The sequence below is a fragment of the Schistocerca serialis genome, chromosome 8 (assembly GCF_023864345.2).
Source record: "Schistocerca serialis cubense isolate TAMUIC-IGC-003099 chromosome 8, iqSchSeri2.2, whole genome shotgun sequence".
Taxonomy (NCBI): domain Eukaryota; kingdom Metazoa; phylum Arthropoda; class Insecta; order Orthoptera; family Acrididae; genus Schistocerca; species Schistocerca serialis.
The window spans coordinates 401,082,369-401,226,547 of NC_064645.1; the positions used below are offsets into that span (position 1 = coordinate 401,082,369).

Genomic DNA, 144,179 nt, shown 5'->3' on the forward strand with positions numbered 1-144,179 from the left:
GGAGACGATGACTGTATCAGCATGGCATTGTGCCGTCCTATAACCCAGCATCTGTGAGGCAATGGTTTGTGAACAATAACTTTCCTGAAAAGGATTGGCCTGCCGAGAGCTCCATCCTGAACTCAACAGAATACCTTTGAGATAGAATACTGATTTCCCTCCAGACCAAGACTCAACCATCAGTTTCTTCTCTAGTTTCGGCTCTTGTAGAACAGTGGGTCGCAGTCCTTCCACAGACATTCAGTCGACGTATTGAAAGTGTCCCCAGCAGAGTTCATGACCTAATGAAGGCGAGGGGTGGACGTAATGAATTTTTTTTTTCGAGTTATTAGTCGTATGACATATTTCATGCAGCCCGCCACGAATTCCTCTCCTGTGCCAACCTCTTTGCCTCAGAGTAGCACTTGCAAACTACGCCCTCAGTTATTTGCTGGATGTATTCCAATTTCTGTCGTCCTCTACAGTTTTTGCCTCCTAAAGTTCCCTCTAGTACCACGGAAGTCATTCTCTGATGTCTGCACAGATGTTCTATCACCCTGTCCCTTCTCATTGTCATTGATTTCTACATATTACTTTCCTCTCCGATTCTGCGCAGAATCTCCTCCTATTAGTCTACCTTATTTTCAACATCTCAAATTCTTCCATTCTGTTACGGATTTCCCAAAGTCCATTTTTCACTGCCATACAGTGCTGTGCTCCAAAAGTTCATTCTCAGAAATTTCTTCCTCAAATTAAGCCCTATGTTTTATACTAGTAGACTTCTCTTGGTCAAGAATGCCGTGTTCTCCCGGTGCTGGTATGCTTTTGATATCCTCCTTGCTCTTTCCACCATTGGTTAGTTTGCTGCCTAGGTAGTAAAATTTCTTAACTTCATCTACTTCGTGACATTCAGTCCTGATGTTAAGTTTCTCGCTGTTCTCATTTCAGCTACTTCTCGTTACTTTCGTCTTTCTCCGATCTACTCTCAATCCATATTTTTTTCTTTAATTTTTCTTCCATTATCAACGGTATCGTCAGAATTGCCTCTCTGGTGCCTTTACCTTTTCTAAATCCAAACTGATCATCATCTAACACATTCTCAATTTTCTTTTCCATTCTTCTGGATATTATTCTCGTCAGCAAACTTGGATGCATGGGCTGCTAAGCTGACTGAACAATAATTCTCGCACTTTGTCAGCTCTTGCAGTCTTGGGAATTGTATCAATGATATTTTTTTAGAAAACTAAATAGTATGTCGCAAGACTCATACTTTCTAAACACCAGCGGTTTGTTTCCCCAATGATGTTAGAGATTCTGGTGGAATGTTATCTGTCCCTTCTGCCTTAATTGATCTTAAGTCCTCCAGATCTCTTTTAAATTCTGATTCGAATACTGGATCCTCCACCTCTTCTAAATCAACTCCATTTTCTTCTTCTATCGCATCAGACAAATCTTCCCCCTCATAGACGCCCTCAGGTTATTCTTTCCACCTATCTGCTCTTTCCTTTGTATTTACCAGCGCAATTCCCGTTGCACTCTTAATAGAGATGGGTCGTTTGCGAACTAATGAGTCCAAAGAAACGGTTCACCAAGATGAACGGAACGAGCGAGGAACGAATTCTTAGGAACGTAGTTCACTTCGGTCGCGGCTTTCTACTTATAGTTTCCGGGAATGGGTAACGGTCGGTCTCGTCACCGAACGGCACGTCGGCCGGTCTCGTTCCAGCCTCGGTCCCGTTCCCGTTTATCTCGGTCTCGGTCTCTCTCTGCCGGACTCGTCCTTCTTCGCCTGGCCACTCGTCGCAGTTCCATTGCCGACTGCTCGTAGTTAGTCCAGTATCGATTTGTTGTTCGTTTCGATCGCTTCTCACGCCCATTCTACGAGGGGCGTTCAGAAAGTAAGCTCCGATCGGTCGCGAAATGGAAACGACTATGAAAATCCGATAAAGCTTTGCACAGATGTGTTGGGTAGTGTCTCTAGTATAACCCCAGTTAGCATCACGTCGCTCTTCTCATTTCTGAGCTCGCAGTGAGTGCGGAAAGATGTCTAGAAAATAGTGTCTGCCGCCAAGTACGAGGGCCTGGTGAGAAATTTCGCCTGAAGCTATGCAGCTAACATTACATAACTGTCGTGCTGTTTCGTCGTCACGACAATTCTCAGCCGCATTCTGCAGGGGCAATGAAGATGCTCCTGCATCGTTTTCAAATGGAAATGTTAGATTACCCACAATACAGTCCGCAATTGTCTCCCCCTGAGTTTCATCTCTGGTCACATGAACCGCTGTCTTTGAAGACAACATTTTGACACAGACAACGAGGTGTAGGCCAGCGTGGAGAATTGGCGGAAAGCACTGGCGGCTGCCTTCTATGATGAGGCTATTGAAAAGTTGGTACAACGCTATGACAAAAGTCTAAGTCAGAACGGCGACTACGTAGAGAAGTAACTGAAAGGTGTAGTTATTTGTTACAAGTAAAACATTTCTGATGTTCACTGTGGTTTCAATTTGGCAATCAATCGGAGCTTACTTTCTGAACAGGCCTCGTAGATCTGTTTCAAACATTTTTTGAACTCTGAACTTCTGGTTCTTTTCGTATTCTATTCAGCGTCCACGACTGGCAATTAAAATGTATTTTATAATCACGTAAACTACATAAAAATTACGTGATATGTGATAAATACATCTTTTCAGATAACAAAACGGCGTATCAGAATACTTCACTATTTCGATAAACAGCAGAAGAAATACTTGTAAAAAGGCAAGATTTTTTTGTTATTACACATGCAAAGGACGTCGGCACGGCACACACGATGGCCATTTTCCGTCTTTTTTTGATCCAAGGTAAATGAGCATGTTCATTGTTATGAAAGGCAGACCCACTTCAACCGAATGAAGCAGGCGCTTCGTAATCGAGTGTATGGTGTCACATTTTGTAAAGATTTCAGTTGTACAGGGTGACGCACGAAAAATCGGCTGCTCATTGTCGCTTACCAATCGTCATCTATTGTTTCGAAGTTGTTTGCATTAGCTTATTTCTTCACTGACAAATTATTACATGTTTATCTATTCTGCTCGTAGTGGTCGACAAATCGTGCGTGACTGGCGAGCTTTCTGTTCTCGGGGCCGGTTTTCGGTGTGACACCTTATATTTTTTCACTGTGATCAGCCATATAACGCTAGAGTTGGCTAAACCAAAATTACATATGTGTGAGAATTCTGTTATGAATAAAAAGTGCCCCCTCTTGGCGCCTTCCTTCTTCAGACACCTATGCTACTAATTTTCAGTTTTTCATAAGAACCATATACCAAGCACAATGAACGGTGAACGAGTAAAAATGAACGGTTCCCTAAAAGGAGCGATCACCAGTGAACTAGTTCCCAAGCACGAACGACTTTGCCCATCTCTAACTCTTAGTGTTACCACCCCCTTTTTAGAGATGTCCATTCCTCTTCCACCGTACTGCTTACTGGGCTATCCTTATTTCTGTATCTGTTGCCTTAGAGAACTTAAAGCGTATCTCGTCATTTCTTACAACTTCCGTTTCGCACATCTTTGAGTATCGATTCGTCCTGCCTAATCTCTTAAACTTCAGCCTACTCCGCATCACTGCTACGTTGTGATCTGATTCTATACCTGCTCCTGAGTAAGCCTGACAATCCGTTATCTGATTTCGGAATCTCTGTCTGGTTATGATGTAATCTAACTGAAGTCTTCCCTTACCATCAGGCCTTTCCGAAGTATACCTCTGCTCTTGTGATTAATGTCCACTAATAGGTGTCCGCATAGTGTATTGTACAAAAAATGGTTCAAATGGCTCTGAGCACTATGGGACTTAACATCTGAGGTCGTCAGTCCCCTAGAACTTAGAACTACTTAAACCTAACTAACCTAAGGGCATCACACACATCCATGCCCGAGGCAGGATTCGAACCTGCGACCGTAGCGGTCGTGCTGTTCCAGACTGAAGTGTCTAGAACCGCTCTGCCACACCAGCCGGCTGGATTGTACAGGATGGACAGTCAGTCGGGAATATTTTAGGAAAAGATTAAAAATTTTCTGTTTCAAAGGTACCATCCGCATCTTTCATTTTCTCAACGTGAGTTCTCACTGTGACGTACGTGCATGGTGGAACCTGTAGGCTTCAACTTCACAACTTCTTCCTGTTGTTACTGGATAAGTTAACCCTTCCCACCTTGGCTAACAAAACTGTCTGGATACGTAACCCAAACGACCGATAGGAACCATGGGAGACGAGCCATGTGTGAGGTTGCTGAAGCTTCTTGGAGGACAGAGCACAGTTTCACCGCTCTTTTGTACTTTAGCTTTCAGCCAGAACGGACAGCGCCCACCGATGCGCCTGTCCCTGTTCACTAGAGCCGTCCACCAGCAACACTAAAGTGAACCACCTCCTCACGTTCTTCCTTGTCCTTTTATTCTATTCACGCCGAACTGTACTGGCAAGCGGGCTTATGTATACGGTAATATCAGAATGTACTAAAAGCTCAATGAATTTCCCTTTTTTAATTTCAAACCCCCTCTTCCGTCCCGACGAGGCTCCTCATATTTTACGCCTGCGCCATATAGTGTATCGAGACTACACTCCAATACACACCGTAATGGTTCATGAAGATCACAGACGCCTTCTTAACGTTATTCTATATCCGCAGCATACAGAAAAAGTTGAAAACAGAGCTACGTGTAAGTCTTGGACTTCTGTTACAGCATATCAAAGACTGGTCATAGATAGTTAGTTATTAACAATTTACTTTGCGTTAATACAGGGTTATTACAAATGATTGAAGCGATTTCACAGCTATACAATAACTTTATTATTTGAGATATTTTCACAATGCTTTGCACACACATACAGAAACTCAAAAAGTTTTTTTAGGCATTCACAAATATTCGATATGTGCCCCTTTAATGATTCGGCGGACATCAAGCCGATAATCAAGTTCCTCCCAAGCTCGGCGCAGCATGTCCCCATCAATGAGTTCGAAAGCATCGTTGAGCCGGCCGAAGTGGCCGTGCGGTTAAAGGCGCTGGTTGCCTCGAGCATGGATGTTTGTGATGTCCTTAGGTTAGTTAGGTTTAACTAGTTCTAAGTTCTAGGGGACTAATGACCTCAGCAGTTGAGTCCCATAGTGCTCAGAGCCATTTGAACCATTTTTTTGAAAGCATCGTTGATGCGAGCTCGCAGTTCTGGCACGTTTCTTGGTAGAGGAGGTTTAAACACTGAATCTTTCACATAACCCCACAGGAAGAAATCGCATGGGGTTAAGTCGGGAGAGCGTGGAGGCCATGACATGAATTGCTGATCATGATCTCCACCACGACCGATCAATCGGTTTTCCATCGGGTGTCAGGGCTTGTAGCAATTGTAAACGGTAAGGCTTCTGCTTTAGCCTTTTCCGTAAGATTTTCCAAACCGTCGGCTGTGGTACGTTTAGCTCCCTGCTTGCTTTATTCGTCGATTTCCGCCGGCTACGCGTGAAACTTGCCCGCAAGCGTTCATCCGTTTCTTCGCTCACTGCAGGCCGACCCGTTGATTTCCCCTTACAGAGGCATCCAGAAGCTTTAAACTGCGCATACCATCGCCGAATGGAGTTAGCAGTTTGTGGATCTTTGTTGAACTTCGTCCTGAAGTGTCGTTGCACTGTTATGACTGACTGATGTGAGTGCATTTCAAGCACGACATATGCTTTATCGGCTCCTGTCGCCATTTTGTCTCACTGCGCTCTCGAGCGCTCTGGCGGCAGAACCTGAAGTGCGGCTTCAGCCGAACAAAACTTTATGAGTTTTTCTACATATCTGTAGTGTGTCGTGACCATATGTCAATGAATGAACCTACAGTGAATTTATGAAATCGCTTCAATCATTTGTAATAGCCCTGTAGTTTGTGGCATTCTGATCTGCGTCGCTCGGATAGTCCCTAATGTAGATGCTACACACACAAAAAAACTTGATCGTCAGTGTTACAAACTCGTAACTTTTACTGTTCAGCTTAAACCACTCCGTCTGCAGGCCACAAGTGGCCCATCGGGACCATCCGACCGCCTTGTCATCCTGAGAGGAGGATGCGGATAGGAGGGAAGTGGGGTCAGCACGCCGCTCTTCCGGTCGTTATGATGGTATTCTTGACCAAATCCGCTACTATTCGGTCGAATAGCTCCTCAATTGGCATAACGAGGCTGAGTGCACCCAAAAAAATGGCAACAGCGCATGGCGGCCTGGTGGTCACTCATCCGAGCACCGACCACGCGTGAAAGTGCTTAACTTCGGTGACCTCACGGGAACCGGTGTAACCACTGCGGCAAGGCCGTTGCCCACTATTCAACTTGCTTTTTATATTAATTTTTTGTGGATGTCAATAGTATCCCGACTGGTATGAGGCGGAGGACCACAATTTACTCTCCCGTGACGTTCTGTTGATCTCACTGTTGCACTCAAACCCAGTGCCGTGAATTATTTGTTATATTATTTCAGTCTCTACGTTGCTATACAAGTTCTCCATGGTTTCATCTAATATCACGGAAGTTATTTCCTGATGTCTTAAGACAAGTCATGTCAGCCTGTCCGTTCCGCTAATTAGTGTGTGTCACATGTTCCTCTCTACGCCTACTGTGCGAGAACCTCACATCCTATCTTAGCAGAGCATTTAAATTTCAGAATCCTTTTGTGATATTATCTCTCAAACTTTTAATTTCTCTTCTATTCCATATTTCCCACAATCTGTGACTCACTTACAGATGTAACTTTAAGAAAGTTTTTCTTAAATTGAGGACTGCATTTGATTCCACAAGGCTTCTTTCAGGAGAAATGTTCTCTTTGTCTGTGCTAGTCAGTCACTTAAGTCTTCCTTGCTTCATCCATCAAGTGTTATTTTTCTTCACATTCTTTACTGTATGGGCCCCTAATTTCTTATTACGTTTGTCAGGCTTCTGATTTTTGCTCCTCCTCAATACTTTCATGATGCATACTATCAATCCCACTCAACAGATTTTGTAATTATTGCTCGCTTTCGCCATCGAATCTTGTCATTGATTACCATTGAATTTTAATCACTGTCATCTCATTCAGCACTTCTTCGAAGTACAGGTTGAACAAAGTACATCTGTTCCTTACTCCTCCTTTAACATGAGTACTTCTCCCCTGGTCGTTCACTCTTACTACTCCCTCTAAGATCATGTACACATTGTAAATCAACCTTTTTTATCCTTCTGTTCTGAGGACTTTAACCAACGAAACAGAAGCATGTCTGATGCCTTTACCATGACTAAAAGTAAACGAGTAATCGCATGGAGTGCTCACATTTTTTGGATTAAACATGTAATAGCATAAAATTTCCATCGACATAAATCTTACAAGTGTGTTACTGCATCTCATTTAACTCCTGGTCTACGTGTTAACAAGGGAAGATATAGTAATAGCATACTCTCCATCGACAAAGATGGTCCCATAGCAGACGAGAGAGTTGACACCTGCCATGAATGAAACAACTGGTCTTTTTGGTCAAATCTTTGAAAAGAGTGAAAACAAGGTGTGCTATAAATTACACAATGCATTTTTGTCATAATTTTCATAGACAAAAGAACAGTGCAAACTGAACAAACGGGGCTTCGAACTAGTAAATTTTTTTCAAAGAAAGACTTAATTGCTTGAAAGTAATCAGTATAATTGCAAAAACGTTAATTAATTATTTGAGGAAAAACTGAAATATTTCAGAAGGAGCTGCTGCTATGTAAATGAAGCGTTGAGACGTCCATACCTTCAAGTCGTATGTGTCTTGGGTATAAAAAGTAACCTGTACATTGATATAATATTTAACTGTCAATAAGATATTTTGAAATAAAAAAACCTTAAAATATTTTTTTTGGAAAAATACGGTCAAATGTGAGTAAAATAGTTTGTCTAAAATCATGAAATAAAATTGATTAGAGAAATATTCGATGCGCCTTTGAATTACGTTCGAAATATGTGCAACAAAACGAAGTGTCAATTGCGAATTTAAAGTTCAGTGCTCAATGTAGAATCTTAGAATTCTGAAGAGTGCTAGGACATATTTGTCTCGTAGACTGTGTATACCGTGCAGTCTCATATTCTGCAGATGATTTCGAACTAGAGCAGGGCGAGTGAACAAGTCTATCTACAGACTAGGAGCTGGCAGAACTCATAACTACAAAAACGTTACCAGACAATTATCCAGAGTCACGTCCGTTACATTTGATACTGGCAGTGGAAATACGGCGGTGGAATGCCTACAGATCGACTCCACCGTGCCGTTGTCGACAGTGACTCGGCAAAAAGTGCCTCAGCCCTCCACTGTAGCCCCGGCTCGTTGCTTGCAGCTGCTTTTGCCCTGCAACAGGTACTTTGCTGGGTAATGGCCCGCATTTGGCCACTTCTCGGGGACGCCGGCTTCCACCTGCCACCAGAAATGTTACAGCGGAACTGCGCTAATAGCTCCGCCGGACTTTCTGGCTACTGGAGAGCGGCACTTGTCGCGAAGTCGATGTGCTCACAGGTGCTGCTATTGTTCCTAACGCCATTACTCTCCAGTCTCACAGAGAGAACTTAGATATTCTGAAAATGAGACCCGCGTCTTAACCATTTTGGAAAAGAACACACTCACCAAATATTCAGTGAGGAACAAGAAAAGTAGAACCACATGGGAAGTTCTGCAGTGCGGAAAAATTGGGAAATTTATGGTTAGTTCTTATGGGTCCAAACTGTTGAGGTCGTCGGTCCCTAGGCCTACACTCTACCTAATCTAACTTATACTAACTTACGCTAAGGTCAACTCACACACCCATTCCCGAGGGAGGACTCGAACTTCCAGCGGGGGAGCCTCGCGAACCGTGGCAAGGCGCCCTAAACCACGCGGCTACCCCTCGCGGCGCTGCAGTATGCTTCTCAGTCATTTCACCGCGCGACCGCTGCGGTCGCAGGCTCGAATCCTGCCTCGGGCATGGATGTGTGTGATGTCCTTAGGTTAGATAGGTTTAAGTAGTTCTAAGTTATAGGGGACTGATGACCTCAGAAGTTAAGTCCCATAGTACTCAGAGCAATTTGAACCATTTTCTCTCAGTCGTTTAAGTGTTGGATGCGTTTTAGAGTTTTATTCGACTGGGCTGGACTGCTCAGAATGTTTCACTTTATGAAGGAAGCAATATTAATTGCTTAACGTCTGATTTACGACAATATCATTAATTGGAGCATGAGCTCGTTTCGAAGAAGCATAGAGAACGAAACATGTTGTATTCTTTTGAAAGAAACCATCCCAACATCTTCCTTAAGCGACTGAAGTAAGAGGCATAAAAACTTAAATCTAGACAGTTGGATGGTGTTTGAACCGCAATCCTCCAAAATGTGAGTCCAGTATGTAGCACGGCTTTGCAGTTACTTTTTACAGAGTGTGGTAATTTCACGTGACTGAAAGGTACTGAACATTTTTTCTGCGTAACTCTAACGTAGTAGTTATGAAGTTTCAATTTAGTGATGCAGTTTACTGCATTCGATTGGAAAGAATTCACATTTTAAGCTCATACGAAGTTCATCGTTTTGTATTTATGCAGTGATCACTGACGAGGACTAATGAATATTTGGTTACTCACATGTACATGTGTGGGAATATTACGATTACACTTACGTCTAAGGCCATGGTTTGAAAATGGACGTGATGGTCCGAAATTAGTTACCACGAATAAACTACTACTATCGCCATTGTGGCGGATATTGAAGGAAAATTAAAATCTACTATTTTTTTCACGTCGCCAAAATATAAGATATCTATGTTCTGTTATCACTTTATTTCAGTTTACGGTATCATGTTTGTTAACACTGTCAACGTTGGAGCTGAGCGATCTGTCGTAATTGTTTATATATTAAGAACTAAAAATCTTCTAAGTCAAGAGTGCAAACAAATTTTAATGTTAAACTTCCTGGCAGATTAACACTGTGTGCCGGACCGAGACTCGAACTCGGGACCTTTGCCTTTCGCGGAAAAGTGGCTAATCCATGTCTCCGCTATATCCTTTCTTCCAGGAATGCTAGTTCTGCAAGGTTCGCAGAAGAGCTTCTGTGAAGTTTGGAAGATAGGAGACAAGGTACCGGCACAATTGAAGCTGTAAGGACGGGTCGTGAGTCTTGCTTGGGTAGCTCAGTCGGTAGAGCACTTGCACGCAAAAGGCATTTCCGGGAGTTCGAGTCTCGATCCGTCACACAGTTTTAATCTGCCCAGAAGTTTCCAATCAGCGCACACTCAGCTGCAGAGTGAATATCTCATTTTGGAAATTTTAATGTGATCAATACTTTCAGCTACACACAAGCCATCATCAGATCATAATGATTAGTGTAGTTGCCATAACTGCTTAACATATCGTCATAATTTTTTAAGTGACAACATTGACACAGAATGTGTTGGCAGAATAATTCGACGTACCGTTTGTATACAATAAGCTGGAAATACTACACTACGTCGTTAAAGCTTATTAATTGACACATTTAATCAGTATTTGTGTTGTGTCATAGCAGAGATGATAGTAAGTACATTATTACAAGCTGGTATATAAAAATAGCATTGCAGTTGATGACCAACGATATAATGCCTTACTTTTATAACCTTCATAGTAGCTGGCCATGTATGAACGATATGTCGTATTATTCCACCAAATCATTTCGCATGAATGTTGTCACTCAGTATATCATGTCGATATTTTAAGTCGTTGTAGCAATGACGCCAATCAACACTGCTTTTCATAATCTGAAGATGGCTCGTTTGTAGCTGAAACTTGTAATCACAATAAAATTTGTTTGCGACCTTGACGTCGAGGATTTTTAGTCCTTAGTATATACAAAATTATTTCAATTTGTTGTCCTGTACTATGTCCATAAGAGATTATTTACTAAATCTGTTTGCAGTTTATATAAACGAAAGTTATTAGCGTTGATTAGGAGCATTTAGTAAAGTAACATTTAAGCGTTTCAGTGGACCAAACATAGCATTCACTTACGCTTCCATAGGGCCTCTGGCAGTAATCGAAGGCATCAGAGCAACTGGGGACCACTATAATATTATTGCGAAGCACCCGCATCTCTTCATGCTTGATATCTTCACCGAGCGTGCATGGTATCTTCCGGTAGGTTAACTGTTCGTATCACGTGAGCAGGATAGTGCTACAGTGGTTTGAGGAGCATAATACCGAACTCACATGAATGTCTTGCCCATCACGTTTGCGTGGTTTGAACCATAGGAACATATGTGAAACGCTGTTGATTGCCAACTCCGGATGCTCAGAGTAACTGTCCCGTAATTTACGGGAATTGGGTGATCTTTGCAAAGACATCTGCCGCACACGTTAGAAAACCTGCCGAGAACATTACAAAGCATGTATTAATGCCCACTAACGTACTGTGTTGCCGACATCTGACGTGCTTAGTTAGTAATTTTTGCAAAAGAAGTCAATGCTGTGGCGTCAGTGGAAGACAGGGCAGAGATGTACGTGTGTAGTTGGTTGGTTTGGCTGGAGAGGACCAGAAATGATTAACGAACAAGTTAATACAACTAACAAAAGATGTACTTAACTTGAATTTCTCCAAGCATACAAAGGCTGATTACAATTAAAGCAGCAAGAGATAAAATCTATCTATCACAAGGTTACCAAGGATGAGGCTCTGAAACACAGCCCAAACGATGGTGTCGGAGCTTCGACTAGGTGGCGTACGTAGCGTTACATAGCGAAGAAGAACCAAGTGCGAGTGAGTCACCTGGCTGCCGCCGGTCGTCTGTATTGTGGTGCCAGAGGGTTTTGGTAATCGAGAGACTCTGTAGGTGTGGCTCAGCTGGCGTGTACGACTTAGTCCTCCCGATCCCACACGTCCGCTATCGGTGTCTGATATTAACTTGCAGTTCTGTTGCCAACTTTGAAGACTTAATGGTGGTATCGATACGTGATACCACAATAACAACGCCCACTCACGTTTAGTGTTAACTGATGGGACCACGTAGCATTTGAGCGTGAAAATGAACCGCTACATCGCAATAATATGGGGGACACTGCAGCCACATATCATAGGTACTGAGAAGCTCTCTGGAGCTTCGTCTGTGATGGCTGGGTGTTGTGTGCTGTCCTTAGGTTAGTTAGGTTTAAGTAGTTCTAAGTTCTAGGGGACTGATGACCATAGATGTTAAGTCCCATAGTGCTCAGAGCCAGCCAGCTTCGTCTGTTTGCACCGCTGCCCGGGAGAGATGTATGACCCATTCTTTTTTCTTTTTGGAAAGAAGCAGTTAATTACCTACCTGAACATATTGGAGGCAGTTTTTTCCATAATTGGGAGCATATGCCCCAAATTTCATTTTCCTGTAGGGCAGAGCGTTATTTCAGTGCAACCTGCATGTACGAGAGGACTTCAAAAACTGAGTTACACGTTATTACGGTAAGCCATGTAACTTTTATTGGATGTTGCACTATTCCTCAAAGAGACGCAGATACATAACTCTGTTTCTCATCGTAGTCACCAATAGTCGGAACATTCTACCGATCATTCAGTTTCTGGACGACAGAAATCCGCTCCTTCTTTACTGAACTATTCTAGAACCACTGTGTGAAGGTCCTCAATGTTCGCAAATATCTCTTACTGTGACTGTTCTCACAGCCTGCTGACAATGTGGAAAATGCGTAGTGCTAGTACTCGACTTCCCAGTCAGCATCACCGTCGTCTGTGCGACCTTGGGTCCAACTGCCGGCCTCATATCACTATGTCTGGACGCGGCATTGCATTTGGTCCATATACTGCCGAAATTTCATGGTGAATCTGTCTGCGATTAAGACGTTTTGCTGACAAGAATCAGACTGTTCTGCATTCTTCTACCTTGAAGTATTTCTGGTTGCTGCACCATTTCAGACGCATCCCGTGATGCACGTGTTTCCTGTAACATAGCAGAAATGTGTCTGCAGGAAACCCGGAACATGTATACTCTGTTGTAACACACGCTACTCTTGTTATTCTCTGGTCTTCGCGAGGAATGGATTTGTAACTTAATTTATGAAGTCCCTAAGTAAAAACACTCCTTAAAAATCACTGTACTCGCATTCGGGAGGACGACAGTTCAAATCGGCGTCCGGCCGTTCAGATTTAGGTTTTCCGTAATTTCTCTAAGTAGCTCCAACTAAATGCCGAGATTGTTCCTTTGAAAAGGCACAGACGATTATCTTCCCCATCCTTGAATCTGTCCGAGCTTGTGCTCCGTCTCTAATGACCTTGATGTTGGCTGGACGTTAAATCCTAATTCTCCCTTCCCTTGCTCAACGACGGACCGATCCTAACGTGCGTACGGATCTCACAGCACAGCAGCTTCGTTCTCCAAGGTCGCCATATCTCAAGGTATGTGATTCTCTCGTTCTCCACACACCCTTTTTTTCTCTTTTTTTCATAGCAACAGTAGTATCTAGATCTACATACATACTCCGCTATCCACCATACGGTTCGTGGCGGAGGGCACCTCGTACCACAACTAGCATCTTCTCTCCCTGTTCCACTCCCAAACAGAACGAGGGAAAAATAACTGCCTGTATGCCTCTGTACGAGCCCTAATCTCTCTTATCTTATCTTTGTAGTCTTTCCGCGAAATATAAGTTGGCGGCAGTAAAACTGTACTGCAGTAAGCCTCAAATGCTGGTTCTCTAAATTTCCTCAGTAGCGATTCACGAAAAGAACGCCTCCTTTCCTCCAGAGACTCCCACCCGAGTTCCTGAAGCATTTCCGTAACACTCGCGTGATGATCAAATCTACCAGTAACAAATCTAGCAGCCCACCTCTGAATTGCTTCTATGTCCTCCCTCAATCCGACCTGATAGGGATCCCAAACGCTCGAGCAGTACTCAAGAATAGGTCGCACCAGCTTTCTATAAGCGGTCTCCTTTACGGATGAACCACATCTTCCCACAATTGTACCAATGAACCGAAGACGACTATCCGCCTTACCCACAACTGTCATTACATGCTTGTCCCACTTCATATCGCTCTGCAATGTTACGCCCAAATATTTAACAGACGTGACAGCGTCAAGCGCTACACTACTAATGGAGTATTCAAACATTACGGGATTCTTTTTCCTATTCATCTGCATTAATTTACATTTATCTATATATAGAGTTAGCTTCCATTTTTACACTAATCACAAATCCTGCAAAGTCATCTTGCATCCTCCTGCATTCACTCAACGACGACATCTTCCCGCACACCACAGCATCATCAGGAAACAGCCGCACATTGCTATCCACCCAATTCAAAAGATCATTTGTGTAGATAGAAAACAACAGCGGACCTACCACACTTTCCTGTGGCACTCCAGATGATATCCTCACCTCCGATGAACACTCACCATCGAGGACAACGTACTGGGTTCTATTACTTAAGAAGTCTTCGAGCCATAACAGTGTTTGACGAGTTGTCTGTCACCTCGATTTTTATTGTGTCTGCCCCTGAGAAGCGCACTGAACATTTATGAAAAGTAAATGAAAACTTTTAACTTAAACGTAAGAGGAAAAAAGGCAACAGGAATGTACGTAATACCTATACCCTCAGAAATGTGGATGTGGTTTTTGAAAATAATAAGTATTTAGTCCTACCTATACGTTAAATTTACCCCAAGTTTCTATTCCCATTCAAATCGGGTTAATCTTTTTGAAAAACTCTGCCTTACAATGTTAACTGCGGGTTGACAGTTTGTAAAAGTCCACATTACAGGCGGGAAATGGCACCGGACTGACTCCAATCTTTTTACTCCTCGGTAATCATTAGCGATTGTGGTCCACTGCATGTAAGCTCAGCTGGAAGGATGTGCACAGCGCAAAGCGCCACTGAGGGTCCCGCAGCCATGCCCTTACGCATCAGCTGGCCGCGTGGAGTGCAGTGCTGACACTCACATGTGTGGGCGCGGCGGACCACATCCTCGGCGACCGAGTCTGCCACGACGTCTACGTGTGGGACGCCGCGCAGGCGTTTCTCACCACAGATGTCACTGACGCGGTGAATCTACATCTACACTTACACTCTGCACACTACTGTCAAGTGGCTGGTACCCACTATACCTCGGAGTTCTCCCGTTCCATTCGGCTACAGAATGTGGGTGAAACGAACAATTATTCGTATCTATAAGCGCTGAAATTAGTGTCTTCGCGACGCCTATGGGAGCTATACGTGGGGGCAATGTAGTATATTCCTATATTCCTCAATGCACCTGACCTTGATACTCGGTAAGTAGGATTTCTCAGTATACCTGCCATTTACCTGTGCAAGCGCACACATACACTACTGGCCATTAAAATTGCTACAACACGAAGATGACGTGCTACAGACGCGAAATTTAACCGACAGGAAGAAGATGCTGTGATATGCAAATGAGTACCTTTTCAGAGCATTCACACAAGGTTGGCGCCGGTGGCGGCACCTACCACGTGCTGACATGAGGAAAGTTTCCAACCGATTTCTCATACACAAACAGCAGTTGACCCGCGTTGCCTTGTGAAACGTTGTTGTGATGCCTCGTGTAAGGAGTACAAATGCGTACCATCACATTTCCGATTTTGATAAAGGTCGGATTGTAGCCTAACGCGATTGCGGTTTATCGTATCGCGACATTGCTGCTCGCGTTGGTCGAGATTCAATGACTGTTAGCAGAATATGGAATCGGTGGGTTCAGGGGCGTAATACGGAACGCCGTGCTGGATCCCAACGGCGTCGTATCACTAGCAGTCGAGATAACAGGCATCTTATCCGCATGGCTGTAAAGGATCGTGCAGCCACGTCTCGATCCCTGAGTCAACAGATGGGGAAGTTTGCAAGACAACAACCATCTGCACGAACAGTTCGAAGACGTTTGCAGCAGCATGGACTATCAGCTCGGAGACCATGGTTGCGGTTACCCTTGACGCTGCATCACAGACAGGAGCGCCTGCGATGGTGTACTCAGCGACGAACCTGGGTGCACGAATGGCAAAACCTCATTTTTTCGGATGAATCCGGGTTCTGTTTACAACATCATGATGGTCGCATCCGTGTTTGGCAACGTCACGGTGAACGCAAGTTAGAAGCGTGTATTCGTCATCGCCATTCTAGCGTATCACCCGGCGTGATGGTATGGTGTGCCATTGGTTACACGTCTCGTTCACCTCTTGTTCGCATTGGCGGCACTCTGAACAGTGGACGTTACATTTCAGATGTGTTACGACCCGTGGCTCTACCCTTCATTCGATCCCTGCGAAACCCTACATTTCAGCAGGATAAAGCACGACCGCTCGTTGCAGGTCCTCTACGGGCCTTTCTGTACACAAAAAATGTTCGACTGCTGCCCTGGCCAGCACATTCTCCAGATCCCCCACCAACTGAAAACGTCTAGTCAATGGTGGGCGAGCAACTGGATCGTCACAATACGCCAGTCACTACTCTAGATGAACTGTGTCGTATCGTGTTGAAGCTGCATGGGCAGTTGTACCTGCACACGCCATCCAAGCTCTGTTTTACTCAATGCCCAGGCGTATCAAGGCCGTTATTACGGCCAGAGGTGGTTGTTCTGAGTACTGATTTCTCAGGATCTATGCACCCAAATTGCGTGAAAATGTAATCACATGTCAGTTCTAGTATAATATATTTGTCCAATTAATACCCGTTTATCATCTGCATTTCTTCTTGGTGTAGCAATTTTAGTGGCCAGTTGTGTACCATTACCACTACGGTGAATCAAATGTTACTCTAACCCTACTCTACTGGACCAAAGGTCACAGGTGAAATGGCCGCCCAGTTGGAGAGAGAGATGAGCATCTGTCTCCAGCAGAAAACGTGAGAATGTGAGTAGGCAGTTAGCTCGCAAGATCGACTCATGAAACGAACCAATAGTAGTTGAAGTGGGGCTCTTTCTTCTGTTTTTACTTCTTTTTTTATCAGTCTTGTGATAAAAAACCACAGCGTATTTTTGTCCTATACCAACCTTTCATCCCAGAGTAGCACTTTGAACCTACGTCCTCAGTTATTTGCTGGAGTATTCCAATCTTTATCTCCATCTATAGTTTTTACCCTTACAGCTCCCTGTGCTACCATGGAAGTTATTCCCTGATGCTTTATCATCCTGTCCCTTCTTCGTGTCAGTGTTTTGCATATATTCTTTTCTTCGCCGATTCGATGGAGAACCTCCTCACTACTTACCATATCAGTCCACCTAATTTTCAACATTCGTCTGTAGCACCAAACCTCAAATGCTTCGATTCTCTTCTGCTCCGGTTGCCCACGGTCTGTATTTCATTGCCATACAATGCTCTGCTCCAGACACACATTCTCTGAAACTTCTTCCTCAAAGTAAGGCCTCTCTTTTTGGCCACTTTTCATTACTTTCGTGTACCTTCGATTTACTCTCAGTCCATATTCTGTACTCATTAAACCGTTCATTCCATTCAGAAGATCCTTTCACTGAGGAGCGAATATTACATCGATATCCACTCACCTTGTGTTTTAATTCCACTCTTGAACCTTTCTTTTATTTTCATCGTTGCTTCTTTGATGTATAGACTGAACAGCAGCTACGAAAGACTACATCCCTTCCTTACACCCCTTTTAATCAAAGCGCTTCGTTCTTGATCTTCGACTCGTATTATTCCCTCTCGGCTCTTGAACATATTGAAAATTATCCGTTTTTCCCTATACTTTACCCCTATTTTTCCAATAATTTCGAATATCTTGCACCAGTTGGCATGCAATGTTCGAATGTGTGTGAATTCTTAAGGGACCAAACTGCTGAGGTCATCGGTCCCTAGACTTACACATTGCTTAAACTAACTTAATCTAACTAATAAACTAGGAAACCACGCACACCCATGCCGGAGGGAGGTCTCGAAGCTCCGGCGGAGAGGGAGGGGGGGGGGGGATCAATCCGTGACGTGGCGCCTCAAACCGCATGGCCACTCCGCGCGGCTAGTTGACATCTTCGAACGCTTTTCCAGATAGACGACTTTCCGTCAGTTACTACGAACTGTGACCTCTCTGGCAGGAAGTCACAAATACAGTCACATAACGGAGACGATATTCCATAAGCACGTAAATTCACTACAAGCCGCTTGTGTGGTAGAGTGTCAAAAGCCTTTCGGAAATCTAGAAATACGGAATCGATCTGAAATCGCTTGTCAACGGCTCTCAACAATTCATGTGAACTGAGCAGAATCTTAAAAGCCAATGGTTAGTTCTACTGATAATATGACTATTGTATATGTTCATGTAAGCTGATTGAACTTTAGATAGACCTAACAATTTCTTTCCAGACACTCGAGATATATTATACCCAGCAATATTCATAAACTGTTTCAATTAGAAAGCCCTTGTTTAACGTAGTATATTTACTGAGTTACTAATATTGAACAGTAGACTGAGAGTGCACATATCTCATTGGCATACAGTTAAGTTAATTATTGCATTTATATGTGTACCTGGAGACTAAGTTGTCCGGGAAGGCTGTCTGCAAACTGCCCGATGTCAAATCAGATCGACAGCAAAAACCAGGCCAAGCAAATAAACAGTCTACAAAATCGACAAACCACAAGGAAACTTACACTTTCAAGCATCTGCTGGTTTAGATTTGCTACTATCCCCATGATGCTGCCCCATGTGCGCAACAATCCTGTGACCACATGTGTTTCCGTTCTTTGGATAAGTTCAATGCTCCTTATAGCCCTATTTGTTACGTGTCCCACACACTTTAGCAACATTCTAGAGTGGGTTGTGCAAGAGTTATGTAAGCAATCCTGTTTATCAACGGACTGTATTTTCACAAATTCTGACAATATTCTACCAATGAAACGAAGACTACGACCTGCGTTACCTGTGACAAAGCCTATATCAAAATACGATTTCAAATCTCTAGAAACTGTTACTCATATATGTGAATGCGTTGATTGATGAGGCAACTCACGGATTATTCTTTCACACTCTTCCACATATTCGAACCACGTATGATGTTTCTTAGCACAGTAGGTTCTAAATAATCTATTGAGTTCTGTCATCACTCTGTCGCTCATGTTGGATTCAGGATGGTACTCTGAAATGCAAATGGGTTTTATAGCTAAGTCATTCAATATTAGCTAGAAAAGTTATTATCTTTGATAGAAAAGTTATGAAATTTGTAAGCGATTAACCTCTTTCTTACACTTACCTAATTATCTAATTTTTGACCCCATTCTTTACTCTCACGTTCAATTCTTTTCTCACAAGCCCACATTCTAGTTTCATGAGAATCAACCATGGTCTCTTAATGTTTAAACTTCCTATTAATTTTTGCTATGTCCTCGTTTGTTGCTTTTATTTTATCAGCAAGTAATTTTTTCCCTTTCTTTAATTCATTTGAATCCTTTTTTAACACTTTATGCCCCTGTTCCATCTTTTTTTCTAGACTTTTAAAATTCTTTTTGCCCCTATTCTATCTTTTCTTCTAGCCCTATTTTTAGTTCTTTTTGCACAGATAGTAACTCCATCAATATTTCAACCACACTTTACCTTGTTCCACTTCTTGATTCATTAGCAATGGTGGTGTCCATCTCCGTCATCATGATTCATCTTATTTAACTTATCATTAACATTCAAGTCATCTACATTGCAATCCACTTCTCCAATTTCAGTATTTCTACTATCTGAAATTATGTTTTCTTGGAAAACTTCAGTTCATACATCACATGACTCTAGTATTTAGCTATAATCCATTTGATTTTGTACACTTTCCTCATCTACCATTGAATCTCATTATTCCTGTACATTCTCCATCACTGACTTTAGGTTAATATGCTCTTTGCTTATATTAGTAATTTCATCTGTCATGCCCTGTAATTTGCTTGCCTCTTCAATTTCGTTACCCTGAGGTTGCATTGCCTCTCTGCTTCTAAGATAGTACATCGCTTCGCTTTCCCCCGACATTTTGTTATTAAAGAAATTATTACGAAACAATTTAACAATATTCTTAAAAATCCATATCGTTGTCAATATTAGCTTCCTCTCGCTATCTACACTCCTGGAAATGGAAAAAAGAACACATTGACACCGGTGTGTCAGACCCACCATACTTGCTCCGGACACTGCGAGAGGGCTGTACAAGCAATGATCACACGCACGGCACAGCGGACACACCAGGAACCGCGGTGTTGGCCGTCGAATGGCGCTAGCTGCGCAGCATTTGTGCACCGCCGCCGTCAGTGTCAGCCAGTTTGCTGTGGCATACGGAGATCCATCGCAGTCTTTAACACTGGTAGCATGCCGCGACAGCGTGGACGTGAACCGTATGTGCAGTTGACGGACTTTGAGCGAGGGCGTATAGTGGGCATGTGGGAGGCCGGGTGGACGTACCGCCGAATTGCTCAACACGTGGGGCGTGAGGTCTCCACAGTACATCGATGTTGTCGCCAGTGGTCGGCGGAAGGTGCACGTGCCCGTCGACATGGGACCGGACCGCAGCGACGCACGGATGCACGCCAAGACCGTAGGATCCTACGCAGTGCCGTAGGGGACCGTACCGCCACTTCCCAGCAAATTAGGGACACTGTTGCTCCTGGGGTATCGGCGAGGACCATTCGCAACCGTCTCCATGAAGCTGGGCTACGGTCCTGCACACCGTTAGGCCGTCTTCCGCTCACGCCCCAACATCGTGCAGCCCGCCTCCAGTGGTGTCGCGACAGGCGTGAATGGAGGGACGAATGGAGACGTGTCGTCTTCAGAGATGAGAGTCGCTTCTGCCTTGGTGCCAATGATGGTCGTATGCGTGTTTGGCGCCGTGCAGGTGAGCGCCACAATCAGGACTGCATACGACCGAGGCACACAGGGCCAACACCCGGCATCATGGTGTGGGGAGCGATCTCCTACACTGGCCGTACACCACTGGTGATCTTCGAGGGGACACTGAATAGTGCACGGTACATCCAAACCGTCATCGAACCCATCGTTCTACCATTCCTAGACCGGCAAGGGAACTTGCTGTTCCAACAGGACAATGCACGTCCGCATGTATCCCGTGCCACCCAACGTGCTCTAGAAGGTGTAAGTCAACTACCCTGGCCAGCAAGATCTCCGGGTCTGTCCCCCATTGAGCATGTTTGGGACTGGATGAAGCGTCGTCTCACGCGGCCTGCACGTCCAGCACGAACGCTGGTCCAACTGAGGCGCCAGGTGGAAATGGCATGGCAAGCCGTTCCACAGGACTACATCCAGCATCTCTACGATCGTCTCCATGGGAGAATAGCAGCCTGCATTGCTGCGAAAGGTGGATATACACTGTACTAGTGCCGACATTGTGCATGCTCTGTTGCCTGTGTCTATGTGCCTGTGGTTCTGTCAGTGTGATCATGTGATGTATCTGACCCCTGGAATGTGTCAATAAAGTTTCCCCTTCCTGGGACAATGAATTCACGGTGTTCTTATTTCAATTTCCAGGAGTGTATAAAGTGATTACTCAACACGCTACCTTCTTCTCCGGCGCGATGCTTCTGCTTGCACGTTATTTTTGTCGTGTTGGGTGTCTTTGGCTGCCCCAGTCAAACACAGAAGCTTATCTCTGCGGTTTGTCGCTTGCTGACGTTGGACTGCAGCTGGTGGAGGCGACAGGTGTTCCTCCCATCTCATCCGCCTCGCCTGCTGTAAGCTGCTCTGCTAATCGCTCCCTAGTTGTGGTGAAGTAAAATGTAATCCCTCTGGACCGCGCACACACTTATAACTTTTTGTGTATTGACGTTTTCAATTTCAAGCACGCGACACGGATTAATTGGCGGCATTTATAAATTTTGTTGCCTAACAGTTCGAAGAAACTCCGCTGCAGAGTCAATATCTCATTCTGCAAACATCCCCTAGGCTGTGGCTAAGCCATGTCTCCGCAATATCCATTCTTTCAGGAGTTTCAAGGTTTGCAGGAGAGCTTCTGTAAAGTTTGGAAGGTACGAGACGAGGTAGTGGCAGAAGTAAAGCTGAGAGGACGGGGCGTGAGTCGTGCTTGGATATCTCAGATGGTAGAGCACTTGCCCGCGAAAGGCAAAGGTCCCGAGTTCGAGTATCGGTCCGACACACAATTTTAATCTACCAGGAAGTTTCATATCAGGACACACTCCGCTGCAGAGTGAAAATCCCATTCATTACAGCCCACTGTTCTCACTATGATTTTCACAACTCACCCAGTTAACAGTTCTCGTTAACGGATAATAGCCTCTTCTTTAAATATATGTTCCCCAGCAAGCAGATGCCATGTATTAATTGTGTCCCTTTGGAAGTCAGAGCTGGAGATAGTCTGAAAGTCTCTGACCGTTCTTTCCACCAACCTGTCGTCTTCTAAAGTTGTGTCCCCAGCGCAGAAGACAGCTCGTCAGTCGTGGGATCTGCTTCGGCGGAGGCTGCTACGCTCTCAATTCGGACCTGTGACTGTGCTTTTTGTGGCATGCCACTTGCCCAGGTTAGTCTCTGCATCTACAGAGGGCAAGATCCAAGATTTGTAGTACTGACAATAAATGTAGGCGACACTTCTCATTAATGTATCCTGTTTGGTTATTATTCAAATATTCACATATTTACACTGTCTTTTACAACACTCGATATAGCTTTCTTAACTGTATGGTAACTTTTCCATCCATCTTCCGAAATATGATACACATGTCTGGCTCTTCGGTATCCACTAGACAGAGTGAGTATTACATAGTGACACCTAATTTACCCCCTATATAGATTACAACATGTACGGCTCTGAAGAACCCCCGTAACAGAGTGACTATTACACATTCACATGTAAGTAACGCACGATACTGAGATACGTGTCCGAGCCTCCAAAACGCCCGGAACGGAGATACGCGTCTGGCCCTCCAGAACGCTCGAAACAGACTGACTAGCGCAGACGAAGTACTTCGTCTCCCATGCGCACCAAAGAGACCCGAAGGTGTCCGAACCACTTCCGTTGCAATATCGTTACTCTCATGTTTTTCAAAACTAGTGAACTTTAACAAAAAAGAAAAAGGTAGACTCGAAGGGTAACCATTGGAGATTGTCATACTAAAAGCTGGGTCAAATATAATGAAAAGTTCAGTACAATCGGCGGACTTTCCCACGGGATTGGTACATACTATACCATCCGTCACTTGTACCTCATTCCACTTTTGTACCAAATGCTCCTTCAAGTGTATCAAGCTGCATCAAGGCGACTTCTAGCAAAATAAAATACTGACAGCCACAGCCAGGAATATCACACTCATATTTACATATCTATTACAATCCATGGTGATATTAACACTGTCTTTTACAACACTCGATATAGCTTTCTTAACTGTATGGTGACTTTTCCATCCAACTTCCGAAATCTACGGGCACAAATACTCGCCAGTCCAGCTTAGGAAAAATGTTTATATAGCTCGCTACGCACCATAGCTCCATCTTCCCAGAGCCCTTTCAACAAATGTGTCTCCCATTCGCCTCCCCTAATACTATTTCATGTAATCACTCAGTTTGTATTACTTCTTAAATTAACCCTCAACACTTAAAATATTTAAAGTTCTCAAGATGTCCACTAATTCGTAATCACATGCTGTCGTGTTTTTTCCTCTTTGTTACAGGCATTACCTTACATTCATTGACTTTTAAACAGAGCTGCCGCTTATGACACCAAGTGGAAACTCTATCCATGTCTTTGTGCACTCCCTTACAGTCGTCCAACAGCAGTGCTAAGGAAAAATCTTAGACAGCCGCTGATCCTTTATGATAAATCATTTATTTACATTCTGCTAACATTACTGGTTGTGTCAAGCTTCTTGTGTCACACGCGATACCCCTCAAGAGGAAGATACTGGCTTATATTGGTAAAATATTCATCGATCCAGTCCCATATTTGATAAAACACTCCGTACGATCTTATCTTCGTTAGTAGGTAATGATGTAACAGAGTGTCCAATCCCTTTCGGAAATCTGGGAAGACAGAATTTACCCATTACCAACGTATAATGAAACTTCCTGGCAGATTAAAACTGTGTGCCCGACCGAGACTCGAACTCGGGACCTTTGCCTTTCGCGGGCAAGTGCTCTACCATCTGAGCTACCGAAGCACGAGTCACGGCCGGTACTCACAGCTGTACTTCTGCCAGTATCTCGTCTCCTACCTTCCAAACTTTACAGAAGCTCTTCTGCGAACCTGCGGAGTTTGGAAGGTAGGAGACGAGATACTGGCAGAAGTAAAGCTGTGAGTGACCATCGCTCCTGTAAGACTATCAAAGTCACTAATCTGTATCCCACCGGTAAGACTCACTAAAAGTTCGGATCTCTTTGTGGCAAGGTGGTCTGAAATACTTTTTGGCTTATGGTTTTCGTACTGATTGTTCCAGACTGAAGTCGGACAAAGTTTCCAGCATTAAATCGCAATGGTGTTCACCGTTACCGCCGGCAGAGAATGTGCCTTTTTTTCAGTCCGTTCTCGGCAGGTTGCAGTGAACAGTTCAATGGCAGGGTTGTTCTTGTCAGAATCGACAGCAAACACCGACAGCAATAGTTCAGGTGTACATGCCGACGTCACAAGCCGAAGATGAAGAGACAGAGAAAATATTTGCATATATTGAAAGGGTAATACAGTACGTAAAGGGAGATCGAAGTCTAATAGTCCTGGGGGACAAGAATGAAGTTGTAGGGCAAGGAGTAGAAGAGAAAGTTACAGGAGAACATGGGCTTGGGACAAGGAATGAGAGAGGATAAAGACTAGCTGAGTTCTCTAATAAATTTCAGCTAGTAATAGTGAATACTTTTTTCAAGAAACACAAGAACAGGAGGTATTCTTGGAAAGGGTCGGGTGACACGGGAAGATTTCTGTTAGATAACTTCATGGTCAGACAGAGATTCAGAAATCAGATTCTGAATTTCAAGACGCATCCAGGAGCTGATATACACTCAGATCATAATGCAGTGGTGACGAAGAGTAGGCTGAAGCTTAAGACAGTAGTCAGGAAGAGTCAAGACACAAAGAAGTGGAATACCGAAGTACTAACGCTTGAAGTTCCCTAAGTGAGGAACAACTGAGTAGGCAGTACAGTTGAAGAGGATTGGACATCTCTAAAATGGGCAATCATAGAAGGTTTAAGGAAATACATAGGTACAGAAAAGGTAACTGCGAAGAAGGCATGGGTAACAGAAGAAAAACTACAGATGATAAATAAAAGATGAAAGTACAAAAAAGTTCATGAAAATTCAATAACACAGAAATACAAGTCGCTGAGGAATCAAATAAATATGAAGTGCAGGGAACGTAAGACGAAATGGTTGCATGAAAAAGGTGAAGACATCAGGTTTGGTGGTGACGAAGTAGATAAAGCTAAGGAATTCTGCTGCCTGGGCAGGACATCAAAAGCTGACTAGTGCTGGCAAAAAGAACATTCCTGGCCAAGAGAAGCCTAATAGTATGAAATTTAGGCCTTGATTTAAGGAAGAAATTTCTGAGAATGGAGCACAGCATTGTATGGCTGTGAAATATGGACGATTGGAAAACCAGAAGAGAATCAAAGCATTTGAGACGCGGTGCTACAGTCGAGTCTCGAATGTTAGGTGGACTGATAAGGTGAGGAATGAGCAGGCTCAGCGCAGAATCAGAGAGAAAAAGTAAATTTCGAAAACACTGACAAGGAGAAGGGACAGGATGATAGAGCATCTTTAAGACGTGAGGGAATGACTTCCACAGTACTAGAGGGAACTGTAGAGGGCAAAAACTGTAGAGGAAGACAGAGACTGGAATACATGAAGCAAATAATAGAGGATATAGGTTGCAAGTGCTACTCTCAGATGAAGAGATTGGCGCAGGAGAGAAATTCGTGGCTGCCCGCTTGAAAGCAGTCAGAAGACTAAAAATAAAAAAAAAAGAGAGAGAGAGTGAAAGAGAACTGTGCAGGTTACAGTCACTACCTAATGCTAACGTACGCTCGCGGCACTCCGGTGATATCGAGTTTTGGCTATCTTTGAATGACACCTTTAGCAATGTATCTGAATCTGGCCGTCAGTAGAAACATCTACCTATTAATATGTATCCGCCGACCTCCGTTTCTCATATCTATATTAATTAGCAGTCAGATTTATTTTGTGTCTCGTTAGACCTAATGATTCTGCTTGCTGCTATAAACACTCATCCTCTTGGAGAATCTAATCTACCCTTCTGATATACGTTCCACGTGATAAAGAAATTATCAACTCTCTTGGTTTTCAACCATCAGGTCCTAGAATGACGAGGAGACGACTGCTGTCTATGGGAGAGGTGAGATTTTGGACTTGGACGCGAGTACTTCGGCAGTTAACACTCAAAAGTCTGAGATTCTTGATGTCTGCATTTGCTATTTGGTTCTTGAAGAAATATTTATTTATTTATTTATCTTATGACGTATTTAGATGTCAGGCGAAGTATTATATACAATGAACATTTCCATGGTAAAAGACAAACAATTGTGCGTTGTAGTCGAGTATCGAGAGCGGGTAAGAAGTATCGACCACCGCAGAGATGCTGCACTGCAAAGCGTTAGCGCGAGGCTGCAGCGAGATGTTAGGAAAAGTCGTGCCTGTCGTAGTTCTGAGGCGTCGCCGCCACGCCTCTGCCTTCAAATAACGGCACCAGATGCCAGGGGGGCAGTTCTGTTAGAGGTCGGATCCTGCCCACTTGCAGGAAGTTCCTGTCGGAGTAACGTCGTTGTGCTGCCTACTCGCCGTGACACAGGCCGTTTCAACCGTCAGGGAGTGAAGAGACTTCCGTCTTCTGTGAAGTATGCCTACAAGGCAACGCTGTCAGAACTGTGTCAACAAGTGTCTACAAACATGTGTGTTCTAGTGACTGTAATGAAGCTACAGAACAGTCATTCTGAAATTGTACCAGTTCACCACTCAGTAAAGTGGAATATTTTGTGTGTTCTGAACCACAAATCCACGTGTGCAGTTTCATAGCAACAGTCGAGCCTATCCAGCTATAATAAGTTTTCTTGTAATAAATAAATTATTACTTATGAAGAGTGTTCTAACTGACTGTATTATTACCAGCCACCTCATTATCCAAGAAGTCGGCCACAACAAAGTGTAAATGTAAAAGTAAAATATATTAATGTATAATTGTTTAATCAACTCCATAGCAGATGAGGATGATATGACCAGGTCCACCATATCACCTTGATACGCTCGTGCAAAGCTAGTTCAAGTATGTAATAAAAGCTCTACAGGTGCACCCTGCATAACGTAGAGGAACTAACAATATACCGGTAGCCAAACAACCTAATAATTGCCTGGCTAAATACACACGAAAAACTTTGAACGAATAATAATAGGTCAATCTCACACTGTATTTTTATTGGCGGTGTCGCAGTTCCCACGTTCATTGCGTAAGTATTCTGCCAGCTAAATGACTTTTGGTGCTATATTCGAGGCCTAGCCTACGATCACATCACTGTATGTATCGGTAGAGATCATTTTTATTGCTTTATTTCCAAAATATATTTATTTCTATTCATGGGTCATATCTGAACCAAAAATTCGTTTCCAGTCCATTTACCTCAAACAGGCTTTTAATGGTCGTCTCAGTAGAAGCCAGATAACCTAATGTTTCTGAAAGGCAGAAACACAGATTTAGTGGGGAAGTGGATCGGACTGGCTGTACACTGAAAAGTCAAATACTCCTTATTACAAAATTTTATTAATTTTCAGTAGTCCAACAACGTTTTCTATACATTATCTGACCAGTCAACACCGTGCCCTACCATTTCCTTTATTTTGCTAAAGACAAAAGTTAGTCTGTTCCCTTATATAAGATCCAACAATCATTAGTTAATCAGTTCCACTTTACACTGAATTCCTTTTCTTTTGCTTTCAAACATTCACTTACAAGATCTTATGCAAAGAATACCCCAAAAGAATTTAAACAGCAATATTAAAAACAATTTATTTAAATAACCTCAATTGAACAAAGTAAAATTTCAGTCCCGTAAGTAGAAATTTAATAAAAGAAACAGACCATAGAAGAAGACAATTGTTTTACAATAGTCTATAAATTCACAATTCCAGAGGACAATTTTCATTAAATTTTCAAAAGTTAAATCAGTCTACCAAAAGCATTTATGAGAGCTCTTGATAACAAATAATTTAAGCAAAACTCACGCAGAAAACGATTAGCGTAAGTTCTCATGCAATCAATTACAGTTAGTTAACGAAAGTAAATACAGTTTACAAAATTCGGTTAACCGACAACAGTTATCAAACTATTAACCTGAGAACGCTCCACTATTTGTGGTAATTACTACATTGTGCTAATACACACAGTTGCCGAAAAATAAAAGGTCCAGTGTACGCAGTGAGTTGTCATAACAGAAAAGACAACCTTTTATCAGAGTACCTAACATCTACCCACTCCTTAGACCGGCCGTACCTTTGTACTACTCGTACCACACCTCGCAGGCCTGACCGCCAGAGCAACAGGTTCTTCTTGGCCAATACAGAAGGTTACAGTTCGTCCCTTCTTTCCACCAAACCGAATCAACTTATTCGCTACCAGCGATGTCCATATTTCTCCTCCTCTTAGAAGATCACCTTTACAACACAGTTCTACGAGTTTCTGGAACAAGATCACTTCATCGGATGAAACCGAAGCTAGTCCCCTCAGTTTCAAACACCAAAAGCTTCAAAAGTTCCAAAAGAGAAATAACATGATTCTACACAAGATGGCTACCATGGCGTGTCATCTTCTTCGACTGAATTAGCGAAAGTCTGATCATGTGCCTTCCTTCACACACGCACGCTCCTCTGCTCCCAGCAGCCTCACCAGACCATCCATTCGTTAGCCGTTACTCTCGCAAACTCTGCCTGCAGAAGTCATTCCTCCTCCTCCTTGCCTGTGGGCCCCCTCTCCCTCGCTGGCCTCGCACGCTTCATCAAAACCACCAAAGACATAGTGTATGGTCAGTTTTAATCGTACTCTTTTGGTGATCAGAAGGTATTTTATTCTATATTAGCAATGTTTATTAAAGATCGGAGATGGTATTACTACAGCTTCACAGGGGAACATCACTTTATTTAGACTTTCCTTTCACCCATGACTCCGTCCGTGTACGTTTATGTCACATTTAATGCGCACATCTCTTCCTCCCTGCTTTCTTGATCCTTCTTCACCTCCCCATATGCCCCTGTCATCCTCACCCTCTCTCTGACAATCTCCTTCTCCATTTCTGTGCATAGCCTTCTCTCTCTTTCTCTTTTCATCTCTTCCTTGCTCCCTTTGTGCTAATCTCGTCCCACTCCCTTTCTGCCCACCTCCCCTTCCGTCTCTCTCTGTCCATCTCTGCCCCCTCTCTGTGCCCATCTCCTGCACTCCCTCTCTCTGCCTCCATATATCATCCACACCCTCCCTCTGACCATCCTCTACTCACCCCTCTCTCTCTGTCCAAATCATCTTCTCTACCTTCTCTGTCTGTCCCCTCCTTCTCCTCCTCCTCCTTCTCCTTTCTGTTCATTTCCTCCTCCACCTCTCTCTGTGGCGTACTTCCCAATCCTCTGTCAATCTTCTCCTCCTCCTCTCTCTGTCCATATCCTCCCCCGCCTTACTCTATCCAACCTCCCCACTATCTACCTCAATGTGCCCCTGCCATGCTCATCAATATGTGTAGCCCCTCCAATAAAGCAGGTCAATACTACTCCCACAACAAGATTGTCATGCAGGGCAGGCTACATGTCGAGAGGCTTCAAAATCATTAATTCGCCCCTGATTCAGAGGCCAACATGCAAAGCAGATAAGTTAAGCAGACTAATACTACACCAACACATCATACCTGTCATGCAAGGCTGCCCACATGTTGGAGAACTGAAAAAAACCTTTCTTGCCCTGATAGGCTGGCAGCATTGCAAAGCAAGTTGATTTGAGTGGCCAATACTGTTATTTTGCATAGGGCAGCCTATACACCAGAGGCTGGAAGAAACACGTTTACGCCTGTGTCTCCACTCTTATGGGAGTTAGGACGCTATAAATGCTACAGTGCTCATTCACATAAGGCCCGATGTTTCTGTGACAAATGTGTCTGTAATCTGTTGTGGGTTTGGTAGGAGATCTCACACGTATATATATGTATATAACAGACTAGCCTCTTCCACATGTCTTCAGTCGTTTGTGTGTTCAACAGATTTACTGCACACATATCCTGCTTCCCCCTTTCTGTTTACATTACTTCCCATCACTCTCTCTCCCACCCTCTCTCTCTCTCTGTCTCTCTCTCTTTCTCACGCATCTTGTCCTGCCTTCTCTCTTCCCCACTTAATCCATTCCCCCCCCCCTCCCCTTATCTCTCCCAACCTCTCTGCCCTATCTCTCAGACAATTTGTTTCTGTGTGTGTGTGTTTGAGGTTTACGGGCGCTAAACAGCGCGGTCATCAGCGCCCAAATTTGTTTCTCCCTCTCCCTCTATCACTATAATCCTCCCCCTCTCTCTGTCCATAACCACCTCATCCCTCTCCATGTACATCTCCTCCTCATTCTCTCTCTTTCCATCTGTTCCTTCTCTCTATGTTCAACTCCTCCTTTCCTCTCTCCCTGTCGATTTGCTCTACCTCCCCTCTCTTTGTCCATCCTCTCTAGTTTCCATACCCATCCCCTCCTTCATATCCCTCTGTCCAGACCATATTCCTTGCACTGTCTCCTTCTTCCCCACTTTATCTTTCTGTATCCTATTCCTCAACTCTCTGCCTACCCCAGCTCCTCCCTCACTTATCCTATCCCTTCAATACACTCTGTCTATTCCTCTCTTCTGCCATCACTCTCAGTATCTGTCCATCTCCTTCTGCCCCCATTCTCCCTATCTGTCCATCACCTCATGACCTCCCCATATCTATCCTCATCACATGTATGCCCATCTCTTCCAACCCCTGGTTCGCTGTCCATCTGCTGCTTCACCATGTATTTCCATCTGCCCATCTCCGTACATCTATTTCCCATACCTCTTACAATTCCCCTCTCCTCTCGTGATTTTTGCCCATCTCTTCCTCCCCTCTCTGTCCATAATCTCCTTCATCCATTTCAACATTCCCACTATCATGTAGACATGCATGTGTTGGCGTTACATATTAGGCTGTTACTTCAAGTTACAGCCAAGGCAAGGAGGAGGAGATGGATAGGGAGAGAGAGCGAAGAATATTGACTGGGAGAGAGGGGAGGAAGAGATGGATCAACAGATGTGGCACGTGGATATGGGCATAGAAGGGAGTGCCTTTGTTTCTTGCTACTTGATGTGTAGCATGCCATACAGAGCAAATTAATTACACAGGGTTATATTACATCCGTATAACATGTCAGTCATGCAGGGAAGCCTATATGGAAGTGGTTGAGGAAACAAACTTTTCCACCTCTCCTGTCAGACTATGAGGCCTGCTGTTTCTATACGAATTATTTTTAAATCAGAGCAGGGATTTGGGAGGAGATCACAGACATACACATACTATCTCCTTTATATGCAAACTGGCCAAATTCTTACATATATACCCATGTACATATATTCACATATGTTGCACATATCGCTTCCCTCCTCTGCCTTCTCACTGTCCATCTCCTTCCCCCCTCAGTCCATCTTCTGCACCTCAGACTGTCCATTTCCCCCTTCCTTCTCTGTCCAATTCCTCCTCCACCCTCTCTAAGTGCCTATTCTCATCTGCCTCCAGTCTCTGGCTATCTCTCCTTCTCACAACACTTTCCATCTCCTACCATCTCCTTTTTCTCTGACCATCTCCTCCCACCCTCATCTCTCGTTCCATTTCCTCCTGCCCCAGCTTCCTATCAATCTCGTCCAGACCCCAGCTCCCTATTCACTTTCTCATCTCCACCTCTCCATTTTCATGTCCCCTTCTTCACCTCCTTATGCATCTTCTATCTCCTCTCGTTTTCCACCTCCTCCTACTTCTTCCATGCCCATCCCCTTCTCTATCCATCTCAGTGATCAGACACCCATGCACATCCCCATTCTCTCCATGTCTTCCTCTTTCTCAACACTTTGTCCATCTTTTCCAAAAACTCTGACCATATCTTCCTCCATTATCTCTCTCTCTTTTTTACTCCTACCTTTTGTCAGTTAATCTCTTCCACCTGCCCACCATCTACTTTTTTCACCTGCCTCCTACTTCTCATGCTCCTCCATTGTCCCTCCCCCTTCCCCTCTCTGTCTGTCTCCTCCCTCTTCCATCTCACTCTGTATCCATCCCCTCCTCCTATTCCTTTTTTCAATCCAGCCTCTCCGCCATTTCAGCCTTCCCCCAGCTGCACCCATCAGCACATATAGGCCTGCAGAACAGGTCAGTAAGGCGGCTGGGGACTACTCCAAGACAAAAAACCTATCACATGAGGGAGTCTACATGTCATGAGCTGGAAAACTATTTCTTGTCCCTGCCCTTTGGGTTATTCTGCAAAGCACACCTCTTGGTCCATCTCCTCCTGCTCCCACAATATCTATCTCCACCCTTCTCTCTGTCTCCTCCTTCCTCCAAGTCTCTTTCAGCACTACATCTCATCTTCACTCCCTCTTTGTCATGACACTTCTCCCCCTCACAACTGTCAGCACTTTCTCCTTCTCAACCACCTCTCTGCCCATCTCCTCCTACACCTCCCTCTGCCCCTCTTTCCTCTCCTTGCTCTGCCTACATCCTAGTCTCCCATCTCTCCCATTCATCCTGCCCCACTCTCAGCCCATCCCCTCTGCATCCTCTCTCTGTCCATCTCTGCCTCCCCTCTTTCTTTGTCCATCTCCTCTTCCCTCCCTTCTTTGACCATCTATTCCTCACCATCTCTCTCTTTCCATATCCTCCTCCCCCTGCTCTTTCTGTCTTATCCTCCCCGTGTCCCTGATAATCTCCTCCTCTCCCTCTCTCTTTCTAACTTCGTCCGCCCCATTTCTTCGCCCATGTTAGCTTGCCATCCTCCTCACGTCACCCTATTCATCTCTACCTACTCCTCGCCCTGCCCCTGTCACTAACCATCTCCTTCTTCACCACCTACTCCTCCTCCTCACATCAGCATATTCATCTCGTCCTATCCCTCTCCTTGCACCTGTCTCTAACCGTCTCCTCCTGCCCCACTCCCTCTACCTGTTCACTTCTCCACTCTCTCATTATCCATCTGATACTCCCTATTCCTCTGCTCCTCTCTCTCTCATCGATCTCCTCCTCCATCTTCCTTTACGTGGTCTAAGCAGGTCTGGTCTTTGCTTGTAGTTTATCTTAGATTTTAAAACTCTTTGGGAAGATGTAAACAGATGTTTGTGAAAATGCTAAGTTATGATTTACCCGTTACTTTGCTGTGTGTACCAGAAAATGAAATCGCCAACAGAAATGTAAGTAAACGTATTAATATATTACGTAATCATGCTATTCGCATAACGTACAACTGTAATAGGTTTATCCTTCCACACAGGTTTATTTTTCGATTCTTAACCCCACTGGCACACACAGCTAATATACGTAACCTATCAGCTAAAGTATAAGTAACTGTATAATGTACCTGATGATGGCAGCGTGCTGCCGAAATGCATTGTGCTGATAAAATATTAGTAAAAAGTGACTGCAGCAGTATAAATTATTCCACATAACTATAAGTCTATTTCAACTCTATTTCTCTTCGAGTTTCCGAGAGCCTAGCATGTTTTAAAACAGAAGTTTTGATAGCGACAGGAGGATAGTAGATCGCAAATTATGAGTTTTTAACTATTTCGGTGTCACATGTTGAATGGGTGGCAAATAACTTGGTGTTAAACAGAACTTAATTTTTCTGCAACCAGTATCGACTTAATATTATCATGTGGCAGGTTTTGCAGTTCCAAGTGATGTAAAGCACGTACCCATGATAGCAAAGTATGATAAATACAGTATCAAGCAAAATATTGCGCAAAAAGGAAAGAACTGATTGAGGTGTTGAAATACAACTTCCGAATAGGAACTTATTCTCTTAGAAGTAACACTGGCACACTCGTGCAGTGCCTGATGCATTTGTTAGACTGCACTTGAAATTTCTAAATGGGATGTTGCCACTTTTACGGTTTTGAACACTTTCTCCAATGTACAACATTTCTGAGTATCTTTGCTGGACTTAAGGAACGTGACCTCTGATTTTCCATGTTGTTTCTCATATTCCAAACGTTGCACTGGTTCAGGATTACATGTAGTGTCATACGATGGTATGTCCAAGGTGTTCGTACTTCAACTCCTCTGCCATTTCCTTCAGTTTTTGAGCAACATATGAATCATCATGAAAATAGTTTGTCAGAAACGATGGAAAGTTGACCTAGTTTTGTAGGTTTACTCGAAAAATTACCTTAAAGGCACGTAGCTCAACATAAGGATTTTGAAGATAATTATTCCCAATGTTAGCAATAATCGCAAATAAGGAACCAATTCGAAAGACTCTTCTCCATAATCTAGATACGAGTTCTGCCTGTTTAAGAGCTATTTTCGCTGTAGCCCTAATTATATCTTCCACTCCATACCGTTCCCTGATCCATTTTTTTCCTATCCTAGTAATTCCCAACATATTCCCCATTACTGGCTGCGTATACCGCAGTTTTCGAATTGTTTCTCGTTACATGATCATGTCTCACTGATATTAAGTCAAAAGTGGCAACAGACCAATTTTAAAACGTACTTTTCACACGACAGTAAAACCTTCGTTTGGGACATCTATTTTTCATTTTCAAAAACACTTCAGGTTATTTTTACTCTCATCCGTTTCTTTTGTTACTCGTGCTGTCATTGTGTGCCTAAATACAAAAACTCATCTAATGCTTCTAGGAATTAATTGTTCATTTTTACTATTTATGGTCAGTAATTTGATACATATTACTTTTCCCTCGTTGCGATGTTGCTCTGTTGCGTTCAGTAGAACCCACCATTACTTACTGTGTCATCAGGGTGACAGATATTCCTTTCTATTTTTCCCAATTTAAGCACAGAAAATTTCCTCTATGGCTGCTGGGAATAGTTTTGTTGGTACGTAATCTCCCTATCTGACTCCTCTTTCAATTCCTCAACTGTCACTCCCCTGCTGAGGTCTAATAGAAGCTCTAGCACTGACACATTCGTTGTTCAATGTACTGACGTGCAAGGTGAATCCTAACTCTACAGACAAAATTTCGGAGTATTTGAAGGGATGTTTTCGGAGAATTTTCACATGAGAGAGTCGTGGTCTCCTGTGGCTGGATACTGAATAACTGGAAAACAATAGACCGGTCGCCAAGGTCCGGTCTCATGGCCAGCTTGGTCAACGGACATCTGTTGACTTCTTCTGTGAGCTTGTGAACAGCATAGAATAGTAGGCTCCTACCGACAGTTAAACGGACCTGGTTGCCAGGATTATCGCAGCCGCGCCAGCAGTGTATAAAACTCGAGGGCTTCTCGAGCGCTTAATACAGTCTATAGTGCGACACTGTACGCTCTTCCGTGCTCTTAGTCGTCGATATTTTCGTCGACACCTGAGTTGAACAGTTCTGCATTTGTCGCGTACAGCACTATACACAGACAGAACACACAGAGGCAAAAGTGTGCGTATTTCGTTTGAGGTTATTGAATCACTTTATGTTTTGTGACTGTATTGTACCTTTTTCGCTGCTGCGAAGGAATTTGCACAGGAAAAAAGATAACTTAGCTAAGAAATCTTGTAAACCACAATTCTCAGAAAATATTCCCGAGCAACATTCGAAATTCTTTTGTTGGAGTTCAGGTTTCCCATGTGTACTGAATCGGTTGTACACTACTGGCCATTAAAATTGCTACACCAAGAAGAAATGCAGATGATAAACAGTTATTCATTGGACAAATATATTATACTAGAACTGACATGTGGTTACATTTTTAAGCAATTTGGGTGCATAGATCCTGAGAAATCACTACCCAGAACAACCACCTCTGGCCGTAATAACGACCTTGATACGCCTGGGCATTGAGTCAAACAGAGCTTGGATGGCGTGTAAAGGTACAGCTGCCCATGCAGCTTCAACACGATACCACAGTTCATCAAGAGTAGTGGCAGGCGTATAGTGACGAGCCAGTTGCTCGGCCACCTTTGACCAGACGATTTCAATTGGTGTGATATCTGGAGAATGTGCTGGCCAGGGCAGCAGTCGAACATTTTCTGTACCCAGAAAGACCCGTACAGGACCTGCAACATGCGGTCGTGCATTATCCCGCTGAAATGTACGGTTTCGCAGGGTGCCGTCAATGCGGACAAGAGGTGACCGAGACGTATAACCAATGGCACCCCATACCATCACGCAGGGCGATACGCCAGTATGGCGATGACGAATACACGCTTCCAATGTGCGTTCACCACGGTGTCGCCAAACACGGATGCGACCATCATGATGCTGTAAACAAAACTGGGATTCATCCGAAAAAATGACGTTTTGCCGTTCGTTCACCCAGGTTCATCGTTGACTACACCATCGCAGGTGCTCCTATCTGTGATGCAACGCCAAGGGTTACCGCAGCCATGGTATCCGAGCTGATAGTGCTGTTCGTGCAGATGGTTGTTGTCTTGCAATCGTCCCCATCTGTTGACTCAGAGATCGAGACGTGGCTGCACGATCTGCTACAGCCATGCGGATAAGATGCCTGTCATCTGGACTGCTAGTGATACGAGGCCGCTGGGATCCAGCACGGCATTCCGTATTTCCATCCTGAACCCACCGATTCCATATTCTGCTAACAGTCATTGGATCTCTACCAACGCGAGCAGCAATGTCGCGATACGATAAACCGCAATCGCGATAGGCTACAATCGCGACCTTTATCAAAGTCGGAAACGTGATGGTACGCTTTTCTCCTCCTTACATGAGGCATCACAACAACGTTCCACAAGGCAAAGCCGGTCAATTGCTGTTTGTGTATGAGAAATCGGTTGGAAACTTTCCTCATGTCAGCACTCTGTAGGTGTCGGCACTGGCGCCAGCCTTGTGTGAATGCTCTGAAAAGCTAATCATTTGCATATCACAGCATCTTCTTCCTGTCGGTTAAATTTCACGTCTGTAGCACGTCATCTTTGTGGTGTAACAATTTTAATGCCCAGTAGTGTATGTCACAGCTCAGTAGGCAGTTCTGGGAGTTGCAGCTGCGGAGCTCATCTTGTGAACGGGTACGCTATTAAGCCGTGCGGGGTTGCGGTGACGTGGGTTGTCGTGTGTAGACTGCTTTCAGCGAACTGGCGGCGATAGCTTGCGGTCGAGTGGCCGCACACGCCCCCGCCTCCAGATACGCCTCTGCTGCAATCAACAGCAATCACCATAAATGTTTGCGGAATAATATCGGCAGCGCCGCGTGCCAGCGTTGGCAGGCCTGCGAGCCGCTCCTCGCCGTGGCGACGCTGCCGCCTGTCACCGCCGCTGAAATACGGCGCCATTACCTGGCCGCATCCCGCTAATGCCCCCGTTATATATACCTGCGACGTTTCATCACCGCCGCTTGTCCACGGTCGCGCTTAACACTCCGTAGCGATTTGTGCCAGGCACGGTCCTAGACTCTGGGATCTATTAAAATTTTCCAGCTCTCTCGATCACTCAGGAAAATCAGTGGCCACTACTGGAGAAAACTGCCGCAGCCACTAGATAAAATACGATTTACATGTAATCAATGACTAAATAAATACGTCTACATTTAAAATAAATCAAGTTCAAGAGCCTGATAGCTGCTAAGTTGAATCACTTTAGTTTTCTCCAAGTTTCCATGACAAATGTATCACGTTACTCGCGCAAATTATATGAGAAAATGATCATAAAGTGCCAAACGACCCTTTTTTGTTGGGTTAATCCTCGGAGTAGTGAAGCAACAAATCTCTTACCAAAAGCAGGTCTTCTGGTCCACGCCGTAAACCAATTAGGTTCCTTTCGGACAATGCTGTTGCATTAGCTTCATACTTAACAATCATATACAACCGTTCGCTCGACGAATGATCCGTACCCAAAGACTGGAAAGTTGCACAGGTCACACAAATATTCAAGAAAGGTAGCAGGAGTAATCCACTAAATTACAGGCCCATATCGTTAACGTAGATATGCAGCAGGATTTTAGAACATATATTGTGTCCGAACTTAATGAATTACCTAGACGAAAAAGGCCTATTGAGACACAGTCAACATGGGCTTAGTGATGACTGGGTGTTGTGTGATGTCCTTAGGTTAGTTAGGTTTAAGTAGTTCTAAGGGGCTGATGACCATAGATGTTAAGTCCCATAATACTCAGAGCCATTTAACATGGGCTTAGAAAACATCGTTCCTGTGAAACACAACTAGCTCTTTATTCACGTGAAGTGCTGAGTGCTATTGACAAGGGATTTCAGATCGATTCGGTATTTCTGTATTTCCAGAAGGCTTTTGACACTGTGCCACACAAGCGGCTCGTAGTGAAATTGCGTGCTTATGGAATATCGTCTCAGTTATGTGACTGGATCTGTGATTTCCTGTCAGAGAGGTCACAGTTCGTTGTAATTGACGGAAAGTCATCGACTAAAACAGAAGTGATTTCTGGCCTTCTTCATGGTAGTGTTATAGTCCCTTTGCTGTTCCTTATCTATATAAACGATTGGGAGACAATCTGAGCAGCCCTCTTCGGTTGTTTGCAGAAGACGCTGTCGTTTATCGACTAATAAATTCATCAGAAGATCAAAACAAACTGCAAAACGATTTAGAAAAAAATGTCTGAATGGTGCGAAAAGTGGAAGTTGACCCCAAATAACGAAAAGTGTGAGGTCATCCACATGAGTACTAAAACGAACTCGTTAAACTTTGGTTCAAACAAATGGTTCAAATGGCTCTGAGCACTATGGGACTCAACTGCTGTGGTCATTAGTCCCCTAGAACTTAGAACTACTTAAACCTAACTAACCTAAGGACATCACACACACCCATGCCCGAGGCAGGATTCGAACCTGCGACCGTAGCAGCAGCGCGGCTCCGGACTGGAGCGCCTAGAACCGCACGGCCACCGCGGCCGGCAAACTTTGGTTACACGATAAATCAGTGTAATCTAAAAGCCGCAAATTCAACTAGATTACGAACAATTTAAATTGGAAGGAACACATAGAAAATTTTGTGGGGAAGGCTAGCCAAAGACTGCGTTTTATTGGCAGGACACTTAGAAAATGTAACAGACCTACTAAGGATACTGCCTACACTACGCTTGTCCGTTCTCTTTTAGAATACTGCTGCGCGGTGTGGGATCCTTACCAGGTAGGACTGACGGAGTACATCGAAAAAGTTCAAAGAAAGGCAGCACGTTTTGTATTATCGCGAAATATGGGAGAGAGTGTCATTGAAATGATACGGGATTTGGGCTGGAAATCGTTGAACGAAAGGCGTTTTTCGTTGCGACGGTATCTTCTCACGAAATTCCAATCACCAACTTTCTCCTCCGAATGCGAAAATATTTTGTTGCACGGGCCTACATAGGGAGGAACGATCACCACGATACAATAAGGGAAATCAGAGCTCGTACGGAAAGATATAGGTGCTCATTCTTTGCGCGCGCTGTACGAGATTGGAATAAAAGAATTGTGAAGGTGGTTCGATGAACCCTCTGCCAGGCACTTAAATGTGATTTGCAGAGTATCCATATAGATGTAGATGCAGATGTAAATAATTACTATAAGATCTAATCTCCTTAAGAGAAACAGCTACAAATTACATTTTTATCATTTTTTACAAGACTCCAGTTGATAGTGTATTACGGATGTCAGCAGTTTCTGCCATTAAACTGCATGACAAAATTGGAGAGCATAACACTATGAACACCTAGAGCGAAACTTACCAGACTAATGGTACGGTAGATAGGAGTGAATATAAATAATTTTGAATTTTTTTAAAAAAAAGGCCAAGTGCATTTCAGCTCACAGAGACTGTTGAGTAGAAACAACAGTGTTAATCTTATTATTTCCTTATTTATAGGTTTTTGTGGTGATGGGAAGTTATCGAACTGTGTTATCGATGTAGGACAATAATATTTTTTTTCCTTCAAAAAATGTTTTATTCAGTACAATAACTAAAAATATTACATGAATTGTGATATTCTACTCTGTTTTCCAAATAAATATTGTTATGTCTCCAATTGTTATATCTCTAATTACTTCCTAGTAACAACAATTTGATGAACTTGGTTTGTTTGCTAATACATTAGGTCACATGTGTTAAAAAATGACTCCTCATTTTTTAAAATAAATGTCAATAATCGATCTTGTTTTTTTTGTGAAAACAAATATGATCAAAGTCTTTGCTTTCTTAATAACATGTTTTACATGCGTGCGATCTAAATTACTGTTTACTTTTTTCATATAATTTAATCACAGCATGAACTCCTGTGTTGGGAACAGTGCCCGGTGGTTCTTCATTTCTATCAAATACTTTGTTTCTTCATAGAAACACTGATTATTAGTTTTTCTGTTCATCCCACAAATTCCGAAAACACAACCAAATATTTTCGATTAGAAGAAACACTTTGGATTAATGAAATTGGACTGTAAATTTGCTTACAATAAAACAACACAATTTTTGTTCTTACAAATAAAGTTCTATCATACAGTGAATAAAACATCAACTGACAGTGTCGCCAACTTTGAAATTTATAATTTCTCCGTTACATTGGTTCACTACCAACCTCGACAATCAGATCTTCGAATTATATTCTCATTTGTACTGTGACACGATAGCACTGAACATTTTTGGGAGTTTCGTTCCTATTCACTGCACTGTCTTTATCACCATATTTTACGCTACTGCGGTACTTTCGTGCCTGTGGGGATTGTTAACTGAAATGTCACCCCTGTACGAGCATATTTTGAGTAGTTTCATCACAGAGTATAATTTTTCCTACAAATGGGAAATGGTGCGAGTATATGATGGGCAACGGGGTTACATAATGATACTGAGAGGTTTACATGAAGGTAGCAACACCTCGTCATCTGGACACAATTTTTCGACGGTCCATCTTCAGGTGCGTAGGCCGTCGCACTGTCTCGCCAGAAATGAAATCAAACACGCCGCGGCGGCTCCTTTATACACCGACCGTGGGTCCACCACGCGTGCGCGAAAATAACTGCCCTCTAGGAACAGGCACAACGGCGCACCGGTGGCGAAAGCTCGTGAAAACGATAAATCGATATGAAACTCTATTGCCGGTTTTTGAAGACCGAGTCAAGGACCGTTGTTTCTTAATGTCAAACAGAACAGGATTACAACTCTGACTTAAAGGATGTCTCTTTATAATATTGTCAGATAGGCGGATTTCAATGGCTTCTTTCATTACTCAATCCCAATACCGCGTCGCAGGGGCAACCACCTGTGTCTCATCGTACAACATTTTATGTCCTTCCCTAAGACAATGTTTGCCACCGCAGACTTTTCTGGCTGAAATAAACCTGTGTGGCGATGATGCTCCACGCAACGATCTTGGACCGTACGAACTGTTTGCCCAATATAGACCTTGCCGCAGTGGTAGGGAATGTTGTAGACTCCGGGCTTTCTCAAACCTAAATCACCCTCCACCGAACCCAACAGCGCTCTGGTCTTAGTTGGCGTTCGGAATACACTTTTAATATTAAATGTCTTTAAAATTCTACTTATTTTTCAAGATATGCTCCCCGCAAAAGGTAGGAATGCCACCGACTTGCTTGTATCTCCGTTGGTTCCCGCGAAGGTCCAAACTACAGAGCACGACGGATCTGATTGTCGGTATAACCGTTCTGCTTGAACATAGCTTTTAGATGGTCCGACTCTTCTGTCAAGCTATCTGCATCTGAGATGACGTAAGCTCTTTTTACCAATGTACGTAGGACCCTGTTGCGTTAGTGCGATGGATGACAACTTGATACATGAAGATATCGGTCCGTATGCGTGGGCTTGCGATAAACACTGTGTCCTAATGTCTCATCATCCCTCCTGCAGACCGAGACATCTAACAACGGAAGTTTTCCATCCTTTTCAACTTCCATTGTGAACTTAATATTGGGATTCAGGCAATTAAAATGATCTAGAAAACGATCTAGATCATCCCTCCCATGTGGCCATACCATAAAGGTATCGTCACGTATCACCAGAAGCAAGTTGGTTTTCAGAACACCGCCATGTCCTCATCTTCCATAAACAAACTGGCGACTGTGGGGGATAATGGACTCCCCATAGCCGTTCCGTCCGTTTGTTCAACGTATTTGTCTTTAAATAAAAAATACGTCGACGTCAACACATGGCGACAAAGCTTAATTTTATCTTCGTCCAATTTTTCACCAAGCAATAGCATAGAGTCTTCAACTCTGCTGAACAGAGACACAACATCAAAACTAACAAGCAAATCCGTGGGACTGAGACACAAAGACTTCAAACGCTGAATAAAATCCTAAGAATTGGAGATATGGTGTTCGCATTTTCCGACATGGGGCCTGAGAATGGACGCTAAATACTTGCCTAAGTTGTAAGTAGGAACTTTGCGTGGAGCATCATCGCCACACACGTTTATTTCAGCCAGAAAAGTCTGCGGTGGCAAACATTGTCTTATGGAAGGACATAAAATGCTGTACTATGAGACACTAGTGGTTGCCCCTGCGTCGCGGAATTGAGACTGTGTAGTGAAAGAAGCCACTGAAATTCGGCTATATGACGATATTATAAACAGAGATAAGGAGTATCTTTTAAGGAAGAGTTGGAACCCTGTTCTGTTTGACATTAAGAGACAACGGTCCCTGTCTCTGTCTTCAAAAACTGTAAGTAGAGTTTGATATCGATTTATCGTTTTCACGAGCTTTCACCACCGGTGCGGCTTTGTGCCTGTTGCTAGAGTGCAGTTATTTTCGCGCACGCGTGGTGAACCCACGGTCAGTGTATAAAGGAGCCGCAGCGGCGTGTTTGACTTCAGTTCCGGCGAGATAGTGCGACGGCCTGCTCACCTGAAGATGGTCCGCCGAAATATTGTGTCCAGATGACGAGATGTTCCGGCTGGAGACCCGATATGAATACAATGAATTATTAGGCCGGGAAAGTTTACGGAGCCAGTCAGTTAGTTATTCAAATGTTCGTCAGTTCGTGTCAATGATTCTCTTATAGAAATGTATAACAACTAAGTTTACAGGATATGTACACATGATTAGTGTTAACATTAATGAATACATTATTCTTTTTAGTTCTGCTCATCTACAACTACATCTACGTGGATACTCCGCTCATCACACTTAAGTGCCTGCAAGAGGGTTCATCGAACCATCTTCACAATAATTCTTTATTATTCCACTATCGAACAGCGCGGAGAAAACGAATACCTACATCTCACCGTGCGATCTCTGATTTCTCTTATTTTATTGTGACGATCGTTTGTCTCCGTCTAGGTCAGCGTCAACAAAATATTTTTGCAATTGGAGGAGAAAGTTGGTGATCGAAGTTTCGTGAGAAGATTCTCCAGCAACGAAAAACACCATCTTTTGAATGATGTCCGTCATAAATCCGGTATCGTGTCCGTGACACTCTCTCCCCTATTTCTCGATAACGCAAAACGAGCTGCCCTCCTTTGGACTTTTTCGATGTCCTACTTAAAATCCTATGTGGCAAAGATCCCATATAGAACAGCAATACTGTAGCAGAGGACGAACAAGCATAGCATAGGCAGCCTCTTTAGCAGATCTGTTGCATCTTTTTGCGTTCTGCCAATATAACATAGTCTTTGGTTTGCCTTCCCCACAACTTTATCTATGTAATCATTCCAGCTCATTCTTGTGATGGCTCCAGCTCATTCATTCATAATTATAATTTCTAAGAATGTAATCGAATTGATAGCCCATAAATTTGTGTCTTTTATCGTGTAATCAACATTTAACGGATTCCTTTTCTGTATTCATGTGGATGACCTTACACTTTTCCTACTGAGAGATAACTGCCACTTTTCGAACCATTGAGATATCGTGTCTAAGTCATTTTGCAATTGGATTTCATCTTCTAATGACTTTACTAAACGGTAACTGACACCATCATCAACAAACAATCTAAGAGGACTGCTCAGATTATCTCCTAAATCTTTTATGTTGATTATAGAAAGCAGAGGGCCTATGATAATTCCTTGAGGAACATTAGATATCACTTCCGTTTTACTCAGTGATTTTTCTTCTGTTACTACGAGAGGAAATCACGGATTCAGTAGCACAACTGAAGCGCTGATTTACAGGTACACAGCTCCTGTGAGGAACGACATCAAAAGCCTTCACGAAATTTAAAGGCGCGCGGGATTAGCCGAGCGGTCTTAGGCGCTGCAGTCATGGACTGTGCGGCTGGTCCCGGCGGAGGTTCAAGTCCTCCCTCGGGCATGGGTGTGTGTGTTTGTCCTTAGGATAATTTAGGTTAAGTAGTGTGTAAGCTTAGGGACTGATGACCTTAGAGTTAAGTCCCATAAGATTTCACACACATTTGAACATTTTGAAATTTTGAAATATGGAATCAATCTGAGATCCCCTATTGTTAGCACTCAATATTTCGTGTGAATAAAGAGATGGTTGTATATCACAAGAACATTATTTTATGAAATCGTGCAAACTGTTTGTCAGTATACTGTTACCTTCGAGGTAATTCACAACGTTCGAACACAGCGTACGTTCCAAAATCCTAATGCAAATACAACGTTAGTGATATAGGTTTGTAGTACAAGGGGTTATCCTATTTTCTTTCTTGAATATTCGAGTGACCTGGGTAACTTTACATTCTTTTACTATGGATCTTTCGCCGAGCGAGCGGTTGTATAGGATTGCTAAGTATGGGACTATTGTATCAGCAAATTCTGAAAGGAATCTTGTCGATGCTTTTTTGACAGGAAGACTTACTTTTCGGACAAAATCATGACGAACGTTTTGTGGGATGCCATCGCTGGGAGCTAACAACTGACGTTCGTAATGGCCAAACTGCCACAAGAGTATATTATCAAAGTGTCCTGACGCTGTCAAGAGGAAAGGCCCGGAGAAACTGTCCACAGTGGCAATTTTTGCTCCTTGATCGAGACTCAGCTGAAACTTCACACGATCCAGTAACAGATGCTACATTTTTGGGCTACTAAATTTTGCCTCACGCTCCCCATTGTCCTGATACCCAATGACCTCTTCCTCTTTCTTTGAACGAAGAAACCATTGCGTAGCAGGCATTTCCAGAAACACGACGAAATTATTTCACAAGCAGAGTATTTCCTCAACAGCTAAAATGCAAATTTCTCCAACCAACGTCTCCGTCTACTCGTCCAACTTTGAGAGAAATGTTAGCAGTGAAGGGTGAATATGTGAAAGACTAATAATTTCAGCTGGTTTATCAGTCCGATCTTGACATTTTGAGAGGTGTGAAGTGAAGAAATACACTAAGAAGAAATATGCTGCTTTGTGAGTAATGGATATCGTCGTTATTTCGTAATAGATTGATTGAGAAGTGCACATTATACTTCCCCTCTTCTGGTGGACATATTATAATAATTTTTTTTTCAATATAACCATCTTGATCACTTAATATATTTATTATAATATAGTTATAAAATAGAAATCGTAAAACAACGCTAATTGTCGCTATTAATACTAGCCATAGTTTTATTTGCCTTCGCGTTCAATACACGAGATGAACGTCGTCTTCCCTCCAGGGATTCCCATTTTAAAAATTGGTTCAAATGGCTCTGAGCACTATGGGACTTAACATCTGAGGTCATCAGTCCCCTAGAACATAGAACTTCTTATACCTAACTAACCTAAGGACATCACACATATCCATGCCCGAGTCAGGATTCGAACCTACGACCGTAACGGTTGCGCGCTTCCAGACTGAAGCGCCTAGAACCGCTCGGCCACACGGGCCGGCGTCCCATTTCAACTCACGAAGTATCTCCGTAATATCTGTGTGCTCACCGAACTTACCGGTAGCAAATATAATAACGCGCCTAAGAACTGCTTCGATGTTTTCCTTTAATCTCACCTGGTGCGGATCCCAAACATTCGAGTAATGCTCAAGAATGGGTGGCGCTAGTTTCTGTTTACAGTATCCTTTACAGATAAGCTACATTTACCTCGAATTCTCCTAGTAAACCGAGTCAACCACTCGCGTTCCCCACTACTGACCTAACTTGCTCGAGCCATTTCCTATCGCTATGCAGCGTACGGCTAGATATTTAGTCTATGTTACTGTGACAAGATGCATAACACTAACACTATATTCCAAGATTACCCTCCTCATCCGTATTAACTTACTTTTTCTGCATTTGCAGCAAGTACCCATCATCACACATTATAGAAATTTTGTGTAAGTTATCCTGTATCCTCCCACATTCACTGTATGACTACACTTTCTCGTAGATTAAGCGTCGCCAGCAAGCAGTTGCAGATTGCTGTTCATGCTACCCGCAGGGTCATTTATGTTTGCGCTCCGTCTGAAAAGCTGAGTCATTGCAATAAAAAAAGGTTTTAAGATAATTACTCGTCTTCCAGCGGCCAATACGCCATTAGTTATCGTCTCACAAAATAAATGAAAGCAGCAGCAGCGTAATTTCAGCGCTGAGGCCGCATCTATACGCTCCGTACTCGCTACTTCCAACGAACTTCGCGTGACGTCGCTTACTACCTAGGACAGTAGCGTGCTCTATAGCTGACGCGCGACTGCCGGAGCCCGTCTACTCGGCGGCGGCGCCCACCTGTGCCACACCCATTGCTACGTCACAGTCTAATTCACCTTCGTGATTTCAGTATCTGGTGCTTTCTGATTGCTACTACTATGTATCAGTTTGCGCCAATCCCATATGATTTCTGAAATGTTGCTCTGGGCCATTTCTGTAAGCTCTTATTGTAGACTTCAGTGCGACGACTGATTTTGATGCACCTCTCCACACTGCTCTATCCTGTGCTAGCCTCTTCGTCTCCCAAAATCTAATGCAATCCACATCCATTTAACATTTGAATCTGCTGACTATATTCATCTCTTGATCTCACTCTACAATTTCTATCCCCCCCACCCCGCACAGACGTATACACTTCCATCAAGTGCTGAATTGGTGGTCTATTGATTTGCCAGAACGTGTCCTATGAATCCATCCCTTCTTTTAATCAGGGTATCTCCAAATTTCTTTCCTCCTCAATTCTGTTAGGTACTTCATTATTTATGCCACCTGCCACCTACTCTCCAACATTCTTCTATAGAACCTTTTTTAAAAGCTATTTTTCTGTTCTCCGATTTGCTTATCGTCCATGTTTCACTTCCATGAAACTCTAACTCTAGACAAATACTTTCAGAATAGACTTGATAGCGCTTAAATTTACATTCCATGTCAACAAATATCTCTTCTTCTCAAACGCCCTTCTTGTGATTTAGAGAGGACATTTTCTATCCTCTCTATCTCAGCCCTCGTCATCCCAAATAGTAAAATTCATCTACTACTTTTAGTTCCTTATTTCCTTCTCTAACACCGTCAGCATCATCTGATTTAATTCGACTACAATCCATTACCCTTATTTTGATTTTGCTGATATTCTTCTTATATCCTTCTTTGAGGACAGTGTCAAATCAGTTCGCCTACACTTGCAAGTCCTTTGCTGCCTTTGACAGCAACACAGTGTCATCGGGTAACTCCAGTGTTTTTATTTCTTCTCCCTGAACTCCAATTCCTTTTCCAAATTTTTCTTCTGTTCCCTTCCTGTTTGGGGAACATGCAGATGAATATAATCGAGGGTAGAATAGAACCATGTCTCACACTTTCCCTATTCACTCCTTGCCATTCATGCCCTTCGACTCTTATAACAACAGTCTGGTTTCTGTGCAATATGTATATAACCTTCTCCTCTCTGTATTTTGCCCTTTCTGCCGTCAGCTATGCTAAGAATGTATTCCACTTGATATTGTTATAAGCTTTCTCTAAGTCTACCAATGCTAAAAACGTAGATTTGCCTTAATTTATCCTATCTTCTAAGATAAGTCGTAGTGTTAGTATTGCCTCACGTGTTGCTACATTCCACCAGAACTCAAGCTGAATTTTACTTGCGAGATAATGAAGTACATTGTCGAAACTAGTAGTGGAACAGTAAAGTTTTATAGTATCTTTTTTGGTGGTGTATCTTCTTCTTTTGTTTCACTCTCTTTGGAATAGGATGTATCAGTAATTTCTTGCCTCCAGTATTTGTTCATTCTTTCTGACCTTTTTGGATTCACTGCTGCATATCATTTGCTGTGATGTTGCTGCGTTGTGAATAAGTCGGCATTTTGGATCCTAGTGTTTTACAAAGTTTGTTGTTACGTGTCTTCTCTCTTTCTCTTCTCAGCGGTCACAGGCCCTGTAGACCACGCTCTGCATCAACAATCTGCTTCCACCGCCTTCTGTCTCTCGCATCCTCTCTCCACCCTGCGGAAATTCCTAATGCTGTGATGTCCTTCTCTGTGTCATCTTTCCACCTTCTACGGGGTCGGCCCAATGGTCTTGTTGCCTGGAGAGTTCCTTCAAATGCTTTCTTGGTGATTCCGTTGTTTTCTGTTCGAGCCACATGTCCAGCCCATTGCAGTTTCCTACTTTTTGATTTCTGGATGATAGTGGGTTGCTTCATTAACTGATAAATTTCATTTTTCTTTCGAATCCTCCATACACCATTCTCCAACACAGGTCCCCATATTTTTCTCATTACTTTTCTTTCGAAAACATTCAGTTTTTCTCTTTCATTCTTTATAAGCGTCCAGCTTTCTGAACCGTACAGTACTATGCGATAGATGATAGTGTTGTATATCTTCATCTTTGTGGTGATCGACAAGCTTTACTTTTGAGTGGGTTGCTTAGTGAGTACAGACATCTTGACCCTGAGGTTATTCTTTCATTTATATCCATTGTTATGATATTTTTACTGCTGAAACGTGATCCAAGGTATTTAAACTATAGAACCTTTATGAATTTAGAAAGCTGGTCAGTTTCAAAGTAAGGATTTGGGTTTATGACTCATTTCCATATATTCGGTTTTCTCTTGGTTAATCAAAATCCCCATTTTGCTGGCACTGTGCCTGAGAGATCTGTACATTTCTTTCAGTTCTTCTTCAGTTTCACTCAGCAACGCTATATCATTTGCATAAGCTAGGAGTTTTACTTCACTGTGTTCGAATCGGAGACCATTGCATGGATGTAAATTACTCTCCCTAACAACTTTTTCTAATGCAAGGTTGAAGAAGACACATGAAAGAGCGTCTCCCAATTGTAAGCCTGTTTTAATTGGTTAGGTGGGGATATGGATCCTCTGAACTTCACTGCTGCCTGGGAGCCATCCATGCACAGTTGTATCATCCTAATGATTTTACTGGGTGCACTACATTCTCGTAATGTGTTGTAGAGGCTACTTCCGTGGATGCTGTCGTAGGCTCGCTGGAAGTCAATGAAGAGACAGTGGATGTTATTGTTAAATTCCCAGTATTTCTCAAAGATCTGCCGTATAGTATACAAATTATCAGTTATGGGACGGTTTGTTCGAAATCGAGGCTGGTAATCTTGAATAATGTTTTCTACGTAAGGTTCAAGTTTTTCCAGAATGATAATTGAGAGGATTTTGTATGTTATGTTCAGCAAACTGATTCCTCTGTAATTTCTACATTCCATTCTGTTTCCTTTCTCGTGTATCGGACAAATTATTGCTGTTTTCCAATCTTCCGGCAGTGTTTCAGTTTCCCACATCATTGTGATATTATAAATGTCTTTGTGTAGTTTGCTTCAGCCATTTTTAAAATCTCTGCTGATATCTGGTCCTCGCCTGCTGCCTTGTTGTTTTTGAGCCTTTGAATGGTGTGGATCAATTCCTGTTCTGTGATTCTAAATTCGGCATTATTAATGCTGTCACTCTCAGACATTGCGTAATTGAGGGTTATGTGCGGATCAGTGAAATTTAACATTTCTGAGAAATACTCTTTCCATCTTTCTAGGATATCTTCCAGCTGCGTTAGCATATTTTGATTTTTATCTTTTATGAATAGATTTTCATTTTGATAACCTCTCTTACTTTTCTTTGTATACTGAAACAACTTCTTTGAGTTTCCATTCCTGCTTTCCACTTCTATAGATTCTAGTTCTCCAGTTAGATATTTCCTTTTTTCTGTTCGTAGAACTCATGTTGTTTCTCTTCTAACCGCCTTCAAGTTCTCTCTCCTGTCCTCACTCTCATCATGCAGCCACAGCTTCTTTCCTCCTTTCTACTTCTCTCTGACACTTTTCGTTGAACCATTTCTGTTTCTTCGTTTTCTTTTTCTTGCCCAGTGTTTTTTCTGCTGCATCTGTTACTACAGTCTTTATTCTTTCCCAAGACTTCTCGACACTATTTTCCTCCTCAGCTTCCTGCAATGCTGTAAATCGGTTATTTATTTCAATCAAATAGGCTTCTTTAACAGACTGTTCCTTCAGTCGTTCGATGTCTAAATTAGATTTTGGTGTGGCTTTTGGTTGTTGATTCCAAATCATCTTGATTTTCATCTTTCCCCCCACTAGGATATGATCTGAGCCGATTTCAGCTCCTCAGTAGGCTCTGACATCTCTTATAAATGAAGTGAAATGTTGATTTGTCATAACATGATCAATCTGATTTACTGTTTCCCCATCTGGAGAGCACCACGTACATTTGTGTATATCTTTGAGAGGGAACATCGTCGAGCAAATTCTCATATTCTATGACAGTGCAAAGTTGATCATATTTAATCCATTTTCGTTTGTGGTCGAGTGCTTGCTATGTTTTCCTATTGTGGGGATGAATATATCCTCTTTAGGTACCTATTTTTCCATTAAAATCCCCTAAGATAACTCTCATGTTTCTTGTTGGAAAACTTTCGGTTACTCTCTCTGATTCTTCATAGTATTAATCTTTCTCATCCTCAGTTGAATCTTCAGTCTGTGCATGGACATTTATGAATGTTATATCGTACCACTGGTGTTTGATTGTTATGTAAGACATTCTTTCGTTGATGGGATGGAATTCCTTAACCCGATTAACAATCCTGTTCTTAAAAGCAAAACCAATACCAAATTCATGATGTTTTTCATCTCTCCCATAAAAAATGACACAATTATCCTCCGTGTGTATCCCTTCTCCAAGTCACTTAACTTCCTGCAGAGCTACAATGTCTGTCTTGTATGTTTTTAGATCAGATATCAAAGTCGCTGCCGCATCTGGTTTATTAAGACTACTGGCGTTCCATGTCCCAAATGTGAAGCAGTGTGTCTTGTTTCCATTTCGCGAATTCCTGTTCCATAGCCTTTGTCCGTTTCCTTTGAATCCATTATCCGAGGCATATCGTTGATGTGAAGCAGTAGGTATAGAATCCCCCGCCGCTGTACGAGTGCTTCGTAGGTTAAGCTTGTTGATGGGATTGCCACCTCACAGCTTACAAGGTCGCTGTGTAATATTTTGGATTACCATTTCCTAGGCAGATTGCCTTTCCCAGGCTCTAAGCTCTGCCTGTCCCGTAGAGATGCCTTCTGCCTCTTCTACAATCGGAGTGCTATAAAAACATTATCTTCCGGCATCCGAGACGTTGACTTCCTCTTCACTGGTTTTGGACCACCCCGGGTATTCTATTCCCCCGGTACCCACCATATCTGGAGAGCATTCCCCTATCTGCCACCTGGGGAGGCGCCCGCTGGGGGACCAGTAACCCCTCACGTGTCTTATGGTGCAATATTTTGAATGGGGTGGTATTATACTATTTTTGTTCTATTGTATGACTACGTAAGAGTGATAAGTCACAACGGCAACCAGTCGACACATTAGTCTGTTTGCATTCCATATTTAAGCTTTCGCTGAGAAACTGAATCAAGCGTATGTCACTATACGGCGATAATTGTAAATTTCGAGTCCACCCCGTAGCTGACTGGTCAGCGCGGCGGACTGTCACGCCAAGGTTGAAAAAAAAGGGCTCTGAGCACTATGGGACTTAACTTCTGAGGTCATCAGTCCCCTACAACTTATAACTACTTAAACCTAACTAACCTAAGCACATCGTACACATCCATGCCCGAAGCAGGATTCGAAACTGCGACCGTAGCAGTCGCGCGGTTCCAGACTGTAACGCCTAGAACCGCTCGGTCACTTCGGCTGGCGTCACTCCAAGGGGCCCGGATTTGATTTTCGGCTGGGGCAGGAGAGTTTCTCCGCTCAGGGTCTGGGTGTTGTGTTGTCATCATCATCATTTAATCCCCATCTCCGACGCGCAGGTCGCCCAATATGGCGTCGAATGCAATAAGTACTTGCCCTCGGCGGCCGAACTTCCACGAATGGGGGACTCCCGGCCCACAATGCCGTACGCTCATTTCCATTTCCATGTAAATTTCGACACACTAGTAATGACTACAGCTCATTATATGTAATTTTTGTACCAGGTTATTATTACCTTAATGTGGTCATTATCCCGTTACGCAAATTGTACTTCGCAATAGAGATGTCAGAATTAAATCGTATAGTGTTTTACACGTTGTTTGAGAACTTGATTGCTATCTTAAAGAATCTGACACGTGTGATTCCCTATCGCAGTCCGGGCTACTCCTTTTGTACACTGTGCAAGCCACACCTGGTTTCCGACACCTGTGGAAGAGGTTTTGTCTAATTTGGGGCTATAGAACAATATTTCCATAATTCTTGTAAATGAAGCTTTCTTCAAATTATCTACAGCTATAGATACTTGGAGAAAAATCTTTCCTTGTGCTAACAGCTGTGGAGTTTTATTTAGTCTCTACAACTTTCAGTATTGGCAATGATCTTCGCAAGAGGTACTGCAAGATACAAGACAACATAACACAAGTATTCTTACAACATGACAGTAGAAACAAAAACATAACGTAAGTCAACTGGTCTAAAATATGCCTCTGCTAAATAAGGAAGCGTCAAGTACAGAATGTGACTAATTATGACAATAAATGTTTCCGTGAATTTCCACTAATTATTTGGTTAGCAAATAATTGGAAAGCTCTGTCTTATATGCATCTAATGAATACGTCAGTTCAGACTAATAATTTCAGGGTGCACCACAATTATTTGTATTACACAAGACTGCCCTTCACGTAGCTATTTTCCTTTTCTTGTGAAATAATAGCTCATCTAGTAGTATTGTCGCAGGTTGTCCGAGATCTGAGTTTGTAGGTAGGTATAAATACCATATGGCAAATGTAGATAAATAACTGACATTCGTAAGGAAGTAACTTCTTGAATTACCAAGTCACAGAATGACAATGATGAGATAGTAGAAAAAAAGGGGCTGTTGTTGGCGGAAAAATGTTTGAATATAAAATTTCGAAGCTGAAATAATTTTTGTGTGTAGCAGTTATTGTTATGTATGGCCTACATAGATTTCGTTGAAAAATATGACACTCGCTAATACTTACGCTGCTACTTAGATTACAAGTAAAATTTGATACTATCACGATGTACTCCAGCACACTAGAAGATAACTGTATACTATTTTTAAGTAAGGTTAAGTATCCTCGTGTAGTATAATCTTCCGCACAACCTTTTTATTTTAATTTAATGACACTTTTCTTAGTAAATATTCTTCCAAACTGAAAAAAATATTTTTAGTGCACGATGCTGCATAACATAGTAAACACCCAATACATTTGGAGAATTTGAGTACTATAGATTCCTTCAGTTAGTGAAAGGAAAACACGTGAATTGAGGGCTTATTTAGTTTTGCATGCAACTGTGACATATATTTGGGACAGTACTCTTCTCACCATTACTATCAGACGCCATCTTAACTTGAATGTTTATTGCATGTGTGGTCAAACAATAATATCTGAAACACGAAGCTATAGTCTGATATTCTTTGACGTACACGTAATGTCTACTTCTTTCGGTATTGCAATTTTATCTTTGAACTTTAGTGCGCACTGTATACTACGCATCGATGGACTACTTTTTCCTGTTAAGATTAAGTGTGTGCATGCTACCCAAGCTTCGATAGTGTAAATCTACTACAGTGTGAAGTCTCTGACACAAAAGTGGTGATAATTAGTCACATTTTATAGTTTATGTTGCCGTATTTGGTAGAGATGTATTTTTGAGCGGTTGATGTACATTATATAAGCACGAGTATAACGTTGCTTCTAATCTTTTTATCTGCTTTCATGTTAGTGTCTGTTGCTTTTCTGTAGTAAATTGTAGATATGTTTTGCTAAAACCGGCTGGAGGTGGTGTAGCGAACGTTTTCAGTGTATCTTTTTCAAAATAGTACTCAAAACTAGCCGCGCGGGATTAGGCGAGCGGTCTCAGGCGCTGCAGTCATGGTCTGTGCGGTTGGTCCTGGTGGAGGTTCGAGTCCTCCCTCGGGCATGGGTGTGTGTGTTTGTCCTTAGGATAATTTAGGTTAAGTAGTGTGTAAGCTTAGGGACTGATGACCTTAGCAGTTAAGTCCCATAAGATTTCACATACACACACACACACACACACACACACACACACGAAACTAGAAGTCTCTCTGAATAGCGTTCGCTTGATACAGGACATTCGTTAACAGTATAGTAGTGACAATTTTAATAGTGCATTTGGTGTCATATCAGAGCCGGCCACCCTTATTTAGACTGATTTAGCGGTGTGGCACTTCCGATGATTGATCTGGATCCGGCAACAAATGTTTCCCAGTAAATCTGGCGGAGCTGCACGTCGCATAATTTCTCACGCGCCGCAAAGCGCTAAAAATGTGTGGGTCAGTTTGAGGCCACTGGAGGTGTGATGACGAGGCGAAAGGAGCAGTTCGAATACTTTACCTGAACTGTTGCAAACTGCACCTTTATCAGCGCAAAAGGAACTTCATATACAACGGAGTTCCTCCTTGTCTCAGCCGCATTGCAAATTGCTCGATGCTGGAACTGGAATTCTCAGGAGGTACGACGAATTTGTTAATACTGACAGAAGTAACAAACACAGTCGTGCACTTTGCGTTTTAGTTTATTGCGGGACACCTGTGGAAGGGAATGGTTCAGAGTCCAAGTTGTACGAGAGCCGCCACGACCCCCTGGAATCCGGCGTTGAAGTCGAGCGCGACCTCGTTGTGCTGGTAGTCGGTGCGGTTGTCGTAGTAGGCGTCGTAGGCATCCGGCCCACCAACCAGACCGCCATAGAGCACTTGCGGGTTGGGATCCGGCGTGCTAAACTGCGTCCAGTCGCACGTCGCGGGCGCGTCGGGGCACGACCTGTCGATACAGAACAGCAGGAAGCTGTACCTAGAGTACAGTAGGCGGTTTCGGAGACTTGGTCAGAGATGTACATTTAAGACACGTGTGGTGTTCGTACTGTAATGTCTTCAGTACACACACCATCAGATTATTTGACTTGTCGCTCTAACGAAGTAGGCGAGTGTCAGCAATATGTCTCGTGGTCTCATCGTGGCGCGTTTATCTTCTGCCGTTAGGTCAGACGATAGGAATTCCACTTGCACACGTAGAGTAGCAGACTGACGGTGACCAACTTTAAACAGAACTTGATTAAGTTTCACACACATTTATTAAAAATAGTAACAAGCATAAAAATTACTTAACTTGGATATGGATGCTATTTACAATTGACAATCTGAAGTTCCTTTGGTATTGGTACGTTAATCTTATTCCCGCATATATCTCTGATACTTGACAAAAGTGTCTATACATTTATCTTCATGGCTATGTACAGGAGTATGGTAATCTTATTAGGCGCAGACTGAAACTTGACTATAGACTGGTACAGACAAATGTAGACTCACTAATCGGAGGTCTGTACACTCGTTATAATACCTCGCGCGTTCATGTATGTGATCTGCGAGGAGAAAAGGTTCTACGTTAGCAGCAATCTCATTGGCTGCGTTACATATTAATACGTGGATCAGCAGAAGCAGAATTTGGTCGGTCTCTATGGTAGCGCCATCTCATAGTGCGGAGATGGACGAGCGCTGCGCCTGCGCTGTTGTGTTTATCGGAGCGCGCTCTAGTGGGACAGTCGTGCACGCTCTGACTACGTGGAACTATGTGCACAACAACACGAAGCCCCAATATTTTAATGCAGTGCTACACATTTTCACCACTTTTTTGTGACTAAATGCCACAGAAAGGGACAGGAAAATGAGGGTGAGAAACATTACCCATTCACGCATCAAGATGCCTTGTAACTTACCATGCGAACATACGAGGGTCACTCCAAAAGAAATGCACACTATTTTTGTAAAAATACAGTTTTTATTCTGCATGGGTGAAAGTTTTACAGTGTGTAGATACATCCTTCCTGCTTGTTTTCAAACTTAGATCAACCTGTTCCCGTGTGTTGCGCCGTCACAGCAAGTCTTCAACATGGCTGCTACACTTGACGTTCGTCAAAGCAACGTGCTGTCATAGAATTACCGTGCTGTGCAAACGAGACAGTGGGGAACATCCACAAGAGGTTGAAAAAGCTGTATGAAGATGCTGCTGTCGATCGCAGCACAGTTGGTTGGTGGGCAAGCAGGTTACGTGATGAAAGCAGGCACGGCAATATTGAGGATTTGTCCTCGCAGCGGCAGGCCTCGTGCTGCACACACCCCAGACAATGTGCCGAGAGTTAACGGATTGGTGACTGCTGACAGACGCATCACAGTGAACGAATTGTCACGCTACGTTGGGATAGGGGAAGGAAGCGTTTGCGGAATACTGAAAGTGTTGGCGTTAAAAAAGGTTTGTGCCAGGTGGGTTCCCAGGATGTTGACAGTGGCTCACAAAGAAACAAGAAAAACGGTATACAGCGAACTTTTGGAACAATACGAGAATGGTGGAGATGAATTTCTTGGAAGAATTGTGACAGGTGATGAAACATGGCTCCATCATTTTTCACCAGAGGCAACCAATGGAGTGGCATCATGCAAATTCACCCAAGGAAAAAAATTCAAAACCATGCCTTCTGCTGGAAAAGTTATGGCTACGGTGTTTTTCGATTCCGAAGGACTCTTGCTTGTGGACATCATGCCAAGTGGAACCACCATAAACTCTGATGCAAATGTGACGACACTGGAGAAACTTCAAGCTCTACTGAGTCGTGTTGGACTATATTGGCAAAAGCAGGATGTTTTGCTGTAGCACGACAATGCACGGCCACATGTCAGTCAAAAAACCATGCAAGCGATCACTAAACTCGGATGGACAACACTGAAACACGCGCCTTACTGTTCTGACCTGGCTCCATGTGACTATCATCTCTTTGGGGAACAGAAAGACTCTCTTCGTGGAACAAGATTTGAACATGATGACTCCCTTGTGCACGCTGCCAAACAGTGGCCCCAACAGGTTGGTCCAGAATTTTACCGTGGAGGTATTCAGGCGCTGGTTCCAAGATGGCGTAAGGCAGTTGAAAGGGATGGAAATTATGTGGAGAAATGAAAATATTGTTCCTGAAAGATGTATCTACACACTGTAAGACTTTCAAACATGTAGAATAAAAGATGGATTTAAACAAAATAGTGTGCATTTCTTTTGGAGTGACCCTTGTAAGTAGATCACTGGCTATGCGTCTTTACATTTGCAACGGAAAACTGAAAGTGCTGGTAATGTGGTAGCAGTAAGGCGGCAAAGACTGAGCGCATCCCCTGCATTACCCGCCTTCCTTCTTGCACACCACTATAGCTGCCCGACTACTCACGCGGCGCGGTGGTGCGCCCTGAGCGGCGGGTTCTCGCCGAAGCCGACCAGATAGCTGCGACCCGTGTCCCCCAGGATGTAGCCGATCTGCTCCTTGGCCAGCGCCTGGTTCTCCTCCGTGTTGATGCCCAGTGCAGCTGCCTGCGAAGAACAAAAATGTTCAAATGTATGTGAAAGCTTATAGGACTTAACTTCCAAGGTCGTCAGTCCCTAAGCTTACACACTACTTAACCTAAATTATCCTAAGGACAAACACACACACCCTTGCCCGAGGGAGGACTCGAACCTCCACCGGGACCAGCCACACAGTCCATGACTGCAGCGCCTGAGACCGCTCGGCTAATACCGCGCGGCCTGCGAAGATGCAGAGGAGAATCGTCTCTGTGGTCAGTCCTGCATTAGTAATCTAATTCGTGTAGTTCTGTTTCCGTTACGCACACTTTGCAAACTTCTTTATGAGATGACGCATTTATTACATTAGGGAACATTAAAAACTAATACATTTATTACTTAAAGAAATGCATCTAAGAGCAGCAATATCAGATAGATAGATATTCAGCGATCACAGGTCCTGCAGACCACGCGCTGCTTCCACAAACTGTCTCCATTCCTTCCTGTTTTGTGCCCGGTTCCACCAGGGCTCTTCTATTCCCAGGGTTGCTAGGTCCTTCGCCAGGTCGTCCATCCAGTGCTGAGTTGGTCGTCCAATGCGGCGTGTGGTGTTTGGTTTCCCCGCTAGTGCCATCTTCGCCTGTCTTCCATCTGGCGTACGGGCTACATGGCCCACCCATTGTATTCTTTTGCTCTTTATCTTCAGTAGAATAGTTGGTTGTCGCATCAGAAGGTACATTTCCTCGATTTTGCTCCTCCTCCATTCTCCATTATCTAAAACTGGTCCCCATATCTTCCTCATTACACTTCTTTCAAATATTAATAGTTTTTCCCTTTCTCGCTTAGTCACGCTCCATGTTTCTGAACCTGCTGGGCATATCACTGTGCTGGAGATTTTCGTCTTAGTGTTCACTGAGATCGATTTAGAGCCAAGCGTCTCATTGAGGGTATGCATATATTTCGTTCCCACAGCTATTCTTTCCTTGATGTCCTTGTTATGTTATTGTCCGTGGTAAACCACGATCCCAAGTATTTGAACTAGTCTGCTCTCTTGAACCTCTTGCCATCTATCTCAACAAATTCTATCTGCTCTTGTCTTATTCCTAATTGCGTCAACTCTGTTTTGTCATGATTCACTTTGGGCATATTATAGCCAATTTCTATTCTTCTGGCAGTGTCTCCCTCTCCCATATCAATCGATGGTTATTTCACTTGCAGGAAAGGAACTAATTTACATCACAACTTCTTCAACTCCCAAACATTTACCTAATTTTCACTATGGCTATTTTTTTTAAATAATGTATTCCTAAAAAATTAATATCTTCGCATCATACGCTACGATTAAATGGAAGGGAATAATATGCCCTGTGTATCAATACTTATTTCAAGGTGACTGTCCTACGTGTTACTTTACTTGAGTGAAATGGAATACTGACTGATTGAAAGCCTCCTACTTCCTTACTTGAAGTAAGCTGAGTAAACAACTGGAAAAGAGCCACCGTGGTACAACAACCGAGTTAGAAAACTGCTGCGGAAGCAAAGGGTACTTCACAGCAAACATAAACATAGCCAAAGCCTTGCAGACAAACAAAAATTACGCGAAGCGAAATGTAGTGTGAGGAGGGCTATGCGAGAGGCGTTCAATGAATTCGAAAGTAAAGTTCTATGTACTGACTTGGCAGAAAATCCTAAGAAATTTTGCTCTTATGTCAAAGCGGTAGGTGGATCAAAACAAAATGTCCAGACACTCTGTGAACAAATTGGTACTGAAACAGAGGATGACAGACTAAAGGCCGAAATACTAAATGTCTTTTTCCAAAGTTGTTTCACAGAGGAAGATTGCACTGTAGTTCCTTCTCTAGATTGTCGCACAGATGACAAAATGGTAGATATCGAAATAGACGACAGAGGGATAGAGAAACAATTAAAATCGCTCAAAAGAGGAAAGGCCTCTGGACCTGATGGGATACCAGTTCAATTTTACACAGAGTACGCGAAGGAACTTGCCCCCCTTCTTGCAGCGGTGTATCGTAGGTCTCTAGAAGAGCGTAGCGTTCCAAAGGATTGGAAAAGGGCACAGGTCATCCCCGTTTTCAAGAAGGGACGTCGAGCAGATGTGCAGAACTATAGACCTATATCTCTAACGTCGATCAGTTGTAGAATTTTGGAACACGTATTGTGTTCGAGTATAATGACTTTTCTGGAGACAAGAAATCTACTCTGTAGGAATCAGCATGGGTTTCGAAAAAGACGGTCATGTGAAACCCAGCTCGCGCTATTCGTCCACGAGACCCAGAGGGCCATAGACACGGGTTCACAGGTAGATGCCGTGTTTCTTGACTTCCGCAAGGCGTTCGATACAGGTCCCCACAGTTGTTTAATGAACAAAGTAAGAGCATATGGACTATCAGACCAATTGTGTGATTGGATTGAGGAGTTCCTAGATAACAGGACGCAGCATGGCATTCTCAATGGAGAGAAGTCTTCCGAAGTAAGAGTGATTTCAGGTGTGCCGCAGGGGAGTGTCATAGGACCGTTGCTATACACAATATACATAAATGACCTTGTGGATGACATCGGAAGTTCACTGAGGCTTTTTGCAGATGATGCTGTGGTGTATCGAGAGGTTGTAACAATGGAAAATTGTACTGAAATGCAGGAGGATCTGCAGCGAATTGACGCATGGTGCAGGGAATGGCAATTGAATCTCAATGTAGACAAGTGTAATGTGCTGCGAATACACAGAAAGATAGATCCTTAATCATTTAGCTACAAAATAGCAGGTCAGCAACTGGAAGCAGTTAATACCATAAATTATCTGGGAGTACGCATTAGGAGTGATTTAAAATGGAATGATCATATAATGTTGATCGTCGGTAAAGCAGACGCCAGACTGTGATTCATTGGAAGAATCCTAAGGAAATGCAATCCGAAAACAAAGGAAGTAGGTTACAGTACGCTTGTTCGCCCACTGCTTGAATACTGCTCAGCAGTGTGGGATCCGTACCAGATAGGGTTGATAGAAGATATAGAGAAGATCCAACGGAGAGCAGCGCGCTTCGTTACAGGATCATTTAGTAATCGCGAAAGCGTTACGGAGATGATAGATAAACTCCAGTGGAAGACTCTGCAGGAGAGATGCTCAGTAGCTCGGTACGGGCTTTTGTCAAAGTTTCGAGAACATACCTTCACCGAAGAGTCAAGCAGTATATTGCTCCCTCCTACGTATATCTCGCGAGGAGACCATGAGGATAAAATCAGAGAGATTAGAGCCCACACAGAGGCATACCGACAATCCTTCTTTCCACGAACAATACGAGACTGGAATAGAAGGAAGAACCGATAGAGGTACTCAAGGTACCCTCCGCCACACACCGTCAGGTGGCTGCTGAGTATGGATGTAGATGTAGATGTAGAATGACGGAAGAGAAAATGAGCACAAAATATTACCTCTTTTATACAACTTTTTTTTCCATGAAAGAAAAGTTAAAGTGATCTGACTTATTTGATTAATGAAGCAGGAAAGACCATAGCGCAACGAGTAATTTAATGAAAAAGGGATTAGAACATGTATTTACATGACTGCAACATTACGATCAGTACATTCCAGTCTCCTAATACGACCTGCAAGTACATTTGTTACCTTTGCAACAGAGGATGTAAAACGTCACTTTGTGTGGTCTAACACCTATTCACAATTAACATCAAGATTAGCAGGAATACTCGAACTTCTCTGCAACATACTTGCTGTAAAATGCATGCAAAGAATTTGAAAATACTTCTCCGGATAGCTTACCCGAAAAACGATTCTGCTGAAAGCAGAAAGTGACTGGTGAAAGGCTCTAGTTTCAACCAATTCATTTAACCTTGATCAGAAAGACAGTACATTTATAAAGCTGAAAACGCTGCGAATGAAATATTATGTCAGGGAGTGCATAGAAGCCACAATCACCGTAAACGTCTCTCGGTTGCAACGTGGAAAATGGTCATCGAATTGAAACATCAGAGTCATCGAAATAAGGCAGACAGAGTCCCCGTAATGCATCTGATCCCAACGCTCCAGGAAACACAAGTATTCTCTGTCTGGCCGTTTACTCGAGCATGCTGCTGAAACTGCCATAGTGACACCGGCTTGGCCAGCTTCTGCTCCAAGGTATAGTGTACAGATGTACCTCTGCTGTGCAGCCAAAAACTGTAACATTCGTGACAGTCTAAAACCATGCATAGTGCATCTTTGCGCCTCGCCAGCAGCTAATACCTCGCAGTAAAGATGAATTATTGCAATGTGGTTTCTTATTGGACGTCTTTCAAGGTGAACGATTGCTAAGTTGCATTACTATGCTTCTCTCCCAGGTGGATCAGGCCAGTACGTGATACGAAGGACTCGTGGCATCCACTGAAACGTCATGCAGTGCATTTTGCATGTCCACAACTTCACAGAATTGCTGGAAGCAATAGCATCAATGATGCGGTGGTTGGCCATCACTTATGCACATGCCCCAAGACTTGAGCCACCTCCCAGCAGGAGCTAGAGAGTGTCACATCAGCTCTCTTAGCAAAAGTTGATCATCTCTCTCTGTCGCTTCTCTAACATTCTCAAATATTGGCCCTGAGCTAGTTCTTACATTTTATTGGCCACTTTAGGTTCCTTGCTTCACTGAAAATACATCGTAAAATCATTTGTTGATCCTTCATGACATCCCAAGCTAAAAGAAAACATACTTGATGAAATTATTCGGCCTGAATGACTTCTAAAATAGTGCTTAGTTTCCCGATGCCCGAGATTCCTAGAAGGTATCGTGCACTCTTATATTCACTGTGCATTTTTACTGCAGACGTAGTGACCAGGCAAACAGCGTCTTTTCTGCCTGTACAGTGGAATGGGTCTCGACTGGACTGTCGTTGTCTGTTTACATGAGTTATCTCCTTATGTTTCCAGATCGCTCTTGTGCAGTCGCAAGACAATACACGGTATAGATCACGGTGTGCACCAATAAGAGATCAATAAATCTTCTAACGGCATTTGTTGCGGTTATTTATTTATTCCAATAATACAATGTGTCTGGATGGTATAGGTACAAACGATAGGGGCAAGTCAGTGGTAATGAAACAATAACATAACCTTTAAAAGAAAGTCTGGAATCCAATGTTCACACCAACATGACGCATGCACAACTCCAGTCACACCAGTGTCACAACGCTGTTAATGTCCAAGGCTTCGTTTATTTTGAAACACAGCACGCATTTACAAAGCGATAAACTCTCGATGGATTTATCGTCCTTCTGGATGTTGAGGTGTTTCCGATCCACATGGCCGAAGCGTAGCCTTCATCATATTGGCAGTGTGAGGGCAGGCGTTATCGCGCAACTGGATGATCCTGTCCAACAGCACTCCGACAGCCCGAAAGCAAACGGAACAGCCAACTCCTTCCAGCCAAATAAATCCCAAATTCTTCACACAAGTTCCGGTAAGGTCGCGATGACCCCCTTCTTCGACTGCAGAGCCACTCTGTTTGGTTAGTTGCTCGAGCGAGGAATCAGAATCAATGTGCAACACTTCTAAGACACTTTGCAGAAACTGCAACGCGACATAAAATCAAAACGCCCACGAGTGGTGTCAGACGTATGATACCGTTGCACAACAATGCCCACCTGCACATTGCTAATCAGACGAAGGCTGCGCTTCAGCGATTTGGTCGGGAAACACTGCAATATCCTTTTGTTCAATACACATCTTTCTCTGTGTGATTTGGCGCTCTGAAGAAAGACACTCGTGGACGTCGGTTTCAGTCGGACGAGTAAGTGCGAGAGTGGTTGCGGCTGTGGATCCTTTAATATCCGACCGCTTTTTATAAAACTGGAATTGATCGTCTCGGCTCCCAGCGGGACAAATGTCTTAACACGCGCGGTGATTATTTTGAAAGGCGGATTTCGGTTTTCATTTGACTGTCCCTTATATGTTTATCAGGATTATCTACTTGTTTCATTGTCCACCACTCACCGTCTTAGTTTTTACCTGCAATAGTGAAATTACCTTTATATTACAGAAAGCAGACATGCCTTGCTCATATTATTGCAAATAGGGACTATTGACTGTAGATTCACCAGCTGCAACATATTCGCGTATACGAAGAGTGATCCAATAGTGTCAAATGTTTTTTATGCCAGTCTTTGATCAGAATATCAGTTCTTTTGACGATGACCGGTTTCATTCCGTAATGACCATCCTCAGATCTACAACATACAATTATATACACCTAGTGAGCAGTGTGTCGTTCAACACGATACAGCAATACGTATCACAATATACCATATACAACTTGGGAAATGTACAGATAAAATACGGTAAAATGTCGCTATACAGTAGCGACATCTAGGTAGGATGTAGGGAGATTTCTGGCAGCTACTGTACTTCAGTAGCTAGTTGCAATAATGACTGTGTGGACGATGTGGTCTATTCTACACCTTATTTTAGATCTATGTGACGATGCTGTGCTGATTAATGGTTCAAATGGCTCTGAGCACTATGGGACTTAACTTCTGAGGTCATTAGTCCCCTAGAACTTACAACTACTTAAACCTAACTAACCTAAGGACATCACACACATCCATGCCCGAGGCAGGATTCGAACCTGCGACCGTAGCGGTCACGCGGTTCCAGACTGCAGCACCTAGAACCGCTCGGCCACCCGGCCGGCGTGCTGATTATATTTATATATTTTGACGATGCCATTATGGCCTTATCACTTTAGGACATGGTGTAGAAAAGGTACGTTTTACCGTATATAATCTGTACATTTCCCTAGCTGTCTGTAGTATATTGTGATATGTATTGCTGTATTGTGTTGAAAGACACACGCTCACTTGGTGTATGTACTTGTATATTGTAGATCTGAGGATGATCACTACGGACTGAAACCGGTCATTGTCAGAAGAATTGATATTGTGATCAAAGACTAGAATAAAAACATTTGACTGACTGTAGAGTATAGTGCAGGAACTGTCTTCGTGGACTGTTGGCTCAGTCTTTCTTTTGTTGCGTAAAGACTTACAGTAGAGTTAAACAAGAACACACACCTTAGTTTATGTTAGTTCTGACATTAATGCCAAATGGAGAGAAAATAGAAGTGTACCAGTTTGCTAGTTCACTAACGGCTGCTCATGCAGATGACATTATCAACGGGTAACCAAAGAGAATGATAACGTATTGCTTAAGTATTCATGAATTCTTATCCCATGAAACGATAGTCATGTTAGTTCTGGACGAAGCTGTTCTACAGATTATTTCCAACAGACTTACCTTGAGACAGGTCAAAGCGACGTTGGCTGCTAGCCGGAGATTCCCCCAGTCGGAGAGGTAGAGTAGTCTCAGGGGAGTCCGCTGCTGCTGGTGCACCATGTACGTGCAGTGGTTAGTCAGCAGAGTGATGAACTGCTCGTCACCGGTTATGTCCGCCAGGAGCGCCTGCAGCCCAGGAAATTATGTTACCCACAAACCCATCGAAAAGCCTCCCAAATCTCCTGCTTCAATTTGACCGAAGAACATTAATCCTTCTGTTAACCCTTTCATTAACGATAAGCTCTTTTAAGTCTGTTGTAAAATTCTGATTCCCCTTCAGTTCTGTAAAATGTTTCTTAGAGTACCAGAACATTGTTCGACTTAGTGAAATCTTGAGACAATTATTATAATTCTTTTTTTAAGAAAAGAGTTATTCAGTCTTTCAACCCAGTCTTGATATTTTAGCCGTAAGATGATAATTTGCCATCCGTTCTTGTTGCTCGTATATACACAACTTGTTACGTAATTTGAGAATGGAGGTATGGTACTGTAATGAATGCTACTTGCAAATGTTCATCAGAGAAGAAACAGAGGAAATGGTCATCAAATACAGCTCAAGAGAACAACTTCCCAAAGCAGTCGAGGTCTAATTGTAAAGGGGCCTAATTGCACAGGTGATTTTCAAGCATTTTGAGAGATCCCTTCTTGGACCCTCTCATAGAAATAAACTCAGTTTGAGTAGAAAATGTAATGACAAACATAAAAGTAAACTGAGCTAGAACAGAAAACGTCAAGATAGCATTCGACTGTGCTGCATTACTTGTTACTTGTTACAGCATGATAATCGTGATGCATGAAATAAAATCCGGTGTGCAGTAAATGTATGACTCAAGCACACAAGTACTCGTATGAATCTGAATACGTCCATTACTTGAGTAAATTATCCGTTGGCTTATAATTATAAAGGCACCCTGGAGATTGACATTATTATCGAGATTTTATGTATTGCAATCAGTAAAATAAATTAATGTTTTATTCATTGGTTTGCTATTATTCCAAACAACTAAAGTAGAATCCCGTATTTATAATGAGAATCAAAATCAGAGAATTAATTATCAGAGAAAGAGAGAATGATAAATAAGGTAGAATCATTAGAAGGAGAAACCTTTTATGTACCCTCCACATGACCAGGAATCTTTCTACTTGTTCCATTAACAAAAATATTTTCACAAAACGAACCTTCCTCATAACAGGGCGTTTCAAATACGTACAGGAACCACTCAAGGTTTTCTACTGTTACTGAAATATTATCCCAAATCTATTTTTTTTTTCAACACTATCACCAATGACAATTTCGTCAAGTGAACTACTTTATTATCTGCGAATATTTCTAGGAATAGGCCCGCCTCCAGACGACGGCACACTATCTTGTCTAATTTCACATGATTCTCAGGGAATAGAGCTGCATATTTGCAAGAATTTCATGTTATGTCTTACGGTACCAGTACGTGATTCATTAAGAGCGAAATATTGTCGTAAGGCTGTGATGAATATTTACTGCATTTATAGAGGCTGGACAAAAATATGGAAACATCGACGAAAATGCCTGCTTGAACTTGAATGCAGATGCTGGCCAAACCTGAGGTTACCCTGTCGTATTTGACCAGGTACGGCAGCCGTGCAGTCTCCTCAGTACATTGTAAGTATCAGTTGTGGTCAGAACAGTGTTCTGTTCAGTCGTGATTGTATTATGCCGGAGGTAAGTGAATTCTAACGTGGGCAAATTATTGGTGTTTGTATGGTGCGTACTTTCGTAGAGAAGGTAGTCGAAGTGTTTTGTGTTTCAAGAGGCACCGTATCGCAGATCAAACCGCATACAGAAAACGGGTCAACATCCTCGGCTGCGTTACAACTCGGACGAAAATATGCGTTGAGTGACCGTGGCGCACGTTTGCTAAAGACGATTGTGACGAAAAATAAGATAACGACATAACTTCACCGTAGAACTGAATGCCACTCTTGCAGAAAATTTCAGCACAAAGAGAGCTCCATAAGCTTGAAATTGCAGGAAAACGGTGGTGCCGAAGCCATAAAACCTGTACTGTGGACCAATGGAAAGAAGTCATTTGGCGACGTGAGTCTTGTTTCGTACTGTTCCCAACTTCTGGTCCAGGTCATGTCTCAAGAGTGAAACACGACTGGGATTCTCCGATGATTTGAGCAGCCATATCTTGACATTCCATAGGTCTCATGGTTATTCTGCAAGACTGCATTACTGTCGAGGATAATTTGGCTGTTTTGGCTGTACCTCCCATGGTACAATGTTTGTTTCCTAATGATAGTGCTATGTTCGGACGACCGGGCCGCTGTTCACACAGATCACTTGGTCCAGGACGGGTTTTGTGAGCACCAGGATGAAATGTCACGCCTCCCCTGGCCACCAGTCACCAGACCCCAGTGTTACTGAGTCTTTGTCATCTACTTTGGAGAGAAAGTTGCGTAATCGCTACCTCCACAGTTACTTTAAATTGCCACTATTTTGCAGAAAGAATAGTATAAGATCCCCTTGAAAACCATAAAGAACCTGTATTTACCCATTCCGAGACGATTGTAATATGTCTCAAATGCCAGGTTTTCCCACAAGATATTACGCGTGGGAATGTGTTATGTTTGTGATGTTTCCATATTTTTGCTCCCCCCATTATGTACCGTATCTGACATGCCGTTCAATTGGAGATGGTTAACACCAGGTTTTCATGTAAGGTAATCCGATATAGCATCATCTTGAATATTAGCTTTACAATGTTCTTTAAAAAGATGGATTTTTATCCTCAGTATCATTAGTTTTAATATGACAATATGTTTTCCATGTACAGGTTAGCATCAGTAGGACGAATAAATGAGCTATGCATGTTCTTATTGAGTGTTCACTGTAGGGGACTGAGGGGTTCTTTTATAGTGCTTTTAGGTGACAGAAGAGGTGAGTTAAGTATCCCGAAATCGTTTGCTTGTGAGTTAGTAAATTTTCAATAAACACAACTGTATGCTCGGGCAAACTGAATAATCAGAATGGTACGACATTTAGTGAATTCCATAAACATTGTGCAATACTCGATTTTCCCCTTTTATATATTGTCACCGGTCAACTCTGCTGATGGATATCTTAAAGACGGGATGTTATCAAATTGAGACATTTCTTCCCTTTAGTAAAAACAACTACTGTATTTTACCTTCATCTTGAATGGCTTCCTAGTAGATCTTAGGATGCCTATTGGATGCTGCGACATTTCTAAGATATAACTTCGGTTTACTGTTCCAAATGGTTCAAATGGCTCTAAGCACTATGGGACTTAACATCAGAGGTCATCAGTCCCCTAGACTTAGAACTACTTAAACCTAAGGACATCACACACATCCATGCCCGAGGCAGGATTCGAAACTGCGACCGTAGCAGCAGCGCGGTTCCGGGCTGAAGCGCCTAGAACTGCTCGGTCACAGGATCGGCTACTGTTCCATGTTCGATCGCATCAGTCTTTCACAAACTTACCTTCACAGCATACATTAACCTACATCTTGCACTGATACTGGAAGAGATTGGCACACACGGCAAAGTAATGATTCAGTTACTGATCTGAGACCCCGATAACAGCTACGTATTTGAGACCATTCATATAAGATTGCCTCTTCGCTCTGAAACTTTGTTCTCTTTTCATGTCGTCATATAAGCTATATCTTTTATCCGTAAATTCCCAGAGAGCGTAGAGGAGAAGACTAACATCAAAGAGTTTTGTTATCTGTTCCAGGTGTTCTCTGTTAAAAATACAAAAAGCCTTTCATTAATGGTCTCTTTAAATTTCGCAGTACATTCGGGAGGTGTTCCTTAGATACCTGAATTGGTCTTGACGCTGCTTTTCAGAGCGCGCTCAAAAGTCTGGCTCCAATGTAACCTCTTATTATTTCATTACGGTACGGAAGAAAACGTCTTTCTTAAAGGAGATATAAGGTGAATGTTTCTCTCTCCTTTCTCTTTTCTTCTCTCACTTAACTGTAGTCCCCACTTTAAAGATATTTTGTTCCAATATATATCTCTGTATAACTATTCCTCACAATTTCGTCGATTATCGCTTCCCTTTTCTGTGTAATACGTCTTCTTTTGATAATTTCTTCGTTTTACTTTCTGTCTGTTATTGCTACGTTTCCAGTTCTTCATTGGCATTCACCGTTTTTTGTAAGTGCTGCAGATGTACAGTTTAGAAACGTCCACTCAGTTTAGCACAGCGCTGAGACATCAGTTCGCCTTACAATGGCGATAAAAATTTCCATGTACGATAATTTCTTGAATGAGCAAGCTTTTTCCCCGTCCCAGTCGTTCAACTTAAATCATTGTTACAGACATTGATTTCCTTGGAGAGGAAAACTGAATCCACTTTTCTTCCAAACCAACATTCACCTTTGATTTTCTTTTCAAATTGAATTCATCGATTCATTGCCTCTGCACTACGAGTAAGTTCAGAGGTTTTGGACGTTTCGTTTCTCGATTTTCCAACTACAGAGTTTTAATGTAGTAATAACTGTCTTAACGGAAGAACACTCGAGATTGCATTACTTTTTTATTTTTAATTTCGATAAACGCTTTCGGTTTATATGACCATCTTCAGACCGAAGGCTCTGATGAGTGAGGAACCGATACTCACAACAGTTCCGTGTTCCAACTCCTCACGTCACCTGAGCCTCTGGTCTGAAAACGGTGATATAGACCGAAACGGTTTACCGAAATTAAAAATAAATAATTTATTGAGATTTGGACTTTTTTGTTAAATCTATAATTTACGATCGCTCAGGTTTCTAAATAACTTTAAAATTTACAGTGATAACTGTCTAGAAGTTTTACCGATTTTCATTAAACTTTTTGTACATCTTTGTGACAGAAATCATGGGAACTTTATGTCTTCCGCCGTTAGAGTATGTTCCTCGGGTGTCGATGCTTCTTTAAAGTCCAACAATGACCCATATTGTCTGTCAAAAGTAATGGTGACTTAGAAGATTGCCGTCTGCCACGTACAAATGCTTTATAGGGAACAGTAGGTGCGTCTTACATGTGATCAGATATCGGTCGTGCCACAAATCTCATCCGACAATGAAAAGAACTCTGGCAACTATTAAAAATTAAGAATTCATGATTATCAATCATTTCTAGAAGAAAGGAAAATTTGGTAAAGGTGCACAGCGAAAATGGACACATGAGAAAGTACACGATAGCAAAAGCACTAACGTTCCGACAAACACAGGTCCGCAAATGAGCTTTTTCTAGGCATATTTGCTGGAACATCGTTAACAGCCACCTCTGAGGACGAAAGATGTATTTGAAATGTAACTCTTCGATTAAGTCCGTATCTAATGGTGATAAAACTGAATCCATTGTCTACCTTAATAAGGAATGCCTTATTAACTGATGACTTAACATGGTACAGTCAAGGGGGTTGGCGGAAGAAAGTGTTAACCCACAAGAGCGAATTTTGAGTACATTCGTGTTATATGTTTGTATAAATTCAAAGAAAAGTACATATATACAATAAGACAAAACAACTTGTATAGGAAACAGTGCCATATTAGTTATTAAAGTCCACTTTTGGCAAAGTAAATTCTAGGAGGAACCTAAGGGCCATCAGGGCTTCATTGTAATATTATAACTATGCAGTAAACCAGTTAATTCGGTAGACAAATGAATATTGTTAAATTATCGTCGATGCAAGAAGGGCTAAGAAGTTTTACGATGCATTTAAGTTTTGATGGCTGTATGCCACTCTCGCCATTCAGCGATAGGATATATTTGGAGCCTGCTCTTATATGGTACTTGGTCTGACCACACTCTCGAATTTCGTTAACTTTTTAGATGAATCATTTCAGATTATTTAATTTTAAGTGTTTTACAGCATCCACTAATGAATAAACAGCTATCTGTACATCCACCTATAATCACAGGTTGCCTGCTTCCTTCTCCTAACGAATCCAGTCAGCTACGAGAACTTCTTGTGCACAACATGAACGCCAGTTTCTCAGGAAACAGGTGGAAGGAAATCCTACGCCCGATTCGTTCTGATAGGGCAGGAATGTGTTAGCTTAAGTAGCGCAGTCTCGGTTGGGAAGACACAACTAGTTATACTATACGTCATTTTTATCAGTTGCTACAGACTCGTGGCCAAACTGAGAAACTCACTCTAAGGTTTGCTAGCGTGAGGGACCTTGCAAGAAACACATCTATTTTAAGATGTCTGCAGAGGAAGAAATCGTATACACAAAGATCACGGTATCTCACAGTCCATGGAATGTCATCGTTACATAAAATGACGTGCCTGCAAACAACTAGCGAACGGCTGCCATCAATTGTCTAGTATTATGGGACATGGCTTCGTCCTGTTGAAACAGCACGTTTTTCATGTTCTCGACGTAAAGAATGCTCCAAGCATATCAGTATACCGAGCGGATGTTAGGATGTTATATCACTGCAATGCCACACCTGCGTTCAAAGAAATAAGGGCCAAAGACACTATGACATGATACAGCGCACCATACTTTATCCCTGATGGTATGTAAAGGACATTCGAGAAACACACAAGGATTTTTCTCCACACAGTGACGAAAATTGTGATTGTTAACACATCCGTTTAGATCGAAGTTGGCTTCGTCTAACATCTGTATTATGTTAAAGACGCTGGTGTCCTAAATTCTCTATGACACAATGTCGTGGATTTAATTGCTGCGCGATGTGTATGTTACAGTGGCCGAACTTCAGTTCGTGTGGTATTATTTGTACGCTTTGTCGCCCACTCTCTGGTGTGCAGATGCATATTGCCGAACGGAGCGATGAAGGCTCCTTTCGATGGAAACTCTAGCAGCTGCAAAGTTCTCTGGTGAACGTACCGTTCGAACGCCACCTTGAGGTTCGTTTTCAGTCCTGGAACAGTTCCCTCAAACGATCCTGTTGGCAGAACATCCGCAAGTGAGCATTATGGCATAGGTTGAAAATACCGCTTCAGTTGTAAATTATTTTATTTTCACACGACCGGTTTCGGTCTGTTATAAGCCCATCATCAGGTGTCGTATCTGTGCTGTGGTCCCCGAGCGCCGCGTGTACAACGCGCGGTGCGCTGCCTATGAACGCAGAACAGGGGGGCCACAGCACAGCTACGACACCTGAGAATGCGCTTATTACAGTCCGCAACCGGTCGTGTGAAAATCAAGTAATTTACAACCGAAGCGGTATTTTCAACCTCTCCTGTAATGCTCAGCTGCGGATGTGCTGCCAACAGGATTGTTTCAGGGAACTGTTCCAGTGGTGGTGGTGGTGGTGGTGGTGGTTAGTGTTTAACGTCCCGTCGACAACGAGGTCATTAGAGACGGAGCGCAAGCTCGGGTTAGGGAAGGATTGGGAAGGAAATCGGCCGTGCCCTTTCAAAGGAACCATCACGGCATTTGCCTAAAACGATTTAGGCAAATCACGGAAAACCTAAATCAGGATGGCCGGAGATGGGATTGAACCGTCGTCCTCCCGAACTGTTCCAGGATTGAAAAGGAACCTCAAGGTTCATCGATTGGATGACATACAGCTATGACGTCCTAGCTGTTAATGCTGTGTAAATACTATTTACGCCGCAGTCACACTGCCATCCTGCTTGTGGAACGCTCACACAGCGATAGCACGTTCCGCAACACACCGACGCTGTATCATTACTAAATGGCAAAGGGTTCACAATAACCATCCACTGCTTCGTAACAATGTCGGGTCTATACTGTTGACAACAGTAACGTTCATAATTTCCCATTTCCCTTCGCCACGCTGTATATTTGTGTTAACTAGAACAAAATTTCATACTGAAGTCCGTGGCACAATTACACAGAATGTAATGGGCATAAATGCAGAGTTTTTACGTGCTACCTTAATATGTACACAGGCAACGGCCTTGCCGCAGTGGTTACACCGCTTCCCGTGAGATCACCGAAGTTAAGTGCTGTCGGGCGTGGTCGGCACTCGGATGGGTGACCATCCAGGCCGCCTTGCGCTGTTGCAATTTTTCAGGGTGCTCTTAACCTCGTGATGCCAATTGAGGAGCTACTCGACCGAATAGTAGCGGCTTCGGTCAAGAATACCATCATAACGACCGGGAGAGCGGTATGCTGGCTCCACGCCCCACCTATCCACATCCTCCACTGAGGATGACACGGCGGTTCGATGGTCCCGGTAGGTCACTCGTGGCCTGCAGACGGAGTGCTTTTAATATGTACACAGGTCAGTCGGTTGGCTTGTTTTTTCTCTGCATCGAACAGTCTTTCCATAGACTCATCACATATTCACTACCTGAAGTTTTCTGCATGGTCATAACTGCTCCACTAATTGGAGTACACTTCTCAGCCGGCCGAAGTGGCCGTGCGGTTAAAGGCGCTGCAGTCTGGAACCGCAAGACCGCTACGGTCGCAGGTTCGAATCCTGCCTCGGGCATGGATGTTTGTGATGTCCTTAGGTTAGCTAGGTTTAACTAGTTCTAAGTTCTAGGGGACTAATGACCTCAGCAGTTCAGTCCCATAGTTCTCAAAGCCATTTGAACCATTTTTACACTTCTCAGTATAGGCTAACCGCTTGGCAATCACGTGTCCACACTCCAACGCCTGACTTCCTGTCCAGGGGAAATAAGCATTAACAGCTTGCTCTTGCCATATGTACTTGGAGGTACTGTACAACCTAAAGCATACGATTTGTAATAGCTGTAATCATTATTCTGCAAATCACGCTAATACTGATGTAACGTTTTTCAGTACACCGTCCTCAGTCCCCAACAGAAATATCTGCTCTTACACCTGATTCGCACAGTATACAACGAAGAAATCTGCAGTAGCTTGGCACAGGCGAGAAAATATTCCTCAACTGGTATCAGGTACTGACGCGGAAACGAGGATGAAGTTCATGAAAGTGAGCAATTAATCGTCCGCAGCTCGTGCTCGTGCGGTAGCGTTCTCGCTTCCCACGCCCGGGTTCCCGGATTTGATTCCCGGCGGGGTCAGGGATTTTCTCTGCGTCGTGAAGGCTGGGTGATGTGTGACGTCCTTAGGTTAGTTAGGTTTAAGTAGTTCTAGGTTCTAGGGGACTGATGACCATAGATGTAAAGTCCCATAGTGCTCAGAGCCATTTGAACCTACTTTTTTTTGAGCAATTGGAGCATTGTGTTAAAGTGGAATGAGGACAATCTGAAAACAGGAATTATCGAAGAATGTTAAGAATTAACAGGTAAGGTACTACACGGAGAAATACTGAAAAGTAGAGTTGAGGAGAGAAGCATACGGAAGATTCTTACCAGTAGAAGGGACAAATGATAGGATCTAGAATGAAATTTTCACTCTAGAGCGGAGTGTGCGCTGATTTGAAACTTCCTGGCAGATATCCTTTCTTCGAGGAGTGCTAGTTCTGCAAGGTTCGCAGGAGAGCTTCTGTGAAGTTTGGAAGGTAGGAGACGAGGTACTGGCGGAATTGAAGTTGTGAGGACGGGCCGTGAGTCATGCTTGGGTAGCTCAGTTGGTAGAACGCTTGCCCGCGATAGGCAAAGGTCCCGAGTTCGAGTCTCGGTCCAGCACACAGTTTTAATCTGCCAGGAAGTTTCAAATGACAGGATAGTTGTTATTGCACCCAAGAAGGGTTTGAAGGAGCTGGACGGGGCAGCAGAGGAGAAAGAGTAGTAGTATCAAACAAAGACCATAGCACGTTAAACTAATGATAAAGGTTTTTTGATTATAGTGGCCACGTGGGAAGAAAAATTTTGGTACAACAGAAAAAAATAGAGCTCAACATTGAACCTGCCACATATACACGTTTAGATAAGGTATAACGACTATACGTTGAAAGACTACGTACTGTTCTCATTTGTGCCTGAGATGAAAAACAGTCGTCTGAAATTGTCCTATTGGTCGTAAGAGATTAGCATTTAGGAATTCTCCGACATTACCACAATGCCCATCGTCTTCTGGTCGTAGCTGAGGTTACTGGAGATGTACTGCAGCTGGAACTCTTCGAAGAGCTCTAGGGCCCTTTGCAGGTACGATTCGTCCCCAGTTGCTTTGTACACCCAAACGTAGCCCCACACCAGCTCATCTGTGTAGCCGGATGACCTGAAATGAGCACAACGGCTATAATGTAGCGCTTATGGTTTGGGAGAATCGATCCACTCAGTTTCCAGATAACATAGTACCGGTGAGATAATGAGAATTTAATAATGAACACACCATGGTATACACTTTAACCTTTCTGCCATTTGTCTTCAAGACCAGCAAGACCACAGCAAACTATCGACCACAGAATTGCTGTCACGCACTGCCTAGCTTCATCAGAAAATATGTGATATTGTCTTTAATACACCGAATTCTTATTCATAGGAGCACAAATTCCAGTCATATCATTCACACGTTATCCCTGGTTTATTTTAATCACTTGTGGCGATTGCTAATGCGGATTTTTCAATTAGGCCCAACCTTTTTAACACTGAGTTCGTACTTCTGGAAGTTAAATAAAATCCCTTTGGAGCTCTTCAAAACATGAAGCAGTCAAGAGGAGTTTTCTGAAAATAATCTACCCTCCTCTGTCGTGTTACGTAATGGTTATATATGCCATTTTGAATGGAAGGAAGCCCGTAAGTTACAGAACAAGTAAGTTATATCTGTTCCATTCAGCCGATTGTACACACGCTAGTTGTGGCCATAGTAATACGTCAAAATCAAACTCAAAAAATTTTATCTTAGAAAAAGCCAAGAAATGTCGTCGATGAAGACTTATATCGAAAAGTTACCAGCTTGAGCTTCGTGAACAGATCTATAACCGTATGCTAAATCTATCTGATACTATATCCATGAAATTCTTTGTGTAAGATTTTCTAACAGTCTTACAAGAGCTACGTATGCATGTATTTAACAGGGGACCTAGAAACGACGGAAAGGCTTCGTCCCGCCGTAGCCGTCAGTGATCCACAGCCCCACAAACAGGCCACAGCAGTCCACCCACCCCACCGCCGCCTCACACCGAACCCAGGGTTACTGTGCGATTCGGCCCCCAGTGGAGCCCCCCCCCCCCCTCCCCTGGGAACGTCTCATACCAGACGTGTGTAACCCCAGATGTTTGTGTGGTAGAATAATTATGGTGTACGTGTACGTGTAAACTTTGTTTGCGCAGCAATTGTGGACGCAGTTTAACTGTGGCAGAATAAGGGCAACCAGCCCGCATAAGCCGAGGTAGATGGAAAACCGCCTTAAAAACCATCCACAGGCTGGCCGACACACGGGACCACGACACTAATTCGCGGGTGGATTCGTGCCGGGGAGCGGCGGGCCTTCCCGCTCGGGGAGCAGAGGGTTAGATCGCGCGGCTAACCAGGCGGGTAAAAGAGCTACTTACCAACACTTTTCGTTCACTTTATCTTTACCCACTTGGCTATACATATTCCACACACTCTTCGTTAGCATCTCGGATTGTTTCTGCTGGTTATGTTGCTTTGCTATTACTACAGGTCGTTGGTCACTAATCACCTAGCCGTCCGAAGTGGCCGAGCGGTTAAAGGCGCTACAGTCTGGAACCGCACGACCGCTACGGTCGCAGGTTCTAATCCTGCCTCGGGCATGGATGTGTGTGATGTCCTTAGGTTAGTTAGGTTTAAGTAGTTCCAAGTTCTAGGGGACTTATGACCACAGCAGTTGAGTCCCATAGTGCTCAGAGCCATTTGAACTAATCACCTACAGGAATTGCCAATCTATATGTATGTTTCACTGATAACACAACTTTGGTTGAACCATATTTTACAAAATGCATAACACTGTGCTGTCTGTGAAAACGTTATTTATTCTGCTATCGATTTCGATTTTAAACCATCATCAGTGGCAAAAAAATTATCGCAGATGTATCACATGTCATACGTGATTTGACGTATGTTCCCACTATAAATGACGGCCTGAACGCTGTGATCGCACTGATTCTCGAATGGGTTTATATCAGTGGAATTTGGAGGCCAGGAGAGTACGGTAAATTCCACCTGGTGCTCTCTGAAACACGGACGTACAGTGCAAACTGTGTGGCGTGTTGCATTGTCCTGTTGACAGGTGCCATGGCGCTGAGGAAAAACAGACTGAATGGAGGGGTGAACGTGGCCCCAAGGAAAGGTAAATACTCTTGTTGATCCATTTTGCCTTTCAGAATGACGAGATCACGCAGGAAGTGCGACTAAAACAGTCCCCAGACCATAAGGCTCCCTCCTGGCTGGACCCTTCCGACGATTGTTGCAGTGTTTTTTTCTTTTAGACATTTCAAGCAGATGGAGCACAAAACGTGATTCATCTGATAAGGCTACCTGCCGCCTCTCGGGACGCCCAGCTGCGGGATTGACGTGCAAATTCAAGCCTCGTCGCCAATGAATAGCAGTCAGCGCAGCCGCATAGACCAGGCGCCTGCTTCAGAGACCCACGCGGAGCAACGTTGCCGAACAGGGACTGAGGAGACATTGTTGGTAGCCTCTTGGTTCATCTAAGTGATCGTTGTTCATCAGTTGCACGTCTGTTCCCCCGTACACGTCTCCGCAGCCGTCGTTCACACCGGCCATCCCTCGCCCGTGCTGCACCAAAGTTCCCTCGGTGGCTGTTTTGGATAACACCATTTAGCAATCACGTAATACTTTAACCACAGAGACTCGTGAACAGTTTACAAAATTTAACCGTTTCGGATATGCTTCCAACCTTGGCCCGAAAGCCAATGATCATGCCCTTTCCAGTGTCAGCTAAATCGACCCGTTTCAGTATTACGACAATGACTGCACTGTTTTCCGTGTCCCCTGGACACACTTTATGTACCCTGCATCGTTGGTGCTGACACACGCCGTATTTGAGCATTTGTTGCTATTTAACTGCGAAGACAGTTGATGGTCACATTAATATGCAGGGAATTTGGCTTTCGAAAATCGTATTTGAACACTGTTTGCACGATAGAACATGATGTTATGAACCTTGTAAAATTGATATACGTTCGGCGGCAATTATTGGTATTCGACATCGTCAGGCTAGTTGCCCATCGGGACCGCCTTTCTTATCATTCAGCGTTGGTCTAGATCCCACGATATGAGAGTACGGACTCGCTTGAACCAGGCGGTTCACTCTCAACGCCATGCAGGGTCTTAACAGCGTTCGTTCCACTGTGCAGGATCGTAAAGCCGTGTAGCGCACGGGGTTTGTTCACAGCAAGAGAAGTGTCTACAAGAACAGTACGACGAGGTCTGGAGCTTACACAGCGTCAGCACGGTGACCATTGTTGCATTTCTCTTGGCTCGTCACCAGGAGGAGACGCGGTGACGGTGGTGCGTTCAAAGACAGCAACAGACACAGAAGGGCCATCACGCCGTCTTACGGAACGAGTTTTGAGCACATCATCATGGTGAAAATATCATTGGGTGGAGGCTCCGAGGAGAAGGATGCCAGATTGTATTGGTCGTCGACATACTTGTCCACCGTCAGACGGTAATGAGGTACCTTTGCGTACACAGCACGATCAATTTGGGTTCGGCTTCGGACAGTAGCCACCATTTTATGATGCCTTAATGACGGTTGCTTCGGGGTCGTACTGGTGTTATCTTCCAACAAGATGACGCAAAACCTTATGTTTCCCATGTTGTTCTGAGGTACCTCAATACACTGAGCGTCCGCCTGTTCCCATGGCGAAGCACGTTCACCAGATTTCTCACCTACTGGAAACATATGCTCATGCGCTGCTGAACGACAAGCACGCCACCTGTTATCGGGCACTACTGTTGAACTTCTGCCTAGAGTTGGAACATCACGGAGTTGCGTACCGGTATCTGTTACGGTGACAGGGATGTAATCTTTCACCCCTACTGTTCAACCTATACATCGAAAAAGATATGGCGGAATGAAACGGAGGTTCAATGGTGAGATTAATATTGAAGACGACAAGACGAAAGGTTCGATGATGACATTGCTACCCTCAGTGAAAGTGAAGAAGAATTACAAGATATGTTGAAGAGAATAACATTCTAATGAGTGCAGAATCTGGACTGAAAGTAAATCTAAGAAAGCTGAAAGTTATGAGAAGTAGCAGAAATGAGAACAATGAGAAACTTATCATGATTGGTGATCACGAAGTAGTTAAAGTTAAGGAATTCTGCTACCGAGGCATCAAAATAGCATATGATGGATGGAGCAAGGAGGACAAAAATGGCTCTAAGCACAGCTGAGGTCATCAATCACTTAAATTTAGAACTACTTAAACCTAACTAACCTAAGGACATCACACACATCCATTCCCGAGGCAGGATTCGAATCTGCGACCGTAGCAGCCGCGTGGTTCCGGAATGAAGCGTCTAGAACCGCTCGGCCACCACAAGGAGGACATAAAAAGTAGATACACAGAGCTAAGAAGGGCATTCTTAGCAAAAGAGGTCTATTAGTATTAAACATAGGTCTTAACTGGAGGATAAATGTTTGACATTGTTCGTTAGGAGCAGAGTACTTTATGGTAGCGAAACGTTGTCTGTATGAAAACCGGAACAGAAGAGAATCGAGGCCTTCGAGATGTGATATTCCAGAAAAATGTTGAAAATTAGGTAGACTGGTAAGGTAAGGAACGAGGAGGGTAACCGCACAATTGGAGAGGAAAGGAACACATAGAAAAGGGGACAGGATGATAGAACATGTTAACACGTAAGAGAATAGCGTCTATGGCACTAGAGGGAACTGTAGGTGGTAAAAACTGTAGTGGAAGACAGAGATTGGAATGCATCCGGAAACTAACTGAGGACGTAAATTGCAATTGCTCCTTTGAGATGAAAAGGTTCGCACAGGAGGAAAAAAAAATCTCTTATTGGAGTGCGGCTGAACTGGAGTCATTGCTTCTGCAGCATCGGCAGTTCTGCATGTTCCACTTGTGTGTTGTTGACACACAACGTCTGTTAAACTCCAATACCCGATCCATGCGCATCCCCCAAAAGGCAGTACGATTTCCCTTATGTAAGTAGGGAAACGGTACCAAAACTATACCCTTACCAAAATGTTATAGGGATTCCCTCAATCATCGATGATAACGTTCCTCGCGAAGGCATGTCTTCTCTTCACGACTTCCAGCTGACTATGGTACTGACCGCACACTGTCCATAGGGACAAATTCTGTCCAATTGAGGCGTTAGATCGTCAAATTCTCGAGCTGGTTGGAAGGTCCTGCCCACAATACTCCAAACGTTTTTAATTGGAGACAAATCCGGCGACCTTCCTGGCCAGGGGATGGCCTTAGAAGCACGAAGACCAGCATCAGAAGCTCTCGCTGAGTGTGGAGGGCTACTATCTTGCAGAAAATGAAGCCCAAGGTGTCTTACCATCAAGGGCAACAAAACAGGGCGAAGATGTCTTCAACGTACTGCTGTGCTGTAAGTGTGCTCCGGATGACAACCAAAGGCGTCCTTCTATGATACGAATTGGTATCCCAAACCATCAGCCACGGCTGTCGGGCCATATGGGTTGATACCTCATTGCCGTCTGGGGTATCTGCAGACTCCTCTTATGCCTGGATTCTCATTGACTGGCATAGAATTGTCTTCATTCATTAGTCCCGCTTTGAATTAGGTCCCAGAGGTCAGTGAAGTCGTGTCTATAGATGCATGAAAAGCAGTGGGATACCAAACTTACTGTCGCTGCCGTACTGCCTGAGAAACTGAAGTGATGATCTGGAGTGACAATTCTTTTCATAGTAGGTCACATTTAGTCATCATCCGCGGCGCCTTTACAGAACAGCGGTATGTTAACGAAACGCAAAGTCCCGTTTTGTTCCCCTTCATGGTAAAAAAATCCTAGGCTTACGTTTGAGCAAGGTAATGCCCGCCTACACACGGTGATAGATTCTACTGTTTGTCTTCGTGCTTGCCCAACACTACCTTGGTCAGCAAGGACGGCGGATGTTTCCCAAATAAAAATGTTTGCAGCATTAATGGCAGGGCCCTTGATCCAGCGCGGGGTTTTGGCGATCTAACGCCTCAATTGGACAGCATTTGACACGATGTTCCCCAGGATGAAATCCAACGACTCTCTCAAACAGTGCCAAGGCTAATAACTACTTATATAATGGCGAGAGATGGAGCCACGAATTATTGATTTGCTCAGTCTGTGAAACTCTTTCTCTTGAATAAATCATCCAATTTTTCTGAAATTGTAATGGTTTGTTTGTGGGTAGATGTGAATGATATCTACCAGTTATCGTCTCAACCGTATAATTCCTTGGTGATGCGTGTTTTGTCTTACTGTGTATGTGACATTCAAGTCCGTGGGCAAGATATGGGTAAAAGAATTGTTATTTCATAACAAATATCAAAAACAATTACCTCAATCTTTTACTGAAAATTTTGAAAGATCTGTGCAACAGAAATAAGTCGGTGCCATTGACTCAGCGCACGCTCAGAGAATAAAAAAGGAACGTTGAAATTATATTGTTTTAATGTTACAGGACGAAGCGTGTAGTGCACTTGGTTTCAGTCGCAGAAAATGATCAGGGAACCGATGTTTTCCCATCAACTCTTTAAAAAAACGTTCTAACGATATGACAACGGAGTTTGGTGCAGCTCACGATACAATTTAAAGATTTGCGATTTGCTGCAGAAATGGACTGTATCTGCAGCCGCCCAACCCGTCCTCCTCCTTCCCCCCTCCCCCCTTTCCCACAGCGGTGAGCGATCTCGGTGTCTTTCTAGCCACTTCCCTCACTGCCCCCAAGGAAGTAACACCTTATCACTGTTTCTTCTATCTTGCGACCAGGTTCTCCTATTACGATGTTCACGTTGGGAATTGTAAGTACAAATCCACTACTCAGCCTTAATGGCACATATTGCCTAATCTCTGCAACTTCATGGATTCGGCGGTGAGTAGCTACTACAGAAGACTATTTACTGGATAAATTTCAACATGGTGGCTGTTTGCATCCTGTTCAGCTTCATGAACAGTCATTATCACTCACGCAGGTCAAGTTGATTGCAAATTCCTTATGTTCCTGTCCAAAATTCCTATTTTTAAATTATAACGTAAGCAAATTGGTAGCTACTTGCCAGTTGAGCCGTTGACGTCCAGTGATACAGCAAATATTACACGAGTTAATGATGCCGAGGAAGAAAGTACTGGTAGGACTCACGTGTAAAACTCAGCCATATCTGGGATGGAGTCGGTGCAGAGCGCCCTGTAGGTGTCGGCGAAGTTGAGCAGCTCGATGGCGGCGTTGAGCAGAGTGGCTGAGTACTCGTCGTCCACCGACTGGAACACGATGGAAGCCGACGCCAGCGCCGCGGCCGCCTCCCCGGCGGCGTCCGTCCCTGCAGCAACCCGCCGACTGTGCTCCACGTTACAGGAAGACTACATCCACAGTGAACGTGAGGCTAGACGGGAGTTATTCATACAACCAAGAAACCGAAGAAAGTCACGAGGACGAGCCAAGTCTTTACGAATACATGCTTAATAGTTTTATGGTCCAGCTTTGGAGCGTAATGCAGCAACACTTCTGTGTGGTATGAACTCGACAAGTCCTTGGTACATTTACGGAGGTATGTGGCAGGAAAACATCTACGCACAGCTTAAGCCGTTTTCTTAAATTACGGGCCAGTGGTTTGTGGAAACAGAACTGGCGACCGACAGCGGCTCACATGTGGACCATTGGGTTCAGATTTGGCGCATTTGGTGACCAAGATATCAAGTCATTGCAGTATCATGTTTCTCGAACCACTGTAGCAAGATATCCTGCTGGATGCTGCTGTAACCTACCAGGAAGACATAAAGCATAAAGCGAGGTAATTGGTTCGTGATAATTTCTAGGCAGTCCGCAGCAGCTGTGGTGTCTTCAGTTACTACCGTAAAGCCAGGTGAGTGCCCCTCCTTTCCATAGCACAACACTGGCCCCATCGCCAAACTTATGTGGCGTGGTGGATGTTCCGGTCAGCTATTTGCCTGCTTGACAGCATATTTGATCATAGCTATTAACATGGTGTAACTACACTACTGGCCATTAAAATTGCTACACCAAGAAGAAATGCAGACGATAAATAGGTATTCATTGGATAAATATATTATACTAGAACTGACATGTGATTACATTTTCACGCAATTTGGGTGCATAGATCCTGTGAAATCAGTACCCAGAACAACCACCTCTGGCCGTAATAATGGCCTTGATACGCTTGCGCATTGAGTCAAACAGTGCTTGGATGGCGTGTACGCGTACAGCGACCTGTGCAGCTTCAACACGATACCACAGTTCATCAAGAGTAGTGACTGGCGCATTGTGACGACCCGGTTGCTTGGCCACCATTGACCAGACGTTTTCAATTGGTGAGTGATCTGGTGAATAGGCTGTCCAGGGCATCAGTCGAACATTTTCTACATCCAGAAAGGCCCGTACATAACCTGCAACAAGTGGTCGTGCATTATCCTGCTAAAATGTCGGGTTTCGCAGTTATCGAAGGAAGGGAAGAGCCACGGGTCGTAACACATCTGAAATGTAACGCCCACTGTTGAAAGAGGTAACCGAGACGTGTAACCAATGGCACCCCATACCATCACGCCGGGTGATACGCCAGTATGGCGATGACGAATACACGCTTCTAATGTGTGTTCTCCGCGATGTCGCCAAACACGGATGCGAGCATCATGATGCTGTAAACAGAACCTGGATTCATCCGAATAATTGACGTTTTGCCATTCGTGCATCCAGGTTCGTCGTTGAGTACACTATCGCTTGCGCTTGTCTGTGATGCAGCGTCAAGGGCAACCGCAGCCATGGACTCCGGGCTGATAGCCCATGCTGCTGCAAACGTCGTCGAACTGTTCATGCAGATTGTTGTTGTCTTGCAAACGCCCCCATCTGTTGCCTCAGGGATCGAGACGTGGCTGCACGATCCGTTGCAGCCTTTCGGATAAGATGCCTGTCATCTCGACTGCTAGTGATACGAGACCGTTGGCATCCAGCACTGCGTTCCGTATCACCCTCTTGAACCCAGCGATTCCATATTCTGCTAACAGTCATTGTATCTCGACTAACGCGAGCAGCAATGTCGCAATGCGATAAACCGCAATCGAGATAGACTACAATCCGACTTTTATCAAAGTCGGAAACGTGATGGTACGTATTTCTCCTCCGTATACGAGGCATCACAACAACGTTTCACCAGGCAACGCCGGTCAATTGCCGTTTGTGTATGAGAAATCGGTTGGAAACTTTCCTCATGTCAGCACTTTGTAGGTGTCGCCACCGGCGCCAACCTTGTGTGAATGCTCTGAAAAGCTAATATTTGCATATCACAGCATCTTCTTCCTGTCGGTTAAATTTCGCGTCTGTAGCACGTCATCTTCGTGGTGTAGCAATTTTAATGGCCAGTAGTGTAGAAATGTCGTTCATACGGCCAGCTGATATATTTCCACTGATGCTGTGTCAGGTGTCGATGATCCCGTGCCCACTATTGTAGTGAGTGACGAGGCGTTAGGTCAGCATGAGAACACGTGGCGGTCGTCTGCTGTGGAGCCTCATGTTCAGCAATGTACGCTGAACGGTGTTCTCCAAAACACTTGTGCCTGCGCCAACATTGCACTACGTCGTCAGATCTGCCACAGATTGCTGCTTACCTTGCTTACCAGAGACAGTAGCCCTCCAATTTCCACAGTCTGTGATGAGGCGTTGACATCAACACCTTTTCACCTACTTGTCGTTTAATCGTCCTTCAACCACTTTCTGAAGATGCTCGCGACAGTAGCATGTGAACGGCTGACCGGTTTCTCCGTTTCCGAGGTGCTCGTTCCCAGGCGGAGGGCCATAACAATCTGTCTTTTCCCAAAGTCACTTTCATCAATGAATTTCTCTATCTTCTGCCCGTATTAGCACTAAAATGATTCCCCATTCATCTCTGCCACACATGTATAGGGTGTTCCACAAATCTTGAGAAACACTTAGAGGGATTGTCAAGGGTATCTTAAGGAGGACATCGAGGACAGGAATGTCCGGAAACGTTATCCAACGACGTTACAGAGAATTGAAGTTATAGGTGCTGGCACGCATCGCTAACCCAACCCTTCGGCAGCAAACGTGGCTCCGTACACTGACTAACTGCAGGCATTATCCAGTTATCGCGACTACCTGCAACGATCGCCAGTGGAGAAGGTGGAACTAGCTGCTGCATAGACAGGCCACGTCTACTATGAATGCAATGCTCTGTTGCCTTGTTAGATGACAGTTTCGGACGTAGGTCCCCAGCTGAAGTTAATTTCTCTTCTGTATACCGAAAACAATAGAGGTTCTAGAGGGTTCAAGGAGAAAGATAAACTGTCGATGGAGACCCGTGTGCCGGCCTCTGAGGTCGAGCGGTTCTAGGCGCTTCAGTCCGCAACCACGCGGCTGCTACGGTCGCAGGTTCGAATCCCGCTTCGGGAATGGGTGTGTGTGCTGTCCTTAGGTTAGTTAGGTTTAAGTAGCTCTAATTCTAGGGGCTGATGAGCTCAGATGTTAAGTCACATAGTGCTCAGAGCCATTTGAAACATTTTTTGAAACCCGCGTCCAAAACAGTCATCCCCTGAGGCAATTGAGCATCGCATTCATAGGAGACAACGCCTTCCAACGCAGCAGCCAACTCCATCTTCTCCATTGGCGATGGTGACTATCAGCTGCGATCACTGAATAGGAAACAACATTCCGATACTTCCCCTCTATGGTCCGTCAGCGAACCAAGTCATGTTTGCTGCCGGAAGGATGGCCTAGTGGCAGGTACCGCGCCTGTAAAATCAATGTTTTGTAGCGTCGTTGGGTGACGTTTCCGGACATGGGTTCCTACCTTTGATTTGTTCCTCAGGATACCCTTCACAATCCCTCGAAGTTAGTCGCAGCATTTGTGGAACAGTCTGTATACTGTCCTTATTGCGTCATGTGGCCGCAGTGCCACCAGGCCCCATTCAGCCTTGCGGTGGACAAAGGTCACATTATGTTATGGTTCATCAGCGAAATATCATACGACGGCAATATCAATTCGGCCGACACTGCTCTAATCTCTGACCGAGTGAGACGACGCAGTGGTAAAACACCGGACTCTGTTATAAGACGATGGTCGTTCAAATCGCCGACAGGATGGTTTCTTTGAAGAAACACACAAAAATTCCCTTTTCCGTTCTTCCCAATCCGAGTTTATGCTCCGTCTCTAATGACCCTATCGTCGACGATGTATGAAATATCTGTGCGGTCGTATGTGCGAGCGAAGCCATTGTTGGTTCAAATGGCTCTGAGCGCTATGGGACTTAACATCTGAGGTCATCAGTCCCATAGAACTTAGAACTACATAAACCTAACTAACCTAAGGACATCACACACATCCATACCCGAGCAGGACTCGAACCTGCGACCGTAGCGGTCTCGTGGTTCCAGACTGAAGTGCCTAGAACCGCTCGGCCACACCAGCCGGCGAAGCCGCTGTTAAAAATCTATATACACAGCAAAGGGTGGTGAACGCCCAAGAAAAGAAATTACCCTGCATAAGGGCTAACGAAATAGCAAGGAGGTGATATGAATTTTAAATGTCTATATCTGATGCTGTTATTGGCAAAACTCATACGTGGGTTGGATAATACATGGAGTAGTCGTATTTTACCTGAATCTTGACTATAGACAATATGCTTCTTAGCTTTCCACACAGTTGACTTAGATATTTTCTTGTCAAATGTAACAGCTTAAATTTCTCGCGAAGTGCAATGGAATGGTTCCCCTCACACCTCTCGACTCGCCAAAACTGCGTCGTAACCGGCTCCATAGAGTCACACAGGAGGCAGGCAGTATCAGGCGCCCACATGGCTCGGTATTAGACCCTATACTCTTATTGTATGTCGCTGTAATTGTAACCTGGCTGAATTCCCGTAAGTTGTTTGAAAAATATGTCATCAGTTTAGTCCTACTGCAAATATCACATAAATGCTGATATGCTGATGACCTCCAGTTTTATCTGTGTACAAAACCAAAAAACCTAAAGACAGAGATCGAGATCGAGAATTTCAGCACTATCAGAATGGGCGCAGAATATAGAGTTAAAGTTCAGCCCATAGAAAACCTAGGCGGTACTGGCTGGTCATTCTATGCTCATTAGCCCTAAATGGTTGGGATTCGCTAAAATTTTTAATCCTAAATGGGGAAAATATTAACTTTTCTCCCTCACCAAAGTGTCTAAAAGTAATATTATATGAAAATCTAAATTAAACTGAGCTTCTAACAACAATGTGCAGGAAGTCACAGTAGTTCTCCATGCACTATGAAAAAAAAAAACTTTTCCCTCTAGTCCTGAAAAAGAAACTTGTAGGAACACATGCCCTTCCAATTATTTATTAGAGTGATGTTACCTTGCAAGGACTTTCTTAAGAATGTTCGCGGCCCCTGGAAGTGGTTATGAACGCCTGTGTTCAATATACACTCCTGGAAATGGAAAAAAGAACACATTGACACCGGTGTGTCAGACCCACCATACTTGCTCCGGACACTGCGAGAGGGCTGTACAAGCAATGATCACACGCACGGCACAGCGGACACACCAGGAACCGCGGTGTTGGCTGTCGAATGGCGCTAGCTGCGCAGCATTTGTGCACCGCCGCCGTCAGTGTCAGCCAGTTTGCCGTGGCATACGGAGCTCCATCGCAGTCTTTAACACTGGTAGCATGCCGCGACAGCGTGGACGTGAACCGTATGTGCAGTTGACGGACTTTGAGCGAGGGCGTATAGTGGGCATGCGGGAGGCCGGGTGGACGTACCGCCGAATTGCTCAACACGTGGGGCGTGAGGTCTCCGCAGTACATCGATGTTGTCGCCAGTGGTCGGCGGAAGGTGCACGTGCCCGTCGACCTGGGACCGGACCGCAGCGACGCATGGATGCACGCCAAGACCGTAGGATCCTACGCAGTGCCGTAGGGGACCGCACCGCCACTTCCCAGCAAATTAGGGACACTGTTGCTCCTGGGGTATCGGCGAGGACCATTCGCAACCGTCTCCATGAAGCTGGGCTACGGTCCCGCACACCGTTAGGCCGTCTTCCGGTCACGCCCCAACATCGTGCAGCCCGCCTCCAGTGGTGTCGTGACAGCCGTGAATGGAGGGACGAATGGAGACGTATCGTCTTCAGCGATGAGAGTCGCTTCTGCCTTGGTGCCAAAGATGGTCGTATGCGTGTTTGGCGCCGTGCAGGTGAGCGCCACAATCAGGACTGCATACGACCGAGGCACACAGGGCCAACACCCGGCATCATGGTGTGGGGAGCGATCTCCTACACTGGCCGTACACCACTGGTGATCGTCGAGGGGACACTGAATAGTGCACGGTACATCCAAACCGTCATCGAACCCATCGTTCTACCATTCCTAGACCGGCAAGGGAACTTGCTGTTCCAACAGGACAATGCACGTCCACATGTATCCCGTGCCACCCAACGTGCTCTAGAAGGTGTAAGTCAACTACCCTGGCCAGCAAGATCTCCGGATCTGTCCCCCATTGAGCATGATTGGGACTGGATGAAGCGTCGTCTCAAGCGGTCTGCACGTCCAGCACGAACGCTGGTCCAACTGAGGCACCAGGTGGAAATGGCATGGCAAGCCGTTCCACAGGACTACATCCAGCATCTCTACGATCGTCTCCATGGGAGAATAGCAGCCTGCATTGCTGCGAAAGGTGGATATACACTGTACTAGTGCCGACATTGTGCATGCTCTGTTGCCTGTGTCTATGTGCCTGTGGTTCTGTCAGTGTGATCATGTGATGTATCTGACCCCAGGAATGTGTCAATAAAGTTTCCCCTTCCTGGGACAATGAATTCACGGTGTTCTTATTTCAATTTCCAGGAGTGTATCTCTAACGTTCGACTCTTTGCTCATATTCTACCATCATGTGCATAGTTACCCTGTCTATATGCAGTGAAGCGCAGACCTTTCCAAGCCCTCTGTCTTCTCTATTGTCTTACCAACGTACACTGCCCCTCAGATCTCTCCTTGGCCTTAAAGCTCATGCCTGAAGTACGTGTCGTGAACACCCGTTCCCATCAGATCAAAATCCTTTCTGTACCACTTCATCACTCAGTCACTTGCTCTAAGTCCTTTTCAGTAGCAGTAACTTGACTTCGGAATAATCTCCCTCATTGTATTAGAAGACTGAACAACATCTCCAGTTTCAAAAGAAATTTTATGACATATATGCTGAAGGAGCAATAGTGACTACTGTTGTCCCAGTACGGACTCGTTGGCACTTTACATCCTTCTTTCCAACCAGATCTTCCTCATTTCCTAATATTTCCCTTCCCTTCCCCAGAACTCGCTATATCAGAAAATAACTAATTTGTAGACCTATAAATTCACTTTCTATCAGCCACTATCTTTATTATTACTATCATCATCATCATCATCATCATCAGTGTTCTGCCTAAAGGCAGGTTTTCACATGGTAGTTCTCCAGGCTCTCCAGTCTTCTACCGTCCTCTTCAGGTCTGCATAATTTCCTCTTCCCTTTATGTCGTCTATCATCTTGTATCTCCTTCTTCCTCTCAGTCTTCTCCCACAAACCAATCCTTCCAAAGCATCTACTAGCAAGTACTCCCTTCTCAATGAATGTCCCAACCAGTTCTTTTTCCTTTCTCTTACAACCTTCAGCAGACATCTTCTCTCACCAATCCTTTCCAATACTCTTTCATTGCCTACACTTTCCATCCAGCATATTCTTTCTGTTCTCCTCCACATCCACATCTCAAATGCTTCCATCCTCTCGTCTCAGCGTCCATGTTTCTGCCCCATATAGTGCCACACTCCAGACAAAACATTTGACAATCCTATTCCTTAGTCCTTTATCTAATTTGCCACATAAGAGTCTCATCTTTCTGTTGAATGACTCCTTCGCTATGGCAATTCGAGTTTCCACCTCCTGGTGACGCCTCAAGTCTTCAGTTATTGTGCTTCCGAGATATTTAAATTTACTTACTTGACTAACGGTAGATTGTCTTATTTTAATATTGGACGGTCTACGTCTTGTACTGATGACCATACTCTTTGTTCCCATATTCCACCCAAGCTTCATTCAGATCGTTGAGCATGTTATCCACTGTCCGCTCATTTTCTGCCACTAATACCATCTTATACATTCTACTCTCTTTCCACCAATACATATTTCTCTTTTCCCATCTAAGCTTTTCGCAATAACCTCTTCAAGGTATACGTTAAACAACCGTGGGGAAAGGCAACAACCTTGTCTAGCACCTCGTGCAATGCTGCTTCCTTCTGACATTTCATTTCCAATCCTTATCCTTACTTTCTGGTGTAAATACAGATTCTGTATCAGTCGTCTCTCTTTCCAATCTACTCCTTTCCTCTTCAAAATACCCATCATCTTGTTCCACTGAACTCTGTCAAAAGCCTTTTCTAAATCTACAAAAACAGCAAAGATTTCTCTATCCTTTTCCATATATCTTTCCCCTATAGTTCTTAGCAGGCTAATAACATCTCTTGTTCCTTTTCCTCTTCTAAAGCTGAACTGCTCCTCTGCAATCCCTATGACAATTACTATTGTCATTATTATTATCATTATTATTGGAAGCAGCAGTAGTATAAGTACTGACTGTATTAACTTTATTAACCCTTAGTCAGTATTATTGATTCATAAGCTCTGTACAGACATTCAAATCATTTTATTACTACTTCTCATATTGAAAGTAATAGGCAAGGGAAAACGTAAATAAGTTTCTGGAATCATCCCTTCTTTTCTTTCATTACACGGATGACTTACTTTTTCATATTATACAGCAAGGCCTTCGAATTATGGCATGGAATGGAGGAGTATAATGGCAGAGAAGTTTTAGTGTACTTCAGAGAACAAAGAGATTACGGAAACGAACTGTAGTTTTATTACTCAACAAGGGTGATGCGCTAACATACAGTTCAGCTCAAGACGTTCTTGTGGTTCATCAAACACATTAAACTTCTCGTGAATACTTCGTCAACAATCGTATTACTACAGTGGCCAAGGCAAGCGTAAATACGAAAACAGTCATTCTTCCTCTTAGTATTACGGGTGAACTACAACAGAGAGAGGCAAGAAAACACTCAAAATCATTTATTTACTGTTTCACACAGAAAAACTACACCATCTACTCCCTGAGCTCATCCTAATTCTGAATTCAGAGAATAATTCATACCAACAGGGATGTGCCATGGACTTTTGTACTCAGATCAACAGTAAGTGTCGAAATTGGTATGAAAATCATAAAATCAGATATCAGAATCGACCTCCCGTACGCATAGGTAAACACGTTCACTCAGAATGTATCACCTACCAACCAAATAAGTGACTTAGATCCGGTATATTAGGGCCCAGAAGCTCAGAAACACAGTGGGGGTGGCGAGCAAGAAATCGACTTACGCAGACAAGTTCAGAATTAAGACAATTCCGCATAATTCAGTATACATGCAAATGGCTGTACAAATCAGTAGTTCGTGATCAAGCCCCAAGAAAGTGTGGTTTTAAGCTAGCCACATATAGTGTAGCACGTGAAAAGAGCGAACCCCAAATCTGTAGCACGTCTGAAAAGATACAAAAAATCTTAATTAATGGCAATTATACACCCTGAAGTACTCGTTAAATTCTGCACACTGCGACCAATCTTCTAATCACCACAGACAAACTCTGTCTGTACATCTGAGGGCACGTGAGTGGCTGAGGACCGAATTAGGTAACTTCAAGATATACGGAAAAATGATGACATAATGGATAATTTATAAAGCACACAAATATTCTCTTGAATTAATGCAATGTGAGCTATTCTTTAAGCGGTAAGATATTACAATCTCATGGACATTATGGACACGTGATAAAGATGCCGAGTCGAACAAAGATTAATGCAAGGGCAGGTACTAGGCAGTGACCGAAAATTACTATATAATAATCACTGACATGGAATTTAAGAAGGAGAGGAACAAGTAAGCGAGCGAAAATGCTACGTTCTATAGTAAAACGAACACTTCCGTAGGGTCTATGACCGAAATAATGAAACCAATTTCACATTCATCGTACACGGAGAAGAAAGCACGTATTTGGCTTAAATTTGCAGATGAAAAGAGCCCGTGACTTAGCTAGTCATCATAGGTGAAAGAAAAGGATTAATTACCCACTAGGACCTTTATCCTTTCGACTAGTTGACTAAGAATCATAATCATCCACCCCTACTTCCAGAAGGCTAGTGTCAAATTCCATTTAGTGGAGATCCCTAACCATCCACTTGGTTGTCAAGAATGGGGATTTCTTTTCGTTAGCATGGGAAGAAGAGTACCAACATTCCCCAGGGAATGCTTTGTCCCTGCTCTCGCCTTGGTTCTGTTCACCAAGCTCTCTGTATTATCCACTACAACAACCCAGTTACGCTGGCAACGCAAAGCCATTACCTTACACCATCTGACATGTGGAAACAAGTATAATACATCATCATTCACATGTTGGTTCACACATGAACACATATAGAGAAAATTAGTCAAATAATGGGTTGTGAGCAAGTAAATTGACATGCAACGGTCGCTCTTCCTATCTGCCAAGCCTCTGTAATTGTGGCAAAGTAAAAAAATAAGTAAATAAGATGACAGGACATTGACAAGTGCCCTTAAAACACATGCGATGGCTGCAATATTGATGTTCCTGTACGTATATATGACTGCTATTTTTTTAACCTTTGATCGATCGCGAAATGGAAACCACAGTCAAAACTCAAGAATATTTTACCTGCAAAATTTTGCCACACCTTCCATCTATTTCTCCACACAGTCGGCACTCCGACTTACACATTTGTCGTAGCATGCTACCAACTTTACTGTACCCTCACCATACAAGGTAGCGACCTGTGATTTCCGCCAACTCCGTACACTTATATGCAGTTTTCTCCTCATAGGCAGAGGTACATCTGAGTGAAGAGACGAAAACCAAAGATGATGAGAGCCAGTTCTATGCTGTGTGATGGGTCGTCAAACACTTCCCACTGCCCGATAATTGGCATGAAGGAGGAAACACATGACAGTTACACTGTGCTTGCTGCATGAAATCAAGCGAAACCCCTCAACAGGAATTTCACACGTGGCGGGAGAGATTGTTGTAGGCATCCTTAACATGTTCACTGTGCGCTCGAACTGAGAAGTGCGGCGGTGCGGCGTGAAGCGATAGATCGGCAAGATAGAGAGTGGAGACTGTTGCAACATATCTCCGCAAAGATTCCCCAGATTTACACTGTGGTTTTAATTCAGATACCAATCGGAGGTTGAAAAAAATAGCCATTATATATACTGGCCATTAAAATTGCTACACCACGAAGATGACGTGCTACAGACGCGAAATGTAGCCAATAGGAAGAAGATGCTGTGATATGCAAACGATTTGCTTTTCAGAGCATTCACACAAGGTTGGCGCCGGTAGCGACACCTACAACGTGCTGACATGAGGAAAGTTTCCAACCGATTTCTCATACACAAACAGCAGTTGACCGGCGTTGCCTGGTAAAACGTCGTTGTGATGCCTCGTTTAAGGAGGAGAAATCTGTACCATCACGTTTCCGGCTATGATAACGGTCGGATTGTAGCCTATTGCGATTGCGGTTTATCGTATCGCGACATTGCTGCTCGCGTTGGTCGAGATCCAATGAATGTTAGCAGAATTTGGAATCTGTGGGTACAGTAGGGTAATATGGAACGCCATGCTGGATCCCTACGGCCTCGTATCACTAGCAGTCGAGATGACAGGCATCTTAACCGCATGGTTGTAACAGATCGTACAGCCGCCGGCCGGAGTGGTCGTGCGGTTCTAGGCGCTACAGTCTGGAACCGCGTGACCGCTACGGTCGCAGGTTCGAATCCTGCCTCGGGCATGGATGTGTGTGATGTCCTTAGGTTAGTTAGGTTTAAGTAGTTCTAAGTTCTAGGGGACTGATGACCACATCAGTTAAGTCCCATAGTGCTCAGAGCCAATTGAACCATTTGAGATCGTACAGCCACTTCTCGATCCCTGAGTCAACTGATGGGGCATTCGCAAGACAACAATAATTTGCACGAACAGTTCGAAGACGTTTGCAGCAACATGGACTATCTGCTCGGAGACCATGGCTGCGGTTATCCGTGACGCTGCATCACAGACAGAAGCTCCTGCGATGGTGTACTCAACGACGAACCTGTGTGCACGAATGGCAAAACCTTATTTTATCGGATGAATCCAGGTTCTGTTTACATCATCATGATGGTCGCATCCGTGTTTGGCGACATCGTGGTGAACGCACATTGGAAGCGTGTATTCGTCATCCCCATACTGGCGTATCACCCGGCGTGATAGTACGGGGTGCCATTGGTTACACGTCTCGGTCACCTCTTGTTCGCGTTGACGGCACTTTGAACAGTGTACGTTACATTTCAGATGTGTTACGACCCGTGGCTGTACCCTTGATTCGATCCCTGCGAAAGCCTGCATTTCACCAGGATAATGAACGACCGAATGTTGAAGGTCCTGTACGGGCCTTTCTGGATACAGAAAATGTTCGACTGCTGTCCTTGTCAGCACGTTCTCCAGATCTTTCACCGATTGAAAACGTCTGGTCAATGGTGGGCGAGGAACTGGCTCGTCACAATACGCCAGTCACTACTCTTCATGAACTATGGTATCGTGCTGAAGGTGCATAGGCAACTGTACCTTTACACACCATGCAAGCTCTGTTTGACTCAATGCCCAGGCCTATAAAGGCCGTTATTAGGGCCAGAGGTGGTTGTTCTGGGTACTGATTTCTCAGGATCTATGCTCCCAAATTGCGTAAAAGTGCAATCACATGTGATTTCTAGTATAATATATTTGTCCAATGAATACCCGTTTATCATCTGCATTTCTTCCTGGTGTAGCAATTTTAATGGCCAGTAGTGTATATGCTGTGCGCGCGCGAGAGCGAGTGCGCGAGCGTACGTGTGTGTGTGTGTGTGTGTGTGTGTGTGTGTGTGTGTGTGTGTGTGTGTGTCGTCTTCTGGTACTTTCCAATTGCTGTCAGAACCAGAGTCGTTGCTGTACACTATTTGATGGGATCGTACAAGGAAAGAATTGCAAGTGACTTTTTGGTACATATGGCCATAGGCTGGAATGGAGAACTACATCTTAAAGACCTGAAGAGAAACTCACCTGGGAAGGACTCGTTGAGCAGGTAGGCTGGCCTGGGGAAGTCGATGTCCTCGGGCCGGCCCCAGTAGTTGTGGTCGGTGGTGCCGTTGCCCACCTGCAGGTACAGCTGGTTGGGCTGGGGGTGCGCCTTGAGCAGCCAGTCGGTGCCCCACTTGATGGCGTCGCGCACTCCGTCCAGGGCGCCTGCCTGCTGGTAGCCCTGTTCGAACTCGATCGCGCCCCACGACAGCACAGTGAACGCTGACGCCGCGGGGAACGTGAACTTGACATAGTCTCCCGCTGCAAAAATAGCACACTCTTCGATACCTGCCAGGCGCTAGCGTACGTTTTTTAGTCTATGGTGTACTAATTGTATACAGTATCTCAATATGAATTACCACTTTTGCCTAGAGTTCATATGTTTTAACTAAGTTTTCGACTCATTTTCAACAAAAACTATACTGGCAGCACTTGTTTCAAAGTATGTTAATATTCTGAAGAATACTGCGTACAAAAAAGTATTTACACAAATTTTGTGTTTAGAGAAAATAAAAATGAAGACTTCAAGTGGCAAAAATGTCAAATGTACACCATTTCCTCGCGATGGGTCCATGAATATTGGGCACTACTGATATACAGAGATGGTGTTAAGACTACTGTGTGATGAATATTGCTTCAGAGATGTTGCTTAATACTCCGTCCCTTTATATTAAAGCGCACTTGTCACCTGCATGTTAAACGAATAATGGATGCGGCTTCAGTTAAACAGGCGAGCATCTGTTTGTGTCATTGTCTCGTACACCAAACGCTTTGTTCTCCTCAAGAAAAGATATCAATGAGAGTGAGGTTGGGAGAACGTAGTGGCCACGTACTAGCACATCCCTCCCATTTCACCACAGTTGTTGTCCGCCCCTGGTAGCTGAGTGGTCAGAGCGTCGGTATGTCATACCTAACAGCCCTGGTTCGATTCCCGGCTGGGTGGGAGATTTTCTCCGAACAGGGACTGGTTGTTGTGTTGTCCTTATCATCATTTCATCCCCATCGACACTCAAGTCATCGAAGTGGCGTCAACTCGAGAGACTGGACCAGGTGGACAGTCTACCCGACACGAGGCCCTAGCCACACGGCATTTCCGTTTACCACAGTTGTTGAGCACATTGTCTAACCGTTCTCTGACATCAGCAGAAAAGTGTGGTGGGACCTCATCGTACTGGAACTATGTCACTGCCGGACTGCTGGTGGGACAGTATCAAACCTTTCTGGTAGTTCTTCGTGCGACATTTTCCTGGTCTTCCATTTCTCCGTCCATCTCCTCCTCATCCCCTTCTGCCCCTTACCCTTCCCCCGCTCTATGTGCGTCTCCTTCTCCCCAATATCTGTGTCCACCTCCTCCTCCCCTCCTTCTCTCTCCACGTCATCACCCGTACTCCAACAGGAGCTTGCTCATTCTTACCCCCACAGAATTCCTTTTCGGAGAGTAAATAGTATGAGTATCGAATTTGCTTGAAATCGATCCACAAGTTTAGGAGGACCTTCTTACCTTTGGATTTACCCACATAAGCACATGCCACATACTTCACATGTATTTCACATGCTTCACACATATTTGTACACGTAATTCTCCCGTCTCTCTACCGAACTTTGCTCTGCAGTTTCGTTTTCATGTAGCTCAATGTTTATGAAGTCACATCTTCTGAACTATGTGTCATGCAGTGATATAATTTTATCTTTACATTAGTTAGGCTGAATAACCAATGAAAGAGTACGTTCTACGAGACGGGGCGTGGAATGTCAGAAGTTTTAACCTGAAAAGAGAAATTCAAAGGCTCAGTCCAGATATAGTGGGGGTCACTTGTGAGGAATGGAAAGAGACAATGATTTCTAATCATCAGATAAATATAGGGTAATATCGAAAGCAGTAAATAATGATATAACGGGAGTAAGATTCGTTATTAATAGGAAGGTAGGGCCGAGAACGTGTTACTGCGAACAGTTCAATGGTAGCGTTGTTCTTATCAGAATCGACAGCAAATCAACACCGACAACGATAGTTCAGGTATATATGCCGACGTCGCAAGCTGAAGATGGAAAGATACAGAAAGTATATGAGGATATTAAACGAGTGTTTCAATACTTGAACGGAAACGAAAATATAATAGCCATGGGAGACTGGAATGCGGTTGTAGGGGCAGAAGCAGCAGAAGAAAGAATATGGGCTTGGTGTCAGTAATGAGAGAGGAAAAAGACTAACTGAGTCCTGCAATAAATATCAGCTGGCAAGGCAGGGATTTCGAAATCAGGTACTGCATTGTAAGGCGTACTCAGGAGCAGATACAGTCTCAAATCATAATTTAGTAGTGATTAAGAAAGTCTGAAGTTTAAGAGAAGTCTCAGAGTGAATCAATACGCAAAGATTTGGGATTCGGAAGTACTGAAGAATGAAGAAGTTCGGTATAGACACTTCCATAAGCAACAGCTCGGTAGGCAATTCAGCTGAAATCGAACGGACATCTCTCAAAAGCGTATTAACACAAATTGCGAAGAAAACGATAGTAGAAAGAAAGTTACTACGAGGAAACCATGGGAAACAGAAGAAATGCTTCTTTGGTCGATGGAAGAAGAAAGTACAAAACCGTTCAGGGAAATTCAGGAACACACAAATAGGAATGAAATAAATAGGAAGTACAGGGAAGCCAAGGCAGAAATGTGAAGGAATCGGACAATAATTACTGTAAGAAAGGCTAACTGATCATAAACAAAAGTTAAATCAACCATCGGTTGGATTAAAAGCAAGAGTGATAACATTAAGACTGCAATAACTGTTAAATGTAGAGGCTAGAACGGATAAGTGGAAAGAGAACACTGAAACCGTCTGTGAGTTTAAAGATTTGTCCGATGCGATTGTAAAAGAAGCATGAGTTAATGGGGAACAGGTAGGGGATCCAGTATTACAATTACAATTTAAAGGAGCTTAAGATCCGATAACGCAGAAGGGATAGATAACATCCCATCTGAATTTCTAAAAACATTGCGGGAAATTGTAACAAAACGATTATTCACGTTGATGTGTGGAATGTATGAGATTGGAGATATACCCTCAAACTTTTGGAGAAAGATCATCCATACAATTCTGAAGATAGAAAGAAGCAACAAGTGCGAGTATTATCGCACAATCAGCTAAACAGCTCATGCATTCAATTTTCTGGCAAGAATAATACACAAAAGAATGGAAAAGAAATTGAGAATGTGTTAGATGACGGTGTTTCGTTTTAGAGAAAGTAAAGGCAGCCGAGAGGCATTTCTGACGTTGTGGTTGATAATGGAAGCAAGACTAAAGAAAAATCAAGACACGTTCATGGGATTTGTTGACTCGGTAAAAGCGGTCGACAATGCAAAATGGAGGAAGATGTCCGACATTCAGAGAAAAATAGGAGTAAGCTATAGGGAGAGATGGATAATATACAAATGTACAAGAGACACGAAGGGATAATAAGAGTGGAAGAGCAAGAGCGAAGTGCTCAGACTATAAAAGGAGTAAGACGGGGATGTAGTGTTTCACCCCTACTGATCAATCTATACATCGAAGTAACTACGATGGAAATGACAGGAAGGTTCAAGAGTCTGTGAAAGGATAACAATGATAAGATTCTCTGATGACGTTTCTATCCTCAGTGAGAGTGAAGAAGAATTACAAGATCTGCTGAATGAAAGAAACAGTCTATTGAATTCAGAATATGTACTCAGAGTAAATCGAAGAAAGACGAAAGTAGTGAGAAGTAGGTCAGAAACGAGAGTAGCAAGAAACTTATGTTAGGATTGATAATCACGAAGTAGGTGAAGTTAAGAATTTCTGGCACTTCGATAGGAAAATATCCCATGGTGGACGGAGCAATGAGTACATCAGCAGCAGACCTGCACAGGAAAAAAGTGCATTCCTGGCCAAGAGAAATATCAATTTGAGGGAGTAATTGCTAAGAATGTACGTTTGGACCACTGCATTGTATGGTAGTGAAATATGGACCGTGTGATAACCGTAAGAGAAGAAAATCGATGCGTTTGAGTTGTAGTGCTGCAGACGAATGTTGGAAATAATGTGGAATGATAGGGTAAGGAATGAGGGTGTTCTGCGCAGAAACGGAAATGAAAGGACTGTATGGAGAACATTGACAATAAGAAGGAACAGCATGGTAAGACATATGTTAAGACATCAAGGGCTATCTTCCATGGTACTAGAAGAAACTGTAGGGGATAACAACTGCAAAGAAAGACAGAGATTTCAATACAGTCAGCAAATAATTGAGGATGTATGTTGCAAGTGCTACTCTTAGATGAAGAGGTTGGCATAGGAAAGGAGTTCATAGCGGGCCGCATCAAAACAGTCAGAACACTGATGACTCGAAATTATGCGGCATATTCGGATACTGAATGTATATTTGTTGGGAATAGTCAGTACCAAAGAAGTAATAAATTTCAAGTTTGCATGACGCGGTAGTTTAGCCCTCTTTCCATCTATGTATTGTCAACGGCCTTGGCGCAGTGGATACATCGGTTCCCGTCAGATCACCGAAGTTAAGCGCTGTCGAGCGTGGCCGGCACTTGGATGGGTGACCATTCGAGTCGCCATGCACTGTTGCCATTTTTCAGGGTGCACTCAGCCTCGTGATGCCAACTGAGGAACTACTCGACCCAATAGTACCGGCTCCGGTCACAAAAACCATCATACCGACTGGGAGAGCGGTGTGCTGACGCCATGCCCTTCGTATCCGCATCCTCAGCTGAGAATGACACGGCGGTCGGTTGTCCCGATGGGCCATTTGTGGCCTGAAGGCGGAGCACTTGTACATCTACGAGTGTTATTTATTTGTGGTTATTCTTCGGGCAATGTACCGCAAAGGCTGGAGATTGAATAAGCCTGATACAGGCTTTGCAGAACATCGCCTGAATAATAACCACAAGCACGTAATAGATGTTGAACTCTTACACACAGAGGAAAAGGGAGCTAAACCAATTCGAAATTTTAGGAATTAAAAGACAGATGTGTTACTATTAAAAGAGCAACCCAATTCAGCTGTTGACCTCATTTGGATCAAATTACAACTCCAGGATAGAAGCAAAGCTTTGGGCCTCAGAACATCAACAGATAAAAAGTTCTTGGCTGATGCACAACTTTAGTCCTGTTATGTTAGTGTAATTGCTGAATTATGTAAGTCCACATGTAATTTGTTAAAAAATGATCAATGAAGTAATTTTCGATTAAGCTATGGATCGATATCTTAAGAAGTTTAGACTACTATCTTTGCTTTATCATCATGTTTATCTGTGCATTATCATCTTTGGGAATCAGTAATGTACTTGAAAACGGGCTTATAGCCAGAAACCTAGGTTCTGCAGTAACATTAATAACAAAATCTGTGAAACAAAGCAAAAACAGTGTTTGTTTGGTTAATTTACAATGATTCTGAGAATGTACGTTTGGAAGACAGCGTTGAATGATAGCGAGGCATAGACTGTGGGATAACCGAAACTTGAGATGTGGTGCTACAGAAAAAGGTTGAAAATTAGGTGGACTGATAGAGCAAGGAATTAGGATTGCTGTAGGTTATTTCTTTGAGTGTGCTATAATTTAGTGCACGTGCGCAATTTCTGCAGTTAACTATTTGTGAAAACTTAAGAGTAATATATTTTCTGGGTTTCTAATCCATATTCATTTAGAGGAAATAACTGTACTCGTCAAGAAATGTTATTGTAGTTACATGTTAAATAACCCATGAATCTGGACCTAGTTGGCTGTCTATGTACTAGAACGACAAGCTGTGACGTTAGTAATTTTTATACCGGCTCCAGCAAGCTTTGTAGACCGCAATAAATTGCTTAAAAATTTGTAACTGTCCATTCGGAACTACACTGACTGAAATTAACATAAAGAACAGTGTGCTTCAGCAGTTGGTGAAACATTTTAATGGTATTGGGCGTTCTGATTCTGTCACATGTGGTGTTTTACAGATCATTGAGATTCAAAATAGGGCGGTCGTAGAGTACTTGCAGATCGTGAAATATAAGAACACTTCTTTTTTACACGTTGTGCAAAGTCAATGAATATTCACAAAAAGTATGCCTCACTGCAGTAAGATTTAGAAAAAAATCAGTGCTTCAGTAAAGTGTGAAAGCACCGCATTTGTCAACAAAAGCTAACACTACTGCTTGCGTGTTAGTTTTCCATATTTTTAATACGTACCATCGAAGTAGCCTTGCGTGAGGTCTTCGCCGAAGATTCCTTTGTCGTCGAGGCAAGAGTCCTTGCGCCAAGAAACTAGAGGATCCATGCCGGTCAGTTTGCCAGAACGCTGGGCCTGATAGAACAGCAGCGACTTGTAGATCACCTCAGTGTAGTTGTACGTCGCGCCTGTGAAACACGTCACAGAAAAAAAATAGAGGGAAACGTCTCATAAAACTGGCCAACATGTATGTTTACGGTAAGTTAAAGTTAACTGCTTTTGTATAAGAACTGACACAGTCGGAGTCATGCGAGAATATCACATTCGAATTCTGTAAACACGATATTAAGTTCACTCTATAAAAAATTAAAATTAAGCTTCAGAACCGTACGAGATATTTTTACACGACGTTTGTTTATTAAACGTATGTCATTGCGCGATTGACGTGATAAGCATAAAGTTATCTAACCGAATGCGACGCCGACGATCGTCAGCAACGACAGGGCAGCCAGACGAGCCATGGTTGTAGCCTATCTCCGAAATTCCCTCAACAGACTCATATATATAGAGACATATGCACTCCTTCTCATTGCTGGATTCTTTTTTATCGAAGGGGATTGTGTTAGTAAACACATCTGTTTACCATCTGCAACGCCCATTGCTTTTGCCACTTACGTGAGCATAACGCTATATTTGTCTGAGCGCTGTCTTGCTAATGCGGGCAGGCTAGAGGTGACTGTTTCTTTATGAGTTTGTTTTGAATGTCTAGAACAAACAAGGCGGTTCCAGAGAACCACGCCCTACATGGTAAACTCTATTTTTTCAATGCAGCTTTTGTTCCCGACTCTTCAGTTTGATACTTCTTGTCAAGCTGAAATGTAACAGCAGACGCTTTTGCGTGACTATGAGAGAGTCCCCTTTGAGCACACGTGTGACGTCATGCGGACACAGTAGTGGGTGGAGCTAGCAACAGCTGCACCGGCTGGTGTCTGCAGACGCAACTAACGCGAGGAGGCAGGTAGACGTCGGCAGCGCACGCTGAAACTCGTAGAATACTGGTGTGCCCCCAAGTCCATGAATATACATTATAAATAATCCGCCGACTTCCAGCAACGGCTTATTTTATGCTTCCTATATACTATTCCATGTGTTGCATTTTTTATGTGCTTGAGAGCTAATCAGTACCTTGGTATTGATCGAACATCTTCCTGTCATCTTTCTTTTGATGACAGTTGTTATGACAAGTAACGTCTGCAGGGTCAAATAAAGCTCAGGTTAGAGAACTTTAATCAGAACGTTCTAAAATAACGCATTGATAGTTGTCTTTTTCCAAAGCTGTTTCACAGAGGAAGACTACACTGTAGTTCCTTCTCTAGATTGTCGCACAGATGACAAAATGGTAGATATCGAAACAGATGACAGAGTGATAGAAAAACAATTAAAATCGCTTAAAAGAGGAAAGGTCGCTGGACCTGGTGGGATACCAGTTCGATTTTACACAGAGTACGCGAAGGACCCCCCTTCTTGCAGCGGTGTACCGTAGGTCTCTAGAGGAGCGTAGCGTTCCAAAGGATTGCGAAAGGGTACAGGTCATCCCCGTTTTCAAGAAAGGACGTCCAACAGATGTGCAGAACTATAGACCTATATCACTAACGTCGATCAGTTGTAGAATTTTGGAACACGTATTATGTTCGAGTATAATGACTTTTCTGGAGACTAGAAACCTACTCTGTAGGAATCAGCACGGATTTCGAAAAAGACGATCGTGTGAAACCCAGCTCGCGCTATTCGTCCACGAGACTCAGAGGGCCATAAACACGGGTTCCCAGGTAGATGCCGTGTTTCTTGACTTCCGCAAGGCGTTCGATGCAGTTCGCCACAGTCGTTTAGTGAACAAAGTAAGAGCATATGGACTATCAGACCAATTGTGTGATTGGATTGAAGAGTTCCTAGATAACGGAACGCAGCATGTCATTCTCAATGGAGGGAAGTCTTCCGAAGTAAGAGTGATTTCAGGTGTGCCGCAGGGGAGTGTTGTAGGACCGTTGCTATTCACAATACACAAAAATGACCCTGTGAATAACATCGGAAGTTCACTGAGGCTTTTTGTGGATGATGCTGTAGTATATCGAGAGGTTGTAACAATGGAAAATTGTACTGAAATGCAGGAGTATCTGCAACGAATTGACGCATGGTGCAGGGAATGGCAATTGAATCTCAATGTAGACACATGTAATGTGCTGGGAATACATAGGAAGAAAGATCCTTTATCATTTAGCTACAATATAGCAGGTCAACAACTGGAAACAGTTAATTCCATAAATTATCTGGGAGTAGGTATTAGTAGTGATTTAAAATGGAATGGTCATATAAAGTTGATCGTCGGTAAAGCAGATGCCAGACTGCGGTTCACTGGAAGAATCCTAAGGAAATGCAGTCAGAATACAAAGGAAGTAGGTTACAGTACACCTGTTCGCCCACTGCTTGAATATTGTTCACCTGTGTGGCATCCGTACCAGATAGGGTTGATAGAAGAGACAGAGAAGATCCCACGGAGAGCAGCACGCTTCGTTACAGGATCACTTAGTAATCGCGAAAGCGTTCCGGAGATGATAGATAAACTCCAGTCAAAGACTCTGCAGGAGAGACGCTCAGTGGCTCGATACTGGCTTTTGTTGAAGTTTCGAGAACATACCTTCACCGAGGAGTCAAGCAGTATATTGCTCCCTCCTACGTATATCTCGCGAAGAGACCGTGAGGATAAAATCAGAGAGATTGGAGCCCACACACAGGCATACCGACAATCTTTCTTTCCACGAACAATACGAGACTGGAATAGAAGGGAGAACCGATAGAGGTACTCGAAGTACCCTCCGCCACACACCGTCAGGTGGCTTGCGGATGTAGATGTAGAAATGAGACACTTCGTACGACTTCTTCAATAACTGATTCGAGTGAGTCACGTGTGTGTAAAGTGCCTGTGTTACGTGACAAATAAGTGCCTGCCACATCAATGTTGGTGAACCCACAACAACAAATAATACCCAGTTGTCTATAACATCTCTAATGCGCAGTTTACAGTAGAAGACTGGTTGTCGATACCTGAGAATGACTCATTACAAACTCTTTTATAATGCATAATGCACGTTCATATGGCGTAGTATTACTCGTCTACCTTGCATCGATCTGCTCGTATACACTAACGTCCACAGTACTATCGTCAAAGACAGAGTGGTGTGTCAGACACGGTTTGAAACGTCGCGGATTGAGTCGACCCTGTCTTCAAAATCACGGACGGAAGGAGTTAGCACAACTCTACTTCAATAAGAGTCGATACAGACTCCAATATATACATTTTCATGAAGATTCACAAACATTGTAAGATTCGTGCTAGGTAGGGATCTAGGAGCTTGAGTCCGACGGAAGTAAGCTGCTGAGCGAAGAAGAAACAATGCCTGAAAGAAAATTATTTATTTATGTACCAAAGAGGCCGTGTTTAGTATGCAAAAGCAAGTAACACTTGCTTATAAATAAAATATACGTCTGTGAGAGAATAGAATGTAGCATCAATAAATAACAAATCACATAGGTGGAAGAGTTGACACTAGTAAGTTTACATACACGTCTGTGAAGCAGCGCTAATACATACAGCAGAAAATTTCAAGAAATTATAGCCATTTTAAAAGCAGTTCCTTTAATAAGAGTTAACAGCTCCCCCCGCCCTCCCCCCCCCCCCCCCACCAGAAAACATGGAATAATATACAAGTCTCTGATGGAGACAGGGCGCACTGTAACATCAGTAATTACCAAAACGCGTAGATAGGATTACAAGCCAAAACTTTAAAAAAATTTACATTTACAACTGTGAAGTAACCAGAGGAGACTGTTGTCCCACTAGTTCGTACAGTGATGGAAAGTAGAAAATTTGAAATGCCCACGTCTATGAAGTAGACTTTTACGTTAATAAATATCACTCTCTTAGATGAGAAAATTAGTTTCAAAAAGTTAACGTTACGGACACGGCGGTGAGGCTGGCAAAGGAAATTACTATTTCACTAATATGTAATCATAGAAATTTTAAAATAATGTACGCGTCTTTAAAGCAGACTGAGGGCGTTAACAACCAACGAAATTCCAGGCAACCGAAGGGCTTAGAGCAAATATATTGGGCAATTACAGTAAGTTCGGCCGATCTCCCAGACGGTTGTTCGACAAATTCTAAAACATATACACAGAGGATAAATTAAACTTACTCTGCAACGGAGTGTCAAGCAATATGCATATACCCAACGACAAAAGTAACTTGATGACACATAGTTGACTCCATTCCGCCCTCTAGTATCAAAAATAAGAAAATGTATATACAAAAGGCACCTAAGTACAGAAACTGCCAAACACACAGAGAATACATACGCCTTCTGAAACCGATACCCTCTTACTATGAAACAATTATTTGATTTAGTCTGACTGATCCACATAACGGCGTCGGCGAAACACGGTCAGTAGATCGATTCAAATCAGTTTACGATCATACACTACTGGCCATTAAAATTCCTACACCACGAAGATGACGTGCTACAGACGGGAAATTTAACCGACAGGAGGAAGATGCTGTGACATGCAAATGATTAGCTTTTCAGAGCATTCACACAAGGTTGGCGCCGGTGGCGACACCTACAACGTGCTGACATGAGGAAAGTTTCCAACCGATTTCTCATACACAAACAGCAGTTGACTGGTGTTGACTGGTCAAACGTTGTTGTGATTCCTCGTGTAAGGAGGAGAAATGTGTACCATCACGTTTCCGACTTTGATAAAGGTCGGATTGTAGCCTATCGCGATTGCGGTTTATCGTATCGCGACATTGCTGCTCACGTTGGTCGAGATCCAATGACTGTTAGCAGAATATGGAATCGGTCGGTTCGGGAGGGTAATATGGAACGCCGTGCTGGATCCAAACGGCCTCGTATCACTAGCAGTCGAGATGACAGGCAACTTATCCGAATGGCTGTAACGGATCGTGCAGCCACATCTCGATCCCTGAGGTAACAGATGGGGACGTTTGCAAGGCAACAACCATCTTCACAAACAGTTCGACGATGTTTGCAGCAGCATGGACTATCAGCTCGGAGACCATGGCTGCGGTTACCCTTGACGCTGCATCATAGACAGGAGCGCCTGCGATGGTGTACTCATCGACGAACCTGGGTGCACGAATGGCAAAACGTCATTTTTTCGGATGAATCCAGGTTCTGTTTAAAGCATTATGATGGTCGTATCCGTGTATGGCGACATCGCGGTGAACGAACATTGTAAGCGTGTATTCATCATCGCCATACTGGCGTATCACTCGGCGTGATGGTATGGGGTGCCATTGGTTACACGTCTCGGTCACCTCTTGTTCGCATTGATGGCACTTTGAACAGTGGACGTTACATTTCAGATGTGTTGCGATCCGTGGCTCTACTCTTCATTCGATCCCTGCGAAACCCTACATTTCAGCAGGATAATGCATGACCAGTTGTTGCAGGTCCTGTACAGGCCTTTCTGGATACAGAAAATGTTCGACTGCTGCCCTGGCCAGCACATTCACCAAATGAAAACGTCTGATCAATGGTGGCCGAGCAATTGGCTCGTCACAATACGCCAGTCGCTACTCTTGATGAACTGTGGTATCGTGTTGAAGCTGCATGTGTGAAAATGTAATCACATGTCAGTTCTAGTATAATATATTTGTCCAATGAATACCCGTTTATCATCTGAATTTCTTCTTGGAGTAGCAATTTTAATGGCCAATAGTGTATAACAAACGGTACTCAGAGGTGACTGCACAAGGGAGGCGTTATCTCGCGAGCCGTGTCCAACACTCAACATCCACAATAAATGGTGTTCACCTTAGTTCCTGTATCATGAGAAAGCGAATCGTGGACGATGTATATGGCCACAACTACCAGCCCAGGCATCAGGAACACACCCGTGTCCAGCTCCTGAATATCGCCAGTCACTGCACAGGCAAGACAACGTTGTTACTTCTCAATTTGTGAAGCCTCGACCCGCGATGTCAACATCAACCGTACAGACACGATGAACGACCACCATGACTCTCAGATACATGCCGTGATGGAATGCGAGGCTTCACGAAAACAGTCAAGTCACAGTATATCATGTATCAGCTGTACGCACACTTAAATCCCTTACCAAGCCACCACATACATACATATGTACATTAATACTTGTTCCATAGTTCATGAATATGACATTTCGTAATGATGTGGAATGTGCCATTTTTACATAAGTTTTATTTACACACCATTACATGCTTTCACTGATCCAATACTAAATGCATTGAATAACTGAACATTACCCATTGGGATTTTTTGTGATCTCTCAAAGACTTTTGATTGTGTGAAACATGAAATTTTTCTAGATAAGCTTAAGTATTGTGGTATCAGCGGAACAATGCACAAATGGTTTGATTCATATTTAACTGTAAGAATGCAGAAGGTTGAAATTAACAGCACAGATAGTCTGCAAAAGTCAGCAGAGTCTTCTAACTGTGGCGGTATCAAGAATGGTGTCCTACAGGGTTCAGTCTTGGGTCCTGTATTGTTCTTAATGTATATTTTTAGATATGAGGTACTAACTGCAATAAGAGAAGAAAAAATATTATTAACTAAATTCATCTATTGAGTAGAAGTTGACATTCAGAAGTGCTTTTAATTTACTTTTAAATGTTGGTTGACTAACTGTGAGACATTTAATGCTATTTGGCAAATGACCAAAGATTTCTGTGGCAGCATAATTTTCCCCTTTCAGTGCCAGAGTGAGGTTTAATCCAGAATAGTGAAGATCATCCTTTCTTCTGTTGTTGTAGCTATGCACTTCACTATTACTTTTTAGTTGGGATGGGTTATTAACAACAAATTTCGTAAGGGAATATATGTATTGCAAAGGTACTGTGAATGTCCTGAGTTCCTTAAATAAATGTCTGCAAGGTGAACTTGGGTGGGCTCCAGCTACTATTCTGATTACACGCTTTTCTGCAATGAACGCTTTGTCTCTTAATGACGAATTGCCCCAAAATACGATGCCATATGAAAGCAGTGAATGAAAATAGGCATAGTAGGCTAATTTACTGATATGTTTATCACCAAAATTTGCAATAATCCTAATAGCATACGCAGCTGAACCTAACCATTTCAGCATATGATGAATGTGCGTCTCCCAATTCGATTTCTCATCAATGCACACAGTCAGAAATTTTGAATATTCTGCCTGAGCAACAGATTTATGTTCATAGTCTATATTTATCAGTGGTGTTATGCCATTTACTGTACAGAATTTGTAACGTTCCCTGACAAACTCACACTATTAATAAACTAAAATTTAATTGTACCATATACGCCGCTATAAAGCAATTTGTAAATACTGTAATTATTTAACAAAAAATATTATGGAATTTTGTGTAAAGGACATTCATTATTATTGTAATATTTTCTGTAGTAATATTCTTTCTGTATTTAGGATGGTAATATTTCTATATTCATAATATAATTGCGAAATGTGTCAATATCTGCGATAACAAAAATGTAAAATTCAGCCACAGACGAAAATAATGTTATATGATTACAAAGAGATGTTAATAGTCAGCAGTAGTATAAAAGCACCACGTACTGAGTATTCTTTGGTCGTCTCCCTGTAGAGCTGAAAGCGAGAGCAAGCTGTGACGAAGCATTTTATGAATGGGTAGACGTCTTTTGTCTGTAGCTAGATTTAGCCGCCATTAGATGAGAAATTACAAACTAATGTGAGTTGAATATTTGTTGTGGTTTAAATATATTATAATTTATCAAATGTGTGTATTATTAATGTAAATTAGCTTGCCCATGTCATCTATAATATTTCTTTAAAGAATTTTCAGCATTTTTAGCGGTGTTGCTGGGCTGTGCCGCGACCGAACGATTTGCAGCGGCGGCACATTTAAAAAATTGTTCTGCTACGAAAAATTAACCAAACCCGTAAGTCGGGAACAGATAAAAATTAGCAGTGAATTAGGAAAATGTTCTTCTTTTACAGCGATCCTGAGACTTACGGATTTTAAATTAGTTCACATTTGTGCATTCATAGGCGGATAGTTAATGTTGAAATTTAACAATTTTGGTTCTTTCAAATAACTTAAATGTATAGGGATGTGTGTTTTATCAGTGATAATTAAACGTCGGCTTGGCAATATTTAACCGTTTTCTGCTAATAGAGACAGTCTTGTGTTTCATAGCTAATGCCGGGAAAGAATTCAGTAAATATTTAAAAAAAAATTAAAAAAGGTAACTGATTATTTACTTTTATTCTTTAATGAAATTCCATTTAAATTGGCAAATTTCATTAAATTGGCGCCCAACTTGGGGCTCGAATATGCAGTGGCCACAAAATACCCATGAGATAACTAGGGAATTATTGTAGTCGAACTTTGTTGGAGAATAACCAATAGTTTTTTTTTCATGTCTTGTATGTATTGCCTAACCAATATTGTGTGGTAATACCTGTATATGATTTTTTGCATGAGAACACTGTATACCCAGAGGCAAGCACAAGAAGAGAGCTCATTATATCGAAAAATTAATTACCCACCACAATACCAGGGGGCAGCTGCACCCAAGATAGATCACCAAAAGGTAAAGCTACAGTGTAGTTGTCCTGTGGGTAGTAAAGTAGCCTCAGTGCAGTGTTCTCGGATCATTAGTGGTGTGCTTGTTGTCAGTGTTTTTTTTAAAAAATAACATGACATTTGAGTAGTTAGTCATTGTAGTATATAATAAATGTGTTTCAACAAATGACCATTTCTTGTGTGATTATGTCAGTGAATCCTGAGTGTTAGGATATTTAGTTCAGATTTTGTTTCTTTTGTTGACTATGGTTAGATTGCGTAGTCAGAAAGATATCAACATGGATAATGAACAACAGTTAGCAAGTAGTGATACCGAGTTAGAAAGTGGGGCACAAAGTAATGTTAGTAGCGTAATTCAGGAAGTACCATGTGAGAATCTGGGGGCAGAAGGGCAAGAAATGTTGCCACTGCCAGCCAGTGATTCAGTTGATAGCGGAAATACTGTGCCACCCGCAAGCACTGGACACGGACCAGAGAGTGGTGAGGTGTCAGAAGTGCAATCATTAAGAGTTATGTTCGAGCGCATGCTCAATTTCCAAGCTGAATTTGTATGTAAACAAGCAGAACGCGATAAAGAACGTGATGCTAAACAAGCAGAACGCGATAGAGAACGTGATGCTAAACAAGCAGAGCGTGATCAACGCTTGAATGAGAGAGACTTGCAGTTAATGCAATCTTTGGAAACTATGCAAAGTGAGATTGTTAGTTTGAGACAAAACTACGAAACCATAACCAAAGCGGTGCAAGAACTGAGCGACAGAGTAGATAATATCCAGGTGGTTAACGCCAATATCGTGGGTGAAATTAGTGCACTGGATAACAGGATGGAACAATTAGAAATTGACACAAGTCAAGTAATTGAGCACAAAATGTCCGAACAAGTGCACAAAATTGAAAACGAATTTTGCGACTGCGAGACAGAACAGGCAACCAATGTTAGCGAAACAAATAAATGTCACTCCAAAATAGTGATTGAAGAAAGCCTGATTAGAAACCGACAGTTTCAGATCTTTACAACGGAGAAGAAATCTGTTCACCCTGTAATGTTTATCAAGGGATTTAGAAACATTTTGCCTAGCGTTTGGAGTCATACACAGAAAATACAGTTCGTTATGTCTTACATACAAGGAGATGCTGCATTATGGGCAACCGAAGCAGCTGACAGTTGCGACACATATGAGCAATTTGAAAAGGCATTCTTGGCCAAATATTGGTCAACATGTATTCAGGAGAGATTACGGAAAGAGGTATATGATCCAGAGCCGTATTCTCCACGATTAGGCAATTTGCGAAAATATTTTGAGAAGTACATTAATAAGACCCGTTACTGGGACGAGCAGATTTCATCCCGGGATTTGATCAGACTTTTGAAATCACACTGGCCGATACACGTAAAGGAAAAACTTATACACGTACCGGAGAACGACATAGAACATTTCTTGTCTGTTCTGGACTCAATTGACCTGATTCAGGAGGATGTTAAGGCAGCCTCTGAACAGGCTAGAAGTAACGGAAACGGTTACAGAAATGGTCGAAATAACACGCCTCCACCAAATAATGGAAACGGCGGAGGTAACAATAGGAGACAAGATTATGTACAAAACGGGAATAGAGGTAGAGACCGGAACGGCAATAGTCCGCCGGTGAATAATGACCGGACAAGGAGGTCTGATGACCGATATGAAACAGGCCCACCAAGCAATAGTAGATGGAAAAATGCCAGGGGGCCGTGGAACAGTAATACCTATAACGATGCAAACCGAACTTGGCCACAGAACCAGAGGCCCAGTCCGGACCGGCAAAACAGTGAAAGATATGACAATAACCGACCGCCACCACAAAATGCGCCAATTGCTCAACCGTGGCGGCCGACGCAACACAACTTACACATAGTGGAGGTCAGTGACACAGAGCAGCCACATCCATCCACCAGCAATAATCCAACAAACTAGATTCAGCCGAGATACGCTCTCCATCGTCAGCTGAGGTTTGGAGTGAGAGCAGCCCGACACAGAACAAAACATCGGGAATCTGTATCCTTAGGTATAATGACGGGGTACAGATGGGACATGAATTAATAACTGAACCATCCACGTGCATAAAGGAGCACAAAGACAAAGTACAAGCGATAATAGAGATCAAAATTAACAATATTGATGTGCAAGCAATCGTAGATACAGGTGCTACTGTCAGTGTCATGAGTATGGACTTATTCAGAGTACTGGGGAAAGAAATGCGTATGCTGACTTTTCCTGTGAGCCATCAGTGTACAGCGACAAATAATTAAACTCCAAGTGCGGGTAGAGATGTATATAGGGGGAGAAGCCATAGCGCGCTCATTCCTGGTAGTAAAGGGTTTAAAGGTAGCCTGCATTTTGGGGGTAGATTTTTTGAGAGAAAGGGACGCAATAATCGACCTTTCTCGGGGAAAATTAAGTTTGATGAACGCGGGTAGGAGGATAGAATTGTCCATGCTCAGATCTGAAGAGGTACCTGTGCCTAATTGTAATGCTATTAACATAAAATGTAGGAATCAGTGGATACTACATTTAGACAATCATTGTTTAGGACAAAATCTCTATTATCCAGACGTACAAAGTGATCAATTAAAAGCAAATGTGGACGCACTTGTGAACAAAGTATCACAGTCCGAAAATTTGAATTCAATGCATCAGCAGGATTTGGTACAGTTATTATCTAATTATGCAGATGTATTTTCAGAACGACCAGGAATTGTTAAGAGATATCAGTACAATATCGAGGTGAAACCTCACAAAACCTACTGTCGAGCCTCATACTCTATTCCTTGGTCCAAGAAGGAAATAGTAGCTAAAGAAATTAGAAAACTGATCGAGTGGGGAATAATAGAACCGTCTTTGTCCCCTTATAGTAGTCCTTTGGTGGCGGTAGCAAAAGCAGACGGACAGGTACGGTTAGTATTAGATGCGAGAGACATAAACGAAATTATTGTACCTGTCAGGACACATCCGGAAAACTTAGATGAGCAAATTCAAAAATTCCATGGAGTGCAATATTTGACATCTGTTGATATGAAAAGTTCATTCTGGCAAATCCTACTCACACCCGAATCGAGGAAATATACTGCATTTATATTTGGGGGAAGGAGCTACCAATTTAGGGTACTACCTTTTGGCTTAAATGTAAGTGCAGGAGTTTTCATAACAGCCCTCGACGCGGTTTTAGGTCCGGATTTGCTGCAAAGGGTAACAGTGTATGTAGACGATCTGGTGATTGCTACTGCCACCTGGGAGGAGCACGTAGAATTACTGGGTAGAGTCTTAGAAAGGTTTAAGCAAGCGGGAGTAACAGCATATCTTGAGAAATCCAAATTTGGACGTGATCAGATTAAATTTCTAGGTCACATAATAACACCACAAGGCATCAAACCTGACAGCAAAAAACTTGACGCAATTCGTGGGTTTCCTAGCCCGAGAACTAAGAGACAACTCAAAGCGTTTATAGGTCTTGCATCTTTTTTTAGACGGTTTGTTCCAAATCAATTAATGAATAACGAGTCGTTATTGAGCCTGTTGGGTAAAAATGCGCACTGGGTATGGACAGAAGAATGTCAACGCGCATTTGACGCTATCAAAAACGCCTTGGTGAATGCAAACGTACTGCGACACCCAGACATGACAAGGGATTTTTGCATAGCGACAGATTCGTGTTCATACGGTCTGGGCGCGTGTTTGTTTCAGTGGGATAGGAGCAACGACCCCACAACAATCAATGTAATCGGATTTGCCAGCCGCACACTAAACAGCTGTGAGAGAGCATATTCCGCTACCGAGTTAGAGGCTCTTGCAGTGGTTTGGGCGGTAAAGAAATTCAATTATTACATCTATGGCAAAGAAATCAAAGTGTTCAGCGACCACCAGGCTCTGAGCTATTTAATGTCTTGCAAATTATACCACACCCGCTTGCTAAGATGGAGGTTAGCATTGCAGGAATATAAAATTAAGATTATGTACATAAAAGGGCAAGATAATGTTGTAGCTGACGCCTTGTCGAGGCTCCCATTAGGGCAATCCTCAGTGTCAAAGATTTTGGAACAATCGGAGGAATATCGAATACTCCTAGTACAAGATAAGGTACATAGGAGGGACTTTTTACATATGTGTAAGAATATGTCTATGTTGCAGGAAACTGATCCGATTTGGCGAGATATCATTAGCAAAATTAAAGAAGGAACCAATCTTAAAAGTGTTCAGAATTTCAAAATAGTAGATAATATTCTGTATTATAAAACAGGTGTGTCAAATGACCATGGAGTCGTGTGTATACCGCAACAGGCTATCCCAGCTGTAGTGTGACACACGCATTTAGCATGGGGTCACGCTGGGATAGGCAAAACAATAAGGATTTTATCCAGATTCTGTTACTTTAAAGGAATAAGCCAGCAGACTCGCACCATTATCAGGACTTGTCCTCTGTGCCAAAAAGCTAAGTTTCAAAATAAGTCCACAAGGTTTGAGCTGCATCCTATAGTGCCTCAGCGGCCACTTCAGTTAGTATCTATAGACATAGCAGGACCCTACCCTCGAGCCAGGGGTGGATTAAAGTACATTTTAGCGGTATATGACCTTTTCTCTAAATACTTAAAAATATACTGCCTTAAATCAGCCACCGCTCGTGGAATAGTTAAATGGTTAGGGAAAGAATATTTTACGCAGGTGGGTAAGCCTGAAGCGATAATATCTGATAATGCTTCATATTTTAAAGGTCATACCTGGAAGAACTATTTACATGAACAAGGTATAAAGCACATACTAATATCCCGTTTTCACCCACAAGCAAGTTTAGTAGAGAGAACATTTGGAGAGTTAAATTTTTCAGGTTATACATTGCATGTAAGCACACAAGATGGCCAGATCTGATACCTAAGTTTTTGGAAATTCACAATGCAACCCCGCATGCTTCTACGGGGTATCCACCAAACAAGATTATAATGAATAATAATAGAGTTCTGAATGAGTAGCTGGCACCTTTGCCTAAGGTCCCAGTCATTCCTGAGCCTAAGGACGAGAAGATAAGGAAAGCAGGGTGCATCCTTACCAGGTGCGCTCAGAAAAGGAAAGAAAAATATAATCGACATGCGACGAATAATCAAAAACTTAGTGTTGGGGACTTGGTACTATTACGCAATCATCCTAAGTCCTCGGCATCTTTGAAACAGAATAGCAAGTGGCAATTGGTGTACAATGGACCTTTTAGAATTGTAAGTGTGCCACATGAGTGTAGCTATCTCTTAGCAGATCCCCATTCAGGGAGAGTACGGGGACTGTATCCGCGTAAGGATGTAAAAATATTCCTACAGTAAATGACTAATAGTCCTATGTGTTATGTGTAAAAAAGGTACACCATTATTTTGAAAAGGAATGAACATTAATGATGTGTGATCTGTAGAGATAATGTACTAGTGTAGAAGTATTTAGTTGTAAGAATATGATTGATTTTCTGTTTTATTTATGAATATTTGTGTTATGTCTTCTTTTAATTAGTGTTAGCTTAAACATGCTCTAAATGTCTGCACAGATAACCTGATTAGTGCAATTATTTATAGTGTTAAATTGTGACAGAGATCAGTCAGGAGGAACATTTTAGTAGTGATTAGTTTGTGTACTGCATAATATTCTATATCTGTGTCAAACTTGAAATATTTCTTGGTACAATCTTTTCCATTATATATGTATATATGTATGTATGTGTAGCTGTCAGATTGACAGATTCGAACCCAGAATAATATCAATAATATGAGACCCTGAGAACTTTATTCTCAAACCAGTGTTATCAGAGAGAATAATGCACCCAGTAGTGACCCGAGGGCACCATGGGAGGCAAACTTATTGCAAATTTAAGTAACGCAAAGTTACGCACAAAGAAGCTTCAATTGAAGCATGTGCAGATTCAATCAGTAAAAAAGAGCTAGCCTGATACAGTCCAAGTCAATTTTAGCCTACAGAGATTGCACTGTAGTTACGTAGGACCTTGCAAGTAAAGTGAGACATAATTTCAAAGGAGTTATTGAACAATATGCCTAAATCCGGCTGGAATGCACAAATAAAATCTACTCGAACATAAATATAGATGATTTTTGGGCAAACTAATACGAAGTTTTAATATTTGTTACCATGTACGCAAATATCACACACCTTGGTAAAGAGTGAACAAAGAAGTTACGAATGTGCTGTTATAAAAATCGCACAACGGACATTGTAAATAAAAAAAACTTAAACAAAAGTGCAGTATTGTGTGGCAGAGACAGACAGTGACTGTTAAACCTGCAGCAATACGTCACGAAGTTGTTTTGAACAAACAATAAGAAACTGTATCATCGCCGTGTGTGCAAGTGAACAAGGAACTAGCACGACACGAACAGTGAGCCGATAACGGACGGTGGACCAAGTTAGTGTCAAACTATAACTCTTTGTGTGTCAAGGGACGCTAGGAAAGCGCATTGACTACAGAGATACATTTTGTCCTAAGGTGAAAACTTGCGTGTAACTAATGACAAGTCATGACATGGTGAAAAAATATTGTGTGCCCATAAAACGTGTTACTATGACAACGAAACATTGTGCAAACCAGACTAGTGAAGGCTTACTGAATAATAACTGCCAATAACTGTGTGCGTTTTTTCCCACAGCAGGAAAAATGCCCATAAGGATAGTACACTGTTTGTGAACTTGTTGCATGTTTGCTGGAGCACTACAAGAAGATGTCACACGGGCGAACTGATATACAACGCGCATCCGGCTACTTCAGCCATGCAGCGGCCGCAGCAGCCCGTAGCAGACCAGACAGCCACACGCCTCTCCGCGCCGTAGCTGTCAACACCGGGGGCGGTGACCTACACGGAGCCAACGCGCCGCGCCGAGCGCCGCTCAACTATCACTCCGCACCGCTCACCAACCACAGCATTATTGACATATTCCAAAATATTTACACAAACTGCATAACATGTCAATGTCTCCATTTTTGATAAACATTGAACATTTATTATGTATATCCGTAAACTGATAAGAGAAAATGAACATTAACAAGTGTAGGAGATGGATTTGTAACACGTAGGTAGTGGGAACATTATAAAAAGTGACGTTGTGCTAAGTGATTTCAAAAAACTAAGTGATGTATCCTAGGACAAGTGCCTTGCAGTACATCGCAAAAATTGATAATAACGAATTGTTCATCACACACAAAAACTTCCGTTGAACTGTATGTGACTGTGATATTATGTAACCATTGATGACAAACTGCTATATCAATTCAAAAGAATGACTGTTAAAGAGACAAGATTAATCATGAAGCAACTGGGATGGCTGGGCTCCGGCACAGTTTTGCCCAGGTTTCCTGTCTGCCTTCGCCCAAATGGGGGAGCCAGGAACATATATAACCCTGGGACTAATTAAAAGAGCCATTCCAAAAAAAAAAAAAAAAAAAATACAGAATTGTAAATAACGTTACTGGCATCATTGTGTCAAAGTATAGAAACTCTTTGCCAAATGCTGCCAGGGGGCAATGTAACGTTCCCTGGCAAACTCACGGTATTAATAAACTAAAATTTAATTGTACCATATACGCCGCTATAAAGCAATTTGTAAATACTGTAATTATTTAACAAAAAATATTATGGAATTTTGTGTAATGGACATTCATTATTATTGTAATATTTTCTGTAGTAATATTCTTTCTGTATTTAGGATGGTAATATTTCTATATTCATAATATAATTGCGAAATGTGTCAATATCTGCGATAACAAAAATGTAAAATTCAGCCACAGACGAAAATAATGTTATATGATTACAAAGAGATGTTAATAGTCAGCAGTAGTATAAAAGCACCACGTACTGAGTATTCTTTGGTCGTCTCCCTGTAGAGCTGAAAGCGAGAGCAAGCTGTGACGAAGCATTTTATGAATGGGTAGACGTCTTTTGTCTGTAGCTAGATTTAGCCGCCATTAGAGGAGAAATTACAAACTAATGTGAGTTGAATATTTGTTGTGGTTTAAATATATTATAATTTATCAAATGTGTGTATTATTAATGTAAATTAGCTTGCCCATGTCATCTATAATATTTCTTTAAAGAATTTTCAGCATTTTTAGCGGTGTTGCTGGGCTGTGCCGCGACCGAACGATTTGCAGCGGCGGCACATTTAAAAAATTGTTCCGCTAAGAAAAATTAACCAAACCCGTAAATCGGGAACAGATAAAAATTAGCAGTGAATTAGGCAAATGTTCTTCTTTTACAGCGATCCTGAGACTTACGGATTTTAAATTAGTTCACATTTGTGCATTCATAGGCGGATAGTTAATGTTGAAATTTAACAATTTTGGTTCCTTCAAATAACTTAAATGTATAGGGATGTGTGTTTTTATCAGTGATAATGAAACGTCGGCTTGGCAATATTTAACCGTTTTCTGCTAATAGAGACAGTCTTGTGTTCCATAGCTAACGCCGGGAAAGAATTCAGTAAATATTTAAAAAAGAAACCCACTGCGTTTAGAAAATGTGTGCCAAGGCCGAATTATGTAAAGGATTTAATTCTCAACTAAATATTCTTAATCAGTTAATATGAGTTCACGTAATTTTAAATGTACTTAGTTCAGTGTAAATGAATTTTTTATTACCACACGTAAATGAGAGGTTCTACAACAAAGTTCGTTCGTACGTACAGAAAGAAAGAAAGGCAAATTAACTAAAAGCAAAAAAAATTTAAAAAAGGTGACTGATTATTTACTTTTATTCTTTAATGAAATTCCATTTAAATTGGCAAATTTCATTAAAAATTGTATAAACCGTGGTTTCTCTAAATTTGGTGACAGTCCATTTGCAGAGAACCGCTTAATAATTTTCTGAAAGACATTATATACAATCTTCTCAGCTGATTTTTGTTTGTTGGGTGTGATTATTATACTTGTAACATCAGCATAAAAGCTGGCTTTGCATCTTCATGAATATAAAGTGGAAAGTCATTAATATATATTAAGAGCAATAAGGGACCCAAGACTGATCCCTTTGGGACACCATTCTTGATACCTCCCCCGTTAGAGGACTCTGCTGATTTTTGCAGACTATCTCTGCTGTTAATTTCAACCTTCTGCATTGTTACCGTAAAATGTGAATCAAACCATTTGTGCATTGTCCCACTCATACCACAACACTTAACTTTATCTAGAAAAATTTCATGATTCACACTATCTTTGAAAGATACCAAAATATCCCAGTGAGTAATGTTCGGTTATTCAATGCATTTGATAGTTGATCAGTGAAAGTATGTAAAGGTGAAATATTTTTCTGTCCGGAAAATTTCCCTCTGACGTATGTACCACTAAGGACAGTACTTATTAAGTTAAACAAATCTTTATAATTCTGTTTGCAATTTGATCAATACCAGTGATTGATTTCCTGAACGTTGACTCCAGTCTACGCTATGTATTTAAGCCCGTTTGCATAGGATGTCGGCTGCGTCCTAATACTTAATTTTGCTGTCGTGTTCATCATTAACGCTGCACCTGCCTGCAGTCTTTCATCCGTAATTTTTCAGAAAACACTGAAGAGCAGACTAGCGTCAAAGAGTTTGGTTATCTGTTGCAACCATTTTCTGCTCAGCATACAAAGCTCTTTTCACTAAAGATCTCTTTAAATAATTAAATAAAAGTAAGAGCTGTTCGTTAGGTATCTAAACTCGATCGTTACTTTGTAGAGTACGCTCAAGGAAGTGTTCTATTGGTAACTCATTATTAAGTTGCAAAAGAAAGTATCGGTCTTAAAGGGAGCAGAACGCGAACTCCCCTTTTTCATTTTCCTCCTTTTTCTTAATTTAATCAGCAGCTTTTGGACAGGTTTCCTCTGCTCTCTTGTTTCTTGTTATTTTGAATCATATTTCCAAATCTGTACAAGCAGTCTACGCAGTTCCCTCGATTCATTATCTCGTCATTCTTCGATCCTTTGATATTTTCTTTGTTTTATTTTTTGTCTGTAGCATTATTCTATTTTCCTTTATTTTCATTCACTCTAGTTTTATCTGAGCTCAAGATGCAATATTTCGAAAACGTGTACTCATCTTTAGATCAATCTTTGATACCATAAAATGTCTTATATTGGCAGAAGTAAATCTCAGGTGAGGCATTTCCTTGATTGTACAATTAGTTTCCTTTCACCAGCTGTTTGCCTTAATTGAGTTTTTAGCTAATGGGATCCCTACGACATTATTGTAGAAACTGTTGATGTTTCAAACCAAGAACCTTCTTATATCGTTTACGTTGCCGCCGGTGACATTTCGATTTCTAAATGAATTCTTTGGTACACTGCTTCTTCAACCTCAGTTTATGTAGAGATTTTGTCGTCTTGTTTCTTGTTCTTCAAGGTATGAAACGATAACAGCGATTTTTCAGTTTTGGTGAATAATAACTGTATAGAAGTGTTAACAAGTTTGTTTTTCTTTGTATATTTGTGACAGAAATCGCCAAGAACGTAATGAATACCATCATTAGAGTAAGTTTCACTGTTATCGACTGTAGCTTAAATTCGAACATAGGATTCGCCTGATATCGCTTAAAGGTAAGAGTCCATTTGTTGTCTCCCAGCCTAACATCTGGCAAAAAGTCGAACGCGTTAGCAAAAACAATTGGCGTCGCTGATACCAGCGGAAAATGACGAAGACTAATAATAAGCTGTTCTGAGGTTTCAAGCCGCGGTTAACTGCCCACGAGCTTTCGGCAGAGATCTGGTCTGTTCTTATCAAGTGTTTGACTGACAGTCAACAACTTGACAAGGGCAGTGGAGATCTCTGATAGAAGCTGGTGGGAAGTTAACCACTTGACATGACTTGAAACTCGAGAATACTTACTTTATTATTGGATAACAATACCAGAGCATGCAATCATAAACAAAGACTTTTGTCTGTTGATAGCATATATATCGTAGCAATTCGCGGAAATGAAGACAAAATCATAATTCGCAATTATTTGCAAAAAAGAAAAGGAAAATTTTGCTGCCATCAATACAAGAATGAAATACACATGCAACAATGATGCCTGTAGTATATTGACAAGAGAGAAGAATTCATTAGTCACTAAAGACTTCTACTAATGTACTATATTCATAGGGAAACGAGAAGGAAGTTCATGAAAGAATGCAGGTGTAATATAGTATTGTGTAGAAGTTGAATGTAGATCAATAGAAATATGGAATAAAAGTAAATGGATACGTCTGAAATATGTTCAAGCAACTTAGAGGAAAGTGCCTTCGACAACCGCTGACGTTTTTACAGCTGAATGCTGTAACATTTTCAAGACAGATATGTAATGGGAGATCTATGTGCCTCAGCGGGCGGGGACATGTAGACCAAGGACCATTACACAGCATATGCAGAAAAACGACAAACACACAACCAAAGGTCACAAATGTCAGAAGTTATCGATAAAGAATATTAATTACCAACGGGTGAGCAAGTACACGTCAACCCCAATCCTCTAACTCTGTGTGGTGACACTAGTGCTTGCGTGTGTGTGTGTGTGTGTGTGTGTGTGTGTGTGTGTGTGTGTGTGTCTCCTTCTGCTGATGGCGTATTATCGTTTTTTATGGGCACAGTCCTATCTGCGGATGGTTTAATTTTCCTTTCACAGCGCTTTCATTGCTTTTGCCCCTACGATGTCTATCTGTAGAAATATGTTAACAGACTTCAGCCCCATAAGTTGTTTGAACATTTTAACAGCTGGGAGTAGTTTAAGTTTCATGTGTGAAATACGATACTGTCGAAGAACAATATGAATTAAGGAGCAGCTAAGGTGTGAATAGAGCAACTACTAGAAAGAGGAGGTGAGGTGAGTTGCTTACATAAGACTTTTACCAAATACGTGACTAACTGGTGGAACATCTGTTAAAGCATCCAGAAACGTTTGTAGCGGTAGGAAGAGCAGTAGTGCGGAGAAACAGTACGACAAGGAAAAAACTATAAAATGTTGTAGAGCCTCCTTGGTATAGCAGCTACCAAGAAACTGGAAGTTTAGCACAATATGGAAAGAAATTGAGTACCAGACGAAAGACTGATCACTGAAAAACGATCCAGATATAATTTACTGGGAAACTACGATTCCAGCCCACTTACTGGTTTTAATATTAAATGCTTCCATATCTTTGCGCTCGGAGTTTGATGTGCGTCCGCCATTGGAGCAGGCTTATTAGATTTCAGTACAACCTGAAAGGCGTAAGATCATTTCTGCCTGAAGCATACCTTACGGGGATATAAAATGTGTGTTGCACATTGGGCAAAAATTTAAATATTATATTGGAAAAATATGAGATACCTATGACTTCTGATAGCGTGTATTTCGAGTAACTTGTGAAAATCAATAAGAGCTCGTGATAATCACTTGCGAAAAGTTACACTACATCGACATATCTAAATTTCATTTCATACGGCACAGAGTCTGTACGTCGAATGAGCGACTGCTGTTCTCTAGTGTAATTTATATGTATCATGCATTATCTACAACTGTTGACCTGTTTGTAGAAATTGCTAGTGTAATATAGGCTTTTAGAGTGTTTAAAGCTTTACCACAAAAAAATGTTCAAATGTGTGTGAATTCCTAAGGGACCAAACTACTGAGGTCATCGGTCCCCAGACTTACACATTACTTAAACTAACTTAACGCTAAAGACAACACTCACACTCATGCCCGAGGGAGGACTCTAACATCCGGCGTGAGGTGCCGCACGATTAGTGACATGGCGCCTCTAATCGCTCGGCAAACTTTACCACAATGTCCATCGTCTTTTGGTCGTAGCTGAAGTAGCTGGAGATGTACTAGAGCTGGAACTCCTCGAAGAGTTCCAGATCTCTTTGCAAGTACTTGTCGTCACCAGTGGCCTTGTACACCCACACGTAACTCAGTGTAGCCGGAAGTCCTGCAACAAGTACTACAGCTACAGGCTGGTAATTACTGGCATGGAGCTTCCATCCACAAAGTTTGCAAACATGGTGGTACATGTGACACAACAAGAAAGACAGAAATCGGATCACTTAGTTTTATAACATACAGTGGCGTACATCTCACTGTCGATTAAAACACAAGGCAGTGTCCCTGAGCCGGTGGAGTGGGACTGTAACTGAAAAATTAATGAACGCATTTCTAATGACCCGACAGTAGATCTCTGTGTTCATCATCGGCTGCAGACAAACAACTCGAAATGGTTGCTTTCAGCTGAATTGAAAGAGCGCCACTGGAGAGGCGCACGGATACTTCTCCTCGGTTTGTGTTACCACAGCCGCTACCCTGGAACCGCACCTTTAAGGAGCACACACACTTCCGAAGTGAGCGGCTCAGAAGCCACACACGAGCTCGTTGTTCACAAGTGTGCGCGTTTCCCACGGCGTGAACCACTTGTAGGTCTTTCAGTCAGCGGCCATTCTCAGCAGCCAGGATACCATTGCACGCTCACCCGGCCTCGGTGGCCGAACTGTTCTAGGCGCTTCAGTCTGGAAACACGCGGCTGCTGCAGTCGTAGGTTCGAATCCTGCCTCGGGCGTGGATGTGTATGATGTCCTTAAGTTAGTTACTTTTAGGTAGTTCTAAGTCTAGGGCACTGATGACCTATAGTCCTATAGTGCTTGGAGCCATTCGAACCATTTTTTGATCCATTGCGTGCTCATGTGTTCAGGCGCTCGCACCCTACTTATTCTATAGTACGCTTAGTAGAGGCTCTCTGCATTCCCAAGCAGTTCACTAGTCGCTCGCGAGCGTGCTGCTGTCAGTGTATGATACACAGTTTCAACCACCATGTCACCTAATATTGGATTATATACGCTGCTTTGTCTCACTAAGAACTACTGGACACCAGCTATTTACCTATTCAGCGGAACGTAAATTCTCTTCTGACGATTTTCGTTTCAGCTTCTTCTATTCCCACAATCGCATGAGGCTAATGTCAATACGAACTGTTAAATGACGACACATCTCGTTCCCACAACCTCTCTTGACGGAGTTAGTACATCACTGATGTACCTACACCACTCTTCACTATATTAAGCTGTTCTCATGATTTGAGATAGAGAAAACCTAGCGTTGACGTTTGATATGGTGCACCCTGTGTGAAGAGACGCTCATAAACTATTAGACAGTTACATCTGAACCATTCACTGAATTGTGCATGTGCAAGGAAAGACAGCAAGATAGATATCATATATATCTCATCTGCGGAAATCTCAGAACATTCGTTGATGAGGAAGCACAGTGTGGTTACAATTAAACTTTAACTAATGGCTCTGAGCACTATGGGACTTAACTTCTGAGGTCATCAGTCCCCTAGAACTTAGAACTACTTAAACCTAACTAACCTAAGGACATTACACACATCCATGCCCGAGGCAGGATTCGAACCTGCGACCGTAGTGGTCGCGCGTTTCCAGACTGTAGTGCCTAGAACTGCTCGGCCACCCCGGCCGGCAAAGCTTTAACTACCTGACTCAGTGTGGACGGAACTTTTTTACCATATGGCTACTCAATCTTATAGGACTGATGTTCAGACTGTGCACTGTAGGATTTCCGTAGTTAATAGTGTTAGTACCATTACTTGCTGGTGCCGATATGACAGTTTAGTGCTGAAACAGAAGCATCATTGTGCATTACAGTTTCAGACAGTCAACGAGGGCGTAGACAAGGTGAACAGATGTCTACTCGTAAAGCTGTTTTATCAAAATAACACCAGGAGTGATACAGTAGCTGAAAGGTTCAAAGAAAACTTGGGTTTGATTTACAACACGTACCCGACTCATACGATAATAGTTGGTGGCGACTTTAATTTACCCTCGATATGTAGGCGAAAATACATGTTTAATTCCCGAGGTACGTATAAAATATCTTTCGGAATTGTGCTAAACGCATTCTCTGAAAATTATTTCGAACAGTTAGTTCATGAGCCCCCATGAACAGTAAACGGTTGTGAAAATACGCTTGACCTCTTAGCAACAAATAATCCTGAGTTAATAACCAGCATCAAAACCGATATAGGGATTAGTGAACACGTGGTTGTCGTAGCGAGATTGAATATTGTAATCCCCAAATCCTCGAAAAATAAGCGAAAAATATACCTATTCAAAAAAGCAGATAAAAACTCACTTGACGCCTTCCTGAGAGACAATCTCCACTCATTCCAAATTAATAATTTATGTGTAGACCAGTTGTAGCTTAAATTCAAAGAAGTAGTATCGGCAGCAGTTGAGAGGTTTAACCAAGTAAATTAACAAACGGCGGAGCTGATCCTCCTTGCTACACAAAGCGGGTTAGAACACTGTTGCAGAAACAATGAAACAAACATGCCAAATTTAAACAGACGCAAAATCCCCAAGATTGGCAATCCTTTACAGAAGCTCGAAACTTAGCGTGGAGACAATGCGAGACGCCTATAACAGTTCCCACAACGAAACTTTATCTTGAAATCTGGCAGAAAATCCAAAGAGATTATGGTCGCGTGTGAAGTATGTTAGCGGCAAGAAACAATCAATGCCTTCTCTGCGCGATAACAATGGAGGTACTATCAAAGACAGTGCTGCCAAAGCAGAGTTACTAAACACAGCCTTTCGAAATGCTTTCACAAAAGAACACGAAGCAAATAGTCCAGAATTCGAATCGAGAACAGCTGCCAACATAAGTAACGTAGAATTAAATATCCTCGGAGTAGTGAAGCAACTTAAATCACTTAATAAAAGCAAGTCTTCTGGTCCAGACTGTATACCAATTAGGTTCCTTTCGGAGTATGCTGATGCATTAGCTCCATATTTAACAATCATATACAACCGTTCGCTAGACGAAAGATCCGTACCAGAAGACTGGAAAGTTGCACAGGTCACACCAATATCCAAAAAAGGTAGTGAAAGTAATTGACAGGATTTGGGCTGGAAATCATTAAAAGAAAGGTGTTTTTCGTTGCGACGGAATCTTCTCAAGAAATTCTAATGACCAACTCTCTCCTCCGAATTCTAAAATATTTCGTTGACACCGACCTACATAGGGAGGAACGATCATCACGATAAAATAAGGGAAATCAGAGCTCGTACGGAAAGATATAGGTGTTCATTCTTTCCGCGTGCTATTCGAGATTGGAATAATAGAGAATTGTGAAGGTGGTTCGATGAACCCTCTGACAGGCACTTGAATTTGATTTTCAGAGTATCCATGTAGATGTAGATGTAGAAGAGTGCTCCTGCTCTTCGCGAGTATCGTCGCATTAAAGGAATGCGGAGAGGTCTTCATTCAGCACCAGCGCTGAAGAACATGATTCGGTAATTCGAATGAACTGGCATCCGGGATTGCTGCTGGGAGAGGTCGACGGCCAACTTCAGCACGAATTGTTGAACAAGTTCCTGTTGCCATGGCTGCGAATTCTGGACGCAACGTGCGATCTTCAAGCACTGCACGAGCAGTGTCACGACAACTGAACGTTCCATGGTCCAGCAGTCGAAAATTGCAGTAAACAGTTCTGAAATGGTACCTCTACTGCTGTTACAGTCTACCGTGGATGCAAATGATCGTTACAGTGAGCAACATTTGTAACATGGAACGTAAACATGGTATGCAATTTATGGGAGCCCCTGTTAAGTAGCGAAAGTTTAATTACAGCCACACTGTATTATCGATGAAATGTAAACTTTTATGGAACGATACAAGCTTGAATACGCTGTGCGGGAGTCCAGTAGCAAGTAAAACCGAACTGGTCTTCTACACATCGAATTTACAATGGACGAATTTCTAACAGCCTTACCATGATTTCCCTTCAACTCTTCAAGCACTTTCGACAGCTACACACTTTGTTATACCTCGTGAGTACAGCCATTTCTTGCATTTTTGAGCTTTCTGCTGCAGATGTCGTTTCTGTTGCTGCCGTACCGCTTCAGTCAGCAAGAGAGTATATGCCAGGTAGTCCTTTTCAGGACGAACCAGACAAACCATATTTCCGATTAAAATTAGTTAGAGCTGATGAATGTGTCAGCTAAGCATTGAGACAATCTCACCAGCAAAGAGAGACTGTCTCTCACATCTGATATGGAGAATTATGTAAATCACAATGTTTCTCACGTCTAATACTGGAGAGTGGTGTGGGTGTAATAGAAATACAGGTGACTCATCCTAAGGACGATGCAGATAGGAGAGGAAAAATAAGTAGCCTTACAACTTCTACGACAAATAATGATTAGGAATTACCACATATATCAAGACACAAAAATATAAATTTCACACTAACTCGTGAAGATAGGTTATGGGAGATATTGAAGTTGTCCTGCCATTATCAGTGCGGTTAATATCTCCAAATATTCGAGAGCTAGCGGCCACGGTCCCCTAGTAACGTTTTAGCATGAGCCAGGAGTCTGTAGCCGTCCCCAGGTGAGTGGTCAGCGTACATGGCTGTCAAATGGAAGGACCGAGTTCGACTGCCGGTGATGCCGATGATTTTTTCTTGATGAGAGGTCTGGTAAGCACTGCACATAACTTAGTGGTGCCAATGGAGGAGCCAGTTGATAGAAATTCGGCTGCTTCGAGTTTTAAAAATTGGTCAAAATGGTCAGGTGAGCGGTTTACTGACCACATGTCTCTTCACACCGCATCTCCACGATGCAGAATGGCAGTTTAGTTTAGTTATGTCATGTTCCATAAATCATTTTCACGATTATTTTATCCATATTTTCACGATTATTTTATCAATATGATGTGGAACAAGTCAGATTACAAATTATATATACACACATGAATAGTGCAAATATTACTATTACTGAAATTTTTAGTTCTACTCAAGCAACTACATTTAGAGGTACATTTCTTTTACCAGTTCTGAAACAGAAACTCGTCCATGGAATAGAGGGAGTTGTCCAAAAGAAATGATCTTAAGCTAGATCTAAAACTTGATCTGCTACCTGCCAGACACTTTATGTTGTTGGGCAAGTAATCAAAGATTTTCGTTGCTGAATAATGTACTCCTCTTTGAGCAATTGACAGCTTCAGTAACGGATAGGAAATGTCATTATTTTTCCCTCTAGTGTTTTACATATGCACATCACTCTTCTTCGCGAATTGAGACGGATTATTTATAAAGAATTTCCTTAGCGAATATATGTACTCTGATGTTGCAGTTAAAATACCTAACTCCTTGAGGAGGTGCCTGCATGACGTCCTTGGGTGAACACCACTAATTATTCTCACTGCTCTCTTTTGTGCAATCAATACTTTATGTCTAAGTGGTGAGATACCCCAGAAAACTATTCCATGAGACATTATTGAGTGGAAATATGCAAAGTACGTTAGCAAGCTGATTTGCTTATTACCAAGACTAACGATTATATGAAGTAGCTCAGTGATATGCTTCTTCCACTTCAATTTGTCATCAATGTGAAGACCCAAAAATTTAGAGAAATGTACCCTGTTAACTGAGCCCTGTTTATATGCTACATCAATTGTCGGTATGACTGACTCTATTCGGTGTACAGAAATGGATATAGTGAGTTTTTTTTTCAAAATTAAGGGAGAATCCATTTCCTGAGAATCAATTAATAATGCTTTGAAAGACATCCTTAACAATACCTTCAGCTGCCTTTTCTGGAATGGGATTGATTGTAGCACTCGTGTCATCTGCAAAAAGTACTAATTCTGCTTGCTGAACGTTAAGTGAGATGTCATTCTCATGAATAAGGAACAGCAGAGGATCGATAATTGAACCCTGTGGGACTCCCTTTGTGATAACTCCCCATTTACTAGAATTTACCACCCTCACAACATTATTTATGTTATTTAGCACAACATTTTGCTTTCTGTTCGTTAAGTATGATTCAAACCAGCTGTGTGTATTGCTTTCAATTCCACAAAACCTGAGTTTTTCTAAGAGTGTGACATGATCCACACAGTCAAATGCCTTGGAAAGACCACAAAAAATACCAATTGGCAATAATTTTTTATTTAGGGCTTGTACTATTTGATGGATAAATGTGTAGATAGCATTCTCAGTCGAGTAACCCTTCCAGAATCCGAACTGTGACATGCTGAGTAAATTATTTTCACTTTAATGCGAGACTATTCTTGAAAACATAACTTTTTCGAATACTTTAGAAAATGAAGTCAAAAATGAGATTGCTCTATAATTATTTAAGTCACTCTTGCCCCCATTCTTGTGAAGATGTTTGACAATTGCGTATTTAAAACTGTCTGGAAAAATTCGCTGTAACAGCGAAGCATTACATATATCACTAAGGACTCCACTTATTAAATTAGAACAACACTTCAGAACTCTGTTAGAGACTCCATCAACACCACATGAGCTCTTGTTTTTCAATATATTTATAATTCCCTTAATTTCAGTGGGAGATGTTGGTGCTATTTCTAAAGGCCTAAAGTCCTGGGGAATGACATTTTAAACATATTTTTTTGCTTCTTCAGCTGAACCCTTTAACCCTATTTTTGCTGCTACATTCAGAAAGTGACTGTTAAAAATGCTTGCAACTTGTGAATTATCACTCACAACATCATCATTTAGCTTTATTGCTATGGTGTGCTGTGCGTTGTCAGGCGCCGGCAGGGGTGGCTGAGCGGTTATAGGCGCTAAAGTCTGGAACCGCGCGACCGCTACGGTCACAGGTTCGAATCCTGCCTCGGGCATGGATGTGTGTGATGTCCTTAGGTTCGTTAGGTATAAGTGGTTCTAAGTTCTAGGGGACTGATGACCTCAGAAGTTCAGTCCCATAGTGCTCAGAGCCATTTGATTTGAACTATTGTCAGGCTGCCCCGTCTCCCGTTTGACAATATTCCATATAGTTTTACTCTTATTATCCGCATTATTAATTTCTGTCAGTTCACATAAGCTTCTCGGCTTCTTAATGAGTTTCCTTAAAATATTACAGTATCTCTTGTAGTTAGAAAGTAATGTTGGATCCTGACTTATTCTGGCATGTCCATATATTTTCCTCTTCCTCTTACACGATATCCTAATTCCCTTAGTGATCCATGGCTTCCTTGACTTTGTAATGGCTGTTTTGAATACCGTTTCAGGAAAGCAGCTCTCAAATACTGAGACAAATTTACGGTGGAATAAACTGAATTTTGGCATCAGTATCATTTTCTGTGTATACTTCATCCCATTCTACCTCTTCTACGCTGCTCTTAAAACTCTGTACCCTGTTCGCATCAATAAGCGTCCCTCCTGCCTTGTATGAACCTGCCTGCAACCTGTAAGGTGCTTTATGTGTTATTTCCATTAACTGTGCATCATGATCAGATAGCCTATTAACAACTGGGTACACATTAATTGTTTCTGCCTGAGCACTGACTATGAAAATATTATCGGTAGGTGACCTACTATCCTGCTGCACACGAGTTGGAAAATTTACAACAGATACTAGATTGAAACAACCAAACAAAGATTTTAGCTCATTTTTCCTATCTGTATCTTTTAAGATATCTACATTAAAATCACCACAAACCACTATAACTGCTTCTTTTTGTCTGACAGGTAGCTCAATAATGCCTCTACATGGCGGTCGGCGGACATCCTTGGAACCCCAAGGCATGGACGACGACCCCGTTTGTAGTGTAGAGTCGTCATTTTAACAACCAGAGCCATGTGTAGGTGAATGCGAAGTAAGACGAAAATTGTGCCGCTATCAGGACTGGGCGAAAGTGGGAAATCTCCATATCGTCCACAATGCTAAACAGCTAGGCACGTTTGGATCTGAAAGCTGTAAAAAGAATTATTGTGCTATTCTCTGTAGAGTGTGCATGTCTAGGGTCTGTAATGACAGTGTGACACCAAGAAAAAGTAAGACGACATTAAAAAACAGCCAGCACAAACCTGTAATCATCCAGTATGCCTCGACGAACCTTCCAACGTGCACAGTGGCTCTCCAAACGCAGCCTATTGTGATAGATTTGTGGGCACTCTAATATACAATGACTAAATGGTTCATACCACGAGTATTTCGACGACCGTACGTAATTGGAGAGATATAGGAATCTAACGAATATTACATGCAGTATTAGTAATCATAGAGTGAAAAAAGAACTGAAGATCTGTTCTTCACTGAGGATTACTTCATTTGTAATACCGACTCGTCCCACATAACAGTGAAAGGTCTCAGTTACTATATATGAAACACTGCTGTCAAAAATAGGAATTTTTGCGTATAACAGGTCCGAAATGCCACCTGCGCCATTATCTGAACTTAATTTGAACGCATTTCACAGACATCTATATCGACTAGCGAATTGATGGTCCCGGGGAACAAGGTGACGAGAGGACTGACCTGTTAAACTGGGCCATATCGGGGTGCAAAGCGCCCTGTAGTGTCGGCGAAGTTGAGCACCTCGACTGGAACACGATGGACGCCGACGCCAGCGCCACGGCCGCCTTCCCAGCGGCGTCCGTTCATGCAGCGACGCCAACCGAAATTACGTCTTGAGCCCCTGCCAGTGGTGCAAGGGATTCACAGTCCCGACCCCTTCCTGGATAACTTTGTTTTTCGAGTATCAGTAAGACCTCTCCCCAGCGGCGTCCGTTCATACAGCGACGCCAACCGAAATTACGTCTTGAGCCCCTGCCAGTGGTGCAAGGGATTCACAGTCCCGACCCCTTCCTGGATAACTTTGTTTTTCGAGTATCAGTAAGACCTCTTCGGAATATTGGAGAAACCAATGAAACAAACGAGGACTATAAAGGAACTGCAACAAATACATTTCGATACTTACGTTTTAAAACAGCCCACAAATGCTCAACTAAGGTTTCCAGTTCTTTCACCAGCAGGGCCACTAAAACCTGACATTCGTCAAAGTTACTTATTGTTGGTCAACGTAGCTCATGTAAATTCGGTACACAAAGCGAGTCAAGTAAATTCCTCGCATACTTTTTTCCCAGAAACCGTTCTCCACAACTGTTACTGTTCAAATAAAGTGACATTTCTAAGATTACCTTATTTTTCTACTAGTGTGGCTCGTAAAAGTTCATTCTAAGGCTCGCGAAACCTTATCATCCCTGTATTCAAACATATGTGACGACGTTAATCCTTATTATACGTCGATTCCTTATATCTGACATTGTGATAGTGTATGTACCGGCATGTGAGGGGATGTTATGGAAGAATTATCACAACGTCAAATATAGCCAAATCAAGCAGTCAATAAGCTATCAGCTTTTGTACAGCCGAGCAACATGGAGAAATTCACAAATGCAAATGCAGGTGCAGGGCTTTTCAAAAACAGACATAATGTCTGATGGGATACCGCAATCACTGGTTATACAACGTTAGTTATAATCAGTCTTGATTGGAAAAATGTTTATTCACTTGACCACTTTCGGTTCCTCTAGAACTGTCTTCAGATCTGCAGTTTCGGTTACAGGAGTAACCCGTCCACACACCACAACAACCTTCACGCAGCATGTGAAGGTGTTGTGGTGTGTGGACGGGTTACTCCTGTAACCGAAACTGCAGATCTGAAGATGGTTCTAGAGGAACCGAAACCGGTCATGTGAATAAACATCTTTCCAATCAAGACGGATTATAACTAACACAGGTACAGGAATCAGTACCCCATATTGCACTAGCAGCGCATTGTCGTTCTGCATATTTGAATTCGTAAGATTGTATTATCTCACCACAAAACGTTCACTGCTTAATCGACGCGCTGCTGGCGTACATAGTACTCAGTCTAATTTCTGGCAGCACTCAGAAGAAGTCTGGAACACTCGGCAGAGTGTTCACATTCACTTTCAGTTCCTCTGAGCTATACAGTAATGAGTATCCCTCTGTAGAAATCTGAATTACAAAACTGAAACTAATAGTATGAATGGCGTTGCGCAACATTTCCGTGACAGCTAGCCGCTGAGTCGCCACATCAGCGTGCCAAAGCACATCGTATCTGTGCCTCTGCGAGACCACACTAAAACTAAAAGATGTCAACCCAACATTAATTAATTGAGGATGACCTACGAATGACAGTTTCCACACTTATGTATTTAACAAAAGAATACATAAACGTTAATTAACTTGAAGAGTTGATTAGATTAGAATACTATGACATTCTGTACGTCGGTGCCTCATGCTGTAGACCTCCAGAGGAGGACATCTCCATGAGAAGGGGCACCTCTAAAAATAACCACGCTACACAAAAAAAAAAAATTCGGGGAACGCTTAGCTTCTGGCGCACTAGATATTTTATCTACCTTTCTGGTCTGCCACGGGTTTACCACCCAGATTCGCCTATAACCCTCTCTACATATAGGTTACATGCAAGCCTTTGTCAGCTGACACACCTACGCGTTACGAAACTGTGTTTGATGTAAATAAAAAATAAGTTACAATGATACAATATACTGAGTCTATTTGAGCACTACCTTTAGAAAAATAATCATTAACATGAAGTTAAAAAATATTTAAGCATGTAAGAGACATCTATACAATAAAAGTATCAGGTGTAGTTGTTACGCTCCAATTTCTCCATTATTGTCTATTGCCAGCTACCTCATTCATGTCAGCTTAAATGCTGCATCCCGCGTCATTGACAATCTGCCTTATCCCTGCAAATCATCCCTTTCACGATTCATAAATCTAAAGCTGACAATACTTTGTTACATCCCGCTATGTGCCAAATCATTCTATCTCTTCAATATCTATTGAGCAGTTCTTTCTCTGGTTTGTTGCAGACTTCATCAATGCTCATTCGATCAGTCCGTTTACTCTTCTACAGTCACTAGTAACACCATATTTCTGAGGATCCGAACTGTTCCATTGTATATTCCATTTTGTCCCTGTTTGCTATCCATACAAAGCTGTTCTCCAGACATAGCTTTTCGTGATTCTGCTTCTGGTATAACGTTTAAATGTTGGAGTGTTAGCTTCTTTTTTCCAGAAGGCCCGTTTGACTTGGATTACCCTGTTGCTATGGCTTTCTTGTGCCTTCCTTCACTATCCCTCTAATCAAATAAGATACCTACGTCGGAAGCGGAGAAGAATTGCATAAATACTTCAACAAGAAGAACGGCAAAAGTAGTTCATGGTTGTTGTCAAGCATTCACTGAGAAGGCTTGGAGAGCTACATTCCACGATCGGAGACTACCGCAAAGGACTGTAACAACCAACTGATGTTTAACTGATTGCAGCAGTCTTCTCGGAGACGTATTCTTGAGCTAAGTGTTTGACTTTTATGTTAATTCCAAATGCAGCTGACCCATTGAACAGCCAAAAGCACGTACCCATTCTAGGGAAAAGCAGTGTTCTTTGTGGCCAGCAGCCTGAACGAACGTGTGAGCATCTTCGTCTCAGATCCTGTATTTTTGTCAATTAGCTTCAACAAGTAGTGGCTTGCATTCGTCTCAACTGTAGGACAAGAGGATCCCTTTACTGAACTGAACATACACCAGCGAGAATGTCTGTGTCAAAACTTCTCAGACAAAAAGGTAGTAATAAGTCAGAACAAGCAGTATAGAATGCTGATACACTGGGATCACGAAAGTCGTGGGATGCTCCTAATGTCGTGGTGGACCTCCTTTTGTTCGCCGTAGTGCAGCAGCTCGAAGTGGCACAGAGTCAACAAGTCGTTGGAAGTCCCCTGTGGAAACACTGGACTATGGTCCCTCTATAGCCATCCACAATTGCAAATATGTTGCCGGTGCAGGATTTTGTGCACGACCTGACCTCTGCATTATGTCCCATTCATGTTCGATGGTATTCATCTTGGGCGATCTGGATGGCCAAAAAATACGCTCAGAATGTTCAGAATGTTCTCCAAGCAAACCGTGAACAAGTGTAATCTGGTGACATGCATTCGTCATCCACAAATATTCCACTGTTGTTTGCAAGCATGATTTCATGAATGACTGCAAATGATCTCCTAGTAGCCAAATTATTTTCAGTCAATGATCGTTTCAGTTGGATCAGACGACCCAGTCCATTTCAAATAAACACAGCCCACACGAGTGTGGAGTCACCACTAGCTCTTTCACTACCTTGTTGACAACCTAGGTCCACACTCTAACCCAACCATAAGCCCTTACCAGCTAGAACCGGAACCCATCTAACCACGTCACGGTTTTCCAGTCATCTAGGCTAGCGATACGAAGATGAGCGCAAGAAAGGCGCTGCAGGAAATGTCGTGTTGTTAGCAAAGGCACTCATGGCGTTCGTCTGCTCCCATAGACCGTTAACGCCAAACTTCGACTCACTATCCCAACGGATACGTTCGCCGTGCGTCCCACATTGCTTTCTGCAATTACTTCGCACAGTGTCGCTTCTCTGTTAACACTCCACCCAAACGCCGCTGTTCCTTGTCGTTAAGTGAAGGCCGTTGGCCTCTGCGTTGTCCGTGGTGAGAGGTAATGCCTGAAATGTGGTAGTCTCAGCACGCTCTTGACCCTGTCGATCTCGGAATATTGAATTTACTACCCATTACTAGCTGCAACTACTAATCCGCGTTAAAAGTCTGTTAATTCCCGTCGGGCAGCCATAATGACTTCAGAAACCTTTTCACATGAACCACTTGAATACAAATAGCAGCTCTGCCAATGCACTGCCCTTTTATACATTGTATAGGCGATACTACCGCCATTTGTATATGTCGATATCGCTACCCCATCACTTTTGTCATCTCAGTGTAATTGCAAGTCACCCTTATAGTAGAAGTTGGGTTGGGTTGTTTGGGGGAAGAGACCAAACAGCGAGGTCATCGGTCTCATCGGATTATGGAAGGATGGGGAAGGAAGTGGGCCGTGCCCTTTCAAGGGAACCATCCCGGCATTTGCCGGTAGCGATTTAGGGAAATCACGGAAAACTTAAATCAGGATGGCGAGATGCGGGATTGAACCGTCGTCCTCCCGAATGCGAGTCCAATGTGCTAACAACTTCGCCAACTCGCTCGGTATACAGTAGAAGTAGTGGATGGAAGCAACTCCAACTAACGTTAACTCACCCTCTTTCCCTGACTACAACTCGTACTACGTTTTACAGGCAGAGATGGTGACTGCTACTTTTGAGTATATTTATATCCTTTCCTAACCCAGTAATTTGTTTAATGGTGGTTTCAGCATGTATAAATGAGTTCTACTCTGTCGTTAAGTTGCTCGCAGAACCTTAAGCACAGTGGTAGGTCTGTTGACAAGCTGCCATCACTGACAAGGTAGGTACGCAGCAGAACAGTGAAGTAGCTAGATCCTCGAATTATCAAAGTCGTAATGTCCCAGTTAGGGTAGTGGTATTTACGAATATAACCATTAGTCAGGTCACATTGCTAGTTATTAAAAGCTCATCACTCCATCCAATCTCAGGGTTGATGACAGATAGTCCGGCTCGCCATGGAAGGATTCGTTGAGCAGCTAGGCTGGCCGGAGGAAGCTGATCTCTTCGGGCCTTCCCCAGTAGTCGTGGTCGGCCGTGCCGTCTTCGACCTGCAGGTCGAGCTGGTTCGTCCGTGGGTGTACCTTAAGCAGCCAGTCAGTGCCCCACTTCATGGCGTCACGCACTCCGTCCAGGACGCCTGCCTGCTAGTACCCAGCTTGGAACACGATCGCCCCGACGACATCACGGTGAACGCCGATGCCGCGAGGAAGGTGAACTTAACGAAGTCTCCCGCTGAAAGAATAGCACACTCGTCGGTACGAAGTAGATCCTTACATAAAACTTGTAATTAAGGATCACATAACCAAGGCCAGGAAAATGTCGAGGGCGTTAACTTGACTGAACACTAAAAGATGCCAGGCAGCTAAGGTACCTGTTACGTCAATAAAAAGCATTAACAGCCCAACGAACATGTCTTTACAGTACCAATATTAAAAGATCTCAGTCAACCCAAGCAATAATTGATTAGAAGGAACAGAAGTGTTAACCAGAGGTTGTTAAGTATAATACTATTTGGATGAAGTAGAAACCTACGTAGTGTGGAAAGTATTACATTGACCTGCTGGTCGCTTAAATCGCAACACAGTGAATGCCACACGTAACAAATGTGAAATTAGTGTGTAGTATACTACATGCTTGAATACGCAAATAATTAAAATTTCGATGTAACTGCACCAAGTAAAAGGTAGTAAGTAAGACAATCTGCATTCTGTACATACAGAAAGATTAACAGTGGGTTTCTCAATCAGAAATCACATTTGATTGTTTGGAAGGAGACTGGTTCATGCCTGGTGTAATACGGAGAAACGTCTACCGGCACAGGACTATGGCATGTTCAAACTGAGGTTTTCATTCCACGGTATTGCAGTTCGCGTTGGTGAGCCACATGCTGTCACCATGTGAATGTAGTATCGATGGCCCCATACAACTAGTGCCCAAGAGCACACCCACATTTGACAAATTTCAATATTTGTTTTCCTTCTTGGTGCTACAGTTTTAATTGCTGACAGAACTAACGGTCATAATGACACCAACGATAGAACCTGCTCTTGATTTTGCATTCTTGAACACCTTGCAATTGACCTTACTGTCCCTGAAGACTTGAGGCTGAAACTCCTTGTACTTAAGATTAAACGAGCTCTAGAGTATTAACCTACCATTCTTTCTTTTTTTTTTTTTTTTTTTTTTGAGTTTTCAGTCTTCTGACTAGTTTCATGTGGCCTCTCATGCTCTCATGAATTCCTCTCCCTTGCCCCCTTGCCAACTTTTTCTTCTCACTTGCAAGCTATGTCCTCAGTTATTTGCCAGATCTAAAGCAATCTCCGTCAGACTCTACAGTTCTTAGCTTCCACAGCATCCTCTATTACTGTTAACAGATGTCCTGTTATCTCGTCCCTTCTTCTTGTCAGTATTTTCCATGTTTTCGTTGCCTTGTCTATTCAGGGGAGAACCTACATTATCAGTCCACCCAATTTTCAATATCCTACCCTAGTTCCACATCTCACATGCTTCTGTTCTCTTCTGTTCCGGTTTTCCTCCCTCCGTATCTCACTGCCATACAATGCTGCACACCAAACGTACATTCTCAGAAATTTCTTTCTCAATTTAAGATCTGTGTTTGATATTATTAAACTTCTCTTAGCCAGGAATGCCCATTTTTCCAGTGCTCTGATGCCTTTTATGTCCTCCCTGCTCCAACTGTCATGTGTTATTTTGGTGCCTAGGTAGCAGAAATCCTTAACTTTGTATGTCTCGTGATCACCAATTATGCTATTTAGTTTCTTGCTGTTCTCACGTTTCCTTATTCTTACTTTTCGTCTTTCTTCGATTTGCTCTCGGTTGACAATCCGTACTCATTAGGCTGTTCATGACATTCAACAGATCTTGTAATTCTTCTTTACTTTCACTGAGGATAAAAATATCATCAGCGAATCTTACCATTGATATCCTTTCACCTTGAATTTTAATTCTACTGTTTAACCTTCCTTTTATTTCCATCATTGCTTCTTCGACGTGTAAACTGAACAGCAGGGGCGAAATACTACATCGCTGTCACACACCCTTTTCAATCCATGCACTTCGTTCTTGCTCTTCCGCTCTTTTTATTCCCTCTGAGGGGTTCTTGTACATATTGTATATCGGTCGCCTTTCCATATAGTTTACATCTTTTTTTTTTCAGGATTTCGAACACCTTACATCATTTTACATTGTCGAATGCTTGTTCCACGTCGACATATCCTATGAACGTGTCTTGATTTTTGTTCAGTCTTGCTTCCATTATCAACCGCAGAGTAAGAACTGCCTCTCTGGTGCCTTTAACTTTCCTAAACTGGTCGTCATCCAACAGAGCCTAAATTTTCATTTGTATTCTTCTGTACGTTACAATTGTCAGTTATTTGGATGCATGAGTTGTTAAGCTGATTGTTTGATTCTTCTCGCTCTTGTCAGCTCTTGTAAACTCCGGAATTGTGTGGACTGTTTTTTTCCGAAAGGCTGATGGTGTCTCGCCAGTCTCATACATTCTACATACCAACATGAATAATCATTTTGTTGCCTCTCACCCTAATGATTTCAGAAATTCTGATAAAATGTTAGTTATATTTTCTTCCCTATTTGATTTTAAGTCTTTCAGGGTTCTTCTAAGTTCTGATCCTAACACTGGATCCCTCGACTCCCTGTCGACTCCTGCTTCTGCTTCTATCACGTCATCAGGTAAATGCTCCCCTTCATAGAAGCCCTCAATGTATTCTTTCCGCCTATCCGCTCTCTCCTCCCTCCTCTGCATTCAACAGTGGATTTCCTACTGCATTCATAAGGTTACGCCCTTGCTTTTAAATTCACCATAGGCTGTTTTGACTTTTTTGTGTGCTGATTCAATTCTTACAATATTTTTTTCCGATTTCTTCACATTTTTATGTAGCTGTTTTATCTTAACTTCGCTTCACCTCCTGTTCATTTCATTCCTAAGTGACGTGTATGGCTGTATTCCTGAATTTTTGTGAACATTTTTGTACTTCCTTCTTTCATTCATCTACTGAAGAATTCGTTCTGTTACTAATGATTCTTCACAGTTACTTTCCTTGTTCCTATACTTTTCTTTCCAAACCTGTGTTACCCTTTTCAGAGATGTCCATTCCTCTCCAAACGAACTGCATACTGAGCTAATCACTATCGCACCATCTACAGCCTCAGAGAACTTCAAGCTTATATTTTCATTTCTCAGTGCTTCTGTGTCTCACTTCTGTCCGTATTGACTCTTCATGACCAATCTTATGAACTTCAGCCTGCGGGCCGTTGTGGCCGAGCGGTTCTAGAAACTTTAGTCCTGAACCGCTCTGCTGCTACGGTCGCAGGTTCGAATCCTGCCTCGGGCATACATGTGTGTGATGTCCTTAGGTCAGTTAGGTTTAAGTAGTTCTAAGTACAGGGGACTGATGACCTCAGATATTAAGTCCATAGTGCTTGGAGCCATTTTAATTTGAACTTTAGCCTACTCTTAATCCCTACTACACTTTAATCTGAGTCTATCTCTGCTCCTGGGTACACCTTACAATTCATTACATGAATTCGGAATCTCTGTCTGGCCATGACGTAATCTAAGTGAAATCTTCCCACATCTACCAGCCTTTTCCAAGCACACCTCCTCTTCGTGTGATTCTTGAACAGAGTACTAGTTATTACCTTGTTAAATTTATTTCAGAAGTCAATTAGTCTTTCTCCTCTCTTATTCCAAATACCAAGCTCATTTTCTTCCGTAGCCTTTTCTTCTACTCCTTCCCTACAACCGCACTCCAATCTCCCACGACAATTACATTTTCATCTCCTTTTACGTAATTCATTAACCTTTCAATGTCCTCATATACTTTCTGTGTCTCGTCATCTTCTGCCTTCGGCGGGGCTTGTGTACATAAACTATAGTTGTCGGTTTCGATTTGTTCTCGATTCTTATGAGAGAATATCTATCACTGAACTGATCACAGTGACTTTCTGTCTTCATAACGAATCTTAGGCCCGTGTTACTGCATATCCTGCTGCTGTTGATATTACCCTATACTCATCTGACCAGAAATCCTTCTTCTTTCCATTTCACTTCACTACGCATGTCTCAAAATTACAGTGTCTCGTGGAACTCAGTGGTCTGCATTGTTCAGTGCTGTTTTCAGTATCTTCTCCGTTTAACATTCTTTTCTCTATTGTTTTTTTTTTGGAATATGATACAGTCGCGACACTTCACAACTTCCTCTCGTTGCAGCAAACCTGAGACGTTGCAATTTTATCTCTTGCTTTTTCATAACATGTGGAGCGTAATTCACTCAAAACAGACAGACGCTGTCGGGTATGGAAATTGCTACAGAATTTAGGAAAAGCCATTGTAACGGTGACATTTGTGAATAAGCGCTAATCACTGATGCTGCGTGAGTGTGAATTGTGAGTATTTTATACACTCACCGTCGAAGGAGCCTTGCGTGAGGTCCTCGCCGAAGATTCCTTTGTCGTCAAGGCACGAATCCTTGCGCCAGGATACCAGAGGGTCCATGTCGGTCAGCTTTCCTGAGCGCTTGGCTTGGTATAATAGCAGCGACTTACAGATAACTCTCGGTGTAGTTGTGTGTCGCACCTGCAAAAGATGTGACAGCTGTTGTTAGGATGAAGGAATCTACTTAATGTTCACAGTATTAACGTTACGCTAAAAGACTCTGCAATTTTTTCCAAACAGAAGAACTGAACATTATCATTGAATGGTGTCAGAAGTGTTTTATTAGAAAGAAAGAAATGCACAGTCATACAATGTCAGGATTTACTGCCATCACTACGTACCTTAAAAAGTGAAGTGACTAACGTTACGAGACCACATCTGTTTACTTTCTGGACACTCCATTCATCAGTCACTTGATTTCTGCACGTAGTGTTTTCCTAGTTAGAAAGCTAAAGCTTCGCAATAAAACATTTCATTCAACATTATTAGTAATATGTAACTGCTTTAAAAAACAATTAAAACGAATTCATTTACAAAGATAGTTAAAAAGAACTTGATGAGAAATAGCTCTACACATTGGGGATTACTTACTTGAAACAGAGTAGGAGTTTGGTGAAGAATATAACGCAAATAAATCAGAATTACACAGTTCTATCATTTCAAAAAATACGTTCAGGCTATATTGTTTCTCTCTCTCTCTCTCTCTCTCTCTCTCTCTCTCTCTCTCTCTCTCTCTCTCTTCCTATCTCTGAAAAATATTACGCCATAGCTCTGCAGTGGATACTATCAGCATCATATCCTCTTTGTGAGCTGAAAAACTTGGTGAGTATGGATAGATGGAGACCCAGTTTTTCATGCAAGCAGGTAGGAAGTTGTGGTACACAATATGGAAAGCAATTATCGTGATCATTCTCCTGATGCCAGCTTATGGTGTGTGAAGTGTATGCAGTGACAGGTGATGAGAAATGAGTGAACCGTGTAGCACTAGCTATTTGCATTACGAAATAATTTCATTCTAAGACAAAATTTGTTTACTGCCAATAAACCAACTGAGGTTATACGCTTTTTAGACTGTCCTAGTATTCGGAAGGATGGAGGTTCTAAACCCACTTCGACCATGGTCATTTAGGTTTCCATGGTTTTCCTAAATTACTTCAGTCAGATGCAGGAATGATGACTACTACTGTATGAGGCTACTGCTGTCTATCTGTCCAGCCCTTGTCGAGGTAGACGTCTGTAAACGACAGTGCGTATGAACTATATTTTTTCTTCTTAAGCTCTCGTATCACTACATGTGCTGTATCCTTGTTTAGATGGTCCATAGATGAGCAAATGTCACCACTAGTTTTTTAAATAAGTACCTGAACAATCAAGTACCTCATTATTCTGTTTATAAACATCATGAGTGCCTTGCAACCAATCCCTCTTCGTCTAAGATTTCCGGTTTCATGTTATCTTCCACTAAACTGGCTTCCCAGGAAATACACAAACAATTAAATGAGTTTTCCGGTGCTCTTTGGATGCGTGTGTATTTTGACTTGATGGGTGCACTCTTTGCGTGATCAGTTTCGGTTTTTAGCAAGCAGTATGTCTTGTGATAGTTAGCCAACATTCAGTATAGCAGGTCCGCTTCTACTTATCTTCTTTTGTACCACGTTGCACCAGAGGTACGCTTTTCTGACCAACGGGTCTCTTTGCCCATGAGTTCAGCTGAACTCATCGTAAAATCGAACTTGATTTTGACTAACGGTCAGTTAGTAGCGAAGTACGATGTCCTTCGGAAATCCCAAGAAGGTGCAGCCCCCGCTGAAGATGTCTTGCGAAGGTGGGGACGAATCATCAGGTTTATGTATGAAACTCGTGTGACTGTGGCCGTGTAAGTTTACGTTTTACAAAATTAAAACATTACAATATGTTGGTTTAGCCAGAGGCAACTTGCCTAAGTGAAACTCTTTTTGAAGTCACTTACTGAATAGAATATATAAATTCCTAAAAGTAGAGTGAAGAATAACTAGAATACGCAGGGGGGAGTGCTGTAGATTGAGAATACTGAATCTAGTAACATATGATGTTTCCTTGTCGGTGTTTGTATCTAGTGACTTATTTTAGAATCACCCCAAAGCATACACACTACGGACCACCACTGCCAGTTTCCGGAATTTTCTACTATTCTTGATGTTTTGAGACATGAAATTATGTTTTGTGCAGCATTTCCAAATATTTCGACTTCAGCGCATCTAAATGCTATGTATCATATTAAAGTTGTTTCAAAGATATTTTTAATTCTTCAGTTACAGAATCTTATGGCAAGAAAAACTGTGTATATTTTTAATTAATTATTTAAGGTACTGGTCTTGCACCATCCTTTACCTTGAAACGGAAGATCTTCTCTTATGGTAAAGCACGTGATATTTTGAAATTGATGAACGTGTTAATAATTTCATTTGTCTTGAAAGTGTAAAGTTGTGTTTGTTTCCAGTATCTTCTATTTCAGCTGGTATTTTTTACTTGTAACTAGTTTTTGATAATTCCTTTACTTAATTTAATGTTACTCATGACATGTTGGTGTGTAGAGTAATATGGTAATAGTCTATTAAATACAATATTGACAAGACGTCCTCAATCGCAACACATTTGAATTTCGACACAATATTTGTTCCTAGGTACACTAACTTGTTGTAGCCTGTAATGCTTTTCACACTTAGAAAAACCTTACTTTTTTGTATTAATTCTTGTAATTTCAAAGAAAGATTATAGCACACAAAAAGTGAATGCCATCACTTAAAAATGAAATCAGAAAGTATATTAAAACTCTATTACATGGATGGCTAGAGGCAAAAGTGTGAAAAGTATTCCAAGGGAAAATATTCTCCTCCATAAATAAAAAATATAAAAAATCACAATGTATAATAGTGCCAAATGAAGGGGTCACATTATGATGACACATGCTACCATATTAACAAGAACATATGTAATGAAACTATGGAGTCTGAAGCACCAACTAGGCTGGATATGGAAGAACTGGAAATGAAACTGGACGCTCTACAAATCAACACAGGAAATCTCAAGAAACTGAGAAACAAGACGATAATATCGAATGAAAAAACAAGTTTACGGTTATCAGTCACTGTTTATTTATATTTACGATTCGTTTCGAAGGTTTAACCTTCATCATCTAGTGGATTTACATGTGCTAGTGTGACACAAGTGTATGTTGTGTTTTTGTGGTAACTC

At 42.6% G+C, this 144,179-nt stretch overlaps 1 protein-coding gene across 1 annotated transcript; it reads right to left on the reverse strand.

The window, feature by feature from the left end:
* Nucleotides 1–54,895: 54,895 nt before the first annotated feature.
* Nucleotides 54,896–102,002, reverse strand: LOC126416238 (endoglucanase A-like). The gene is made up of 8 exons (XM_050083848.1): nt 101,889–102,002; nt 101,440–101,607; nt 95,226–95,504; nt 82,191–82,368; nt 74,983–75,145; nt 65,012–65,176; nt 57,602–57,741; nt 54,896–55,158 (listed from the first exon to the last, which is right to left on the reverse strand). The coding sequence occupies exons 1-8, from the start codon at nt 101,938–101,940 to the stop codon at nt 54,945–54,947; spliced, it is 1,359 nt and encodes a 452-aa protein (XP_049939805.1). The 5' UTR covers nt 101,941–102,002; the 3' UTR covers nt 54,896–54,944.
* Between the last annotated feature and the right edge of the window lie 42,177 nt (nt 102,003–144,179).

Excerpts from the sequence above, each read along its gene's own strand:
- LOC126416238 (XM_050083848.1), bottom strand. The coding sequence starts at position 101,940 with ATGGCTCGTCTGGCTGCCCTGTCGTTGCTGACGATCGTCGGCGTCGCA. Across the intron at positions 95,505-101,439 it reads CACGCAAGGCTACTTCGATG|CGGGAGACTATGTCAAGTTC; the intron begins GTACGTATTAAA and ends CTATTTTTGCAG. Across the intron at positions 65,177-74,982 it reads AGAAGACGATGGGCATTGTG|GCGCTCCTGGCGGACATAAC; the intron begins GTAATGTCGGAG and ends CCTGGGCTGCAG.